This window comes from Hypomesus transpacificus, chromosome 10, assembly GCF_021917145.1.
Source record: "Hypomesus transpacificus isolate Combined female chromosome 10, fHypTra1, whole genome shotgun sequence".
Taxonomy (NCBI): domain Eukaryota; kingdom Metazoa; phylum Chordata; class Actinopteri; order Osmeriformes; family Osmeridae; genus Hypomesus; species Hypomesus transpacificus.
In genome coordinates, this window is record NC_061069.1 from 5178807 (window position 1) to 5308936 (window position 130130).

The 130130-nt window shown below is 44.5% G+C and overlaps 23 protein-coding genes and 2 long non-coding RNA genes across 35 annotated transcripts in view; 15 read left to right on the forward strand and 10 right to left on the reverse strand.

The window, feature by feature from the left end:
- The first annotated feature begins 864 nt into the window (after window positions 1-864).
- On the forward strand, window positions 865-8849 carry tpm4b (tropomyosin 4b). 4 transcript variants are annotated; one of them, XM_047027141.1, is made up of 9 exons: window positions 865-1222; window positions 2708-2833; window positions 6199-6332; window positions 6489-6606; window positions 6752-6822; window positions 6936-7011; window positions 7204-7266; window positions 7520-7589; window positions 7832-8020. In XM_047027141.1, exons 1-9 carry the CDS (start codon window positions 1109-1111, stop codon window positions 7912-7914), a joined length of 855 nt encoding a protein of 284 aa, XP_046883097.1. In that variant the 5' UTR covers window positions 865-1108; the 3' UTR covers window positions 7915-8020. The 4 variants fall into 4 exon arrangements, with proteins under 4 accessions (XP_046883097.1, XP_046883096.1, XP_046883099.1 ...); XM_047027140.1 differs by lacking the exon at window positions 7832-8020 and adding an exon at window positions 8458-8849 and having other exon boundaries at window positions 866-1222; XM_047027143.1 differs by lacking the exons at window positions 865-1222; window positions 2708-2833 and adding an exon at window positions 5152-5462.
- On the forward strand, window positions 1229-2452 carry LOC124472355. Its single transcript, XR_006956626.1, has 2 exons — window positions 1229-2204; window positions 2357-2452. It is a non-coding gene; the product is annotated as an uncharacterized LOC124472355 (long non-coding RNA).
- Window positions 8850-9118: 269 nt separating the features above from the next.
- rab8a (RAB8A, member RAS oncogene family) lies at window positions 9119-14783 on the forward strand. Its single transcript, XM_047027144.1, has 8 exons — window positions 9119-9302; window positions 10004-10064; window positions 10239-10299; window positions 10655-10732; window positions 10840-10929; window positions 11788-11853; window positions 11940-11990; window positions 12188-14783. Exons 1-8 carry the CDS (start codon window positions 9179-9181, stop codon window positions 12275-12277), a joined length of 621 nt encoding a protein of 206 aa, XP_046883100.1. The 5' UTR covers window positions 9119-9178; the 3' UTR covers window positions 12278-14783.
- Window positions 14784-15092: 309 nt separating this feature from the next.
- Window positions 15093-19978, reverse strand: cib3 (calcium and integrin binding family member 3). The gene is made up of 6 exons (XM_047028113.1): window positions 19787-19978; window positions 18382-18416; window positions 17330-17441; window positions 16827-16974; window positions 15874-16069; window positions 15093-15666 (listed from the first exon to the last, which is right to left on the reverse strand). Exons 1-6 carry the CDS (start codon window positions 19835-19837, stop codon window positions 15645-15647), a joined length of 564 nt encoding a protein of 187 aa, XP_046884069.1. The 5' UTR covers window positions 19838-19978; the 3' UTR covers window positions 15093-15644.
- Window positions 19979-20887: 909 nt separating this feature from the next.
- On the forward strand, window positions 20888-24628 carry LOC124473113 (excitatory amino acid transporter 1-like). Of its 2 annotated transcripts, XM_047028380.1 has the most exons (10): window positions 20888-21014; window positions 21219-21392; window positions 21557-21691; window positions 22037-22244; window positions 22455-22497; window positions 22620-22891; window positions 22989-23222; window positions 23363-23557; window positions 23733-23867; window positions 24039-24628. In XM_047028380.1, exons 2-10 carry the CDS (start codon window positions 21221-21223, stop codon window positions 24259-24261), a joined length of 1617 nt encoding a protein of 538 aa, XP_046884336.1. In that variant the 5' UTR covers window positions 20888-21014; window positions 21219-21220; the 3' UTR covers window positions 24262-24628. The 2 variants fall into 2 exon arrangements, with proteins under 2 accessions (XP_046884336.1, XP_046884337.1); XM_047028381.1 differs by lacking the exon at window positions 20888-21014 and having other exon boundaries at window positions 21230-21331.
- Window positions 24629-25030: 402 nt separating this feature from the next.
- LOC124472308 (anti-dorsalizing morphogenic protein) lies at window positions 25031-26678 on the reverse strand. The gene is made up of 5 exons (XM_047027081.1): window positions 26417-26678; window positions 26147-26283; window positions 25909-26031; window positions 25615-25807; window positions 25031-25458 (listed from the first exon to the last, which is right to left on the reverse strand). Exons 1-5 carry the CDS (start codon window positions 26676-26678, stop codon window positions 25031-25033), a joined length of 1143 nt encoding a protein of 380 aa, XP_046883037.1.
- A 1679-nt stretch (window positions 26679-28357) lies between these two features.
- Window positions 28358-31746, reverse strand: pnhd (pinhead; the record flags this gene model as incomplete). Its single annotated transcript, XM_047027082.1, has 6 exons — window positions 28358-28508; window positions 28883-28941; window positions 29927-30108; window positions 30551-30821; window positions 31320-31459; window positions 31638-31746. Coding segments are annotated over 6 exons (912 nt in total), but the record flags the coding sequence as incomplete, so codon positions are not given.
- Window positions 31747-31753: 7 nt separating this feature from the next.
- LOC124472310 (serine/threonine-protein kinase NIM1) lies at window positions 31754-37897 on the forward strand (the record flags this gene model as incomplete). Its single annotated transcript, XM_047027083.1, has 4 exons — window positions 31754-31832; window positions 35515-35832; window positions 36563-36831; window positions 37059-37897. Coding segments are annotated over 4 exons (1425 nt in total), but the record flags the coding sequence as incomplete, so codon positions are not given.
- Window positions 37898-38987: 1090 nt separating this feature from the next.
- Window positions 38988-41466, forward strand: si:ch211-284o19.8 (protein lifeguard 1). Its single transcript, XM_047027786.1, has 6 exons — window positions 38988-39237; window positions 39326-39414; window positions 39542-39742; window positions 39948-40076; window positions 40412-40555; window positions 40713-41466. Exons 1-6 carry the CDS (start codon window positions 39030-39032, stop codon window positions 40845-40847), a joined length of 906 nt encoding a protein of 301 aa, XP_046883742.1. The 5' UTR covers window positions 38988-39029; the 3' UTR covers window positions 40848-41466.
- A 231-nt stretch (window positions 41467-41697) lies between these two features.
- parp2 (poly (ADP-ribose) polymerase 2) lies at window positions 41698-47711 on the reverse strand. Of its 2 annotated transcripts, none has more exons than XM_047027783.1 (17): window positions 47520-47711; window positions 46935-47144; window positions 46617-46790; window positions 46451-46521; window positions 46048-46098; window positions 45867-45963; window positions 45700-45775; window positions 45491-45593; window positions 45127-45280; window positions 44838-44976; window positions 44641-44704; window positions 44342-44476; window positions 43844-43971; window positions 43601-43637; window positions 43151-43249; window positions 42518-42642; window positions 41698-42192 (listed from the first exon to the last, which is right to left on the reverse strand). In XM_047027783.1, the coding sequence occupies exons 1-17, from the start codon at window positions 47587-47589 to the stop codon at window positions 42033-42035; spliced, it is 1893 nt and encodes a 630-aa protein (XP_046883739.1). In that variant the 5' UTR covers window positions 47590-47711; the 3' UTR covers window positions 41698-42032. The 2 variants fall into 2 exon arrangements, with proteins under 2 accessions (XP_046883739.1, XP_046883738.1); XM_047027782.1 differs by having other exon boundaries at window positions 43538-43637.
- A 40-nt stretch (window positions 47712-47751) lies between these two features.
- mettl17 (methyltransferase like 17) lies at window positions 47752-51064 on the forward strand. The gene is made up of 14 exons (XM_047027784.1): window positions 47752-47945; window positions 48167-48311; window positions 48472-48621; window positions 48742-48829; window positions 48927-49008; window positions 49159-49232; window positions 49317-49411; window positions 49501-49571; window positions 49733-49840; window positions 49939-50007; window positions 50131-50181; window positions 50291-50383; window positions 50503-50705; window positions 50882-51064. The coding sequence occupies exons 1-14, from the start codon at window positions 47877-47879 to the stop codon at window positions 51024-51026; spliced, it is 1443 nt and encodes a 480-aa protein (XP_046883740.1). The 5' UTR covers window positions 47752-47876; the 3' UTR covers window positions 51027-51064.
- On the reverse strand, window positions 51065-53707 carry sdr39u1 (short chain dehydrogenase/reductase family 39U, member 1). Its single transcript, XM_047027785.1, has 6 exons — window positions 53551-53707; window positions 52956-53062; window positions 52665-52747; window positions 52387-52508; window positions 52094-52246; window positions 51065-51887 (listed from the first exon to the last, which is right to left on the reverse strand). Exons 1-6 carry the CDS (start codon window positions 53564-53566, stop codon window positions 51460-51462), a joined length of 909 nt encoding a protein of 302 aa, XP_046883741.1. The 5' UTR covers window positions 53567-53707; the 3' UTR covers window positions 51065-51459.
- A 401-nt stretch (window positions 53708-54108) lies between these two features.
- LOC124472966 lies at window positions 54109-56088 on the forward strand. Its single transcript, XR_006956668.1, has 5 exons — window positions 54109-54474; window positions 54735-54760; window positions 55124-55149; window positions 55525-55550; window positions 55942-56088. It is a non-coding gene; the product is annotated as an uncharacterized LOC124472966 (long non-coding RNA).
- Window positions 56072-59089, reverse strand: ltb4r2b (leukotriene B4 receptor 2b). The gene is made up of 5 exons (XM_047028156.1): window positions 58791-59089; window positions 57211-57819; window positions 56875-57075; window positions 56730-56773; window positions 56072-56602 (listed from the first exon to the last, which is right to left on the reverse strand). Exons 2-5 carry the CDS (start codon window positions 57805-57807, stop codon window positions 56293-56295), a joined length of 1152 nt encoding a protein of 383 aa, XP_046884112.1. The 5' UTR covers window positions 57808-57819; window positions 58791-59089; the 3' UTR covers window positions 56072-56292.
- A 2079-nt stretch (window positions 59090-61168) lies between these two features.
- Window positions 61169-67993, forward strand: nfatc4 (nuclear factor of activated T cells 4). Its single transcript, XM_047028558.1, has 13 exons — window positions 61169-61829; window positions 62956-63116; window positions 63430-63933; window positions 64229-64428; window positions 64581-64743; window positions 64980-65080; window positions 65273-65374; window positions 65562-65749; window positions 65928-66068; window positions 66203-66258; window positions 66457-66583; window positions 66800-67531; window positions 67727-67993. The coding sequence occupies exons 1-13, from the start codon at window positions 61646-61648 to the stop codon at window positions 67795-67797; spliced, it is 2730 nt and encodes a 909-aa protein (XP_046884514.1). The 5' UTR covers window positions 61169-61645; the 3' UTR covers window positions 67798-67993.
- Window positions 67994-68578: 585 nt separating this feature from the next.
- Window positions 68579-72255, reverse strand: ftr66 (finTRIM family, member 66). Its single transcript, XM_047028559.1, has 6 exons — window positions 71557-72255; window positions 70697-70792; window positions 70281-70514; window positions 69936-70095; window positions 69770-69829; window positions 68579-69585 (listed from the first exon to the last, which is right to left on the reverse strand). Exons 1-6 carry the CDS (start codon window positions 71926-71928, stop codon window positions 69053-69055), a joined length of 1455 nt encoding a protein of 484 aa, XP_046884515.1. The 5' UTR covers window positions 71929-72255; the 3' UTR covers window positions 68579-69052.
- Window positions 72256-73645: 1390 nt separating this feature from the next.
- Window positions 73646-77527, reverse strand: myadmb (myeloid associated differentiation marker b). The gene is made up of 2 exons (XM_047028564.1): window positions 77424-77527; window positions 73646-74823 (listed from the first exon to the last, which is right to left on the reverse strand). The coding sequence occupies exon 2, from the start codon at window positions 74703-74705 to the stop codon at window positions 73824-73826; it is 882 nt and encodes a 293-aa protein (XP_046884520.1). The 5' UTR covers window positions 74706-74823; window positions 77424-77527; the 3' UTR covers window positions 73646-73823.
- A 119-nt stretch (window positions 77528-77646) lies between these two features.
- Window positions 77647-85593, forward strand: pex19 (peroxisomal biogenesis factor 19). Of its 3 annotated transcripts, none has more exons than XM_047028560.1 (9): window positions 77647-77824; window positions 81117-81210; window positions 81958-82046; window positions 82550-82712; window positions 82837-82922; window positions 83013-83186; window positions 83396-83563; window positions 83667-83711; window positions 83830-85593. In XM_047028560.1, exons 1-9 carry the CDS (start codon window positions 77816-77818, stop codon window positions 83914-83916), a joined length of 915 nt encoding a protein of 304 aa, XP_046884516.1. In that variant the 5' UTR covers window positions 77647-77815; the 3' UTR covers window positions 83917-85593. The 3 variants fall into 3 exon arrangements, with proteins under 3 accessions (XP_046884516.1, XP_046884518.1, XP_046884519.1); XM_047028562.1 differs by lacking the exon at window positions 77647-77824 and adding an exon at window positions 80025-80255; XM_047028563.1 differs by lacking the exons at window positions 77647-77824; window positions 81117-81210 and adding an exon at window positions 81279-81619.
- Window positions 85594-85914: 321 nt separating this feature from the next.
- Window positions 85915-97214, forward strand: copa (COPI coat complex subunit alpha). Its single transcript, XM_047027650.1, has 29 exons — window positions 85915-86133; window positions 86528-86641; window positions 86737-86810; window positions 86940-87020; window positions 87159-87235; window positions 87497-87606; window positions 89305-89414; window positions 89521-89620; window positions 89775-89993; window positions 90175-90325; window positions 90450-90516; window positions 90596-90671; window positions 90773-90855; window positions 91035-91260; window positions 91689-91827; window positions 92084-92246; window positions 92386-92532; window positions 92786-92975; window positions 93079-93174; window positions 93376-93464; window positions 93654-93777; window positions 94120-94209; window positions 94406-94509; window positions 94683-94829; window positions 95033-95356; window positions 95563-95673; window positions 95811-95972; window positions 96058-96252; window positions 96812-97214. The coding sequence occupies exons 1-29, from the start codon at window positions 86094-86096 to the stop codon at window positions 96869-96871; spliced, it is 3669 nt and encodes a 1222-aa protein (XP_046883606.1). The 5' UTR covers window positions 85915-86093; the 3' UTR covers window positions 96872-97214.
- Window positions 97215-97653: 439 nt separating this feature from the next.
- On the forward strand, window positions 97654-104496 carry ncstn (nicastrin). Its single transcript, XM_047028275.1, has 17 exons — window positions 97654-97759; window positions 98418-98519; window positions 98609-98732; window positions 98875-98996; window positions 99131-99276; window positions 99517-99658; window positions 99800-99912; window positions 100203-100355; window positions 100788-100892; window positions 101170-101247; window positions 101368-101537; window positions 101646-101748; window positions 101944-102042; window positions 102339-102426; window positions 102828-102997; window positions 103167-103379; window positions 103582-104496. The coding sequence occupies exons 1-17, from the start codon at window positions 97702-97704 to the stop codon at window positions 103702-103704; spliced, it is 2109 nt and encodes a 702-aa protein (XP_046884231.1). The 5' UTR covers window positions 97654-97701; the 3' UTR covers window positions 103705-104496.
- A 272-nt stretch (window positions 104497-104768) lies between these two features.
- Window positions 104769-113547, forward strand: LOC124472117 (vang-like protein 2). 2 transcript variants are annotated; one of them, XM_047026743.1, is made up of 8 exons: window positions 104769-104846; window positions 108460-108865; window positions 109044-109167; window positions 109397-110004; window positions 110135-110268; window positions 110435-110570; window positions 110975-111221; window positions 111679-113547. In XM_047026743.1, exons 2-8 carry the CDS (start codon window positions 108795-108797, stop codon window positions 111937-111939), a joined length of 1581 nt encoding a protein of 526 aa, XP_046882699.1. In that variant the 5' UTR covers window positions 104769-104846; window positions 108460-108794; the 3' UTR covers window positions 111940-113547. The 2 variants fall into 2 exon arrangements, with proteins under 2 accessions (XP_046882699.1, XP_046882700.1); XM_047026744.1 differs by lacking the exon at window positions 104769-104846 and adding an exon at window positions 104857-105225.
- A 520-nt stretch (window positions 113548-114067) lies between these two features.
- On the forward strand, window positions 114068-115811 carry fcer1gl (Fc receptor, IgE, high affinity I, gamma polypeptide like). The gene is made up of 5 exons (XM_047026747.1): window positions 114068-114254; window positions 114430-114521; window positions 114664-114702; window positions 115269-115301; window positions 115482-115811. The coding sequence occupies exons 1-5, from the start codon at window positions 114203-114205 to the stop codon at window positions 115545-115547; spliced, it is 282 nt and encodes a 93-aa protein (XP_046882703.1). The 5' UTR covers window positions 114068-114202; the 3' UTR covers window positions 115548-115811.
- A 422-nt stretch (window positions 115812-116233) lies between these two features.
- Window positions 116234-124910, forward strand: nectin4b (nectin cell adhesion molecule 4b). 3 transcript variants are annotated; one of them, XM_047026739.1, is made up of 13 exons: window positions 116234-116828; window positions 117601-117798; window positions 118026-118193; window positions 118784-119038; window positions 119367-119534; window positions 119823-120101; window positions 121229-121346; window positions 122583-122734; window positions 122908-123085; window positions 123182-123257; window positions 123397-123459; window positions 123678-123896; window positions 124180-124910. In XM_047026739.1, the coding sequence occupies exons 1-13, from the start codon at window positions 116765-116767 to the stop codon at window positions 124453-124455; spliced, it is 2214 nt and encodes a 737-aa protein (XP_046882695.1). In that variant the 5' UTR covers window positions 116234-116764; the 3' UTR covers window positions 124456-124910. The 3 variants fall into 3 exon arrangements, with proteins under 3 accessions (XP_046882695.1, XP_046882696.1, XP_046882697.1); XM_047026740.1 differs by having other exon boundaries at window positions 122926-123085; XM_047026741.1 differs by lacking the exon at window positions 116234-116828 and adding an exon at window positions 117294-117381.
- Window positions 124911-125286: 376 nt separating this feature from the next.
- LOC124472119 (zinc finger protein 287) lies at window positions 125287-127684 on the reverse strand. The gene is made up of 2 exons (XM_047026746.1): window positions 127168-127684; window positions 125287-126176 (listed from the first exon to the last, which is right to left on the reverse strand). Exons 1-2 carry the CDS (start codon window positions 127430-127432, stop codon window positions 125287-125289), a joined length of 1155 nt encoding a protein of 384 aa, XP_046882702.1. The 5' UTR covers window positions 127433-127684.
- Window positions 127685-128017: 333 nt separating this feature from the next.
- si:ch211-155e24.3 (uncharacterized protein LOC100150696 homolog) overlaps window positions 128018-130130 on the reverse strand; it is a 2398-nt gene continuing 285 nt past the window's right edge. Inside the window, exons 1-4 of the mRNA XM_047026745.1 lie at window positions 130030-130130; window positions 129797-129903; window positions 129468-129576; window positions 128018-129361 (exon numbers count right to left, since the gene is read on the reverse strand). The exon at window positions 130030-130130 is cut by the window's right edge and continues 285 nt beyond it. Of these exons, the coding sequence (XP_046882701.1) occupies window positions 128265-129361; window positions 129468-129576; window positions 129797-129903; window positions 130030-130130 (1414 nt within the window). The 3' untranslated portion in view covers window positions 128018-128264. The remainder of the gene's footprint in view (window positions 129362-129467; window positions 129577-129796; window positions 129904-130029) is intronic.

Here is a 130130-nt window from a genome sequence, read left to right on the forward strand (position 1 = left end):
GCAGACAAACTGGCCCTGGGGCCAGTTTACAGTGATGTCAGGGTGTGCATCCACTGTATCTCCTCACTGTCGTATTACCTCATCGTTTCTATTCATAACTAACAAACCAAGAAAGCAACCACATATTAACTTTTGCATTATGAACTTGTTTTATTGTGGGGGAAAAGGTTAACCGATACATTCAACAGGTTAGGGTCACATCATATCACAGTGGTAACCATGAAAACCGTGATGATGAATTCACACCTAGTTTAACTCTCCTTGGTGAACAGGGTAAAATATAAGTACATTCACACTGATGGAGTCTGCAAACAGAAAGCTATTTTCTCATGTTTTCCTTGGCTGGGTCTTTTTCCATACATCTAATTTTCATACAACTGTAGACGGAAAACTATGTCCCCCTCTAACCAACACTGTTATTAACACACGTTTTGAGCATTCCACTGCACAAAGGATAGCTTAGATAAATCAAAAATCCATTCCAATGGGCAAAGCAGGAATGTTTCCTCGATTAACAGCTACTTCATTCTGAACTCTACACGCTTGACGACTCGCTTTTGTGGAGATGTGACCACTCATTGCTTTGTGACTACGATCATTCTTTTTCTCTTTTCCATGTCCAGTCTAAAAAGGAAAGAAAGGAGAAGGGGATAGACTTGGCCAGAGTCTCCAAGTACACCAAGCGTCTCCTTTGGGAGCCTTTGGTGGTTTAGATTAAGGGGGAGGAGGGGCACAGTCCTTTCTGGGGCTAGCCAGGTTGGAGGGAGTGCTTGGCGGTGAGGGGAGGAGGGGGTGGGGGTTGATGCTGGGAATGAGCTTACACCAAAGGGACTGGAGCTGGCCTCCAAAAACCTCCCAGCGAAGTTTAAAAACCACTCAGAGTTTACTGTGGGGTTTCATTCGCCCCTGCCCAGCTCCTGCTCTCAGTCTTGTTCCCTTCCTTTGCTCTCCCTCTTTTCTGAGCTGCTGCTTCACCTGCTCTGGAAAAGCCCCCGTCAGACCCCAGGAGAAGAAACAAGACTCGCTGTGCTTCTTGCTTTGAGAGCAGACCATTTACCTACCTTTCTCTTCCATTTTTTGTAGTCCCTGAAATACCCCCACAGAAACCATGGAGGCCATCAAGAAGAAGATGCAGATGCTGAAGCTGGACAAGGAGAACGCTATCGACAGGGCCGAACAGGCCGAGTCAGACAAGAAGGCAGCGGAGGACAAGTGTAAGCTGGTGAGTGGAGCTGGCAAAGGCTGGGTTGGAAAATATGTGTTTATCTACTGATATCAGTATCTATAGATGTCTATGTCGAAAGGTTTCTCTATATTAAAGATTTCTATCAATACCTGTATTAAAGATGTATATATCTGCAGATGCAGCAAAGGAAGCTTGTGCATTTGATCATATTATCAAAACATATATTTTGATTGATATCCAAGAACTAGGAAGGGATTTTAAAGTGTGGTATAAAATCATACATGAATGTTACCAACATGTGTGCCAAAATGTAGTTTAGAACGACATACCCACAAATATCTTTAAATCCAGAAAAACAAGGTTAACAAATGTCATTTACCAGGCCCTGTCAAGGATTGTCATTTATACCAGTCGACCATCACAACCAGACAGAGCATGAGATGTTTGGTGAAAGGAGGGTTACATTGATGGAGGGAACCCCACAGGGAGACACAGAAAGAGAGAAAGCCTGCCTTGGTGTTACCCACAAAGCACCCGGAGGATTAGACCTAGCAATGCTGATGGACCAGGAATAAAAACACAACTATTTCAGCTGCTGCTCTGCAGCCTGATTTGGTGTAAGTTACAAGACTCTAGGGGTCCAGCCCTTCTGACAACCACTTATCTGTCTGCTTATACTTCTGGAACATTCCAAAGCAGAAACACCACCAAACTGCTACCATGCCCATATTTAGTCAACTGCATTACGGCTGTAAGCTATCATGTCACATTTAATTATTGAATATATATGTTGATGTCTGTTTATGATGCATCTTCTTGAACAGCAAGGAAGGTCATGTAAACAGACAATTTTATTAATCCAAACTTTTGTTATTTCTGGGAGATGACAGCACAATGAAGGCATGAGTGGTATGTCAGAAAGCAAGGGGAGGGGTGTGTGAAGTGTGGACAAGCAGGAATCAACATTAAAGCAACTGGAAGAAATCCTTCTAAGATTCTAATTCTCCTTGTCAAAAATGTGAATACGCAAGTAATGGTTGTCACTTGCACCACAGCACCCACACAACACCAACAGCCATTTTTTACATTTTGAGATAGTCTGGAGGATTATGTGAACTTCTTGTTTGGATGGCACGAATCAAATAGGCCTTTTTCTTCATCATCCCAAAGAAAGTTGTTGGTGGGCCACTACAATAAACAGCACCATTTCCCTTTCGACCATTCATCAATGAACGTTATGAAGATGCCAGGTAGAGTTGAATCAAAGAATAAAAGAGGAAATAAAATCCACGTATCAAACTTTAAATAGCTTACTGTATTACGGTAAGAGGTTCCAAAGTTCATTGGATACCTGGAGGCATCCGCACAAGTTCACAAAGCATTTAGGTGATTTTAAACCCTTTTGATACTGAAACCATGGAATCACTTTCTGAAATGTAAACACTTCAAGGAGAGAAAAAGAGTTTAGTTTCTCTCTCGAATCCCTTTCCTGACCCTCTACTTTGGTTGTATGTTGTCCAGCTGGAGGACGAGCTCCTGGGCCTGCAGAAGAAGCTCAAGGGCACAGAGGACGAGCTGGACAAGTATTCGGAGGCTCTGAAGGACGCACAAGAGAAGCTGGAACTGTCTGAAAAGAAGGCAACTGACGTAAGTTAATACATACTAGAGCAGTGGTGTAGTCCAGTATGAAGTACTGTACATAATGTCAATTCACCAAGCACCGTCCTCCCCCCACCCATGTATCATCACTCATTTTCTAGTGAGCATGTAAGAAATAGTAATGGGCATACAGCATATAAAGTACATTTTCACTTTCAATGTCACTTGTGTACAACATTCAAGACAACATTCCCGACAAATTCCAAGGGGCGATTGACTAAGATTTGTTCATTTAAATGTCCTTTTCTTTGATGCCCAGAAAATGTTTCTGTTGCAACTAACTACAACCAAAATAAACTATACCCTGACACTCTTCAGTTTTTCATAGATGGGATTAGCACCTATTGAATTGTGGATTAATTAGAAATAGATCTGAACTGTCATCTTTGTAAATAACTAAAAACGTTCCCAAATCTTCCATAGACAACAAGTTATACAATACTACTGTGTATATGCATATATTGATCTCTCTATTGACCTTTGAACTATGGAAAAAGAATACCAGAAACAATACTGTAGAAAGAATAGATTCATTAACAGATCTAGTGGATGCAACTGTATACTTTTTAACATGTATGGATTCAGTTGTGAATCAAGCTCACAGGCTTGTACAATGGGATATTTTTCAGTAGAAAGACAAGAGTTGGCTAGGTGTGTGGCAGTACAGGAATCTGAGGAATCTCAGGAATTTGGCTAAAACAAACAGGGAGACCGCGCACACTCCGGTGTCTAATGAAACCAATGCTTGTGGTGTTTCTGGTGAAAATATCACAGACACTCACACACACAAACCTCTTTGTTCTGTTCTAATTCAGAAAACTTTAAACTGAAGCTATAGAATGACAAGAAACCAAAAGGCTATGATGGACCATGTCGGCTATGATGGATGATCTTGTTAAACCAGACCATGCATACTCGGCAAAGATCAAACTCGCACAGACTCCCTTTTCTACAAAGACCACAGTAGACATCAAACTCTCCTCAAACTCTCTCTTTCTCTTTGGGTTTTAATAGGACCTGACAGATCTGGGTACAGTGCATGTGTAGAGATAGTTAGATCCGGTTTGAGATCTGACTGCATTCCCTTAAAACATTCAGCCTCATGCGGAACTCGAGTTTCGTCTCTGGCTGAGAGTAGATCTAATCACTGATGGACTAGATTCAACCTAAAGCTCCATGATTGAAGGCTTTCCAACTGTAGTCCTCTCAAAGGGCTGTTGAAGATGATTTAAGTATTTGTGTTCTGCTATATCTCAATGTTTAGGCAGACTAGGAAATGGACTGGACAAAAAAGTAACAGTTCATAAAAAACAATCTGTCACTTGATCTCAATTCATTAGGCCGTAATTTATGGATTTCACATCATAGAAATCCTTAGATGTTTGCCTGTATGAATAGATACTGGGATAATACATTTAATCTCATGACATTTTTGTACAGTGTATTACAGTCATGTGTATCTGCCCACAAGGTGACAATAAATAGCATATTATTCATTACATGCAACATCCAAGCAATATTACCTGACGTTGGCTTTATTACGAGGGTGATTTTGTATATTTTCATTCAAATATATATTTACATTTACATTTATGCATTTAGCAGACGCTTTTATCCAAAGCGACTTCCAAGAGAGTTTTACAAAAGTGCATAGGTCACTGATCAAAACAACGAGATAGCCCCAAACATTGCGGGTAGCCAAACATGAAGCATACATTGTGAAACCAAATGAGTCCCGAAGGGAACAACAATAAGAGCATGTAGTTAGACAAGTTACAATTAGTTAGCGTTTAATTAGACAAGCTACAAGTCATATATCATCTGTGATTCATTTCATTAGCATGTTTTGATGCTTAAAAATGGGTTGTGACATATCTTCATGCTAACACATTCAGATATTATAGAGGAAATAGGGAGCTCTCAAGGAATGTGTTACAGTTCATTCTCTGCTGATCATGTCAGCAACTAAATCAATTTACATTCCAGTTGTGTGAGAACCAGGCACTACATGCATCTGGATGACAAAGCAAGTAATAGAAACTGGCCTTTTTTCCTTCATATTTTCTTATCAAATGTACCCTACTTTATGTGCACATAGAAATTACTGTATTACACAACTACACAGACAAACGTGGGCCATACACCTTTCACATTCCATATATGTCCTGAAAAGAAGAACCAGGAAGGAATTTCAGTCTTGCTGAAAAACCTCCCCCTCTGTAATTGTGATGTCATCTGGGACCGACTTCTTCCCAGGATTGGAGGACCTGCCCATAAATTTCCTGAAAACTCCCAGCCCATTTACTTTGCTAAAGTAATCTACTTCCTTGAAGTCTTCACTTATCTTGTTGGCTACCATTGGAAGTTCTTTCACTTCATAAACTCACTGATTTGTTTGACTGAATTAATTTTCGTTGTAGTTAACATTTTGTGGCTTAAACTTTTTTTTATATATCAAAGTAGTAGCCTACTTTTTGGGGGGTAGACTTTAAACTTGAATTCAATGGAAGCGATTAAACGGAAAATCCAAGCTCTTCAACAACAAGCAGATGATGCCGAGGACCAAGCATTAATTTTACAGAGAGAGCTGGAAAGAGAGCGAGAACAGCGCGAAAGTGTGAGAAACCCAAAATGCATGCTTTTGTACTTGTAAACTTAGACAAGGGACCGAGTAACACTTTTGGACGTTTGACGATAAGTACAGTAGGCCTACGTCGTTAATCATGCATATAAAACGCAAACTCTGTAGGTCTGACCGTAGTCCAATGGGTGGGTGCCTCTTGTGGCGCCTAGATATTTTACCATTTTACGTAAAGTCTACGTTGGAAATTAGAGACAGTAAATCATTTGAAACTCATCTAAAGACCTGATCGTGTGGGCTTTCAATTTGTTGTTGTTTTGTATTGACATTTTACATTCTTTGACAGTTGTGGTGCTTTGCTGCCAAAGCACGAGAAAATGTGGTCTAAGGTCGAGAAGTTTGTAACATAGTATTTATTTTGCACCGGAAAAAGGGAGCAGACATACTATCTACAAATTTGGCAGATGACAAGACTCACAGGAAGTCCGATGAATTGCACTATGATAACCTTAATTCAGGCTTTGTTCAAAATCTCCTTGGGGTATACCGTTCACTTATGAAATGTTTCTAAAGTTCCTAAGCCACTTGTATTCTACTAAATCGACACTAACAGTACCTTTGATTAAATGAATACAAATTATTCAATTACTTATTTCATAGTATACTTTTCACAAAAAGTGTACTATGAAAACATTACACAAGCTGTGGATGTGCATCCTTGACATTCACTTAAATCAGCCCTTGAATCCCCAACTTCTCTTCAACCCCACAGGCTGAAGGGGATGTGGCGGCTCTGAACCGTAGGATCCAGCTGGTGGAGGAGGAGTTGGACCGGGCCCAGGAGAGACTGGCCACAGCGCTGCAGAAACTAGAAGAGGCTGAGAAAGCAGTGGACGAAAGCGACAGGTCAGAAAGGGCCAAGGAGTCCCAACTGGGATCAGTGTGCTGGTTTGCTCAAAATCAAAAAGATGCTCCCTAAAACAACTTTGTTATTTGTCATTTCATAGTTCCGTAGACTATCGTGCTTCTTGTTGACCCTGTGTGATTTATATTTTTCATCAGAGGCATGAAGGTTATTGAGAACAGAGCAACAAAGGACGAGGAGAAAATGGAGATCCAGGAGATGCAACTGAAGGAAGCAAAGCACATCGCAGAGGAGGCGGACCGCAAATACGAAGAGGTAGAGCACACCAAAAATGCACAGTACTCATGCGCAGAGAGAAACCACTCAACAGATCAATGAGTAAACATTACAACCATGATTATTTAATAATGATGTGGTTGTCAAAGAGATCCCATTTCAGTTATGAGGTGCTTCTTCATAGGTTGCCCGCAAGCTGGTCATCTTGGAGGGGGAGCTAGAGAGGGCGGAGGAAAGGGCTGAAATTTCTGAACTGTAAGTGAAGTATCGATAATCATGACACTTTGTATCTGTCATTACCGTCCCTGTTCACCCGAACAGGAGATAATCTGTCAGAATTTTTCTGGTTCTGCTCACTTGTCACACAGGAAATGTGGCGATATGGAAGAGGAACTGAAGAATGTTACCAACAATCTGAAGTCTCTGGAGGCTCAGTCTGACAAGGCCAGTATTAAATTGCACTAACATTTACTTTTAAGTATATTTACAATGGTGAACAATGTTATGCATTACTTTTCAAAGAATGTACTGTTTTTCATTATTATATCTTCAGAAAGATGTGTCTAAATGGCATTGGTCCATTTATAGTTCAGCATTTAACCATCCTTTAAATAAGCTATTACTTTGTCTCTGCAGTACTCTGAAAAAGAAGACAAATATGAAGAGGAGATCAAGGTGCTCGGTGATAAACTGAAAGAAGTAAGGACAAATGAGTTTCAGATTGACGTCACGTCCGTCGGCTGGCAGTCTTTTGTTGTTTTGCAGTTACTTAACTAAAATGTGTGGGCTTTGAATACCTAAAGCTATGGGGCAGGCAATGTGACATTGCACACAACCTGCGACCCCCCCCCCACACACGCACACACACAACATGCACACACACACAGTAGACCCATGCAAGACTATATAGTACAATATACAACACTTCATTAGCTCCATGCTCTTCCTGTAGGCGGAGACCCGTGCAGAGTTTGCAGAAAGGACTGTGGCAAAACTGGAAAAGACTATAGATGACTTGGAAGGTAAACTTGTCACACCTTCTGACTTCCTCTTAACTTTTTTACTTCTTGTGTTTCGAAATAGGCAGATAACTATTTTCAGAAAACCCCATTTATCTTCTCATTGATGATCTCTGATAACGCTTTTTTCCCCTCTTGTCTTTCGGTTTCTCTCTTCCTATCCCCTGCTTGGTCTCTGCTGTTTCCTCTGCTTCTGTGGCCCCTCTATCTACAACCTCTCTGACCCGTTGGCCTCTGACCTTCAGATGAACTGTATGCTCAGAAGCTGAAATACAAGGCTATTAGCGAGGAGCTGGACCATGCCCTTAATGATATGAATACCTTGTAGATGACCTTTCAACCTTCATCTGTCACGTTACTCTTTTCCTCTCCCTGCACTTTTCATTTTCTCTTTTCTGTGAAAACAAAAGCTTTAATAAATTCTTCCTGCTCTATTTGGTTCTACTCTTCTGACCTTTTTACTCCTACTCATCTTGCATCTTAAATTGAGAAAATCTATATAAAAGCAATTCATGTTTTGAACACACACTGTTGCAATGACAAACACTACAGATTCAAACAATAAATAGCAGTCATATTGTTTGAGTCAATGTCTGTCAACACAAAACCTTGAAAATTAGTTTAGTTACCAACCAACAAAAGTGCTATTACATATGTTGGATGCTACTGTGCTGTATTTTTACAGACCTCTACATATTGGGTAGACCAGGCATGATATGCTTGTCACTTTGGTGCAACATGCTGACTATTGTACTATGCCACGTCCACCTAGGCCAATGAGGTCTGTAAATATTTGGTTTAGTGAGATAGTGGCGTTATACCACAACTCAGATCCATGTCATGTGAAATCTGTATTCAACTTACATTACAGAACATCTATCCAGTGCAAAAGAGGAAAATTTGGGGATGCAACAAGTCCTGGACCAAACTCTACAAGAGCTAAATAGTTTGTAACAAAGAAGAATTAAAGGAAATTGTGTTTCAAGACCAAAGAAGAATCAAAATTCTATGAAGAAAACATTCCATTAAGTTTTTTCAACCACTAGTTGCAATGGATTCCTCACTACCCTGATTAATATCTTGATTCTAATATTCACACCATCTTTTTGTTATTTATGTTTTTGATGTACTTTTCCCAATGCATAAGAAGGCCCAAGCAGAAGTATAATGTCATACCAATAGTTTAAAACAATGCAGGATTCAGCATTTCAAAATTGTGTTGGAAATTCTGTATAAATTAAACAGCTGAGAGTCTTATTTGTATATATGGTGTGAAAGTATTTGAAAATGTGTTTGACTTTACATTTTATAGGCCTTTTTCATTATACCTTCATTACACTCTGTTTCTAAATATAACAATTGTACTGTTCAGTTGGCTGACAGAAAACATAAGAAGTGTGGTGTGTAACCGTTTTGAACAGTGTTAACATGTATTTACTGCAATACAATGAAGACATTTATTTAGAGTAAGAAACGACACATCCCACTGTGTGCTGCTGATGCCATGACCTCAGGGTGACAGGCAGGCAACGTCACTATTGGTAGCACCGCGGTACAGCGCTTTGCCGGGCGGGATTTCCGCAATATCAAGTATGGCGAAGACATACGATTATTTGTTTAAATTACTCTTAATTGGGGATTCCGGGGTCGGAAAAACCTGTGTTCTGTTCAGATTCTCAGAAGATGCATTCAACTCAACATTCATCTCGACGATAGGTATGACTTTATTGTGATTTTCTAGCCATCCATGTGTTTTCACAACGTTGAAGGTATGTTGAGGCTAAGCTAGTGTTAGCAGCTAACCTCAGCTAGCTTAGGCTAACGTTTTACTTAGCCGGCAATGATTATGCTAAATGAGTTGACAATATGTAACATTATAGCCAACAATAACAGCAATTTGTATATCTATATCCGTAGATGGTAGCTAGCCTGCAGGCTACCATATCAAATGCATGACCAAACGGATTTACAAACTATTACATTCTCAATAAGAACATCTATGCTAGCGCCACATTATTCTAGCTTGTTACTAGCTAGCTAAAATGGCCAGGTAGTTTCTGTCAAACATGAGAAGGCTATTTCCTGTATTACTGAAGATGTGTTAACAAGGTAACTGGCTCCGTAGTTAGCAAGTATCTATTTCGATTGTTCTTAGCTAGACTAACTCCAATTGGCTAGATACAGTCAAATAATAAATGTGTGGTGTAAACTAAGAAGGACTTAACATTAATACTGGCCGTGCTACTGTAACGAGCAAGTTCTCTTCCTGACTTGGCAGCCTAGCGTGCTAGCATTGCTATTTAGCGTGCTTGTTCTTATCTTCAATAAGATGATCCAGGTAAGTACCCAGTGAACTAACCTGACTTGACCATCATTTTGGTAAACTCACATGCAAATTTACTGTCTTTGTACGACAGGCATTGACTTCAAGATTAGGACGATAGAACTAGACGGGAAGAAGATAAAGTTGCAGATATGGTACGTTGATGTTTCCTCTGCCTGTTGTCTACACAGCGCTGTACTGTTTGGCCAACATTCATTCTGTCCTTATATAAGTTGTTTAAAGTGAGCAATCTGAGTGTGCACGTCCTGAACGTCAGCAACTATCCTGTGAAAAGTGAACCTCCTGTTCACCTTTCTTGTGTCTTGCAGGGACACAGCTGGCCAGGAACGTTTCCGAACAATCACAACGGCGTACTACAGAGGAGCAATGGTAGGTGAATGTAAATGTATTCGTCTTGTACACTGGAATCCAATTGGAAATGTTAAACTTTCTTAATAACTACACATTGATGAGGGCTTTGGAGAGGGCAGCCATGCAATGGTAATATACAATTGCTCAGTTGCAATTTTTTGTTTTTACAAATAATGTAAATATAATTGTATTAATTTAGAAGATGCTTTTACCCAAAGTTGTGTACAGTACTGGGGGGGGTCATTTGAAACTGCTAGTTCTTGATCTGCAATCAAATGCTCTAACCACTGAGCTATACTCTCCCTCCCTGGTCACTCAGTGACCCTGTGACTTCTTCAGACTCAATAATGTGTTAATATATTTTTCATTACAGGGTATTATGCTAGTCTATGACATCACAAATGAGAAGTCCTTTGAAAACATCAAGAACTGGATAAGGAACATAGAGGAGGTAAGTTTCCTAGTGTGTGCAGCACAGGCAGAGCAGTGTGTCACGAGACTGTCAACCAACCAAGAGCCTGTAGCTAACATGTAGGCTCTCTACTAATAATCTTTTAGCATGCATCAGCAGATGTGGAGAAGATGGTCCTTGGGAACAAATGTGACATCAATGACAAGCGGCAAGTGTCCAAAGATAGAGGAGAGAAGGTGAGGCCTGCATATATATATATATTAGTGCTGTCAGTTTAACGCGTTATTAACGGCGTTAACGCAAACCCAAATTAACGGCGTAAATTTTTTTATCGCGCGATTAACGCTCTTTTTGGCCTAGCAAACTTTTTTTTTCACATGCTGTTGCAACAACTACCGAAGTTAGAAAAACTACAACACCACACCGGATCTAGCTAGACCGGACACAAAACAACAGGCACGCCACACACTTGTTTGGCTTGCGATCCGGCTAAAGCGTAGTAGCAGAGCCCGTTTACGGATATGAGACATTCTCTGGTAGTAGGTTAACTTTACGTTTTGAGTGGATGGCGAGCGCGAGACGCCGAAATGGATGCCAATAAGATTCTGAATGGAAAGTTTACTTTTAAAAAGTTGCCAAATGGTTCCATTGACAAGACCAAAGTGATCTGTGTGTTTTGTCGTTGTAAAATGAGCTATCATTGCAGCACGTCCAGTCTGAAATACCACTTGATGGCCAAGCACACAGATGATGCAAATATTCCGCCCCTTAGTCAAAGCCAGGCGATTGCAATGTTGTTTTCAATAACAAAAAATATGTGCACGAAGCAATCCGAACCACTTTTCCATGTTGATAAGAGCATTAAAATTTGAAAAAAGAATGGGACAAAAAGAAATCAAGGGACATTTAGAATAGATAGAAATAGAAATGTGCGATTAATTGTGATTAATCGCGAGTTAACTATGACATTAATGCGATTAATCGCGATTAAATATTTTAATCGTTTGACAGCACTAATATATATATATATATATGTCAACTTCACAGCAGAAATGGCTTTGGTGAATTTAAACGCTGTGTATTCTCTTCCTCAGCTGGCACTAGAGTTTGGCATCAAATTCATGGAGACTAGTGCAAAGGCCAATATCAATGTGGAAAATGTGAGTAAGGCAAATGCAACACTGAGCTTCAAGGTACTACCAAATAATGACACATGGTTAACTTCGCTTCCTTTGTTTGTTTGTAGTCTTTCCTGACACTCGCCCGAGACATCAAATCAAAAATGGACACAAAATTGGTAAGCTACGCGTCATCATATTTGAGTGTATTAATTAAACCTTTTGAAGCTGCCTGTCCTAGTGCCAAACAGACAAAATAATCAAAAGTTCTTCAACCAGTGGAGTTTCTTGTGTGAGTGTCTGGACTGTGTGTATGGCCAGACTAGCTCTACTGTTGTTAGTGACTCGTGGCCCTATGTCTGTTTCTGTGTCCCAGGAGGGAAACAGTCCACAGGGCAGCAGTCATGGAGTGAAGATCTCAGAGCCCCAGAAGAAGACCAGCTTCTTCCGCTGTGCCCTACTGTGAGCAGAAGCCCAAGGCCTTAGTTGCAGTTACTTCTAATGTCCCCCAGAAGGCTGTCTGTGAACCATCTTCCCCTCCTCTCATCTCCTCACCAAGGATCACCCTCTAGGGCTGGTCATCTGGACTGTGCTTGCCATGCTTGCACTCTCCTTTTGCCCCCCTTTTTTCCCTGCCTCCCCCGCCTATCCTCCCAAGTCCGTCAAGCAACAAACTCCAGGACAGGGGACCGATCAACATAGATCAGAATGTTTTTTTTTTAAGCACATTTTCCCCCCACTTACAAAAGACTTTCACCATGGTTTGGGTCCAGTACAGTTATTCAGTATCACCCAGAAGGTAGGCTCTTCCTTCCATATCTAGTCTCCATTAAGCAACATGTACTTTAGTTTTTTACTCACTGAATCTGGTTGCACAGCTGCCAAAGGTGGAGCCCAATATTGAAGGTATAATCATGAATAACCTCTGATGATTAATATTGAGAATATAGTGTGATACAAAACAGTTTCTATTCGTCTTGTTCTTGAAAACACGGCAATAAACTAGAGACCGATTAGCTTTTAGTTGGCGCTGAATCAGAGTTGTAAAACGTATGGAGATAGCCTAGAGTACACGTTAACACAACAATCCATCAAAACAATTTGATTATGCAGTAATACTTGTTTTATTTTATTGGTTTATGCATTTGCCATTCTGTTTTGCTTACATCATGTCCATAGACAATCATTGAGATTGAATGCGTAGACATTTCAGTAGGGACATTGTCTATCCTTGGACATTGTGCCTACTCTACTGTATGCTTTCTACAAGTATTGTGTGGTCTGTGGACTAGTTGCCCCTGTCATGGCATTGGAGACTAGTCCTCTGTTAAGGTCAGACCTGAAACCTTCAAGCTGGGGGATATTTTCAGCTCCAGTATGTGGTGTTTTGCTTTGGGTATTCTATAGTTCAACAAGTGACCCAGAGTATTCAGCTGGGAAAGAAAGATGACACGTTGTGTTTGACATGGTTTCAGACTCATCCATGGCATATATATATAATGTTAATCTGCTCTGATTCAAGGCCTGGCTATATGACGTTTCTGGTTGCAGCTATAAGAAGTGTATGCTGTCAGCACCTAAGTTGTAGTGTGAACAAGCTCCCCTTCTACTCATGCAATCCCTTGCACTTTACCAGTTACCTGTGTTTTGTGTGTAGTCTGTGCCAAGTGATAGATTGCAATATGAACATATTACACTTGAGTATGCTACAACATTTACAATTCATTGGATCATCGTAAATCAACATATATTTAACATAACGTGGATAAAGTTATTTTCAACCCCACATCTCTTTTCCAACGAACTTCCTTCTACCTTGCTCCACCCTCATGGAACCAGCAAGTGGAGATGTCTTCCAAGTTACTGTGGTAGACGTGCAAAAGTACTTATTTATGTGTTTGAGGCTTTTGTGTTTCCTCTCCGTGCTACTGCCCTGCCAAATTGTAGTATATTCTCGATGTGACCATTTCTTGGCTTATGATGAAGCCACTCAATACTTTTGTGTGATCATGGTCAGTCATTTTGTGGTCAGTCCCTTGTATGACAGCTAGGTGGCGCACCTGACTGCTAAAGAACTTTGTTCCGACACCAAGCAAATGTTTCTTGTGTACTCAAACCTTACACTGAAAAAGTAGTGCGTGTTTTTCCTTGATTCCCCCAGAGATGCAAGCAAAAGAGAGTGGATATGTATGGTGTAGACATTTGAACTGAACTTGCATTTTGTATGAATACAGCAGCTGGCCCGACATACTATCCTCTATTCTGTAATTTCTACTTTTTTTCCCCCCCATTTGTGTTTGAAAATAAATGTATTTTATTTTACAACATGCACAACAGAGGGGATCATCTTTGCTAGCCTGCACCATTCAATAGCTGTCAGAACCTCATGAGTACTGCGCCATGACCATTTGTCTTAATGACCAATACTCAATCTCTTCCATTTGAGCTATGCATTGTGAAATCTGGACCTCTGTGTTTTGTTGTGTGATTGTATTGTTATTTGGAATTGTTTTGTGTGTGTGTGTGTAGGACAACATGCCATTTGTATCATCGTCTCGTATCATATCAATGGTGTGTTAGTAGGATGAGTGTCCCTATTTGGCTTCTTTGCATTGAGCTAAGAACATGATATCCCATCCGACATTTGTGGAATTTGGTGTTTTCAACGGTTAGCCAAGTCTCCGTGTTACTGCAGACTGCTGTGGAGCTAGGCACAAGAATGACAGCGTTAAGTATAAGGAACAGACATGGATGGGAGTTGTTTGAAACTTTTCAAACTAAAACGTTTGAAACTTAATCATTCCCCATAATTTCTTTGTTTTGTTTTCAAGAATTTCTTTTTTTTATGATTATTATTTTTCTTTTCAGTCAATGCAAATTATTCACTTTTTTAAATTACGACAAATTAATTATGTTGTCTTTTGTGTGAGGTACACAGGGGAAAAAAAATTAAATAAAATCTTCAAGGAAAACAATCTGTTGTAAATATCAGTTTAAAAGAGATGTACTGTACTTTCTAAAAATCATATGGAAAAATGATCTACAGTTTGTAGATGTCTGTACTTTTGATTTAATAAAACAAGATTCTTTTAACAATCTGAATCCTGTGCCTGTCCTACCTTCAGCGTGATTGATAATGAGCTGTCTGATAATGATCTGGGGTCAGATGGCTGAGCGGTTAGGGAGTCGGGCTATTAATCAGAAGGTTGCCGGTTCGAATTTCGGCCGTGCAAAATGAAGTTATCCTTGGGCAAGGCACTTTACCCTACTTGCCTCGGGGAGAATGTCCTTGTACTTACTGTAAGTCGCTCTGGATAAGAGTGTCTGCTAAATGACTAAATGTCTATGGCCAAACTCATCAGTTGACCTGAGCGTGGCTGACTGCTTTCACTACACGTTCTTTTCCTTTCCTTGCCCTTTGAGAACACTGTCAGATTCTTATAAGATCATGTAACTGAGCCCCACAGACCAGAATGTGCACACACTCTTGATAGTTACAGAGAATGATCCTTCTCCTGAAGTGAAGCCAGAACTCTGTCTATGTAATTGATCAGGTGCTAAGTCTGTATCAGCTCAACAAAGAAATGTGACAATGGATCTATCAAAACTATGAAAAGTATCACACGTAAGAATGTCAACATACTACTAACTATGGTAAATAACTCCATTCTAAAGGAGATGTGACATGTCCGAAAACCCAGATCCATAACCTGATCTTTTGGTAGAAACAGGTCCTCTGCTGATGCAGATGGATTGGAAAGTCATTGAAAATTCTTCTCAGCATCATTAATCGCACTGGAAGTGAGCTGTTACAGCATCGCCGCAGCAGCTTTTCATATCCTTATATGGAAGGTACTAAAGATAGGAAAGGGAAGTGTACACTGTTAACATACTGTGTTAGGAACTCAAAATGAACAAGCCTGCTTCATTGCATACTACAACCACACACTTCTACCATGCACATCAAAGCAAGATTCACATTGTTGGATGAATCACACTCTCATCGACTCTGTGAAATCCCTCATGTGCGTCACACGTACACTTTTTCTTTTAAAAGCATACCTGAGAAAGTCTGGAGCTCGAACGATCATGTGCTGGAAATCCTCAAGGGACAGACGCCCATCGTTGTCCAGGTCGGTCTCGTTGATGACCTTGTCGCAGACCATCCTCACCTCGTCCTCCGTCAGCTCGTTACGCGTCAGTTTGTTCAGCGTCTTCTCCAGGTCTGATTTGCAGATGAAGTCGTCATTGTTGAAGTCTCAGGAGAGAAAAATAACAACTGAGTAGGGTATTTTTTATTTTATTTTTACAGTTAGACATTATGTGTTAGTTTTAACTAATGGGCATTTCATGGAGATAGTTGCAATTGCATGCTCAATTAAGAATTCATTTCTATAGAAATACAGTCACTCATTACAGCAGGTTACCCTTCTGCAGGTGACCTTCTGATGATTAGGTGTGTTAGGGCACAATTGGATGTATTTTTTTACTGAAACTGTCCTCTCTTTTGTTTTGAACAGGCTTTTAATAATGGATGAAACTCAAGTTGACCCATGACCATGGCTAAGTGATGGGGAACATCTTCATCTGTCAGCCTCACCTAATTAGGAGTCCTAACCCCCCCCCAGGACCAACCTGGGTTTTCACAGTCTGGCTCCCTCCATAATGGTCTTATCAATTATTCACAACTCTGACTCGTGCTCCCATTGTAGTTAAAGTTCTGTGGTCTCCTCTCATGCTATAGAAGCATAGGCTACTGATGTTGGTGGCAATGGAAACTCCTCAAGTAGTCTCCATCATTCTTTGTCTCTCTCTCTCTACAGTTAAAGATACAGAAAGAGGTGTGACAAGGTGCACAAAAAGCAAATATTTGTCCCTAGTCTAAGTTTGTGCTAGATGGGAGTTAATTTAGGAGATGGGAGCTTGGCATTTGATTCCCTGTTGATGTTAAATCTGTATGCTGTTATGCTTTTCAATCATTCTGGGTTGCAACAAGATGTGTTTTAGGTGCTTACCATAGATTCTGAATGCATAGTAGGCCTTCAGATCTCGTGGAGCCATCTCGCTCAGCACAGAGAACATGTCTAGGAAGTCATCTAGTGTCATGTTTCCCTCTCCATCTTCAGAGAAAACCTCAGCGATTCTCTGACGGAAAGGGTTGTCCTGAGGAACAGGATATCACTATCATAAATCATTTCTTCTTTTTTATGACAGCAAACTCTCCTCAAAAAGTCCTTTTTTCTTCAACCCTTTCATGATGGACCTCAGCAACTGAACTGGATGTTTACATTTTGTTTACGTTGTTTTCATTGTGTGTAAAGAGGCACATAATTGACCTGTTTGGTACCAAGTGTGCCCCTAAGGGACACATGGGCTTTCTCCAAGTTTAAAAGAGTCAGATAACTCGTTGCCGTTCAAAGACTGTCAATTAGTTGAGCATTAATTATGGATAGACGACACAGGGGAAGCGGGTCTGCGGTGAGTGTGTGTGTGTGTGTGTGTGCTAGGGTAGAGCTACCTTCAGTTCTGGCATACTGCCAATCAGCTCATAGGGTAGCTTCACATCTGGGTTATTGGTGTAGTCAAGAGGAACAAGTTGTGGTGCCAAATCCCGATAGCGATAGAATAGCCTGGAGGGGGGTCGGAAAGTTTAAATTGTTTAAATATGATGCTGGATCAGGTTTCTTTGTATGTATAGGTACAGTATATTTCAGAGGGATCTGGAAAAGGAAAGAGTCAAGTTTCTGATCAGGTCAAATAAAACATTTATTTTTATTCAATATGTTTTGCGATGTTTCGTTTCACACAGTCTATTTGGTGTCCTGTTACTACACGTTAATGCATGACTTACGAATGAATGACTTTCACCGTAGTTGCAGATTCAGTGACATAGGATGACAAAATACTGGCACATGAGCTTTGACTAACAAGTGATTGAGTGTCGTATTTACAACTTACCTAAAGAGACACAAATAACACACTCAATTTGGTTGAGTTATAGCTACTTATACCTGGAATCAATGATGGTATGCACTATAAAGACATTGTCAGGTGTTTGTGCATTCCAAAGACTTAAATGGACAGTAGTTTCATTTTTCGAGTTAAAGGTAACTAGATTGAGTTGAATTGAAATACAATTAAAGTATTTAATGTGAGTCAGTATGAAGTTTTATTTTATTTTATTCATTTAACCATTGTTTATTTAGGCAACCAAAATAATTTGGAACAATTATTTTTGAATGGTGTTGAATATTGACTGTCTAGATGTTTTGTCAAATAATACCATAGTCATCACATAGTAGGAAACATGAAAATGTGTCATATTATCAATTTATGTTGATGAATTTGATGAACAAATCTTATTATGCAACCACCTCTTTTGAGAAGGGTTAGTAAGTAGTTCATTTTCAGGGTATTCACATGCACATTGCACTTTTTGGGGCTTGCCCAGAGAGTTCCTTCCAATCTATGTAGGACTTACTTAATATATTTCTCATATTATGCATCGTGGGGTTATGAAAACATTTAAACAAATAATTAAAGTACAGTTTGAGACGAGTAGCTTCTGACCTTAGAATCTCCTTCCTGGTGAAGAATGTGCAGTCCTAAAAGAAACATTCATTCAACCCACTGATTAAAATCATACAAAAGAAAGCTTTTTAAAGATAAAAGTATGTATAACAAATTGTATATGTTGTATATATAATAATATGTTGTTATTTTTTATTCAAAATACTGTATTCAATATTCACATCAATATGCATATTTAGCATTATACAGTTTCTAGATAACTGAATTAAGTAGAGGAGTCTGGATACAAATCATAGGTCAGATTTTCAGACACAAATCAAGCTAAACATGCCTTTATATCATGTAAATAATTTGCTTCAAATTGTCAAACATTTCGGGTAGGATTTTCTTTTTTGGTACAATATGTGTTAGAACCAAATTAAATATTGACGAATAGTCTAAAGCCTAAAAATAGCCTTTAGGTTAGACTTTAGGTTTTCAAAACGTATTGCAAAATTCAGTTATTACTGATACATTTAAACAAGTTGCAGAAGAAGTTGTCCCAATTTAACTTTTGCTACTTGGGGGCTATTATTGTTTATTTCAAACATTTTTTTTTAAGTAATAACATTTTCCCAGTTACGTTAACACTATAAGGAAAGTATTAAAAATACTGCACAAACAGTATATAGTTGTCCACAGTTGGTTGATGCACTATAAATATATTTGAAATGTGTCTGATTGTGTAATGGTTAACTACAGGTTTTAATGCTAAATGTCATGGGTCAAAGACCTAGGGTATTTTTACTTTTCATAAATGTGTATAATTTCCACTATTTGATTAGCAGTATAATGTGATAACTCAAAAATCAGTGTGACTTATAATAAATGTCCCTGCCCGGAGCATAGCCATTGTGGCCAAACAAAAAATGATAGCTGACCCTTACCTTATGATGTGAAATTGTGCAATATTTATAGTTTCTTGTAAAAATAACTTAAAAGTGATTTGACTATTGAAACCAATGTATATGTCCATGTATCTTCATAATAAACTGTTCATGATATGTTTATCAGAAAACTTAAGAAGAGGAGCACTGGCCGAAGGGGATATTTTACAAGCAGAGAGAATAAAACCTAAATGAATGATAACAAATGTTACCAGGCCAGCTTTGTGATGCTTGGTTTGAATACTGACACTAAATTGTAATATTTGACAACACACTTTTTCTCTGCTATGTCTACTGTCTATTTCCTCCTCAAACAAAGGTACAAAAGAAGTGTGACAAGTGTGTCAAGACCTCTGTCACGTATGCACCTAACCCCCCCCCCCTCGCCCATTTTACTGCCCACATGAAAGTGAGCAAAGTAATTTGACTCAATCAGCAAGTCGGCACATTTTACTTCTTTGAAGACAACAAGCTACCACAAAAGTGAGCGTGAAAAGAAGAGACAAACACACACCAACCTGATAGGCGTCAAGCTGCTGTGCTGTAAAGATGGTCTGCTTGTTCCCCATTGCTGAGCGCGCGCACACACACACACACACACACACTTGCACAAACCCCGGGACGAAGGTCCATTGCAATTCAAGTATGAAATGAACTCTGAGGGCCTGCTGCTGGGGATATGTCAGATATGAAATACTGGAACAAAAGAGGGGCAAGGCAATAGAGGGGATCAGGTGTCGGCTACCACAGGGCCCTTTGGTTCCCCATTATAATAGCAGCATTTCATCGTTTTCCCTGATCTGAATAGAAGCCCCTTTGACAATGACTAAGGGCTGTCGGACAGCATCGTGCCCAGTTCTATCAACCCCTGAGAGCTACTCTATGGGCAACGCCTCACTCACAGCTCAGGTTACCACCGCTGTAGAGATGGGGTTTTCGGGAGACAAAAACACAGTACTCCACTGTATATGGAAAGAAGGTTTATCAAAAACTTGATTTCTATTTGCCTTTCAGTGTTGATACTAGCTTTTAATTAATAAAAATACAAATTTTCATTAGAATGTTCGTTAATTCCATAACCTAATGTGCATGAAATGCATTTATATCAATTTACTTTCCACAGTTTAAAGCACCAAGATTGGTGCTTTAACATGGGTGAACTCCTTACGTCTAATGTGAGACTGGGCATTCATCCATTTCTCACTGTACCTCAGAACTTTGAGATCAGGTTGTGTTCTAAACACAGGTTCATGACCTGTTCTTGGCACTCTTATATAGACACCATCTGTTAAAGAGGTCACAGGTTCGTACTCAATTCTTCTCTCTCATGGCCAATATTAATCCCCTAATTCCTTTATTACCTTACAGTTGTTGCTGTGCTGTTTTGTTTTGTTTACATTGGCATCACCACAAAAACACTGAGAGCTGTAAAACAGAGAATTTTTTAGAGCGGCATATATTATCTAGCTATACAGTATGACACATGTAGGAAAGTGATAAGGCCATTCTACTAACTGCCACACACTATTTAAAATATGCTATTGATAATTGACACACAAGTAGTCACTTTGTAATTTAGATAAAGTCTGACAACTGTACTGCATTTGATAAGGACTACGCCCAAACAGCACAAACTGGAGTGCCCAAAACATCACAGAGGTTGTCGACAGCATAGGAGTCATACATTCAGATAGTAAAGTGAGTAACGACAGAAAAACAAAAGGAACTTTTCCCAAGTACCAAGAGGTATGCAAATCTACTCCTTATTCTCTCCTTTGATATTGTCATTGTAAAACACTCATAGATGTTCTTCTTTGTGTGTGTTTTCAGTGTGTTTTTTGACAAAAACTTGGTATCCTGAAGCTGTTGCTGAACATATCTAACATATCTAAATATGCATTACTAATACATCACTCATACACTCTTTGTCGTCTGGATATACCATGACAGACATGCCTCCCAGTTCTAATGGCAGTTCTGTGAAGAGGGGGTTCCAGGAGCCCCAGATCACTGGGCAGACACAAGGATCCCCTGGACCTCAGGGAAGAAGCCTCCCCGTTCATGTAAAGACCTTCCTCAAGAACAATGCTTTCGTAGGGATCACTGTGACTGCAGTGGTTGTAGGCAAGTGCAAGCCAATGTGTTTAGCCAGGTTTTTTAGGGTTAGCTCCAAGTTTTTCCCAGATATCTGTCTATTTTTATGGGGATATACTGAGGGATAAACAGGGGCACTTATTTGACTGGTATGTGCAATTATCTAGTACGAGTTGAATGTGTTTGTTTTCCAGGAGTTGTGCTGGGTTTTGCTCTGCGCTCCAGTTTGACTTCCACACAAATTCGATATTTCTCTTTTCCCGGGGAGATGCTCATGCGAATGCTGCAGATGCTTGTAATGCCCCTCCTCGTGTCCAGTCTGGTCACAGGTATGAATGTGCTTCTTAAATGGTCAGAAGGGTTGGCCTTTCTCCCCATTGTCTTGCCTTGTGAACTGTATTGCTAAATTTGAATAACTGAGTGACAAAATACAAAAAAAATGTTGATTTAAAAAAAATCAATTTAAATAATAAAACTGCAATTCACAAACACTTGCAATTAATTCTTGTTAAACAGTATAAACCCATAAGGTTACTGTATTTGCAGTTTGCCTGGCTTGTTCTACATTAAATATGCATTCATATAACGTTTGCAGTATCAACTGGTTATCGGGGATCCTAACCAGTGTGTTTGAGGATACTTCACTTGTAACGTCTTTTGTACTTTTCTTTCAGGCATTTCTTCACTAGACAGTAAGGCTACTGGCAGAATGGGAGTGCAGGCTTTGCTTTACTACATGGTGACCACAATCATAGCTGTGTTCACTGGTATTGTTGTTGTTGTCCTCATACAGCCTGGAAAAGGCACCAAGGACACATTACCCCCTTCTAGTGGCCGCATTGAGGTGGTGCAGACTCTAGATGCATTCCTGGACCTGGTCAGGTGAGCAGAATGGAAAATATTTTCCCAGACGTGTGTTAAGTGACAATTTTGAAAGACTTTAACCATCACTTAAACCCTTGTGATTGGCCAACACGGTCAATTGTTACATATAAATGTTATTTAAAAACCTTACAACAAGCTCACCATTACTCACAAGTTAAGACGTCCATGTCTAAACAGTCAACTAAGAATAACCTTTTGGTCCTATAGGAATGTGTTCCCTTCAAACTTGGTGGAAGCCTGTTTCAAACAAGTAGGGTCCTACTCTCAAAATTACCTTATCCTACCTCAGTCAGTACATGGTTTAAGACCACCTTTGTCAACCAACAATAATATCTGATGATATGTAACACCAGTTTCCTTTTCTGCATTTAGTATAAAACGGTCTATATCAAGAAGACGACAGCAAGTGTTGCAAACGTTCTTCAGGCAGATGGAACACTGAGTTCTGGCACGAGTGGCGACCTTATGGATGGCATGATGCCCAAGGATGGCTCTTCAAATGGGGTCAATGCTTTGGGTCTAGTGGTCTTCTCCATCAGCTTCGGTCTGGTCCTAGGCAGTATGAAAACACAAGGTCAGCCCTTGAGAGATTTCTTCAACTGCCTAAATGAAGTTATCCTCCGTCTGGTTGGCATCATCATCTGGTAAGCTAACATGAAGCGCTTACAAATTATATCCTTCACAAGTCCTCCAAAAGGATCCTCCTGACTCCTTATCAATGATTTCTTTCATCTTTCTTAGGTACGCTCCAGTGGGAATCCTCTTCTTGATCGCCGGGAAGATCGTGGAAATGGGGGACATTGGGCAGATAGGTGGGCAGCTGGCCATGTACACTCTGTGTGTCATCTCAGGTCTTCTGGTCCACAGCCTGTTGGTGCTGCCTTTGCTCTACTTCCTCGCCACACACAGGAACCCCTACGTGTTTATTGGGGGTCTTCTCCAGGCTCTCCTCACTGCCCTGGGGACCTCATCCAGGTACATGCAAGTCCATGCAGCAGCCCACTGTGCATTTGACTGGATGTGGTATTCGTGTGGAACCATCTTTTTCCATTCATGCCAGTTGCCTCTTCCCCACAACCGCCTTTTTCATCATGGTCATGGTCTCTCTCTCTCAGCTCTGCCACCCTCCCCATCACCTTCCGCTGCTTGGAGGAGAACAATGGCATGGACAAGAGGGTGACACGCTTCATGCTGCCCGTGGGTGCCACTATCAACATGGATGGCACAGCCCTCTATGAGGCTGTGGCGGCCATATTCATAGCCCAGGTCAACCACATAGACCTGAACTTGGGCCAGATCATCACCATTAGGTTAGTAACGATAAGGGAGCGTCAGTCACTCAAAAATATTTGCTTTAAGATAGTTCCAGACTTTCCGTGTGTTCGTCTTAGACACACACAAGTGGCAAAATACGCAGACACCTATACAGGAGTGTCCACCAAAGACGACTTCTACAAACACAATGAATACAATTCCTCACAACAGTATCACGGCAACTGCTGCCAGCATCGGGGCAGCAGGCATCCCCCAGGCTGGCCTGGTAACCATGGTGATCGTGTTGACATCTGCTGGACTGCCGACTGAAGACATCACACTCATCGTAGCTGTGGATTGGTTTCTGTAAGTTTACTTTTAAACTTAGTATAGAGGAGGGGGGGGTTTGAGAGTGTGTGAATCAATGAGTGAGTGAACAGAATTAGAAGAGGATGGGGGTGGCTTGGGTGGTGGGTGGTTCATCTGTGTGCCTTTGTCCTGCTCAAGAACCTGAACCCATCATCTTTGTTTACTCAGGGATCGTTTGCGGACCACAACCAACGTGCTGGGGGACTCTCTGGGAGTGGGCATTGTAGCGCACCTCTCCAGACACGAGCTGCAGAACACTACGTCCACAGAGGGGGACCCAGCCGTAGAGGGGGGATCAGACACTGGAAACCCCCTCCACCCCAAACAGACTCACAGTGACACATACATTTACGTAAACACTCACACTGGGAAGGGGGAGAGCTCTGTGTGACATGTGCATGTCTGTATGACATCTATTTTCACACATTTGATCTTTCTTTTTCTCTGTGGCTCTCTGTCTCTCTCATCTTATGCCTAGAGCCATCTACTGCTCAAAAACCATACAACAGATATGTACAGTCAGTGGTGAGTAGGCAGTAGTGGGGATCTTTTCAATTTACCAACAGCTCCATCCGTCCTGTGCAGACCCTACCTCATTTTATAGCAGGCAAACAGAAAATCTATCTAGGTCTAGGGTATATGGTATACCTGTGTATCACAGACTACATCACTTGGTACAATGTTGTTTTCCTAACTGCTGATCCAATGTGATCTAAATGGGAAAGTATAATTATAAATGAATAAATGTGTGCATAAACAACTTCAGTCAGTGATAATTCTTTGACAATTTATTTAACTTTATAGTTTACAACCTGAAAACATATATTCACATTTACATCTGTCACAGGGTATCAAGTCATGCCCTGCCATATATTATAATTTATACCTATATACATATATTACAATGCCAAAGGAGTTGACTGTCTAAGATCAACTGTAGCCTTGCTGGACTACAGTTTGAATACCCAACACTCACCACATCAATCTTCAGAAGTTCTAAATGATTACTTTCTACATAAGACTTTGCATTGAACACTCCAGATGTTTCCTTGTGCAGTCCAGCTCCTTTGGCAGGGATCTGTAGACCCCCCACCCTCCACCGCCCACCCCCCAAACACCCGCAGAGAGGCTGCCTCAGTCACAGCCGCAGAGACACTGCCTCAGTGACAGCCGCAGCTCCCTGCCACCATGTCGTCGTACTGCTTCAGCACCACGTTCTCCTCGTCGTCGAAGTAGAGCAAGTTGATGGAGAAGAGCTTGTCGGGGACGCAGCACGGCGTCTCGATGCCCTTGGTCAGCTTGAGGGCATTGATGATGGACTGGACGGTGGCGTGGTTGGTAGGCCTCATGTTCTGGCCCAGCGGGAAGGGGCAGGAGCCTTTGCAGTGGTAGGCGTTGTAACCCCGCGGAGACACGATCCAACCGGACCAGCCGATCTCCTCAAAGTCCACGTAGAGCGGCTGGCGCTGGCAGTACGTTTTCTCGCCTTCGTCCTCGCCCCCGTAGTCCGAGGCGCGGGCGCTACGGCGGGCAGCTGCTGGCATGGGCAGATGTGGCAGGATGGGGGGCGCAGGGCTATCATTGAGATCTGGTGGACGAACAAAAGATTTTAGGAAACAGCTCGTAAAAAACACCAACAAAAATGATCATTTCTAAATTGGATTTCTAACATATTGGATCTTTAATCTGTGGTTCAATAGCAATACAACACAAATAGCAGAAGGAATCAGTCTTGGTGTCATACTTTTTATGTGCTCGACTGAGGCTGAACGGCGGCCGTCGTCAGTGAAGAGGACCAGCATAGGCTGCTTGCTCTGGTGATGATTGCGACCTAAAGCAAAGCGAACAACCTTTGTGTCCATCTGGCTTCCTCCCAGAGTTTTCACTGTCACCATCAGCCCCAAATTGCTACCTTCATCCGTAGTCCAAGAGCGTACCTTTATAGATGGGGTTTATGTTGGTTAAGAATGTATTCAGGGCTAAAATGCAGGGACATTTGAGATTACAGGATAAAACATTGAATGTAATAATGACTTACTGCTTGTGTAATAGTGAAGACCTCCCAGCCAGTAGAGTGTACAGGGATTAGTCGAGAGGACAGCAGCTTTTTTCCCTGAGTCATGTTCCTTTTGGTAGTATCAAGGACCTGATAAACACTGACCTGTTGGATTGGAATTAATTAAACATCGGGTCTGCTTTCTTTTCTCGAGTTACTGATTTAAAGATAGACACTGAGTTCACTCAGAAAACAGCTTGCCACACACACGTCACATTACCTGGCAGAAATGATATCTGTTAAAATGCGATGAAGCTTGTGGTCGCAACTTGAATAGATGGAGTTCAGCAGTAAGAACTTTCTCACTTCTGGCAACCGTGGACAAATTAAACAGGAATTCGACTTGTTCGCTGTGCACTGAAAATAACATTATAAATATTAATGCAAAAGAAAGGGAGACAAGCAGATGCATAACTGTTATCAAATATCAAAATAAAACAGGTGTCAGTGGCTTGATGAAATGCCGCAAATAAGATTTAATTAGCCTTACATTTGTCGGAAAAACTGCGAACTGTATTTCCCTCAAGAAGGTAGGGATCTTTAGTGACGCCGTCCACATCTGCAACGGTGTTATACAAGTCAAGCATGTACTGAGGGGGTTGTTTGTGACCTCGAGGAAGAGGTGGATCCTCCATGCCGAACACCTCAAGGAGCCGTTTAATGGCCGCAGACCGGACCTCTTTGGATTCGTTCTCAACAGCAAAAGGATTGTCAAAATATTCCAGTGAAGGCCTTGCAACAGCAAAGCCCATGATAGTGGAAACAAATGCCGCAAAAGCAGCCATCATCTCAGAATTAAGAATCATGGTTTCTGGTCCTTGTGCACGAGTGTCCACACTCATTCAAACGGAAGGTCTCAGTTGGAGTGACTGCAGAGTTTGGAAGCTCTAGGTTTTATATCAAATGCTCCTGTATTGTCCACAGGTCCGCAAACCCTCGGTCAACAGCAATAAAGATGCTATTTAGTCGCAAATGTAAATCAACCATCAGCGAATGTAAAGGAAGGCTAATGGTTGTGTTAACAAGGTGTGAACCAGATTGTGTATTTTCTTCAGGCCGTATACCCCCAACGTCTGACGAATAGGCTAAGAATCAAATAAAGGAATTATAGGGCCTATCTTCTAAAACTATTCTATAAATACACAGATAACGATGGGATTTAAATTAGTTTTTGAATTGAATTTACAATGGCAGAAAACAAAATATTCCCAGAAAAATCGGAATTAAATCTAAATGGCCCACTTTGAGGAAGTTTCCTCACCATAGGAGGTTAACGTCCTCAGAATGGATCCATTAATTTAGAATAATGGGGTTAATGCCTTACAGGAATACCAATTATATTGATAAACACATGGAGGAGGTATTCTATTTTGGAGTCTTGGCTCCACGCCGTTTCCATGCAAATCTGTCCCTGGTTAGGTCCTACAACCGGTTAATTCATAGATTTCGTTTTTTACAGTTATGAAGCGTTTGCCTTTCTATACTTTTGACCACGGTTTTTGTAAATCTACATTTGAACTTAAGTCTAACCAAGAATATAAAACAATTTATGGGGAAACTATAGGTTATAGTGCATATAGTCTGTCATGGTTCAGTATTCAATTTCATGTCTCATTACGCGATGAGTATTATTACGCGCAGCTTTTAGGCAGGCCTACTGACACAGTTGGAAGGAATTAAAACTATCCAAAGAAATAATTCATGTGGTCATCGCCACATGGATGGTAGGCGGCATTCTTGAAAGTGTTTGTTAAACATGCCAACATCCAACATCAAAAACGTTTCATTTTATAACGGAACACTTTACTCCTAAGTTATAAATTATCATCAAAGATGCTGTATCACACGTATAGCCCACACTAAAAGCCAAATTGTTGTTTCACAAGTAGACATGAAGACGAGGGACAATTAACGAACAGTGCACGTGTGAGCCATCTAAAACAGCAGGCAGGCCTAAATATCCCCTTGGCCACATCCACCATCGTTATTTTAATATAAATGTACTTGGTTAAAGGTAAAGTCATGACTCTATTTTTCCCATGTTTTCTTTTATCCCTTACCAAGAAATACATCGTCTTTAATCTTAAACAGCTTCAGTAGACTACAATGTATCAAAGGGTGTGCAGAACAATTGTAACATATCTTGCCCCTTCTTGGTAGCATACACATTTGTGATAAGACTTGATGTGTAAGTGCACAATACAGTACAACAGTTATTCAAATAAATTTTATTTACAAATTACTTTATACATATATTACATATATAACAATAATATCTTGAGTAAATTGTGGCAATGAACTTTGGGGTTGTTCCAGCAAAGCTGCTGTTGTTAGCAGACAGCTACCACTAATGAACAAAGAAGATTTCCAAAGTGTCTAAGACTTGAAGTGGAGGCATGGTCTCTCTGCAGTCCAGTGGAGGGTGCAATGCTCAGGGCTGGCAAAAACAAGAGGTAATGGAGAGAACAGTGCGGATTTCTCCATGTTGGTCACGGAAAATGTGACTTTCGTTGCCTTGAGGAACACAGGAGTTGGCTGGTCTCTCAGCCCATAGCTGGCACTGGTCTGGATCTGAGGGACTCCTTTGGTGAAGACAGACAGACGTTTAGAATGTGACCATAGTACCTCAGAAGTGGACTGACAAGGGTCACTGTGAATGCTATATCTGCACTGATCTGTATACAGTTACCGTTTTGACACATTTCAACACAATGGCAAAGGCATGTCTTAAAAACAAAGAAACACAATCTAAAATACTACTACGTTCAATTAAATATAAATGTAAAAGGCGGAATATGCCTATAGGACTGTCAACTGGGCATAGAACAAGCAATGTTTAAACGCAAACACTTCAACTTTTGTGGGTTTATGTTCCTAGGTGTTAGAACTAACAAGCAGTTGGGGTGAGAGTGAGGAGGAGGGAGGGTGCTGTGCCAACAGCTGTGCTCATGCTTACCTGAGAAGGCAACGGTTTCCTGTGGTGCAGCTTCCCAAACATCTGCCCACATCTATTTCCTGTGGAAAATTAGCAACACAGAGACAAGGCAATCAGCTCACCACATGCCGCAAATATTGGTCTGGTTGTGTGTGTGTGTGTGTGGGGGGGGGCTAAATGGGGTGGGATCTTCTACTTAGCATGGTAAGTGCTTTGATTTGACACCTGCAGTGACCATTTGTGTTTGCTCACCTCGCACCTTTTGTGAGAGGGGTGACAGACAGTCTCAATTCAAACTGAATTCCTTCTTATTCTGAGTAGCAAAGTAAGTACAATATATCTTCTAAACAGTCTAAACATTGATTTGAGTTTAATGTCATTATCCACGTGAATGTTTTTCAACTGTGAGTGGAACCTGTTTAAGAAACTAATAGTTTACAAGCATTCTGCCACGTTGCCACTGTTTGTCTCATATATAGTATTTCATGTCCTGTGCCATTTTACTATGCTTGCTTCCAGGAAGTGTACCATGGGGATATATAACGTTTTTTTATTGAATGGTATTTAAGTCAAGTTATACTTTATTTTGCAAGTGTATTACCTTTTGTTACATTGACACACATAACAAAGCTAACTTAGTATCAAAAATTCAAATAAAAACTAGATTTTCCTTTTGAAACAAGGGTTTTAGACTTGAGAGACATCCTAACATATTGACCTGTGTATTGGCATGAGTGTTTCAAATTAACAGAAGACTATGGGGCACATCCTATAGCTTTTCACAGATGGCTACATCATACAGCATGAGCCGTGCCAACCAACTAAATTGGATTAGAACGTCTGGGAGGGGAAATGAATTCACAATTAGAGTTGCCTCGTTACATTGTCTGACACCCATGTTAGAATCATGAACTCCCTTGTTCCTTGATCACAGGGATAGACGGTGTGAAATCTAATTAAATCAAAGAAGTCAAGCTATCAATCCGAACTACTGAGACTGCCTTTTGAAAGTGATACAATCATTCATGGTAAGAATATACAAGTGAAACAGAATCTTTAGCCCACCTTCAGCCTCTCCTGTTTGACTCCATCTGCACTGGCGATGATCTCATAGTAGTATTCCAAATATGGAACCCTGTAGCAGTTTTCCTTGAGCTCACATGCCTCCACAGTCTGGATGAGGTCCACTTTGTTGGGGGTCTCCACAAGGGCAGAGTCAAACTTTGTGGGAATACAGGAGAATCCCTCTGAAAATGATTAATATGTGGTTTGAAGATATGAGAAATGTATTTGGGCCACAGAACATTATTATTTCAGAATCAGGAACTTATTTAATCTATTTACTTTTGCCAGACTTGGGTTAAGACTTGGTCAACTGTTGAAAATGGGCATTGATGCTTAATAATCACACCAGCTGAAATATTAAGAAATTGACTAATCGATTTAAGCACATACACTGCAAAAATTAGTCTTTTGGCTGTTTTTGTCTAATCCTCTAAGTCAGTGCTTGTAGCTTACAGTTAGTTTGATGAAAAAACAAACTGGCATAGAAGTGAGTCTGTCATATGCTACAGTAAGTAATTTGAGTATATCACCAGAGATAGGTAAGTTACAGTAGGTCAAAATTGTATTTCTGTCGTTAGTTTCTGTGTGTTGAGCCTGTAGACCCAGGTGGATTGTATAGCCTACCTGAAAACCCCTTGGATCTGGAGCATCCTCCTACGTCAATAACGGTCTCGTACGGGGTTTCGTAAAAGTACGTCTTGAGGACAGGTACTCGGACACATTGGGACAGTTTGCTTTCACATTGGCATTCTTCGATGACATCCACCTCCCGCAGACCTTCAAACAACAGCACACGTTCCACTCTCATTCCGGTCGGCTCACAAATGTGGTTTCTTCCACACGACGGGACGTGGCCCAAACTTTCCGGACTTTCTCGAGTCGCAGGTTCGCGCACCTTAACCTTTTGTAGAAAAATAGCAATGCTCAGATGACATCCCCGTAGATATTTCTAAGCTGAAATGTGTTTATGCGTCCTTATGTTAAAATAATATGTTCCCATAACAAGCATATTGGCCTAGAGAAATATAAATGTGTAATATATTCTGTGACTTCACAAGAAGCTCTTTGCAATTATGCTTGAATAAAATGGACCATAAGGTTTAACACAAACTTGTTGAGTCCATGCACGTTGTCATGAAATAAAAAATAGGGGCACACCAAATACCAAGATATTCTGAATATCTAGGCCTATTTCAGATTCTTAAACGGATATGAAAATTTGTAACGAAATTGTATAACTGCTTTAAACATATATTGATAGAAGGGAGAAACACGTTTGGACACGTGTTCAAACTGTCTATATACAGTAACACTTTTAGAGATAGCATTTCATTCAATGACACTGGATCGCCCCCTTGTGGATTTCTGCGAAATTGTGTATCCCATCGCCTACCTTTTTACTTCTGAGGTACTCCAGCATTGAGGTGTGTTTGGAATATCCCTGATGTCCAGACTCATGCGAGGTTCTTGGTGTACCCCCACAATGTGACCTGCACATTCCCACATCAACATTAACAGGTCTTCCAGATATATCTGAGGAGGAGAAAACATAGATATTAAATTAAATATTTGAATGGATACAACCTCCATGAATAATGGGTATTCCATTCTTGCAAACTAGATGGTAAAGGGTTTGCTGGTAGAATGCTTATAATAAAAAAGTCTAAATTCTACTTCAGATAATAGTTCTCAAAAGTAAATGATTGTTTACCTTGTCCAATGTAAACAAAGTGACTTTGTCTTTTGCAGCATGCCCTCTGTGTGAACAGGTTTTGCTGCTCTGCAGGCTTGCTCAGCACTGCAGACACTGGAGACACAGATAGACACACATCAGTGGATGTTCAGCTTGACAGTAACACAGACAGATCTTCAAGACTTCCTCTCCAGTTGTTCAATATAATCACAGGTACATAAAACATTAGATATTCAAAATGAAACGTAGGAATATTGCACACGATTTGATATAATGTTCTACATGTAAAACGTTCAGTGAAATATGATTGAATAAAACCCTATAGTTGACAAATATGGAATTGGAGTGCAAATACCCAAGATGCTTACAAAAACATTGCCAACATAGGCAATTTATCTGATGTCTAATATGGAACCTCGGAAGCAAACTTATTGGTATTAGTCACACAGCACATTTTGCAGCACTTTTCTAAGCACCCTCTTTCACTCAAACTAACGTCGTCAACTCTGACAATAAAGTAATGAGCACCATCTCTAGACTCGAGAAAAGTTAGCCTGTCCATAGACATCCCTGACCTTACACATCATTGAGGTGAAATGGGAGAAAAACCAACAGTACTTACACCCTTGATGAAGAGCAAACAGAAGCATGAGCAGGCAAGGCTGCAGTGTATCCATGGCTGTAGTCCTTACAGTAGGAGAACAGCTGCCAGAGTGTGCCTTCTGGCTCCAACACCCTCTCTGATATTTATACAAGCTCTTGCTTCGGTCCCAAATGTCACCCAGGGAACAAGGCTCCCAAGTGGAGCTAATCAAATTTCCACTCCAGGCTGAAACCTTGTGTCTTCAGGCGGAGATCTACTTCAAAGGCTGTCTCCAAAGTATTGGGGCTTCGCATCGACTGGCCTGCTTCTGCCCTGGGTTAGGAGTGTGTGTGTTGACCGGGCCCAAGCTCTCCTTAATGAAGTGCTTAAGTAGGCTTGAGCCATTCAGCGGCTCTCATTCAAAGGCATTCATCATCTTTTATCTTAAGGAAAGGTGTTTAGCACCAGGACATGAAACAGAACCTGTCCTAAGCACATAAACAGGATCAGCATGTGGGAGGAGCCCTCTCAGTGGGGCACCAGCACCTTTGTGTTTATTCAACGTGCCACCAAATGGTCCGTTTTTTCTCAAAGCAGTGTAAGTCTCTAGAATCCCAGGTCTGTCCCTTTCTCTCTCTCTCTTTTTCTTTCTCAGTTTCTCTCTTACTCCCTCACAATTCAATCACTCTTAGTTTTATTCTCTCTCTCAAGACTATTCTCTTTAAATGTTTATAGGGGTAGACCAAGATCTAATCCACTAGGCCTTTCCAAGATCTTTCCATGTCTACCCAAATATCTCCACAAAGTTGGATTTCAGTACAAAAAGTATTTGTGTGGATCATCTCGTCATAGTGGTGTTAAACCCATTAATCTACGTAATAGTCTGTCTTTGATGTATTTTCTTGATCCTGGATCAACTCAGATGAGGGGGATTATGTAATCACCTCCACATTCACACCTTGATTAGGCTGATACCCAAGTTTCAGTTTTTGCTCTCCCTTCATCAAACTAGAGCTGGTTGTTTAACCAAACATTTACAATCCAACCCAGTTACTAATCCTACTTCACTCATATTCAACGTTGACAAAGAGTTGGCAACATTAATAGTAGAAATCCCCAAATAGGTTGAACTCACACAATTGTGGTAATTCCCAGGAAGAAAGTTTCTTGTTTTGTTTTTTACATTTAATTGGATAAAATAAATACAGTAAGTAACAAATCCTGATCCTCATTGTAAAGGTAATTGTAAATGGGTAAATGTAAAGGTTACATCTTTGTCATTCAAAAATAGACTTTGAAAATGTCAGTTTCCTAGGTGAATTTTATTGGAAGACTTCTATCCTTCCATGGTTGAGTCCTTGTTTCATTTTAAGTGAAAGAAAACATCTAAATAACTAAAATGGTAACAAATAGTAACATTACGATCAACTAGACTAAAAATTAAGAAGCACTACTATTCTTTTCTGCAGAAAAAAGCAGGAGTGTAAATTGTGTTTATCTCTGTCAAAATGAAACAGCATCAAGCTTCAAGTAATCCATAGTGTCCTTTGACACTCAGATAAATGCTAGAAGAAAGACTTCCTCTTCACTATGCAGTCAGGATTTATTGGTCGTATTTACATAAGTAACATAACATGAAGTAAGATACTACAAGTAACAGACTGAATATTATCTGTATTTCGCATGTAAACTGAATACAGTCTTCATGTATTTTTTCATACGGAAGAGTCTCGTACCTGTTTATATGATTAAACTAAACACATATTCACACAGGGACATCTTAATCAAATTTTACCACTCTGCTCTTTTTACCTGAACTCCTTGACAGCTTGACACCAGTCTGCTGTGCTGAAATCTGGGTCAGTCGTAAGAAGCCATAAGTTGGTCTGATATGAATGTGTGTGTGGCTACACGTGTGTCCTGCACATGCAGTGATGACTCAGTCCCTGTTCAGAACGGGCAGGATTATCACTGAGCTGCTCGTCAGTTACACTGCATGGCAGTCTGCCTACTAGCTCAGCATTTGACCACTCAGGAGTCCCGTCTGGTTCAGCCAGAGGTCATAGCCAGAGCCTCCTAGTACAGAACCACTGGGTGTGTCCGCCTGTCCGGCCTCCTTGTCTGGGTCTGGGTCACTGGGTGTGGGTCTGGGTCACTGGGTGTGGGTCTGGGTCACTGGGTCTGGGTCACTGGGTCTAGGTCTGGGTCTGAGTCCCTGTGTGTGGGTCTGGGTCACTGGGTCTAGGTCTGGGTCTGGGTCACTGTGTGTGGGTCTGGGTCTGGCCCTTTCAAGGGGAAACAAAAGTAAGTTAAGTTGAATCTAACTACTCTCCAATTAAGACTACAGTCTAGTATAGTACACTAGAATAGCACACAGTTCAGTATAGTATATGATGCTGTGACCCTGTCCCGGTGATGATCCCTTAATGTGACACGTGTGGGTAATCCTCCCAGTGTCTTTCTGTCTGTCTGTCTGCAACATGTGTCAAGTGTTAGACAGGTACCCATCTAGGGCTGAACCAGTCTGTCTGTGTGGGAGGAGTCCCCAAGAAGGATTACAGAAGCTTGAAACAGCATCCGTCCTGCTGGATAACTCACACTCGATCAAGACAGGAGGGGGATACGGAGAGAGGGAGTCGGAGGAGATAAGGAGGGACGGCGTTTGGGAGCCAGAGTGTTTGTACTAGAAACTCTTCGGGAGAGGTTGGGGATTGTCCCTTCGCTCCTCAGAACTTAGTAGTAAAACAGGAAAAGATAACATCAGCCCAGACGGGTAGAGTCTGAGACCTGTGACGGACAAAGTGACCAGACAGCCTCCACTCTAAACAGATGTTATGGTCATCTGCTTGACCATATTCTACAGGTTAAGTGCCTTCTTGATACTTCTACCAGAATGGCTCTTTTCCACACCAATCAGTAGTGATTAACGAGGGTCTTCTCAAAGGGCTTGGAGGGCCGCACAGGACAGCAGGGAATTTCAGGTGTCCACAGCTTCAGATACAGCCCGCCAACAATGATGTCTGCGAATAACCAAAAGCGTGTCAAAACTGTGAAAAATAACAATGCCATAAAAGGAAGCGTGCTATGTGAGTACAGACATTAAGGACTGATGTCTCATCGTGACATTGCTTAAATACTTGAAGGTTTTATTGATTGTTATGCTCTCTCTCTCTCTCTCTCTCTCTCTCTCTCTCTCTCTCTCTCTCTCTCTCTCTCTCTCTCTCTCTCTCTCTCTCTCTCTCTCTCTCTCTCTCTCTCTCTCTCTCTCTCTCTCTCTCTCTCTCTCTCTCTCTCTCTCTCTCTCTCTCTCAGGCAAACAGGCTCAGAATAACATAGCGCCACACCACGCCGAGGTGTTCCCTGATGATAATGAAAGACAGAATGAAAGGAAGAAGAACAACGCAAATGTCAAGAACAAGGAGAATACACTGAAGTCTGCTCCAGCCGCGGTTGCGCAGCAGGTGAAATCACACACGGCGCTGGAGAGGGCATTGTACGACCTGTCACACACAGAGTGGGTGATGAACGACGTCATTCTGGGACGGAGGGTGGCGTTCTATGCGTTGAGAGGAGAGATCGGATGCGGAAATTTCTCCAAGGTCAAACTGGGGATTCATGATCTGACAAAAGGTGAGACAGACTTAAGCAAAATTGGTTCAAATTGAACTGACGGACTCATTCTTAGAATGAAAAGGAATTGATGGTAAGAAAAGTAATCATGAATTGAGTTTAGCCCATCAACTTCCTTTATGGAACTTTACCCTGCTGCCTGTTGTCAATCAGAAAGTCAATCATCAAGTTTAAGCTACACAAAAAATAACAACGTTAGCTATGAACATGTTTTTGTAACTCAAAATCATACTTGATGACACTTTTTCTAAAGTAAAGTGTAACCTTTTGATGGTTTCTGATAAGGTGGCTTTCAGCATGAGTGGGGGGAAGAACATGTTTAAGCAGCTTCACTTGGCTACTTCACTAGCAGGTACATCACCTCCACATTCAAAGTGAATGTGAAAGGTCAGTCGGTTGCTCACATGGCCACAGGGGGCAGCAGAAAACGAGCCTGTTATGTTTTCCAAAGGCTGGTCTGAGAGGATCCAAACTAGGTTAATCCAGAATACAGTTGACAATTGCTAATCTCACCAACCACTCACTATTCAACTAGTTTGTTTTTTATTTGTTCCCATGTCACTGATGTTGCAGCAGACCCAGAGTAGGTTTAAACTATTAAGCATAAACTGAGAAATTGGATGAAGAAACTAAATGTAAGCAGATCTCAACTGCACTCTTATACTATGTGTCTCACAGTCTCTCTCCGTCCCTGTCTGTCTCTCCCTCTCTCATGTGTTGGGGCTCTCAGAGAGAGTGGCAGTCAAAATCCTGGATAAGGTTCGGCAAGACAAGCAGTTGCCCTCGCTGTTTGCCTCTGAGATCTCCTGTATGGAGAAGCTGTCCCACCCTAACATAGTGTGTCTCTACGAGGTGGTAGAGACTTTCAAGCGCGTGTACCTAGTCATGGAGTACGCCAGCGGAGGAGAGCTGTTCACCCATATCGCCACCAGAGGGCCCCTGTCTGACCTGGAGAGCAAGCTTGTCTTCGCCCAGGTCGTGTCAGCTGTCAAACACATGGTGAGCATGCACCAGTGGGCTACGGCCAATGGCTCCTGTTCTTAGCATTGTTAAGGAAGATACGCAGTTATCAGTGCATAAACTGTACCACTGGTATGGATAAAAAAATGCAGATGGACAATGTTTTGTGAATCCGCCATTTTTACTCAGCTTGAGTTTTTGTCCCTGACCTTCTTAGTCATTATATGGTTTAAGACGTATTTCATTTTTGTTTTCTTTCCTCCCAGCATGATAACAATATTGTGCACAGGGACCTGAAGGCAGAGAATGTGTTCTACACAACCAGCCACTGCATTAAGGTGGGTGACTTTGGGTTCAGTAGTGTTTGTCACGCCGACGATGCCCTCCGCACCTTCTGCGGCTCTCCACCATATGCCGCTCCCGAGCTCTTCAAAAATAAAAGCTACGTTGGTCAGAACGCCGACATCTGGGCGCTGGGCATCCTGCTCTACTACATGGTGACGGCCACCTTCCCCTTCACCGCTGTCAACCTGAGCAGGCTCAAGGCCTGCATCCTCCAAGGGTCCTACACTATCCCAGCCTTGGTTCCCGAACCGTGCCAGCAAGTCATCAAAGGCATCTTGAGGTCCATACCCGCAGATCGCCTCCACATTGCACAGATCATGACCAGCGGCTGGCTGACGGGTGTAGACTACCCTCAGGCGTACCCCAACGCTTGCCTCACGCCTGCCCCCCTGGCCGAGCCCGGGCGGACCCTGAGCCTGAGCGAGCTGGACGTGAAGGCAGCCCTCCAGGATCTGGGCATCACGGAGGCCCACCTGCTGACCCACAGCTGCCTGGACCTACGGAGTCCCATCACAGGGGCCTACCGCATCCTGCTGCATCGCATGCACAAGAGGAAGACGGTGGAGGCCATTGGCTTCAGCTCCATGTATCCCAAAAAGCTCCCTGATAGGAGGAGATGGAGCGAGACCACGGTAGCCATGGTGAAGAAGACTCCCTCGGCCGTGTGTGTCATCGTGTAAAAAGAAATACTGAAAATATGAAGTAATACAATTTTGTCCTTAGATAGAATACAAGACAGTTTGTTGAATTGTGTTACATTTTTACATAATTGTCCCAACTGTAAATCCAATATGAAGAATAATTTATAATTGTTGTTATGATCAGTGACCTATGCACTTTTGTAAAGCTCTCGCTTGGAAGTCACTTTGGATAAAAGCGTCAGCTAAATGAATAAATGTAATGTAAATGTAATTAAGTGAAGAAAATTTGTTTTACTTTTGACATACAATGTGACTAATGTGTAATGTTTTTTTTAAATATAACTGTGTGGTTATATTTGGTTCCCTGAGAGAGAAGTGCTGTAGGTTTGTAAAATGCCTTGAACAAGGATATTGCAACCTCAGGGGATTGCCTTTACAAGTTATTTATTTTGTATTGAGTGTTGTACTTTTTTTTTTTTTACAGACATCACTATGATTGTCACTATCACAATTACATTGTGTAAGCATTTTGAAGAGGATGAAACTGATTGATTGTATTAATTGGTTTGTCATACTTTTTTCCATCATCCGTGTCACTGTAAATAATTCGTCTCATAAAAGAATATGTTAAATGTATGGTGTTTTAAGTTTCTTTGTCATGTTTTAAAGTTTCCCACACATTTAACCAAATTGACAACGTTTTACATCACTTCTGGAAAATATTACGTATAAATGGAGTACTTTCCCCGAACTGGAACTAGAACTGACCTTACTGTCAGTTCTTTCACTGTTCTCATTTCTCATATCCTCTTGCTTAATACATTTCAAATGTATGTTTTGATTAATTGGGAGAATGTTAAACATGTTTGCCCGTCATGAATATATTAAGTTATTTCTGATACAACAAAAACTGGTGGCTTTGTATGAAGTGTTGCACCGACACTACAGTGACCTATAAGACCTATAAATCCAAATCTAAATTTAGGCCTTTCAGATTTGAAATGTTCTTAGTTTTAACAAAATAATGTAATATTAAAAGTACTGTGTATTAAACGTATAAATATAAAAGCAATTAGATTAGTTGCAAATTTGGAAAGGTACTTCTTACAACATGCCCACAAAAAACATACAAACTTACCATCATCACTCTTGCAACATTTCCACCCTTTGTTTCGCATACTTTCGATATTGTTGCCATAAAACCTGCCAAACCTTCCACATTTGTCTCAAACCTTCATTGCTCTTTCTAGAATGGCAGAAACAGAGAACTACTCTGCTCCTGAGGAAACTCAAGATTTCTTGAGCTCAGACGGCTTAGAACCACCTCCTTACACTTTTGAAGATACGCAAACAGATCCCACTCCAGCATGCGAGCCTCCAGCATACTACCCACCTGATTCAGGACCTTCCATTGATCCCACAGAGGAATATCAACCTGAACCACATGATGGAGACCCAGGTAAAGCATCCTCAAGTCATCAAGACTTCTCAAAATAAGGTGTGAATGCTGTCAAAAAAGTGACATGAGTTTTGTTGCCTCCGTCAAGGTTGTGATAAAGACACAACAGAATCCACTCCTGAGCTGGCATCATCACCATTTGATGATAAAACAGTCAGGAGAGCTTTTATCAGGAAGGTACTGATGACCTTGATGACTTTCTGTATATTTGAGCCTTTGTCTCAGAAAAACATAAGACAACTCATCGATTACTTTTGTCAAGGCTAGTCACTGTCGTTTGCTGTCTTTTCCTTTTCTCCCCCAGGTGTTTGGCCTCGTCACCCTGCAGCTGGTGGTGACCTTCAGCATCGTGTCTGTGTTCACATTCTCCAGTGTAGTGAAGAAAGCGGTGCAGTCTAACATCTGGATCTACGTCAGCTCCGTTATAATCTTCCTGGTGGTCAGTTTGAGTTTGATCTGGAGCAGGTCCTTCAGTCGGAAGCATCCCTGGAATCTGGTGGGACTGGTGAGTCGCACTACAGTTTCTAGTACACACGGTACTGTAAAACACGGTACACCGTCGACATAAACATAATGAAAACTTTGAATGAGTTGTAGGTGCGGAATGTAGGTACTGTACAAGGTTTCAATGAAATGAACGGAAATAAGAAATGTGTTCATGGTTCAGAAGTAGTGGTAATGCTGTTTGTGTGTGTATCCTCTGACTACAGGCAGTGGTCACACTCAGCCTTTCCTTTATGACGGGCACCGTCGCCTCTTTCCACGACTCCACAGCTGTGGTCATCGCTATGGGAGCCACTCTGGCTATCTCCTTTTCTATCATCCTCTTCTCCATCCAGGTCAGACAAATTCATTGGACGACAGAGCCAAGTGATTCGAATTCAGTGATGTACTACTCAGTGTTTAAGAAGCATACTTTAGAACCAGCCCTGCCCAACCCTGTGTCAGATTCAATTAGGAATATTTAATTTGAGAAAGTTCTATGTTGGGCATGACACACTTCTACACACTTACTTCAGTTACATTCCTTTGTCAATCCCTGTGGACTGCATGTGTACATTTAATGCCGACAGACATTTCTTAACCACTGAACGTTAACAATGAACCAATCTGGTCCATGGATGAACGGAAGTATAGTTATGCTCTCTTTGTTCTCTCTCTGGGGTAATTGCAGAATTGCGTGAGCTTCACAGTTTGTTACGGAGCCCTACTGGTGATTTTGGTGGACCTAGTCATGTTTTTGATCTTCTGCACATTCTACTACAACAACGTCCTGCAGATCGTCTATGGATGTCTGGGAGCTCTGCTCTTTGCACTGGTAACACAACGTATTCTTAAATGCAGAATACCACTATTGGATGATAGCAATGTATACAATAGACAATGTTTTATGCGGTATTCGTAAAGATAGATGAATGGGATTGTTATCTTCAGTGATTAAAGAGGACATCTGCCTGCTCACTTGTGTCTTCCAGTTTCTCAGCGTGGACTGCATGATGGTGGTCAGCCTGGGTCGCTACGGCCTGGACCCTGAGGAGTATGTGTTTGCCGCCCTCATCATCTACCTGGACGTCGTCATGATCTTCCTTTACATACTGGGGAAGAGATGAACACCTGGGAGAACCTCAACCTGATGCACCCGAACACACACATTCAGGGGTCAAATGAGAGAGGACTGGGTGGCACCCAAGACTTCTGTCATTCGAACCCTCCACACACCGCCAAACCTAGGTCAATTACTCAAATCAATAAGGTGTTTCTAAGGCAGGGGTTTTCAACCGGGGATCCGCAGCCGCCTGGTGGTCAGCGTGGGCATTGCAGGGGTTCGGCGACAAGCCTATGTTGATCAGTCCACCATTGATTTTTATTTATTTATTTATATTTTATTAGTGTCAGAATCTCACATATTAAAATGTTTCAGATTCTATGTATATTGTGTTAGGTTTTTAAGTAGATATATCTAGATTTGTTTGAGGTTTTTAAATGAAAGCAACATGGAAAACCAAATGTTCCTTATCCACATGCACGCACACACACACACATGGGCACGCGCGCGCAGGCACATCAGTGGGCCGCGGATTACTTTCTAATACTAATGGTGGTCCCTGGGACAAAACCAGTTGAAAACCCCTGTTCTAAGGGATTGAGGTACATATAATTCATGTTACAGTTGAATCCTTTTAGACTCATCCAGTGGACTAAAGTGCACTGAAGTATTTGACAGTTGCAAATGGTGATTGATTTTAAATCTGCCACAAACACTTCTACCAGCTGGGGCTAACATGATTACTTGGGAGATAATCTTATAAAGATGCACTCTTTAAACACCCCCACTCACACTCCTTTGTACAGATAAAAAAAGATAGTAACACTGAACTGGATGAAGCCTAGCCCCCTACAATAATGTAGACAATGTAGAATGACTTAAGCCCAACCTTAACGTGACTTTATTTTTGTTTTGTTCAATGTGCGTTTTTTTATTTTATGGTTGATGTTGTAAATAAAGTTTAAAAAATAAAATTTAAAAAAGATTCCCAATGATGTGACTTTACAATTAGATTACCTTATGATAAATGTTGGTTACAGGCAGCTTATACATTACATGGTGACACATTTTTAAGTCTTTATTTTCTTTACATGAAAACCCTTTATGACATACAATGAGCCAAAACACATGCATGTAGCATTTGTCAAAAAAAGAAGTATACCAATAAATGTTTTTTGGACAAGATAAGAACCTTCTTTCCTTCGTTGTCGGGAGCGATTCCCTTCCCCGGGGCTGCAGTAACCACGTCTCACCACAGGGAGGAGTAGTTGAAGCGTACTCTGAGGAGGTACCTCATGCGTGTCTGGGCGGGGTTGTAGACGATGAACTCGTTGTAGAGGAGGGAGTAGCCACCCTTCTCCCCCACCCCCGTCTTCTTGCTCGGGCCCATAGGAACAGTCATGCCATCTCTGAGAGACAAAGAGAAGAAGGATGGAGGGTGGAGGGGGAGAGGTGGGGGTGGAGGGTGAGAGGTTGAGGGTGATTGTAGGATCAAGGTTTCAGTTTGAAAACAAAAGCAATCAGATTAAGATACAGAGACAGAACTTTTAAATAATAATATTGTGTTTCATAAGGTGGAGTTATTTGAAGCATCACCACGGCAGCAGTGGAACAGGGACACCGAGGAGCACACACCCGCAACAAAACCACAATGAAGCAGGAGTGAAAGGTTTAGACATGGAAGAGACCGTTCCACAACACAAACGGGTGCCCTTCTAAGAGAGAGGGACTCACAGAGTGAGGCTGTTGTCGGGGCTGGGCCCCGTCTGGCCCAGGCCCTTGGTGCTGTGCTTCCCTGCAGGGAGCTGCTCGGCCTCGTAGTCGGCATCCAACAGCTCGTTACTGTCTCCCAGGGCAACCTGGAACCAACAACAACAACAACAACAACAACAAAAACACTCACTGCATTACCGTGGCAACTCGAAGCATGTCACTCATGGATAGCGGGTTTGTGAGAGTGGTAAACCAGAAACGTTGACAGTATTTCCCCCAGTCTTGGTGCACATCGGTAGGTGATCCTCTAGTTCACAAAGGAGTGACCCATTTGATCAACCCACTCTCATACTGGAATCAGAATGATGAGTCTCTTATCAATCGATCTAGAAGTTGTTAGAGATAAGTGGGATTCATACGGCACTGTATTGTAAGGTATTTGCTACAGTCCTTGGCCGGGTTTCCCAGATTCGTTAAGAAGCTCTTAACGCTAAGATCTTCTTAAGAACGTTCTAACAGCGCTCTAGAACGCTCTTAGAATGTTCCTAGCTTCTTAACGAATCTGGGAAATCCGACCCTTATCTTCTAGAATCTAGATGAACATGGTAAATGTTCTGTGTGTTGGTGAGTGAACAGGCAGTCAGTCGTACACACCTCACACAGGAGAAGCAGGCCTGTGCTGTTCTGCTGGCTGGCAAAGCAGTAGTTGGCGCTCTTCGACGACATGTCAGCAAAGTAGATGCCTTTGCCAAACTGGGAAGAGACAGAAACAGTGTCCACCCATCCGGCCATAAATCCTTCTTTCCTTTGAGAATGTAATAATCTTGATATAAAGATTATCTATATACATCCTGAAAAGAAAGTACAGTATATTCCAAGAATATCATCTTTAAAGACTCGATTGGCACCAGTTGTGTAGAAGCTCATTCTTTCACCTATTGAATCATCAGAAATCACCACAGCAAAGTAACGACACACTGCAAATGCTTCAACAGGTCTGCAGTACATTTGTTATGTGTTTCTCCCCCGGGCCAGTCCTACCATGTACCCCGTGACAGGGGCCTCGGGGGGAGCCACTCGGAGCCCCTGGCTGAGGATGCCTACCCAGTTAGACAGACGAGAGCCGTGCCACAGCAGTGTCCTGACGGGAGACACAGCACACACACAGGTGAAGAACAGCCAGAAGCCACGACAAGAGGTTCCCAACTAGTAGATAACCTACACTGTGGTCCACTGTCACAGTAACACACAGCTTCGCCATGTACACGACACAGCCGAGCGTGAACACCCAGCCTCATCGCTGCCGGTGCGGCCCTGTGTGACCCGAGGCTGGTTGGTTAACGGTACCTGTTGTGTATCTGTGAGAGGAAGCTGTCCTTCTCTCCCTCCCTGTCCACTGAGAACATGTCCAGGACGCTCATGGTGTAGTCACTATGGGTGGGGGCATGGGTGGTCTGGAGATATCGCTCGATCACCTAGAGACATTCAGGGTGGTGGAGGGGGAGGGGGGGATGGGGGGTGATCCACATAAGGGACAATCTAAATCTCTGTACGAATCACAATACATGTCCAGACAGCTGATTGACATCACTTGTTATGCCATGAATGTACCACACATGGCACCTGTGTACAACAGGACATTTATATAAAAAAATGTTTTCCATCTACCTCTATACCTGTTACAGTACTGTTGCTATGTCGGTTTAGCATACTTCAAACACCATCATGAGTTTGGTATGGTTAGGCTTGTGATGGCCATATGAAATTGACATTCTTTTGGGTGCTTCCCAAACCACACCTCTGCACATACAACAGAGGTTTTGTTTCGGGTCCAATATGGCTGACCTGGTACTCGTGGCTGGTGGGGGCCAGAAGCTGGAGCTGACAGTTTAGGGAGTGGTACTGCCTGTCTAGGGGATGCTCATCACTGTTGGAGCTGGACTGGACCATCTTCACTGCTATCTGGATGTCGCCTAGTGCCTGGACACGCAAGGACACACTTTCAAATGGGAAGACGTGTCGTACACTCCCCTAGAACAATTCCCAACCCTCCCCCCCAAAAATGATTAGGCAATATGGGGAAAATGTAGTGACATATCGTGGGAATAAATAAGTTCAAAGTAAACAGGAAGCACACTACAGACCTCTAACAAGGCAATTTTCTGCTTCAGCTCGTCCTCCGTGCGAATGATTGGAGGTGTTTTCAGCCTGTGTGCGTGTGTGAGGGCAGGACAAAATCATAACGGATTCATTCATCAGTCTCAAATGACAGTCGACTTAGACGCCGGCCGACGGCATCGTCACAACGGCCTGGCCCAGAGGGCCTACGAGTTCTACTGACCCAAAGTCGTGGGGGATGCGTGTGTAGAACTGGTTACACGCCTCCAGCAGCTCACGGCTGCTCCCCTTCCTCTTCACGCACTCCTCAATCTTCTTCAGGGCTGCGTAGCCGGCTCGGATCTGCTCCACTGTCAGCTTGCCTTCAAGGGGCCAGACACAACGGTTCCGTCAGCCATCCTGGTGCCAGTCTTCTGGGTTTTTTGCACAATATACTGGCCAGTCGCTACATAGCTTGTTTAATACATTATTATTATTATTTATTTAGCTGAGAGGTGCAGTTGTCCACACACCGAGTGGAGCTTTCCGTGTGTCGAACTTCATCTCCAGCACACACTCCTCCATGGCCTTGATGTCGCAGATCAGCTCCAGAAGAGACTGGATCTTCACGTCCAGCTGAGAGGTCTTCTTCTGGGCCGAAGCTTCGGGCTTGACGAGAGTCTCTTCCTGGAAGAGTATGGATAAAGAAAAAAAAAAGAATGATGAATGGTTAAATAAAAGAATGAATGAAAAAAACGGTCAATGATGAAATGAAAGAGGGGGAGAAGGAAGGAAGACTGATAGATGAATGAATGTTGAAGTGAGGACATGAATGGTGAGAGAATGGGTCTGTTGTGGCACAGAGACTGTGCTACCCCAGGAGTCATCACTCCTTGCCTTGTCATTGATGCTGTAGTCCATGAAAACCATGTCATATTTTCCAGCAACCTTCTCAAAGTTGGCTCTGTGCCCCCATTCATTCTTGGTTTTGTCAAAGAATCTAAAAAAAGGTAAAAGACATGACCCCACAGAATCAACAAATAACACCCCACTTTATATAAGACATAACAGTAACAGTCAGTTTTACGTAATGCCAATCCACTGACTTTTTGTTGAAGACGTCTTTGGCTTGCAAAAGATCTCCTCCACATGAAATCAAATTGCTCTGTCCAGCTTTGCCCACTAAAAAGAGAGGGAGAGAGAGAGAATATCAGTCAGGGAAGTAGCAGGGAGAAACATGGTAAAACAGAGATACACAGGAAGGTGAAAGCACCTCTGCCCCATCTCAGCCACACGCTGTACGCCTTAGCATGGTCATCCTGCAGGAGCTGCATCAGGTAGTATTTGTTGTTGTTGAACTGGAGATTAGTCTGTCAAAAGAGCAGCGTAAAACATTACCCTTAGAATCCAACAGTGCATCAGAGTAGAAATGACATTTGTTTTTTGGGGGATACCTGGTTCAGCATGACGTCATATACATCATTCCCCGCACTGTAAACATGTGCCTAAGGGTGGAAAGACAAACAAGAAGAAGAAAAATGAAAATGAGTGAGTGATATCAGTGGGGTATATTTTGTTGCCTTTGGTTACAGAGAGACAGGAAATGAATGGGAGACATGGTGAGGGGAAGACACACAGAAACAGCCTGGGCCAGAATCAGACCCAGGCCGCTACGTTAGGGCTTCAGCCCGTATGGTGTGCGCTCTACCCGGTAAGCCACAGGTGCTGCCGGTGAGTGATGTTTAGGAAGTAAACCAAAAACGAGAAGTGGGACCAGAAAACAGATGTCAAAGAAACCATACGGAGGAAAGTGAATAGCGAAAGAACACTGGCAGTGTTTGGAGTCTATAAGCCTACCTTGCCAACTTTGGCTTTGCACTCCGGATCCACCGGAGCCTTGCCTTTCATGACAACTGTCTTAACAACTTCTGTATACACACCAAGCACATTGAACACACAGCATCAATCCATGATAGAAACTGACAATAATGAAGTAACTTTGCCATGTCTCTGTGCAGCCTACCTTTACTTTCCATGTCATCCACAGGCGTGGCTTTGCTTTTCTTCTGGCTCCTCCCCTCACTGCGCTTCTTCTTGGCACTGGGCGGTTCATCTTTCTCTTCCTCATTCTTCACTTCAACAGTGCTTGCATCTGCACTGGTTACATCGATTGCATCGCCACTACCATTTGCAGCCTCTTTAAAGTTTAGAAAGTGAGTTTTGTTAGAACATCTTTCCCAATCAGAGATGATTTGAAAATTGCTGCTACCATATTGCACAGACCATCATACAGTCTCTCTCTCTTAAGCACACACACATATGTATATATATACACACACACCAGGTTTGACTGTGTACGTGCGTATTTTCCTCCTGTACTTTGTGACTGGGTTGACCTGGACCATCTTCTTCAGGTCGACCTCATAAGCAGACGCAGAGCCGAGAGCCAGGCTGACAGAGACTCCTCCAGAGGAGACCGCAGAGTCCAGCAGCGCACAGGCGGAGGCTGGGTAAGGTTGCCACTGGCCATCATCCCCCTCCCACTGCCACACTGTCCAGAGCAAGATAACAGACAACAGTGTCAACGGGGAGAGAGAGGGGGAGAGAGAGAGAGAGACAGAGAGAACGAGAGAGAGACAGAGAGGGAGAGAGAGAGAGGGAGGGAGAGAGGGGGAGAGAGCATGGGTCTCATTGTACTAATGCACATGCTCTCATTGTATTTTTTACTGCACTGTTGCTACTCTAGTCATTGCGAAAACTGAAATCATGTTCAACCTTATCTAAAACATTTGTACACTATTAGAGAACGTAGGATAATTACTTTAAGCTTTGATGATCAAGATTTGGTACTTGGTTGGTGTTTACTAGTGACGTAACTAGCTTCCTAGTAGTTGGCTAGCACTGCTAAATGAACGCAAGTACATACCGTTTGACTGGACCTCTTCACGTTCTGCCTTCACTTGAGATGTGTTCTTAGAGCTTCTGGTGCGCCTCATATTTCTATACAATGTTAATTTTACTTCAATTTTTGTAAATAGTGCTTTGCGCGGGAATTCTACCCAGGTTTCTTGCGACTCTTAAGTTGTCTGCTCAGTCTGTATGCAACAACTTTGACTGTAAAGGTTCCGCTCTAGTGTTCTAAGTCGGAAATATTTTTTAGACGCACACATGTGACCATCGTGCTAGCCAGTGCAGTAAGCCAGCTATCTAGCTAGCAAGAAACGATAAGAAGTCATAGCCCCGCATCGTTTTGCTTTTAAAGAAAGTTACAATTTGACCAAATATGGCTTCTCGAACCTATGCTAAATGTGTTAACTGTCAAAGGGCAATCACCTTGAGGATAATGTACAGGGTGAGTGTTTTAAACGAGCTGTCAGACTCACTTATCTAGCTAGTTGAAAGCAGGTATAGAGGTTGAGGTCAAGCCCTCCAATTACCGAGATTAGTTATGTTTACAAAGCCTGTAAATCACATATCTGTATTAGTTACTAGATGTTTCAATACAACTTAGCTTGTATGTTTGTCTGACGACACAGGACAACAAACTAACAGTGTCCTTGCACACAATTGCAGGGATTGTGCAGTGCACTGGCGCAGCCCCAATCGCAGGCAGACTTCCTAAATGGTGCACCCCACAGGAAACACCCAGGTTTGAATAACCTGAAGACCCTGAGCTTGCCCGAGGAACTTCAGAGGGCTGCACAGGCTGTCATTAATGGTAGACATCCCTTGAAGCACTTGACAGGGGTACTGTCTTGTCCACCAGCCTTGTCACGAACGTGTTTATCTATGACTTGACGACATTTTGCATTTACCATTCAGTCATCCACCATTGGTTTGTTGCTGTTTTATAGCGCCTTTGCCGTCCCATCCTTTAGATTCCAAAGTGACCGGACTAGTAGACAGAGCACGTAGTCTTACCAACTTCCTGTGGAGCAGGAAGAGAGCACCCGAGGATGTTTTCCTGAGGGAAAGAGCCTTGAGCCTGGAGAAAGCTTTGTGGAAGAAGGCGCAGGAGAAAGGAACAGGTGACTGAATATTAGAATGGATGGAAATAAGAGGAACTGGAGACATTCTGAAATTGTAAAAAGGAAATGTGGAAGGTGGTCAAAACATAGACGTTTTCAATGTGTGTGTTTACTCTGAAGTCATGGATAGCGATGTGCTGGAGACCCAAATTAGGAAGAAAGTGCTGTCAGAACTGAGGAAGACAACATATCGCTGGAGACAGATGAGGTCTGCATTGCGTTGTCGTCAGTAGGAAAGAGTTTTCAATTGGTCAGTACAGTGATGCCTTACTATACCCATTTCCTGTACTCTCCCTTTCTTATAGTTATGATGAGGAGCTGACTGTGATATACATGACTGCTAGGCTGGCAGGTGGCTATGCTGCCCTAAGAAGAGCTCTCAATGAAGTAAGTCTCATCTGAGCCTCACCTGCTTCCTCGTCCTGCTTCAGCAACAATTTTATGAATGGTTCAACTGCACCAGCTATACCCTTTCTTGGTGTACATATGTGTGTGTTATTTTATGTATGCATCTCTTTCTGTATTGTCTCTTAACAGATTAGGAAAAGAGATCCCCCCTTCTCACCCTTTTCTCTGCTGGACTTTGGTTCTGGCTTAGGAACAGCTGTCTGGTAAAAATCAACGTGAACAACAAACTAACATCATTTTTGGTCTTTGGTTCGAATACGGTGCTGATGATCTTGGGTTCCTCCCAGGGCCTCACATTCATACTGGGGAGACACTCTGAAGGAGATGGTATGTGTGGACAGCTCTGGACCAATGAACACCCTAGCAGAACGGCTTCTCCGAGGTAAACATGTCCTCAGTTATAGTAATACACAATCACAGATATACTGATAATAATAGATACATTATAATGTTGTTGTTTTTGGCGTGCAGGAGGCAGTGAACGAGCTGAACCTCACATCAAACAAGTCTACTTTCGTCAGTTCCTACCCGTTTCTCCTAAGGTTAGTCATGTCCCTTCTTTTGTGTGTTTGCAGTTGATTCGTCATGTCCCTTTGTGTGTTTGTAGTTGATTTGTCATGTCCCTTTGTGTGTTTGCAGTTGATTTGTCATGTCCCTTTGTGTGTTTGCAGTTGTGATTCCGATGCATGCCTTGCATTTGCAGGTGCAGTTTGACCTGGTGGTGAGTGCCTTCTCCTTGTCAGAGTTACCCTGCCAGATCGAGCGGGAAGAGACCCTGTTTACACTGTGGAGGAAGACCAGCTCTTATCTGGTGGGTGGAAATAAGACCACAGAATGCAGGCTTGTTTTCTTTCGTTTTCTTCCAGCCTACAGTGTAACAAAAAATGTCTGAACTCTTGATTTTGTAAGGTGCTGGTAGAGAACGGGACTAAAGAGGGCCACCAGATGCTGATGGACGCTAGAAATATGCTTCTCAAGGTCCTACTTTTACACAATAAAACACCCACACTTACGTATTCGTCTAGCTTAGAGTACATGACTAAAACTAATAATTTCTATTCCAAAATGTAGACATTATTCTAAATCCTGTCTGATTTGTAGAAACAAGAAAAGTCATCCCAGGACCCCAGAAGACCATTTGTGTTTGCCCCTGTACGTAATTGACAAATATTTAAGGAGAAAAAATCATTCATCCACACAGTGTTATCACATTCACAGTCACCAACCGTATGTGCATCCTTTTCTTTGTGTTGTTTTTCAGTGTCCACATGAATTGCCCTGTCCCAAGCTGGCCCAGCGCCTGCCTACGCCCTGCAACTTCACCCAGCTCTACCACCCTCTCCAACTACCAGGAGTGAGAGCGAGCCTGCTAAGACACATTGTCATGTTTCAGATCAGTCAACCAACACTGTACTTCTTTACGCAATCAAGGCACAAATCTGCTTGCTTATCCATACACTCTTGGGTTACCAGGTCCCAGATCAACAGACTGAGAAGTTCAGCTACCTGATTCTGTCAAGGACAGATCCGGCTGACATGCAGGGCAGAGCAGAGGGGGTGCGCTGGGCCAGGCTGACGGCACCAGTCCTCCGCAGACCCAGACACGTCCACTGTCAGATGTGCTCCCCTAGTGGAGAGCTCCAACGACTGGTCGTGACTTCTCACAGACATGGCAGGTGTGTGTGTGTGTCATCGCCAACTCCTTCAGGGTGCTCTAAATGCATGAAGTCTTATAATGAATGTATAAATTCATCTTTAGAGGCAGGTAGCTGTCTTTACTCAATAGTATCATATACAGGACATGACTGTCAAAATGTGAGTGGAGGGCTGATTGTTTGTGTGTTTCCAACAGGGATGTGTATCGCTGTGCACGGAATAGTGATTGGGGAGATCAATTGCCAATCATTCAGTCAGAGGTGGACACAAACGAGGTGGACACAAACGAAGATGTAGACAGATTAGCAAATGGGAGTGTCAATACCATCCACACTGAATAACAAAGACACAAAATAAAAGTCACAGTGCAATGAATAGGTATAATGTTCCTTGTTTGTTTTTATTCAATAGATGACTCACAGATTTGTCACTCCTTCTTGAACAGAGCATCAGCTGGCCATGATACAGTTGCAAACAAGTTAACAGCTGTACTTTGTTTTTTGTTTCCCTTCCATATTCTGAGCCAGTGTCAACTGATGGGTCTCTTGGTTGAGAGTAATTATGTTCACAGAGCAGAATATCAGCTGCTTATAAATATAGGTTACATTTCCTTTACCCAAACACTCTTAGTAATTTGTAAAAGTTTATTTAGTTAAATGTAGCAGTTGATTTAAAGGACAACATGGTGACATTCTTAAACATACATTTGGGGAGGGAGGAATGATGATACAGCTGAGATTGAATGTAACATTTTTTCACAAGTCTTGTCTCCTGTTAGCTCCCAACAATCTGCTTCAGGGCTGAACTCAGGTCAGGATACTGATACTGGAAACCAGACTCTAAAGTCCGCTCGGGGGCCACTTTCTGGCCCTGAGTGAGAACAATAGCTCTCTCGTGGCCCATGAGGGCATTCATGACGAAGCCGGGAACAGGAAAGATGGTGGGTCGATTGAGAACACGACCGAGTTCTTTAGTGAACTCGTAGTTGGTGTTGTCCGCAGGGGCGACACCATTGAACACTTGCGGAACAGGTGATGGAGTGTCCAAGGAGGGCTCCAGGGCGTGGGTGATGATACCGGCTAGATCAGAGACATGGATCCAGGGGAAGGGTTGACGGCCAGAGCCTAAGGTGCCTCCGAGACCCAACCAGAAAGGAGTCAACATCTGCTTCATGGCGCCACCGTCACGACCCAGTACGGCTCCTGTTGGTTGTGGGGGAGGGGAGGGGTCAAACAGCAGGGAATGAGGGGTGGAGAAAGGGAAAAAAATCAATAGGTGTGTTCGACTTCATGCAGCGGCGCCGATAGCTGCAGACGGCTGTCGGCTGAGGTCGAACATACTTAATGACTGACATCACTTTTTCAATGCAATGAACACGGATCGTACAAAGCCATTCCAAACTGTGTACCTGGCCTGATGACCACCTGTTTGGTCTTCTGGGCTACGTCTTCAGGTAGCCGCCCTGCCGCTTCCCATTCCTTCACCAGTCGAGACAGGAGGTCAAACGGCGTCCAGTCACTGTCCTCTGTGTACTGGGCTGTCTGACTGGGTTTATAACAAGCTGTGGGTTGTACACACACACACACAAACACAAACACACACACACACACACCCCTTTGAACACTAGATAATCAGGAGTTTGAGAACATAGGAACGTCTTATCCCAAACAATATTCGGCATTTAGTTTTTATTGGACCTACCTACACCTGTGACGAGGACCCATGAGTGGGGAGGAGTGGGAGACGCAGCGATGGCTTGAGCCAGAGCCTTGGTGGTGTCAATACGACTGGCAAACAAATCCTTTTTATAACTTTCATTCCACCTTTAGACAGGGATATAGACAGCAGTCAGAAATGGGGGGGAAGAGAGTGTCAGCAAGGAACACTCACTCCCCCAAAACGACATCCTTCCTTAAAATAAAGGCGGAGTACATTTGGTGTTGATAGTATCAGTATGAAAATGTTAAAAGACTGCCAACCATCGCAGAGGGTTCATGAGGTTTTCCCCAGCCAGGTTTACAGCACCCTCACATGGTGGGAGGCCATCAGCTTCCAGATCATTCTGCAAGAATAAAGAAGGGAAGGTAAGCATTTTGAGAATACACAATTACCTTGTTGGCTAAGCCCTCTGGTTGTGAAAATAAAAGGTGTTTCTATAAACTTATGTTGAATGAAAGTAAGTAGGAGGATACTTAAGGCTTCCGCTACATAAAAAAGGTGTGTTACTTAAGCTTTAAGAGCACTGCTAGGGCTAAGGTATATGATCATACCCATGTAATCGTGCCTGGACCAGCTTGTCGCGATATCACAGTGACTTCATGGCCTTTGTCGCGGAGCAAACGAGACAGCTCTCTGCCTACAAAACCAGACCCTCCTCCTGAAGACATGACAGATGTCAACATCAGAAATTGCATACTACTTAGAAGAAAAATATGCTTGTATTCGCTATATCTGTATTTGTATTAATAATAGTACGACTATAATACTAATAGCTACTGACGCTATATTAGTTTAATAGGTCTGAAAATGTTCAGTTGGGAACAGTTTTATAGTAAAGTAAGAAATACTGAAGCTGCGCATGCGTACATAACACTTATAAAACAATCGATTGATCGGTTGATCTGTAACAAACTAAAAGCATGTCCCACGTATGTGTTCTGATCCATGCACGATGCATGATAGTCTTGCATAGAAATGTAGCGTTAACGTTAAAGGGGTGTACCGTTAAAGTTCTGGTTCAAGGTAGGCTACATAACGTTAGACAGCAAGCTCGCCGTGTCACATTGACCTTACGAGCTCACTCAAATACAGGCAATATGCATTACCCAATGATATATATATATATCTTTGAAATTAATTACCTACCTATCAATATTCTCATGACACCTGTAATTATAACAGAAAACGAGTAAGAAACTGTTCAGTTACTCTCTTTCACACTGCTACTAACAGAGGTTGCCTGATTTGGCTACCTGTCTGATTGGTCTGGAAGCTCTTACGTAGGAGTAGCCTATCCTTGCTAATTGGGCACAGTTGTCTTCCATTTTTGTAAGGGAATTCTGATATTGAATCACTGTTGCTCTGTTTGTTCATTAACTACTAGATGAGGTGATAAACATTGCATTGGCGCCACTTTGGAAATTATTTAATTAGCATGATACTATGAGTTACACTATTATTGGACACGTTTATTTTGTGCCAGAGAATTGCTAAACCTTTTTAAATACATCAAATACTGACGATTACATGTCTGCTGAAGCAGACTATACCAATACAAAATCTAATTTGATTATCCTTACAAAAATGTATCCTTTATGTTGAGAACTGACAGAACAAACATTCTGCAAAGGGTACACAAATTCTTCATTAGTTTCAGCCCGGAAGGAACAGACGTGGTTTCTAAAATGAGGGACAACAAACACGTGGTTTGATAAAGAGATAAATTTGGCCACACGCGTCCTGATCAGTCTTTTTACACATAGCAGGGAAGAGTAACATCTAAAATTAGTCCATCGCAAATGGTCACATTTACTTTGGTTTATAACTATAATTGCAGGGCTATAGATAGGCTAATTGGTTTCGTGGAAATAATTAATTGTGGTGGCAATGGCTAAAATTATAAGTTTAACCACTGTTTGTCAGCTAGCATTAGCTGCTAACATACCATGAGGTACAGGGATTTATACCGGATAACGTTATCTGCTTTTTTTTTCTTTTGGTGACAATTTGGTATTTGGATCGATTATGTAGGCTGTGCATGTATCAGTTGATTCTTGCGGTCCTATCACGGTAAGATTCAGAATTAAATTCCCCATTTTGAATAGAAATGGTCAAATGATCACGAAATTTGATTGCAGGTGCTTAATAGCCATACATTGCATGTGCGCGCGTTAACTCCTGGAATGATGATTTGCAGTCCGTGTTTCACCTGATCCTCGTGATTAAAACGTTTACTGCACTGACAGGCTCTACTATCCATTAATGAATGTTAAACATGATAAAACGTGACCTGATTTACTATTCCAATCTCCCTCCCCCCCCTCCTATAGATCACAAGTTGTAACTGGAAACAATGGTAAGTCATGTATTCAATGAGGGCGTCTTTTGAAAGCTTAGTAGTAGGGCATCAATGTTGCGTTGATGTGATGCTTGTAGACGGTTACCCCTGAATTCCAGTAATAATTGACAATTCAGAAATCTATTCAACAACATTTTTACTAGATATGGCCATTTTGTGATTGCGGGTGCATAATGGCCATAAATTGCATCTTGTGCGCACTAGACTAGTTAAATCCTGGAATGATGATTTGCAGTCCGTGTTTCTGATCCTTGTGATTAAGACTTTAACTGCACTGACAGGCTCTAATATCCAATGCTGAATGTTAAACATGATCAAACGTGAGCTGATTTAATATTCCAATCTTTCCCCCTCTTATAGATCACAAGTTGTAACTTGAAACAATGGTAAGTTATTAATTCAATGAGTGTTTTGGAAGCTTAATGGTATTGTAGGGTATCAACGTTTCCTTGCTGTGATGCTAGTAGATTGCGTTTCCCCAGAATTCCAGTCATTATTGATCATTCAGAATCGAATTCAACATATTTAGTTGAAATGGCCAAACAATCACGAAATTTGTGATTGCAGGTGCCTAACGGGCATGCATTGCATGTGTGCACTAGTTAACTCCTGGAATGATGATTTGCAGTCCGTGTTTCACCTGATCCTCGTGATTAAAACGTTTACTGCGCTGACAGGCTGTAATATCCATTGCCGAATGTTAAACATGATAAAACGTGAGCTGATTTAATATTCCAATCTCCCTTCCCCCCCTCCTATAGATCACAAGTTGTAACTGGAAACAATGGTAAGTCATGTATTCAATGAGTGCGTCTTTTGAAAGCTTAATAGGAGGGCATCAATGTTGCCTTGCTGTGATGCATGTAGACTGTTTCCCCTGAATTCCAGTCATTATTGACTATTCAGAAATCAATTCATCAAAAGTTTTACTAGAAATTGCCAAAAGATCACAAAACTTGTGATTGCAGGTGCATAATGGCCATAAATTGCATGTTGTGCTACTAGACTAGTTAACTCCTGGGATGATGATTTGCAGTCCGTGTTTCTGATCCTTGTGATTAAGACTTTAACTGCACTGACAGGCTCTGACAGGCTCTTCTATCAATATGCACTAAAGGGTTTGTATAGCAACAAGGACATGTAAGGCCTCATTCTGATCCATTTTTCTTCCCCTCTAGGTATGGGGTAATATACGTGTGGGACGGTCATGACTCATGCACTGTACCATTTGGCATTGCCTGTCTAAACCTTGAATGATCAGTACTCAGATGTATTGTGTGCTGTAATGTTTGTACAAAGTAAAATAAATGGAAATCGAAACTGTATTCAAGTGTCTGGACTCAATTAATTGTGGAAATATGTTGGTAATCATAAATAAATGCATGATTAACGTTTTTGCATAATTGGACACATGACCAGCCATAATAAACTAAAACCCAACTCTTGTCAACCTTGTGATTTGGCTGCTAAATGTGCCTGTATTTGCAAATGTCCAGAACAGCCTTGCAAAAGTCTTTAATTGGCATCGTTCATGGAGCCTCTGTCATCCGGTGTTCTCTTCTTTGACTTGCAGGGCTCTCATTTGCAGTGTTGCCATCATCACTGATACTGGACTCCATAGTTTGAACCCTTATTTGGTCCTTCCTAGTACTCTTTATCCGCCCTTTCTTCACTGCAGTCTCCAGGGATGTTCCCTCAAAGAGACGAGCCATGAAAGCCAGGCCATCTTTTTTGATGTAGGCCTTTCCAGCAAAAGTGTAGAGAACCGGATTGGCACAGCTACTGATGAAGGCCAGAGATGAGGTCACAGGACGACTATCGGATGAGATTTGGTCGAGCCTGAGGAGGAAAAGCCATGTTGCATGAAACCAATAGAGCTAGGGTTCAAAATAGAGCTAGGGTTCAAATGTTCATAGTTAGAGACAAGCTGGTATGAGTGACTAGTTTAGTGTGTGCACCTACGTACGTCTTATGGATGTCTGAACCTTCCTTGAAGTACTGTGCCGCCACCTAGAAGAGAACCACATTTCACAAAATGATATAAAAGCAGACTATTTAACCTTAACACCATTTATGAACCTGTCGGAAATGTGACGTGTACGACCACACACCTGCATCATGTTGATAACGTGGTAGGGCAGCCAGAAGATGCCGAACATCACAACTATGGCCAGGATGAGTTTCTCGCTGCGGACCTGCCGACGGAACTTGGTCTGTCTGAGCCGTCTCAGGATGCAGATGTAGCTGGTCACTATGATTCCGTAGGGAAGCAGAAATCCCAATACGGTCTCAAAGGTGTACTGGAACCTTACCTGGACAGGCAGTAAGAACATATATGCTAAAATAAGGGTACTGGTAGTTGAGGAACATAGTTCCCTAAGGAACTACAGGGAACAAGCTCAGACTTATATAATCATGTACTTCTTTGACATTTCGATTGGACTTACATGCCGACGCAGAGTGTGATGGGGTGCGCACACCAGCCTGGTTTCGTTCATATCGTCTGTAACCTCCCTCACTTCTCGGAACACCAGAGCAGGAATGGACGTAAAGATCACCAAGAACCAGACCCCTGCCAGTACCCTCAGGACTATCTTCCTGCTGGCCAGTTTGTGCACCTTTCTCGGCCACACCACCGCCACCAGCCTATGTAGGCTCATGAGGGTGATGAGAAATATGGAGGCGAACATGTTCAGATTGCACAAGTAAAACACACCCTTACACATGGGGTTGCCAAAGTCCCAGTTTTGCCTCGCCAGGTAGACGACAAAAAAGACGGTGAGCAACATGAGGCAGCCATCAGCGCAGGCCAGGTTGAGGATGATGAGGGTGGTGACGGAGCGCTTGTGGGCGCGCGCCAGGATGCTCCAGATGATGAAGGCGTTGCCCGGGACGCCCAGGAGGAAGACGAGGCTGAGGATGAGCGCGCCCACCACCGTGGTGGTGTCGTTACTCACACCGCTCTCATCCTCGATATCTTCTCCTGTGTCGTTCCCGTTACCAGACAAGGCGTGGCGAAATGCAAGCACAGAGTCGTTGTCCATCAGAGATTGCTTCTGAATATGGAACGTGAATTAGTCAAAGTTTTCCAAAGTGAGCTTCCTGTGTAACGATCTCAGGCAAATATCATCAATGATTTTCCAATGAGGGAAATGTCTTGATATATTTAAGCCTAGATATGAGCTTGATGCCTTGATTTCCTGTTACCCATAAGTAATCATTGGTCCTGTTCCAGAGATTGGTCTCCAACTACATACTCAGACTGTATTTTTATGTAGTCTCTTATCAGATACATCTGCACAGAGCATCACTACTTAGCTCAGTTAGGTTGCTTGCCCTATGACTTTCCAGACCAATCTGAGAGTGCTATGAATTTCGAAAAGGAGTTTGACCAGGAACTGTGGATGTATGGTACTGAATGTGCTTGGATTAAAGAGAAACTGACGCAAGCAAGCAAATTCATATCTGGCACTAGCCAAATGTGTATTGCCACCACAGCCCCGAAAAGACATGCTTAAACATGTTATATTAGCAATGGGGATGTTAACAACATCTTACCAGCCTCTCCTCACTATCCTCATAGATCTACCATTCCCTATATCTCAGAGAAAACTAAGACTGACAAAAACAAGATTCAGGGAAGGAACAAATACATATATATAGGAACAGAATTATTTGTTTGTTCTAATTATTTATTTAATGCTTTGTTTCACCCGGACATCAATATAGCTTTGGTTTATTTCCAGAGATGTCCTCAGAACGGTGTAGATGAGTAAATTTATGACTTGTGACAGAGTTGAGGCAACAGCAAGGAACACTCAGAATGATCCAGAATCGCAAACCACATGACGTTGTTGAGATCTCATAAGGCATGGAGGAATGTATATTTGACAAAGGACCAGAAGTATGAAAGGAGACGTGTTGAAAAACAGAGTATATAACTATGACACATAGAGGAACGGAGAAGTAGAGCGACAGAGAGGGAATAAGAAAAACAGCCTGTAAGAAGCAAGGTAAATTCACACACCTTGATATCTTGTCTATCCAAGTCTTCGATGAAGAATGATGATCGTTGTTTCCAAGAAGCTTTTACAGTTTATAGGTTTGGATCTGTATTTTGTTGACCAAAAACTCAGTATTTTCCCCCCAAAATGTTACCCCCTGTGTATTAGTTTATGACAGCATATAAAAGTCTTCTTAATGTGCCTAACTGTGTTCCCTTCACTTAAAAAGTAATTTAATACAGTTTGTTTCCCCTCTCCCTGTCTGCCCCTTACTAAGTGCCTTACAAATGAATAACGAGTCAGTCCACAGGCCAGAACAGGCCGGCCCAGGAGGCAGAGGTGTGTCCTGCCTTTAGCACCACCTCCCCCCACACACAAACCTTCAGTCTATCTACCTGTGTTTCTCTCTCACACACACCATATATTTCTATCCATGTCTCTTCACCTATTTCTCTCATACACACATACATACACACAATCTCCTTATATATAAGTAATCTCTCTCTTTGTCTCACGGACAGAAATGTATACTATCTCGCCCTAACCCAATCTCTCTCACATACACATAACATGTCCAATACATCCTTTAATATTGGTTTACATTCTGCATTCTTCTTTTTGTGTACATCATCTGGTTACAATTTTATAAACAAACAAGTACATCCGCTGTAAATTAACTGTATGTCCTTGCATATGTATCCTGAGGCGCTGTTGAAGGCCTTGGAACAAAAAGAAATTACACATGAGAGACAATGTTGAGGAATCAACATGATGACACAAGCTGATGTTGCTCAAACTCCCTGTCATATTCTCCAAAACACCAGTGCAAACATGTAGCCAACCATCACATACGCACATGTACCAGGGCACACACAAAAAACGTAAAAAACACACGTGCACACACTCGTTCAACTGTTCTCCTGGAATGCTGCTCCTTCAGGGGCGGTGACAAGGTATAGACAAGGATATCAGATACAGTGAAAGTAAATTGAAGTTTATACAAAAAACTTTAGAAGTATATAACGTGGAAGCTTAAGACACCTCAATCACAGTCTCTTGGTATATGTTATTTGTTCACACTCAAATTAGATCAGTTCTATCATTTCCTGGTATAAGCGCACGCTCTCTTTATCAGGTTGTTTCAACAGTATCAAAAATATGCCAAAATAAGTCTGGTTAAAGTGTCTGAAAACAATTGAAATACTGTCTAACCAACTTTCACAACATGGAATTGCTTTGTTCCCTAGTAAGTAGTTAATGTATACAGATGTTGCATCATTGTCAATGTCATTCTCTCAAACAAGTATTTTCGAAAGTAGTTCACCTTTTAACCACACAGTAGCAGCACATCACCAGTAATCCTTCTTTCCAACCAAAGACCTAGGCATTCAACTGATCAGCTAATTGATGGGAAACATTCCTCACAACTTGTAATAAAAAATATAATGAAAAAACATATATCATATCATACACTTACATTTTGCCACAGTTTGGTCAAACACATACACATGCAAACACACACACACACACAGAGTCAAAATAAGACACCCTTTGCATCGTACCTCATTGTGATTCGGCCAAACCAAACGACAACATCTTAAACCAGGACTTAAAGGGCCTTGCTGGGGCTTGACCACACTTGGCCCCAAGAGGTTGAGAGACAAAGGGAAAGAAAGACACAAGCCACCAGTTCCACTCAAATATGACATGGTTGTGAGAACTGCAGGGAGAAGGAAGAGAGAGGGAGAAGGGGGATTAGGCTTAAACAGGGACAGAGAGAGAGAGAGAGAACGAGAGAGAGAGAGAACGAGAGAGAGAGAGAGAGAGAGAGAGAGTGTTTATTTAAGTTTCTCGTCTCCCGTCTCAGACAGAGTGCAGACTACAGAGGATAATGAGAAACAGATCTTTTGAGACGAGAGGGAGGTAGAGAACGAGAGAGGGAGGAATGGAGGGAGGAAGGGAATGAGGCGATGAGGAGGGAGGGACATGGTGGGGAAGGGAGAGGGGGTGAAGGGTAAAGGGAGGAGTAAGAAGAATGACAGAAGAAAAAAGGGGCTGTCATGTACGCCACAGGAAACAAGCCCCAAATGCTTTCTGAGTGACAGCCTAACATGGTCAAACGTCATTGAACACAAAGTCCCCACCACAACCATAAATCTGCCAAATATTGCCAACAGCCACAAGCATGGTTCTGAAATGTTGGTTATCGAGGGAAAAGCTACACTTTGCATTTAATATATTTTATTCAAATTAGGAGAGACACAAGTGGCATAGCAGAATGTGCTACAGCATAAGTAATGATACTGTAAATGTCAAAAAGTAACTTAAAGTCTGAGGTAGCCCTTTTTTGCGATGGGTACATGGAGTTAAAGAGGTTGGGGAGATAGGGATTGGGGAGGGGGTTCCTTGAGTGGCAAGCTGAATATCCTATGGGGATCAAGTAATGGAACGACGGGGGCTGGGAAACCCACCCAAAGGCAATTAAGGGTAAAGGACGACAAAAATATTTGATGAACTTTTTTTCTGGAAGTGTAGCCTGGGAAGAAAGGATGGCGATAACGTTAGAATGAAATACCATTAATCCAAGATTACAGATACAAGACCGTTTGAAGATTCCTGAACAGACACGGCATGGCTTACATCTCTCTGTTTTAAACTTGGAATTAACTTTAACGGTAATATACTAGCACAAACTGCCGCCACTTTGAGAACAAATTCTAAAGCGTCTTGTCCGGTTGATAATAGGAATAATTTGCGTTATGAGTCATAGCATACCCGACAGTTGATTTATTTGAGAGAGAAACGTCAAAGAACGGACATTACTTTTACTCCGTTAGATAGCTCAAGATAGCGGTCTTCCCTATTTGTCTTCTCTGGGATGGGTGCCGCGCCGGGTTCGGGCTGGGAAGAGGGCGAATTCGAGTTCAAGTTGGTTTTTGAGGAGGACCCGCCGCGCCAACTCCGGGGGCCATCTCCAATGCGCAACGTGGACCAGGAGCACATCATCACGGGGGAGAGAACGGAGAACACCCTGTTGCACCTTGAGTCGAGCAGTAACGTTGGTTAGCCCCTTTCTTTGAATAGTGCGTGTCAGAAGTAGATTTGGGGAAATCTGTGATGTGCCGGTCAATGGTTCCTGGTGCCTATGTCTGTGAGCTGATGATCAAATGTGATTGACTAGCCTACTACTGATTTGTTGGACAATTATAGGACTTGGGTTGTTTGCTTGTATCATTTTAACTGTTTCCATGAGAGAGAAAATGTTTGTCTCTTTGTGGGTGATTTGTTATTTGCTCGTGTGTGTATTACATAGGCCATCGTGCCTGTGCTTGCCTGCATGTTGTGTGTGAGTGTAGGTGTGCGTGTGTGTGTTTGTAAGGGCAGCAGAACTCAATGTGGTTTTAATCAGCTGTGCGTGTGAGTAGAGTTAACAGCTGCCATCTGGATGGAACCTCAATCTCTGTTTACTGAGCATGCACCCCCCAAAACTCCTTCCCCTTTTTTGTCTGCTGTACAGCCCCCCCCCCCCTCTCCTTTTTTCTGTCTTTCCCCTTCCTTCAGGTCTGCATGCACACCCCTCACCCCCACACACCCACATTTATTTCCCGCCCACACTGGCACACAACAGTCCTCACCACACCCTAGCCTTGAACTCACTACATAGCGCACAAGTTACCACAACGTTATACTGCACCCAATAACTGCCTCTTAAACATGAGCTACGATCCTCAGCAGACTCGCTGTTCCAGTGACCCAAACTACTGTTTTACACAGTAGTGGAGGAAGCTAGCGTCCCATCTACACCACAACGGGAAATGTTGCATTTTAATGAGTGGCCTAAAAGTTTTTGCATCCATTTGTACATGGTCTGTGAGGATCAAATATTCACATTTTCCACAATCACCATATTTTTCATTGGTCTCTGGCGTGAAGACCAGAGGCAGGACTAAACTACTTCAAACTTTTATTTTATGTATTATTTTGACATTTTGTTTTCCTCCACTATTCCAATGCCTATGCAAAGCTAAAGTATTTTATTTGACTACGAGGGTCCGACTGACTGGACTTAAGCATCTTTTTTCACTGAATTTTGATTCAATTCATTTTTTTATGCAATCAAACTTACCACTGCCACTGTAATAACTATTTAACTTCTCACACAGTCCTCTACGTTCTGCTTATTCATAGACAACCACCTGGTTACCACAAATGCAGGCCAGCCAATCGGCATCCCTGCCTTACCTTCATCAGCCAGTCAGAGGGCCGGGATGCATTCCCCACCTCCCAGACGAGCCTTGGCGAGGGAGTTCAGCGGGACCTATGAGAGCCTTCCAGCCCGGTCTGTACAGGTGAGAGCTTGTCTGGCTACAAACTCCACAACCTCAAGGTCCAGACAAGAAGTTTAGGTGAATAGAGTACCAAAGTCCAGCCCCTTCAAAGTTCTGTGTCACCAAAATAATAATAACATAGTGTTGCTCTGTGGTAGCTAGGTTTAGCCTTGAATATGACATTGAAGGCTTTGAAATGACTTTCTTTTAGACATATTTATTCCGTGAGATATACTTACTCCTTACATAAACCATTGCTCATGTAGGCACCCTGACAGGTACTGCTTTGCCCTCACCCTCCACTCCCCCACCCTCCTACCCCGTCCCCCTCTAGGTGTCAGAGTCCCGTGTTTTGGAGTGCCCCAGCATCCAAATAACAACCATCTCCCCTGAGGATGACTGTGCTCCAGCAGGAGGAAACTACTGGGACACTGGAGGAGGCTGGGATCGTGAGCGCCTCTACCTCCCCCTCCTGGACCCCTTCTGCTACCGCGAGGCAGGATGTGCAGGCTCACTCAGCCCCAGCCCCGCCTCCAGCCCCTCCTCCCGAGGCTGGCTCAGCCCGGCGTCCAGCTGCGATTCGTTGCTGGTGGAGGAGGAGGAGCTGAATGAAGCCACTGCACACTTTGGGCTTTCCCCTTCCTCTAGGCCCACCTCCCCAGGGGGGAAAAAAAGGCGTAATTCCCCCCTGGCCTCCCCTTGCACCTCACGCAGGAGCAGCTACTCTGAAGACCACAGCGTCCTGGAGGGGGGAGACTCCGCCCCTCAGTCCAAAGCTCCGCCCAGCAGTTTTGAGCTGAGTATCCCGCAGAAGACCAGGAAGACATCTTTGGAGCAGGTGAGTTTGGGGGTCTGGGGGTGGGTAGTTGTGGTCATTTTAATCCTGTTTACGTTCTAGTAGTTTCTTTACCCAGGATTCATCATTATCAGGTGTTACAGAGTGCATTGAGTTTCACCATGGAGCCCACCACCTGAGGGTAGACAGGTAGCTTTAACACAACAATTCTCTATGAAGCAAGCATACCAAGGCAAGGAAACATACGCTCTATGTGGTTGGGCAAGTCTGTGTTGTTGTTCTAAAAATGCATCCCTGTGTGGTGTCCTCAGTGTAACTGTCTCCATGTTTCCTGCAGATGTCTCCCAGGGAGGTGGATCAGGACTCCTCATCCCCAGCCCCAGTCCCAGGCCTCCCTCCCTGCCTGCCACCAGAGCACCTCCAGCAGCAGCAGCAGGCCAGGAGAGAGCCCCCATCCCTGAGCATGGACTACCTGTCCGTGCCCCCATCGCTTGGCTGGGGCAGGACCCGGGCCAGCGCGCACAGCCCCCTCTTCAGGTCATAGACAGCACAAGCATGTAGTATCTTTTTTATATTGTGAGATGAGCTGGAGGAGCAGTTTTGACTTGTTTTTACGTGTCACTCATATGGGAATACGCTTTTTCTATCTGTTAGACATACTAAACCTTTCCGATTGGTCTTTGAAACAGGTCCAATGCTCTGCCACCACTTGATTGGCCGCTGCCGTCTCAGTTCGACCAGTATGAGCTGCGTATCGAGGTGCAGCCACGCCCCCACCACCGAGCCCACTATGAGACGGAGGGCAGCCGAGGGGCTGTCAAGGCCTCGCCCGGTGGACATCCTGTTGTCAAGGTAACACACATTGGATTAAAGGGAGGATGCACAAGATCAATGTCAGAATCTTAATCTGTAGTAGGGTTAAAATACAGACTGTCATCTGTATTTTGTATGTCCCCTACAAGATGTTATGACTTGCATTATAGATATTTGACTGTATGTATTGTTGGATTTGTTCTAACCCCTCCACTCACACATTCACAACCCCCCTCCCCATCCCCCACCCTCACACACAAACACACACATCCCAGCTCACAGGCTACACAGAGAGACAGCCCCTCTCCTTGCAGGTGTTTGTCGGAACAGCAGATGATAGGTCCATCCGGCCACATCCCTTCTACCAGATACACAGGTAGCCAATCAAGATAAGAAGCCTTCATACCGTTGTCTTACCTTGACTAAAAATGACAAAAAAATGACTAAATGCAATGTGATATACTGTCTGTATTATTCATTTGCACAATGGACTGTCTGGAAGGCTAAATGTTTTAGTGTGTTTTCCTGGTTCAAGATGGCAGTTGACTCTGATGTTTCCTGCCGGTAGGGTGACAGGGAAGATGGTGGGCACGGCCAGTCAGGAGAGCATTCAGGCGGGCACCAAGATACTGGATATCCCCCTCAACCAAGAGACCAACATGACTGCCCTGTGAGTGAGAGGTCAACGGATGTGGAAAGGGAGAAAGAGAGTGAAAGAGAGAATTTACACAGTGACAATACACTGGTAACAGTTAAACTTTAAGTGTTTTGCGCACAACGTGTTTTGCTCCTGTTGTCGATGTGAGTGTGTGTTTATGTACTGTACTAGTGTGTGTTTGCTTGTGTGTGTGTTTCAGCATTGACTGTGCAGGTATCCTGAAACTGAGGAACTCGGACATTGAGCTACGGAAAGGAGAGACAGACGTAGGGAGGAAAAACACGCGTGTGCGCCTTGTGTTCCGTACCCACCTCCCCCTGGCCCCACCCCTGGCCCCACCTGGGCGGGTACTGGCCCTGCAGGTGGCCTCTCTGCCCATCGAGTGCTGTGAGTGGCCGCTCAGTCATCACCATTTGCTCCTGATAGGTGGAGCTGAGTATATGTTTTGTGAATGTAGTGAAACAATCTGGAGTACGTCTGAACACAGATTTTCCTATTGGTCTTTTCCCACACATCCCTCTCTTTCTCTGTTTTCTCTCTATATTGCCTACTGTTGTCTACTCAGCTCAGCGTTCAGCTCAGGAGCTGCCGGTGGTGGAGTCTGTCAGCATCACTTCCTGTTCTGTGGAGGGAGGGGAGGAGCTTCTGCTGAGCGGCACCAACTTCCTGCCAATGTCCAGAGTGCTCTTCATGGAAAGAGGGACAGGTATGGGAGCATGCGTGTGCGTGTGTGTGTGTGTGTGTAGTTATGTGAGTCTGCTTGTCGCTATGCGTAGTTGTTTGTTACGTTATTTGATTTCAAGCATGAAAGAAGTCATGATAGACATCCTTATCTATCAGATGGCAAGTTGCAGTGGGAGGAGGAGGCCCATGTTGACCGGGACAACAGTAATGAGGTAAATCCTGTTTCCGTGTGAGTTGATCTAGTTTGGGTGTCAAGAATCAATTTAGTCTATATGCAATTTGGGTTTGTTTGTTTGCTTGTTTGTACAAGTGTGTGTGTGTAAGTGCCACGTGTCGTTTGTGCTGATCACCCCTATATTCTAAGGCTGCTATTCCATGTGTCTGCCTTGCGTGTGTGTGTCCACCCCAAGGGTTTGCTGTGTGTGCAAGTTCCAGCGTACAGTGACCTGTCAGTGAGTCGACCAGTCCCTGTGTGTCTGTACGTTTCCAATGGCAAGAGAAAGAGAAGCAGCACTCATTGTTTCAAATACCTGCCCAGTGAGTTGCCCCCGACCCTCATCCACCCCTTGTCCATGTCTTCTTCCACATGCGTAGCTAATAGCTATACACACAAAAATACACACACGTCTCTCTCTCTCCCGTCTCTCACTCTCTCTCTCTCTCTCTCTCTCTCTCTCTCTCTCTCTCTCTCTCTCTCTCTCTCTCTCTCTCTCTCTCTCTCTCTCTCTCTCTCTCTCTGTCTCTCCCCATCAGTCATGTTCAAAGAGGAGGACCCTCTCCTGTCCCACCCTTCCATCCTCCCCCTGGAGGGGGTGACGCTGTGCCCCATGGGGGGCCCCGGCAGGACAGACAGGGGGCTAAATCTCAGGGGTGACCCGCCTCCAGAGGACCAAGGCCAGGGCTTCCACCTACCGCCGTACCCTTCCACCTACTCTCCTCCGTACCCGGGCCACGGGTACAATGAGGAGTACAACTGCCCCAAGCCAGAGGCAGCGGACGATGCTGGGGGTTCCAGGGGGGCTCTGTCTGAGAGGCACCCTAGCTTTGAGAGCTTGGAGCTGGGCTTCACAGAGCTCCTGCCTCCCCTGTACCCCAGGGCCCCGCAGCCACCCTCCCCGTCCCCCTCCCCATGGCTGGACTCCCCATACCTGTCCTCGTCCCCCTCCCCCTCCCACTCCTCCTCCCTCAGCCCCTTCCCTGCCGGCAGCCCAATCTCCTCCTCCCCCCTGCCCCCCATTGTCTCCTCATCCTCCTCCTACCCCCAGTACCCCTACACCCAGGAGCAGTGCCCCTCGCCCCCCTCCCACCACAGCCCCTACCAGGACTTCTACCCCCCGCCATACAGCCACTATGAGGCCTGGGAGTCCCAGGGAGGGGGTCAGGGAGCTGGGGGGGAGAGGGAGCCTCCATCTGGGCCCAAGATGCATGAGAGCCCCCTGGAGTTTGCCAGCTCGTCCACCATGCAACACATCACGTTAGAGGAAGGTGAGTAATCAAAGGCACAACATAACAATGCTAGAATGGACTGTGCTGATATGTATTAGTGTTTATTTCTGTATGTAATAAGGGTTGATGATAAGACAGAAACGCTGAATAAAGCAGTGAAAAAGATGGATGGATGGACAGATGAACAGAAGAATATAACCAGTGTTTTTTTCTTTAATTTTTTTCTCCACATAGTGAATGAGTTCATCGGGGAGGACATCCGATCGTTCCATTCCAGCTCACAGATGGACAGCCAGCCTAGCTGAGCGGCACAGCGCCTTGTAATCCTTCAGTCCATATCCTATCACACTTTATGCACTTGGTTTATGAAGCTATTAAGCCAATTTGTAACGGGAATTTAATGCAGGGGCACTGTTGTAATTATGATAGATTACTGTTACAGTTTATATAAAGGGAGACTAATGTTCTTAACTTGTTTTCAATATAACTTATACAAGAAAATGTGTGGTAGAAGTGTTATTATGCCATGCTATTCCACAATTGCTTATCAAACAGTTAAAGACTTGAAGCACCTAATAACCAATAGATTTGTTGTAGGAAGGACCCAATCTACACCAGAAGTGTGTGTTGTCTGACCTAATCCCTCATTTATGTCTATTGTCTAAACAGCCTAAAGTCCCTCAAATCTGCCTAAATCCTGGTCCATATGCAGTGGCAAAATCATATCAAAGATCCAATATAGATAGAGAGACGTTAAGATGCTATAAGAAAGCTCCAAGCCTTCTGAACTCAAGTGTATGTATCCTAGTCATGGCATGCCTAGCCTAGGCATGCTGGCTCTTGAAGATAAGCAATCCATTATGATCCTAGATCAGTTATCTATCTTGAAACTCCCCTCTAACTCCGTTTCAACATTCAGAGAATGCTGTCATAGATGGTGAGGGATAATAGACTTGTTTCCTTGTAGACACACCCTTTGTACACTTGCACTTGAAACTGAAGCATATCACTTCATTCTTGTACTCCAAACCAACTCCAATATCAATTCCAAGTTTCTTGGACTTTGTTGTCATTTTAGACATTCCAATACAAGAGGGTTATTCAAAACCGTATAAGAAACCACATGTAATTGGCCTGCTGAACCTCTTTCTGTCCACTTGTCCACCAGGGGTCACTGTCACATCAGACATGCCGTAGCTTGAACCAACCAGCCAGTGACACTGGCTTGCTCTTTGACCACAAGCCCTGTGTGACCCAGCAGTTACAGGAATGTAAACAGTTCTCTAGCCCACCAAACTAAGTGGGACAGCTGTCATGTCATTCCATTCACCATAAAGTCTAAGTTGACGAAAGGCGAACTCTGCCTGGTGGTTTAAAACAATATTCCTTAGAGGGCTCTAACTTTAGCATTTAAGAGGCCTTGTTTTAGTCCCCCACTTAGGGGCTGGAGGGTCAGATATGGTCAGGTCATGGTACTGTGTGTGGTGAAAGGATGTTTTAGTGAATGATGTCAATGAACACACGATTTTGCCCTCCACTGTGGCGATTGTGATGATCTAATCATTCAACCTGGCACACTCGAAGAGTAACCCCAAAGCACACAAACTCAAACCCAAGAAAGAGAGGCTGAGAAAATACAGTCTGGACTCTATGTAGCAAAGTCATTGTTGTATCAGCTATGCTGTAGAAGGCCAGAGTCCCTACCCTGTGATCCAGGTACACTCCAATCCTCGAGGACAGTGGTGCGACTATACGAATCGCCGCATTATCATGCCAGAACGTATAACCCTTCCTCGAGCAGAACAAACTCCAGGACTTGTCGTTGTGCCCAAAATGAGAGTCGTTTCTCTCGCCTTTCCTAGCTATGCTCTGATATGCGACAGCCATTTTGGCTCCACTGCCGCTCCAATCTGCCTCCCAGTAGCAGCGTCCGGATAAAGCTTCACTGCTCAACACCTGGCACCAGTATTCAAAGCGCTCTGGGTGGTCGGGACAGAAACGGTCTCTGGTCCTGACAGTCACTGCCCTACGCTCATTACAGATTTTCAGGTCTTTGTGGGCTGTTTTGGGGTCCAGTGGGAGCTTGCAAGAATCTAAGAAGAAGAGAAGGGATGGCGTAAGTCAAGCTCAAACAGCATGACAGAAAAAGGGACCAAAAGTCCCATGAAGTGAAGGGGCATGATGGTGCGTATTTAGTATTTAGAGTAAAGATTTTTTTTTGTAGATTCACTGCTTGCCCATATACTTTTTTTTGAATTTTTATAATGTGAGACTTACAGTACAAGAACTCCTCTCTGGTCTTTGGTTCCGGACATTGCAATAACTTCACTGCACTCGCTGTGGAGAACAAGAATATTTTCATGTAGGCCCTCGAGAGGTCATCTAAACTAATCAGCAGTTCAAATTTAGCTAAACAAAATGCCAAGATAGCTGTGACACCAACCTGCCCTGGATATCTTGCAGCACTCTCCTTTGACAAGGTCCTCCAGTCTCCTCTTGAGGGCAGACATGGAGGACCGCAACTCCACAAAATCCAATGGGGGAACCACTGTGACACCGGGAGACTTGGTGAGTTCAGTTTCCGTAAAATTGGATTGATAATTCTGGAAAACAGTAGAATGAAGATACAGATTCGGGCAAAAGAAAATGTTATACGAGAAGTTGTACGATCAAAGTAGCATTTTATTTTCCCACTTTAAGGTCACAAAGGGCAGACTCTTAAAAAACATATTTCTCATAACCGCAAAAATAGATACATTCAGAGTAAAAGAGACACCAAATATATTACCTGAAGGAAGTAGATGTGGTCCCCCGTGTGCACAAGCTTGTCTAGTTCAGCGTCTCTCCTCCTCAGGTCAGCTACCTCCAGATCCAGTCTCCCCAGGAGGTCACTGGCTTGTCTGGCTGCTGTCTCCTCCTGGACTCTGATCAACTCTCTCACCTCATGGTGTCTGCTCTCTATGGAATGCAGCAGCTCAGAGAAGATCCTCTCACTCTCCTCCATTGCTGCCTGGGCAGAGAACTGTTGACACACACACAAGCAGATAGAAATTTGAGGGAGAACGCTACACACTACAAAGCCCAAACCATTCACTTCAATGTTGCAAAATACAACTGTAGCCTCATACTTGGCACCTCAATGGCAGACATTGCTGTGCTAACTCTAGTCAGGGCATTGTAACCAAATCAACATTTCTTTGTAACCTTGAGAGATTCCAGGACCCGTCTGAGCTCCAGTAGCTCTTTCTCTTTGGCCTGGATCTTCAGTTTGAATTTTCTTCTAGTTCTTGCCAGCTGTCTCTGTGGTTAAACAGTAACAGACATACACACAAGCACTTACAAACATTTTAATTGTTTTCTTTGGCCAGTCCTTTATCAAACATAAAAATGTTGCACTGACAAGGACATATTATGCTTGTGTGAAAAACACTGAACTGCGGATATAGATAACATGGCAGCAAATGCCACGTTTAAACCATCTCATATTGTGTAACATATATTGTTCCATAAGTTCACTCTTATGCTTTGCATGTGGACCACATTCAAACTGACTTCACAATCTGGAACAACTTCTGTCATCATCCATATCTTCATATCTTGTTGTACATGAAATCGGATACCCAGAACTGAGTACATATTTGAATGATGTTCTTAATTTCATTACAGTCGTTCATGTTCCCTTTTTTATGGCCCTGACATTGATGACCATCAAGGAAATGCCCTCAAGAGGAAATATATTGTCAGTTTCAGTGCAAGAGCACGTCAACCAGACATCTTCCTCCAAACTATTACACATTAATTAGATCCTGGCTTGATTATGAAATCTTTGAGATTTGTTGAAGTTGAAACCAAATACATTATTTTGTTATTATTAGGTTATTAGATATACTGACCAATTGTCTTGCTCAAGGCCGTTACTTTTCACACAGCTGATTACGCAAACATACTCTCTCTTGAGTCGGATTGAATTTGCCACTCTCCTGCCTTGCATCTTTTGCATCCTCTCTTTCTATGGACCGGACATTCATAAATGGCTGCATTTATTGCACTGACTCAAGTCCTACCTGTCTGTCCGTCCTCTCGACGCCAGCGGGCACCGTGTCATGTCCCCTGTGGTCCTCCATCACACAGAGCAGACACACACATCTGCCATCTGTCCGACAGTACACCTCCAGCAGCTTATCATGATGGGAGCAGATCTTCTCCTTCAGGTCCACTGTGGCTTCCACCAACGCATGTTTCCTCAGGGCAGGTGATTCATAATGGGAACGGACGTGGCTCACACAGTAAGACGCCAGACACCCCAGACAGGATTTGACCGCTTTGAACTTTGCCTCAGTGCAGAAATCACACGCCACATCTCCGGGTCCAGCCAATAGGTGGCCGTTACCGAAGGCAATTTCTTGAAATCCTGGCTCCTTCTGTTGGTCCACCATCTCGGGCCAAAATAAAAGTGTTTCTGTTAAAAAATGTATTACACTTGAGGTCCTCCTCTATTATTACAACAGCGGAAGGTTCTATAGAAGTTCTTTGCCACTGCAGCCTGTGATAGCGTCCTTGCAATAGTTGTGTCACCACTGGCAGGACTGCTCTTGATGAGCTTGTGTGTCTACTGTTGTTACCATAGAGACATAACAGAAGGAAACGATAAATGAGTTTATCTGGTGACATCTACCTATCCAAAGCAGCAACCCACTGGCACAGACTGTCCATTGTGGTTAATGTGAGTGTGTGTGTGTGTGTGTGTTCGCCTGCGCAAGCCTGTGCAGTGGAACCCAAAGGGATGCATTATTTTGGTGTTTACGGTTTGGTCATATCAAAGACACAAGCATATCTCCCATACATGCCAGCAGTTTCTGTCACATGGGTTTTATTGAAACATTGACTTTTAACACTGGGTATATATTTTTTATAACACCTTTTTTGGTATGCACAGACACAGCTGAATTACAAAAACGTGATGACAAGCAGTGATAACAAGCCGGGAGGTAAAGAGAACCAGATCATTCTCTTTCTCTCTTTTAGACCTGATATAATGAAGGACGACCTCCACCATGAGACCAGTAAACAGCTACAGCAGTACAAACCACTGTTTCGCATTAAAAACATTTTTTTATCTTTTCAATAGAAATGTCTGCCTTCAAATTCAGTTATTGGAGACAGCACCACACAGAGAATTGATAGTCAATCATGTACATAGTTCAAATAATAAGTGTACATTATACAGTGGATGTTTTACAAGTTACCTTGTTTTACAGTAAATGCTTGTTTTTATGTTTTTTTTTAAAACATACTTTCTATAGAGACAGTATCTAGTTGAGGGTACAGCCTTTGACTGTAGATCTAGAGGTCACAGGTTCAAATCTCCTCTGTGTGTTGCTTTTATAAAAGCGTCTCCAAAATGAATACATTACATTCGATTACATATCTATATCTTTAATACTGTAGTCTGTGGGAACATGTCAAATAGTATATGCAAAAACTAGGCTTACGTTCATCTTTACATGTATTCAAATATATCAAATACAACTTCAAGTCTTGAAAACATTGGAGCTGCACACAAATAATTGTATCTGTCTACATTGTGTTTTTCATTCATATTTCAACCACTTACAACTGACATGCCAATGAATTATTATATAAACTGTTTAACACCTTCACCTGCTCCTCGAGGCTTCCATGAACTAAAGACATATCCGTAAAACCCCTATGTCAATCTTTCAGATATATGTGTGTTAGTTGTCAGATCTTAAAATGTTTTGGTCTCAATTATGTGATAGCATAGTAATTGTCAGCTTGTTTGGCCTATAGGATGTCGTTATTTACGTTAGATAATACAACTTTGGAAACTATCAAATAAAGTGGAAGTACTGAGCTCCAGTAGCTCTTTTTCATTGGCCTGGATCTTCAGTTTGAATTTTCTTTCAGTTCTTGCCAGCTGTCTCTGTGGGGAAACAGTAACAGATATGCACACAAGCACGTACAAACATTGTAATTGTTTTCTTGGGCCAGTCCTTTATCAAACACAAACATTTAGCACTGACAGCTTGTTTGGCCTATAGGATGTCCTTATGTACGTTAGATAATACAACTTTGGAAACTCCCAAATAATGTGGAAGTACTGCTCAACAAATATTAGAATGGCTATTGGTGGGACATTGACAGCTACATGAAGCAAAGCACAGTAAGCCATTTATTTCTCCTTCTTGAACTAATACTTTCTCATGCTGCGCTTCAACCCCTTGTCCCCTTTTTCTCCTACCCTCGCACATCAATCCCCAGCTCTCTCTCTCTTTTCATCCCGTCTCTCCATCCCTCTTCCTCCCCTCCCTTAGACGCTGACAAAGACAAGCCTAGCCGAGTAGATCAGGTCTGCCACATAGAGGATCAGGTTAACTGCGGTCAGCACGGACACAGCCATCACCTTGTCCCAGGTGCAAAGTCCCACATAGGAGCTGCAGCCTGGGGGTCTTGATGTGCCCCCGTGCCTCCTGTCAAACTTGAAGATGGGCCAAATGATAGTGGCTGAGAAGTACAGGAGGACAGCCACAAGGGCGTATGCCGACAAGAAGCGGGCGAAGGGGAAGGGCAGGCAACCGGTGCACTCGCAGATGCACAGCACGATAATGGCCGCCGACAGGATGAAGCAGATGCAGTAGACGGCCAGGCAGTACTTGAGAGCCTCGTGCTGGTCGTAGCCCACGGGGTCACTGATGAAGACGAAGATGATACAGGCCACGAAGGTCTCGCACACCTTGAGCAGGCCCGGCGCGGTGGCCATGTAGCCGGCGACCTCGCCCGGCCGCGCCTTACTGACGCTGACCTCGCTCATGTAGGCCACGGTGGCCAGACAGGAGAAGACGGTGGCCACGATGCGGTAGTCGCGGATCTCGCTGCTCCGCGTTTCCCCCTTCAGGAAGTAGAGGGGGAAGATGATGGAGGCGGAGAGGCAGAGGAGGGCGGCGTAGCAGGCAAAGGTGATGGGGAAGTTCTTCCAGGAGACGGGGGCGCGCGTCTGCAGGCCAAACAGCTCCACCAGGAGGATGACCAGGGAGCCGGCGAAGCTGAAGGCCCAGCAGAAGATGCACCAGTCCCCCGTGCCGTGGCTAAGGTAGGCGCCGTGGACGGCCACCGAGAACGCCACGCAGGAGAAGGCCATCGCCGCCATACGCAGCCAAAACAGGGGGTTGGAGTGGACTATTACCAACGGCATGATGGGATGTAGAGGGCACCGGACTTCGGGGAAACGTTTAATTGCGGTGAAGTCACTTGATTTTTCTCTGGATCTGCTCTGGTCCAATGCTGCAGGCTCTTATCTGAGGCAGAAGGATCTAGAGTGACAAAAACAAAATTGGGGTATGGTCAGTAAAAATTGCCAGTGTGCATACGCCCTGATCCACATGAACACAATGACATACAGTACTAATTTTGTCCACATGAGGCCAACAGTTTTCACTTCAGCGTGTATATCCTGAAGAAATGACAGAAAATGCACAGGGCCACAATAGCATGCATGAAAAAGTGCTGTCTTTCATAAAAAAACAACAAACAAAGCATGGCCTTTAATGTTGCGTAAGATCATATTTTTAGCACACAGTTTGTGTTTAAATACTTTATTTAAGAGAGCGTTCTCAACAGAGGCATTTTTGGTCTTGTCTGGTCTGAAGATAATGGCACACCCATGCAGACATTCTTGAATAAGCACAACCTCTTTTTAGACAGGCACAGTTCCAAGACCTGCACTCAACCCCACAGTGTGTCTGTCGTCAGCCTTGCAGAAGTCTCATCCACACACAATCACACCAGCTGGGGGCTGAGCAAATTCCGTCGCCACTCCGTCCCACACACACACACACAAAGGCATGTATTCACAAACACACATATGTATTCTCACATGAACAAGCACACATTCACACACAAAACACACTCACAAAAACACACTCTCTTTAACACACTCCCAATGCTCCCCCACACTCCCCACAATTGGTAGTGTCCATGTAACCAGTTTACTTTGACTGATATAAACATTCTGAGTGCATGCCTATTTACATTAGCCAAATTAATCATCAGGACTGCCATAGGGGGCGGAGAAGGGGAGTTGGAGATGTGTGAAGGGAAGGGGAAAGTAAAAGGAGAGAAAGATGACTAGAGACGAGAGAGGGAGGGAAACTTGGAATGAGAGACAGAGGAGAAAGACTAAGAGAGTGACCGTCAGGGAGGGAAAAGGGAAGGAAAAAGAAAAAAAGAGGGCAGAGAGAGAAATATGGGGGAAGCCCTTTCCCTCTGACCTCAGAAGGACACATAGTTTAAACACAATGATGGAGGAGAATAGCAGAGCAGTGAGTCACTGTCCACTGCCCCTCCTTCGTTTGATCTACTTTTCACTCTCTTGCGTTTCTCCTTTTCTCCCTTTTTCTTTCTCTCTCTTGTAACACTTTCCAACTGACTGATCTGTTCCAGATGTCTGGCAGACCACAGCTGCCTTGCTGCGAATGTAGTGAAATTGTCCAAGTCTATTCCTCTGTTTCCTAAGTTTCTTTTACTGCCTCTCCACCTCTCTCTCACTCCATTTTCAAGTAAACAATCTCTTTCTCCACAGCTTCTGTTTTTCTCCCTCTGAAACTCTCCCTCACTCTCTTTAAGCTTGAAATTAACTCTAAAGGTAAAAATAAAAAAAAATAAAAAAATAAACTAATGATGTCCCAAGTAAATCACTTTAAAAACACTAATATACAATTATACGTAATGGAAAAATATGTCCCCTTCTGGTCATTACTTACACTGTGCTTATGGAATCACGTCAGGAAAATGGGCTGAGAAATCAATTGGACCATAAACCTTGTATGGAAAAGTCAGCATTCAGAGTGCATCATGGAAAACACTACGTTCTCCCAGAAACAGGGGGGACTTCCCTTTGAAATGGGCTTAAAATAGGTTCACACGTTGCCTGAACAGGGGAGAAAACAGGATACTACATCAACGTACTGCTAGGCAGTTCCCTTTTTGCACCTATGGCGTAGACATACACGTCCATACACACTGAGAACACAGATACGCTTAAAGATTAGGACAGGACTCAGGCACGAGGTCATGCACATTGGTTGTCATGACACAACATGAGTAACTCAATTTCACCCATAATCCACTTAGACGGCCATGGGCACAGACACAAGACAGGCTCTGTCCGCAAACAATCCTTGTAGGCAATCCCACGATAAAATAGAGAGGTGGGTGGAGCAGAGTGGTGTAAAATTAACAACATTTTAACAGTTTTGCAATACTGTTCCTAATAACACTGGATTGGTATTTACACCCAAAGCCATTGTGTATAGGCTACGTGCAGTATAAATCAATGTTCTTTCAGTTTATTTTTATTTCTAAAACGTCTTTTTAGAAATATGAATTTAAGGAACAATAGCATTCCTGTAAATTTTCTGAAATATTACTAGGCTCAATGACTCATATTGTATGTTGAATATTCAAACTTATTCTTATTAAGTCAATAATTAGCTAAAAGAAAGTTCCCCCTTAAGTCAAATGAACCGTTATTCTGATTCTTCATTCATCCAGGTGGGTGTGCCCCGGAGATGCACCGCGCCCTGCACGCACTTACACTGCCTTTTGAAAACATAACTGATAGCAAACAAAAACATATTATAATAAGTTTTTCCTAAATGTCCTCAATTTTCTACTGTCAACAGCTGTAAGTACAACACATGTTGTCCATTTAGCCTATAACTCATGAGTGTTACAGTCCCAGTTTTTTAAATACGTTTTTTGGTTCTTTTAAACACTGCTTGCTGCCATGCAGATGGCAACTTGCAACAAGTTACAACAAGTATTGTAAGGAAAAATAAGTTAAATCATGGGGTGATCTCACGTGCAGGGTGCCTCTATTTGATTCGTATAGCCTGGATGCGAATTATCTTACCTTTATTTTATTTAACTGGTATCCTTTGTTCTCTTCGGCTCTCCAATGGTTCCTGACAGGCGTAGACTGGGTCCTGGTCCGGACTACTACAGGCATGGTAGCCTAGGCAAAGCCCTCCACCGATGATCCCCGCCCATATACCAAATTAGGTAGCGAATGTCTACATCGTTATTGCCACATCTTTTGAGTGCGAGTCATCCGTTTCCTCCTCTTAGTGGTGATCGACGAGAAATAAGTTGTTAAATCGTTGGTGAGAAGGCAATGGGATGTGTTGTTTACAATTTATTTTTGTGGGTAGCCTATGCAACTGCAGTTGCACTGTTGCAGGCAGTTCTTTAAATGCATCTTGTTTTGGATTGCCTACTACGCCACATCATTAGGTTCCTATCGGAATGCAACAGGTAGGTCATCCCAACATTTTTGTCTGCAGGCTTACCCTATAGGCCTAACGGACATAGCCTACTGAATAGCATGGGAGTATGATAATTTTTGCAGTTTTAACATCAATCAATAAGCCACTAAAATAGGCCCCAAAACTAAATGGACAAATGAAATAGCACTGCATTTTCCCTGTGATTTTTCACCCAATTGAAACTCAGAGCACTTCTGTTTTTTGGTTTCCTTGAGATGAGAAATAACATAGCCAGTCCCTGTGATAGGCTAGGGAACTTTTTTTTAAACAGTGGGAGATTTAGATTGTTTAAATAATGTTATTTCTGCCCGAGGACACCCCATGGTAAATCTCAGCCCTGACGACATGAGATGGAGCTGGAACTTCTTCCCAGCAGTTGCTCCCGCCACTGACCAGCCTTCATTCCCCTAGATTGCTCCTCTACCTGAACCACCTCTGGTACCCTTTCACAAAATGTCTAGCCGACCTAACTCCCCAGATCTTACTTAAAACGTAGGGTCACATTAGTGTCACACAACAAGGACAAGCGAATTGTAAAAAAGCAGATAGCCTAGGATAATGGCCCATTTGATTGGCTTTGCAAGAAAAAGACCCAGAAGCTGGGCTCCGTAAGTGTTCCTCCATTTTTTCTATCTACTGAAAGCCAAGTGATGGTTAGAACGGTATAAATTGCATCAAAGCATTAGGTTTTCTGAGAGTTGTTTACCAACCTAGCAGTAGGCTACAGTAGGCTAGGCCTACTGTTAATGTCCTATTTTGAATCAGTCTCTACTCTCCAGCCAATTTTGTTTCAATCATGTTCCAGCCAATCCACTTGGGCAGGGCAGGCCTCTTCCTTCATTTATAATGTGAAACCACTACAGTAGCTATCAATCTAACCCATGCTGGAGAAAAGTTCAGACTTATCCAGAGCGACTTACAGTAAGTACAGGGACATTCTCCCCGAGACAAGTAGGGTGAAGTGCCCTACCCAAGGACACAACGTCATTTAGCACGGCCGGGAATCGAACCAACAACCTGATAAATAGCCCAACTCCCTAACAGCTCAGCCATCTGACCCCCATAGCTATATTAGGGATAAATGGGTTTATAGCCTAATAGTCTTGTGCAGCAAAGATGTTGAGGGTTCGCCTTTTGGATGGATTTAAATCCATGACTTCTTTAGATGTAGCCTAATTTTGCAAAAGATTCTTAGCAACCTAAACTTACTATAAGACTTACAATACAGGACAAATCACCAACGGAAACGAAAGTGCCTATAGAGACGAAGTTGACAGACTGACAGGATGGTGTAAAGAAAACAACCTGACCCTGAATGTCAAGAAGACAAAAGAGATAATAGTCGACTTCAGACGGCAAAAGGCGAACCCTCAACCCCTCATCATCAATGGTGAGGAAGTGTAGAGGACCTCCTAGTTTAAGTTCCTGGGGGTTATGCTCTCAGAAGACCTGAAATGGAAGATGAACACAACCGCCACAGTCAAGAAAGCACAGCAGCGGCTCTACTTCCTGTGAACACTGAAGAGAAACAACTTATCTCCCGAGCTGCTTAAGTCATTTTACCACTGTTGCATTGAAAGTGTCATCACATACTGTATCACTGCATGGTACGTCAACTGCACAGACAAGGACAGGAAATCCCTTAGTCGGGTCATAAGGTCTGCTGAGAGAATAATCAGACTTCCACTGCCTCCCCTGGACGACATCTTTAGGACACGCTGCCTCCGCCGAGCAGGTGTCATTTTGAAGGATATAGGCTCACCCCGCAAACCATCTCTTCTCCCTGCTGTCCTATCGCAGACGCTACCGGGCCACCACAGCCCGAACCTCCAGACTGCAGAACAGTTTCATCCACAGGGCGATCACAGAACTAAATACCCACACAACTCTCCTACCCCCCACCCAGCACAACTATTTGTTTTTAATATATTCATGCTTGAGTGCGTGCAAGCATCGTGGTTGAAGGGTGTTTGTGGTTGAAAGCATTGTTGTGGTTGCACAAGCAAATATTTCGTTGAGTATCTAATGCAAAATGACAAATAAAGCCAATTCTATTCCATTCTATTCTATTATTTTTATTGATGTTGCTAAGATACAACCGCAGTTTCCTAGAAACGTCTTGTTTACTGGCTGTGTGGTTGAAGTCCATGGCAACATCATGACATCATATGACTCGCGTTTCCGCTCAAGCGCCCCAAAAGCGAAGTTTTGTTAAGGACTCAAATGGATTAGGAGAAAGAAAACATTTAGATTTACAATTTCTTTTTTTTTTTTTACAAAACAGTTTGATAGCAGGATTTCCTTGTGTGAAGTTAACTACAGTACAGTACCTTACATGTAGCCTACAAGATCGAATGCAAAATGCAGTGTTTTATGAATGACGCAGGAAACCTTAATAATTAGCTTGTGCGCTGCTGCGGGTATGGGAAATAAAATAGCGATCGTGTTAAAAACCCAGACAATGTTTTGTTAAAAACAGTACAGTCTCTCCTCTTGGTTCTCTAATTGAATAATGCATTTTGAGACTGAGCAGCAGCTTGAATCTACTGTAGCCTAGATATACTGTAAATGTTTTTAGTTTAAATGCAGTTGGTTGGAAAATCTGACAGACTTTTGCGTGGGGGCTAACTTTTATTAGATGACTGGGATTTGATACATGTCTACAGCCTAATCCTGACAAACGCCTGTATTGTTAATTTGTTTGCACTTGAGGTCAGAGAGCTAATTTATAAAAGATAAAGACTCCTTTATGGCGAGTTGGTTTGATTACAATGCTGGATGTTAATTGATGTGACAAATACACTTGCTTTATTGCTTTTGTGAACAAAGGTGGATGAGATGTCTGTGTTGGGAATAGGCCTATGTAAATTCTTGAAGTTGCAGCCGCACACACCTGACCTTCAGTATGTACAGGATCAGGTGGTGATATTGGGTGGTTTGATGTTCACACTGTGGTTTCAAGGGCAGATTGCATACAACCTACACAGGAGAGGAGCTAGACAGATGGCTGAAACATTGTGGATCATACAGTAACCTATGTCTGTCCTGGCAAATGTGGACATTCTGCAGCTCTATTGATCCCATTTGGGCTATAAACTATCACTTAATCAAATCAATTTTATTACAACCGTATGCCTACATGGGTTCAACACCCAAAATCCCATAATTTTGATCCCACTGTCTCTGGAAGTGACCCATCACGAGTTTCATCCATAGAGTTAATAGGGTTTCATCGAGAAATCTTTTACAATTGTTAAACCGACTGCAACGTCATTTTACAGCGACCGCAAACCTTCTTTACAAAAAACAAGATGGCGTCAGGATCAGCAGACCCGTCCGCTGGACAAGATTCCGAATTGGACGAGTTATTGGACAGTAAGGTTTGATATTAGTAATTTACGTGTCAACCTCTGTCTAGTATAGAGCATAAAGCCAATATTGCTGGTATAAATTGGACTAAGCATTTTTCGCTGGTGGATTTTGAGTTAAACAATCTGGGCATAGTCGTCTTTTCAGTGCTTGTCTATGTACAGCAAGCTAACCATCAACGAGCTCTGTCAAACAATTTTTTTTCTTTGAATGCAGTAGTTTTTTTCTGACGATTAAATATATGATGCATTTTCAATGCATACACATGGCTAGGATTTTATAGTTCTATTTAAGATGCTATACCAACGCTAGCTAAATTGAATCCGATATGTGGGTGAAGGCTCACGCTGCCCTTGAAATTAATTAAATAGAAAAATGGCTGAAGCACCATGGATTAAACATCTGAACAATATAGGTAATCTCAGTCTGTTTGTCACGCCAGACAATGATTTCGGGTAGCCTAGTCAGCAAACCAGGTTACATCGTTATGTTAAGCCTGCATGCTGTAAATCTATGCATAAGTATTGCACCGCCAATGTCATGCTGCATTAGTAAACAGTGCCTGGCGATAGCAGCTTCTCTTTAATTTTGTGGTATTGCTAGCTAGATCATTGGAATTACTAGATTAACACTTTTCCTATTTGCTTACTCTTTCCCTGCTTCCCTGCTATTTAAAGAATTATATTCATCAAGTAGCCTACAGCAGTGTATCTGTTCTGAAGCTAATGTCCTCTTCTCATCTCATTACCAAAGGTGCACTCGATGACTTTGAGAAGACGAACACAGCACCGCCAGCCCTAGAGGTTGAGGCACCCCCATCTTCTAAGAGTGCTGCAAATAAAGTAAGTTATTGTTTGGCATAGGCATAATACAACCTATATGTTAGAGCAGTGTAAGGAGGTTGCTTGTCTCCTCCTTGGACCCCTGTTTAGTTTGCATGTCCATGCTATTATTGAAGCTGAAGTAGAAGCAGTCAAAGTTCTTGACTGAAGCTCTGATTTAAGAAAAAAAATGATGTCAATAAACCAACCTAAAACCCCCAAAGATTACTACCTTTTAGTTTGGAAAACGTGGAAGACAAAGAAATGCTATAAATGCTTGTTAGCAAAGGTGCCTAACTTTTTTTGCTTGTAAACTGGACCACAACAAACGTAGTTGTCGGCTCAATATTGGGAACCTGTTGTTTACTCCTTTAAATCACTTCATTCTGAATGTGCTTTTGGTGGTACACAACTACACATGGCTGCACTACTTTGTCTAGTCCCTCTTATTTCCCAGTCCCAAAAATTGACATGCCTGTACAATACAGTATGCCTTGTTTACCTGTTGATGTACATTTCTGTAGCCCCCCCTACTGGAGGACAGTCAGTTTTTCGAGTCCCTGTTTGAGGGAGAGATGGCCTCTCAGGCGAAGGAGGAGTGGGAGAAAGCCATGGCCGAACTAGCACAAGAAGAACCAGATCTGCTCCAACATTTTCATAAACTGTCTGAGGCGGCAGGGAAAGTGGGTAAGAACCATCCTATTTTTACGTGTGCTTCACTCATGTGCAGTGTTTACCACTTGACTGCTGTCAGTTCATATTTTTCAACATTTCTACTCCATTGGTGTCAATTTGTTTGCATTTTGAGCAGGCACTGATGTGGCCTCCCAACAAGAATTTACTTCCTGTCTAAAAGACACCCTCAGCGGATTAGCCAAAAATGCAGACAACCTTCAGGTGGTTAAAATCAAACATTGAAACAGATTGAAAGTACAACATATCTCTGTACTATCATATTTATCTGTAATCTCTTGAATTGACTCTTAGAGTGCAGGATTGGCTGGAGACGACCTTGTTAAGACTCTAGAAGGACTGGGATTGGAGGAAGGCGGCGAGGGGGCAGGGGAAGATGGCAACATATTGCCCATCATGCAGTCCATCATGCAGAATCTTCTGTCTAAGGAAGTGCTCTACCCATCTCTCAAAGAGATCACCGAGAAGGTGTGTGGAATTTGCTTAAGTTATCCCTAATTAAGAATGTTTTGTTTACCATAGGAAAATATTTTTTCCTTGTCATATCTTAAAATAATGTTCTTCTTCTACAACCCAAATGTCAGCTAGATCCAACACTTATTTCTAATACCCAACCTACCTATCATTCACGTCTCTGTTTCTTATTGATCAAGTGATTGTCACTCATTCCCGTACAGTACCCTGAGTGGCTGGACAGCAACAGGCAGTCCCTCCCCCTAGACCAGTACCAGCGCTACGAGCAGCAGGCCAAGGTCATGGGAGAGATTTGTAGCCAGTTTGAGAAGGAGGGTGGCGGAGGGGAGGGAGAAAACACCTTTGAGAGCATTCTGGAACTCATGCAGCAGGTGAGGACAAAAGAGCTTCATATTCATGCATTTTCGACACCAATTGTTGTTTGTAGTTGGTGCACATAGATCGATCTGAGATGAATGCATCTTATTTTCTCAGTTACAAGACTTGGGACAACCTCCCAAAGAGCTGGCAGGTGACGCGGTAAGCTTGTGCACGCTTGTGATCTCATTCATTCTCTCTCACTCTCTCTTTATATCAGTGGGACCGTGGCAACCGTGGAGGTCATTCCCCCTTTATTCACTGTGGTTTCTTTCCTCAGCCACCTGGCCTGAACCTTGATCTGGAGTCACTTAACCTCCCAGGGGTCCCTGGGGCCGGGGCAGGGGAGCAGTGCTCGATCATGTGATCTCAGAGCAGCCACTTCTTTGGATGCACAGAACATAGGGAAAGTGTACGAACGGAGGATCGATGCGGGAGGAAGACTGCCATCCCCACGGCAGAGGGGAAAAGGAGGACAACAAGACTGTACATGTGTCCCCACCACACGCTCACACACTCCCCACCCCCTGAGAAGTCTCGAGATTGTCTGATGTATCTAAATGAAAGGCATTGTGAAGGGAGACATATCGAAACAATGCGATCCTCTCTTGGAAAGTCTGTAACTCACCGATCAGCACAGCTGACCTTAATTTACTTGCTTTGGTTTGTCAGAAGTTCCTTCAGGTCATCCCTGGGTCAGCATGTTTACTTGCATTCCCCCTGTTGGGTGTTACCCCAGATTCTTAGCTCATCTTAGCTATTGTTTAGCCTCATGATGGGGCTTTTCCAACCCCCCATTGGTTGAAACAGTGCCTTGGTAATTTTTATGAAGAATTAGAGGGAATTCACTATTGTTCATTATAAATCTTGCAGCAAGGCAGAAATTGTTAATTACCAAAGCTGTGTGTATTGACTAGCTATGTTGCTGTCGTGGACAAGGCATAAACTAAACAATGACTCCATTGCTTGTCAGACAACTTAAGAATGCACAACACTGCAGCCAATGTGTTAGTTATGCTTCCACCCAGACAAACCTTCTTTTGGGTTTGATCTTGGGGCCTCTGACTTGTAAATAAGTGAGCACCTCCAAAAACGATCTCTTAGCAAGCTACATCACTGCAGTGGCATAGGTGGTTGGTATTTCAACTGTGAAGTGAGTATAACTCGATTATACTGATTGTTTTCTTTTCAAAGAACCAGTGTGGGAGGCAGGTTCAATCTGTGTTATCACCCAACCATAAACAAACAGGTTTTCCATTGAGGAGATATGAAAACAACATATTTTAGATTTACACAATTTGCCAATTCGATTAATTGTGTTATGATTCAATTGCATATAGATTAATATTTATGGTTTATAAACCAGTGTACATTTGTGAATTATTGAAAGAAGACAAACTTGAGGAGTACCTCAATATAATAATAAAAACAAGTTGTGCTTTGAAGTGATGTGAAAAGAACATAATTCCCGGTGGCCTTTGCTGTGGCCACGGTGATGACTAGGATTAGAATGACTGTGAGTAGTACTCCCTGTTTTGGACAATGTTTTGCTGAACTGACTGAATTTGTAGAATGGCATTCTGGATGTGGGACTCTATACAAAGCTGGCACAACATGCTGACTGTTTGCAGGGGAGATGCCCTTTAGTTTGAGTGTTTAGATAGTGATTTGAATTGGGTGCTATTTCCTGACTTTTCTATCATGCGTTTCATTGAAATATATTGTACTGGTGAAAAGTTACTTTTCCAGGCATTGGTTTAAAAGATTTCATGAAGTGCAATAGAACCTAGAGCTGATAAACCAGCTACTCATAAAGAGTGTCTTTGTAGAGTTTGAATGTTGAGATCTACTGGAAATTCTAGATACAGGTATTGATGTTAATCAGCTAATTCAGCCCATTCAAGAGGGAACTATACCGTTTCATCAACATACCTGTCCACAACTAAAATTTTTAAAGCAACATCCTTCCAATCACATGGCTTGTTTGATCAGACTTTGTAAATAACTGGAATATATTCGGAAATAAATTAACCATACACAAAAATGTATCATTTTCTTAATCGTTTCTGTTTTGAGGTGGCATGTTTTGATGTTAGGGCAATTTAATAGGTTATCGAAAACATTGCATGATACTGTATTAGATCTGAGTAATTCAGCAAAAAGGCTGCATTCCTGCACCAAACAGTGCCAGAGAAAGCAAAGTTACTGCACCTGAAGTTATATATTTGTTTACGGCATATGTTCGTTTCAGCAATTTTTGGAAAGAAGATAGTAACTGCTGAACCAGAATTCAGTCTTCATCAAAAGCGCCTCGGTGGAGCTTTCTGCGTCAGACTGTTTGTATCAACTTTATTGACCAAACCGGAAGCTAGACAGGTCGACGTGTCAGGAAAAAGCTGTCGGGAGAAGTGGCTTGCTAGGTGGATGGGCAGAGGGTTATAACGCTAACCTGCTCCCAAGAGTTCATACTGTTGTTTTTACATGTTAAGTTGCGCAAATAGTACAATTATTGTTCAGTGATACAGTGGGCATTACCTAATCAAGATGTTAACCAAATTTGAAACAAAGTCGGCCCGTGTTAAAGGTAAGCAAGCGCTCCTACCTTAGCTATACAGTACAGTAGTAGCTTGTTAGCTAGCTTTCTCTGACGTCCCGGCTAGCCAAAACAACGAACATCATTGTTAAAGTGATTACACACTACGGTTAAAATTCCAGGATGTTTCCGTGGTCAAAGTCTGCGATAAGACTGCAATCAGTTTAACATTTTTGTCTAAACAAGAAATGCACCACAACTAGCACTAGCTAAACTGGGTTAGCTAATCCAGCTACACTACAGTACGTTGATCAAAAATCGCTTGCCAGCAAAGTTAGCTGTCTTGAATTCAGTGCAGATTGAATTAGTTTGAACGTAATTTATTCATACTGGATTAGCTTTAATGGGACACATGTAAGGTAAACTGTCTTCATCCGTAACATAGGACTGAGTTTCCACCCAAAGAGGCCCTGGATCCTCGCAAGTTTGCACAATGGAGTCATCCAGTTATGGGACTATCGTATGTGCACCCTTATTGACAAGTTTGATGAGCACGATGGTAAGTAATAGACAAGTACTTACAGTTGAAACGAATATGCATTGATGTTTATATTTATTGTTAATGTGTGTAACTTTTATGCTTGCATTATAAAGGCCCTGTCAGAGGAATTGACTTCCACAAGCAGCAGCCTCTGTTTGTGTCTGGAGGCGATGACTACAAAATTAAGGTGAGACGCTTGCATCTTACGTTCTTTAATAAATACCATGAAACTGGAAGATAATGAGGTTCAGCGGATGACTAGTGTGATGCACACATTTACGAGACGATCCATGTAAAACAACACAAATCTTCCAAGGTATGGAACTACAAGTTACGGCGTTGTCTGTTCACTCTCCTTGGACACCTGGATTACATCCGCACCACTTTCTTCCATCATGTGAGTTTTTACACTTTAAAAGATGAGTACTTCAATACCAGGGTCTCTCCTGGAGCTGAAATGTCATGTGCAAGTTGACCCTCACTGTACTTTGTATAGAATGTGGATGGAACCTCTAATAGTTCTCTCTCTCTCCAGGAGTATCCCTGGATTCTGAGTGCCTCGGATGACCAGACCATCCGCATCTGGAACTGGCAGTCTAGGACCTGCGTCTGGTAGGACCAATAGGCTTCTTACAAAGATGCATATTTCCTTTTAATTTACGTTTTGATCATGTTTAAATTGTCCTGGGGGCGGTGCTGTCGACCTCCCCTCTTTCTCTCTCTCTCTCTCTGGAGTCTTGTGCCCCTCCCTCTTTCAATTATTCAATTAGTATTATGAATTCAAACACTGTACATACCTTTCTACTTGACTGTTTTTATATCACACTGAATGGATTTTCTCACGCAGTTGGTTTCTCTCTCTCCCCTATCCAGCGTCCTGACTGGCCACAACCACTATGTGATGTGTGCCCAGTTCCACCCCTCGGAGGACCTGGTGGTGTCTGCTAGTCTTGACCAGACTGTGCGCGTGTGGGATATCTCCGGTGAGGGATGAGAGGGGATAGCCGGGGAGGCGAGGGGAAGGGGAGGGAAGGTTTGGTGTGTGTTTTTGGGTGCTGGGAGGGAGGGGCAAGGTGGTATGGAGAGGGAGGGGCAGGAACAGTACCTATGGCCAAGGGTCCTGGCCCTGAAGCCCCTCCCCTCTGCCATGTAGAGGATGACTCTGTGGGCCTTTAGCAAAAATGCCTCTCCTCCTCAGTTCAGATATACAGGTGACCTGAGAGTTGGTAGGATGAGATCACCAAGGCACCTAGCCTTGCTAGCCTGGGTCAGCTGTAGTGGTATTGGGTTCAATAGACAATATTAGGTTCAAAGAAGGAGAGGCATTTTTGTGCTTTTGCATGTTAACATCAACTCTGTCTTGTCAATCTAAGGTGTTTCTTTGTTTTCTTTCTTCCTTAACCAATTAACAGACTTTCACATCCTGTCTCCACATCCTTCCACACATGCACACATGCTCAATCCATGGCATCTGCTAGGCTCTCTTCTCCACCGAACTCTCACCATTAGCATGTGGGTCCAGAGACCGTTGCATTGCGTTCATATGTGCATGGCTCATTGCTTGGGAGGTGTGAAATCCCCCTCATAGTTTACACCTTTTGGTGTGCATGAGGAGTGTACTGCAATAAGACCATAGACTGCATGAAGGCTTCAGACAGCACAAGAGACTACTACACTGATCCACTCTTATATCAGTTATCAACCACTCCCAACTGACCAATACTAACTCAACATTGAACAATATGCTCATCACAAACTCACCAATCGCCAAGCCTCTCGCTCATTGGTGTTCCCCGACATTGCCCCCATGACCAGCATGTTAATTGTTGCTAATGGTAAAGAAAAAATGTACAATTCCTTAGTATCCTGTTATTGGAATAGGTCAGTCTAACTCGTTGGCATGGCTCAGCTATGTAAACAGGTGCAGCAGTATCTCTAACCCAAGCATGGACTGACTCTCCAACAACGTACTCACCCTCCAGACCATCCAACTCCCCTATCAGAGCACATCTTTACAACCCCAGCCACCACCCCTGCCCCCACCGCGCCAACCAGTGCACCACCTAAATCCTCCACCCCACCCATGTCCGCCTGTCCACCCCCATGCCCCCCCCCCCTCCCGGAAACATCCACACCTGCATACGGGTTCCTAGTTGCATTCTGCCTCATCCTCATTCTGTTGGACTGTCTGTCCACCGCCTGATTTGCGAGGGCAAGGGGGCTCTGACGCAGCCTGTGTTCTCGTCTGTTGTTGTGTGCCTGTGTTCCGACTCAAGGCCTAGTCTCGGGCTACGTGATTTACAACTGCAATCCAGTTCGAAGTTGTTGTAAGAGTCTCCGGTACACGTGTTTGGGGGATTTCCTAATCAATGCTGTGGGCTGTCCATGTCATCATGGCCTCTAGCCTCGAGTCTGAACCGCGCCACGGAGAACACAGGTTACTTTGGAGTTTCTCTCTCTGGTGTGTGTTCAGCAGACCAACAGATAGTGTCTCTCTGTAGTTTCAAAGAACAAAGGCCACATTTTTCCTTCCTTCCTCCCTCCTCCTTCATCTATTTCAGGTGACACGTGTTAACGTATCTGTTCTGTCCTCTCTCCTCCTCCCCTGCACGCGGTCATGTCCCTGTGTAACATGTATCTGGATCTCCCCTTGTGTGCGGTGCTCTGAATGTTGGTTCCAGGTCTGAGGAAGAAGAACTTGTCCCCCGGCGCCGTGGAGACGGAGGTGCGCGGCATCTCGGGCGTCGACCTGTTTGGGGCGTCCGACGCCGTCGTCAAGCACGTCCTCGAGGTAAGACGCGGCGTTCTGCGTTAGGATGACCGAAAGGGGGGCTTGAAGATGTGGCAACTCTGAGACTTGTAAACTTTTGTGTCTTTCTTTCTCCCTCCCTCCCCAGGGTCACGACCGCGGGGTCAACTGGGCGGCCTTCCATCCCACCATGCCCCTCATCGTCTCTGGTGCCGACGACCGACAGGTCAAAATCTGGAGGATGAACGGTCAGTGACACCTTTTGAAATGAAGTAGCACCCCCGCCGTTGAGACGTAGTTTTCATATATTTTTTTTTAATGAACCATGAGATACTAGGCCAAGTTGTTGTCTGAAGAACCACAGCCCACCTCATCTCCCTCCTCCCTCCACCCCGGCTGCAGAGTCCAAGGCGTGGGAGCTGGACACCTGCCGCGGCCACTACAACAACGTGTCGTGCGCCGTCTTCCATCCGCGCCAGGAGCTCATCCTGTCCAACTCGGAGGACAAGAGCATCCGCGTGTGGGACATGTCCAAGAGGACGGGAGTGCAGACCTTCCGCAGGGACCACGACCGCTTCTGGGTGCTGGGGGCCCACCCCAACCTCAACCTGTTCGCCGCCGGTAACCCCACACACTCGAGCACACGTGTACACACAGATTCCCATTACTTGCGCGATAATCTTTGCAGCGGTAGCTCATCATGTCAGTGTACATCGATCGTTCCTTAGCAGCAGTTAGCCGTTAGCAGCAGTTAGCATTAGCAGCAGATGGGAGTTAGCGGTGGGCTCCTCGTCCTCCCCAGGTCACGACAGCGGCATGCTGGTGTTCAAGCTGGAGCGCGAGCGCCCGGCCTACGCCGTCTACGGCAACATGCTCTACTACGTCAAGGACCGCTTCCTGCGCCAGCTGGACTTCAACAGCAGCAAGGACACCGCCGTCATGCAGCTGCGCAGGTGTGTGTGTGTGTGTGTGTGTGTGTGTCCGGTCCATAACCATAACAGTCCCCTTTGTTCGTTCAGTGAGTTTGTTTCACATATTACATGGTAACTTACTGTGTCATGCTGTCATTTCTCCCAGTGGGTCCAAGTTCCCAGTGTTCAGCATGTCTTACAACCCTGCTGAGAACGCAGTCCTGCTCTGCACGGTGAGTGGCACTCCCTCTATGAAACACACACACACACACCGCTTCTCATTGCTAACATGGACTTTTTGCTGTCTCCCAGAGAGCCACCAACCTGGAGAACAGCACCTACGACCTGTACTCCATCCCCAAAGAGAGCGACTCCCAGAACCCCGACGGTAACAGCCCCCCCCGGCTCCATCACAGCCTGACTGAGCCCGATGAGGTGCTTACGCTTAGTCATGCTTCCTCCCATGCTGAACTCCGTATCTCCCCACAGCTCCGGAGGGGAAGAGGTCGTCTGGTCTGACGGCCGTCTGGGTGGCCAGGAACCGCTTCGCCGTCCTGGACCGCATGCACTCGGTGAGGGCTCCTGGTTTTTGAAATTCCGCGCGTCTCCCGAGATCCCCAAGATCTGCAGCGCTAGGCTTGCCGGAGCCTGCCGACCCCAAGAAAAAGGTTGTGAAGATTCCCCACAAACCGGCGAAAGTATTTTCATCCATTTCGTATCTCTCTCTCCCCATGTCCCTCTCCCTGTTCAGCTGCTCATCAAGAACCTGAAGAACGAGATTGTGAAGAAGGTGCAGGTGCCCAGCTGTGAGGAGATCTTCTACGCCGGCACGGGCTCCCTGCTGCTGAGGGACGCCGACGGTGTCACGCTCTTCGACGTGCAGCAGAAGCGCTCGCTCGCCACCGTCAAGATCGCCAAGGTCAAGTACGTGGTGTGGAGCGCCGACACCAGCCACGTGGCCCTGCTGGCCAAACACGGTAGGCACCTTACACACACACACACACACACACCAGAAACACACTGATTTATATCAGCATATTATCCCTCTGGCTGTGCTTACGTTTTCTCCCCGTGTTTTGCTTTCGAAGGCTGGGCTTCTCTAAAGCTCTGTGGCTCGTAGGAGTCAGACCCATTTAAGGCTGGGGCTTACGACATGCCCTTGCTTTGCAGCTTTCCATATTTGTTCACACACTCGTAGTGTAACCGACCCTATTCATCGAGTAGACAGGGTGTCTGCAGGGTCTAAAAATAGTCTGTCTTAAATGTATTGATTTCAATTAAAGGCGTATTGGGTTTCCATCTCCCCTGAATTGAGTTCCACACGGCATCTCAAAGGCCGAACGTGACAAAACATGGGGTTGCTCTGCTTCGGTCAAACGTGTTTTCTCCTCTGTCCCCTGCGCAGCCATCATGATCTGCAACCGCAAGCTGGAGAGCCTGTGCAACATCCACGAGAACATCCGGGTGAAGAGCGGGGCCTGGGACGAGAGTGGGGTGTTCATCTACACCACCTCCAACCACATCAAATACGCCCTCACCTCCGGGTACAGAGCTGCCTCGCACCTCCCACATACCCTCTGCTCTTTACACTGAATGCAGAACCAATCGAATTAAGTTGATGTGCTCGTCGGTTTGTACACTCCATAAAATGTCTATAAAATTCACACTGGTTGGAAGAATAGGGTCTTATTATCGTATAATTTACACCACAACCCCTGTGGTTTTAACTCTCTTTGTCTCTCGTTCACTCGCTCTCGCTCGCTGATTCCCTCACTTCGTCCCTCCCCTCTCCCCCCATAGTGACCATGGGATCATCAGGACTCTAGACCTGCCCATCTACGTGACCAGGGTGCGGGGGAACAGCGTGTACTGTCTGGACCGGGAGTGCCGGCCACGCGTCCTCACCATCGACCCCACGGAGTACCGCTTCAAACTGGCCCTGGTCAACCGCAAATACGAGGAGGTGTGTGTGTATGAGAGAGAGATAGAGAGAGAGAGAGAGAGAGAAGGGGGGGGGGGAGAGAGAGGGAAGGTGCTTTGTGGATGTGTGTGGTGTTCTGCAGAGTGCCTCTTGACCTGAGCCCTGTCACGGCCCTCCTCAGGTGCTCCACATGGTACGTAATGCCAAGCTGGTGGGCCAGTCCATCATTGCCTACCTGCAGAAGAAGGGCTACCCCGAGGTGGCGCTGCACTTTGTCAAGGACGAGAAGACCCGCTTCAGCCTGGCTCTGGAGTGCGGCAACATTGAGGTGAGCCACACCTTCCAAAACTGTTAGGGAACCCTATTCCTTAAGGCACCACTATTTGGACATCCTCTTACCATAAACAGTAAGGACAGCAGGCCTATTAACAAGTTTGATTGAAGGCCTACTATAGAATATACTATCACTATATCTGTTCTTAGTTGATCCTACCCAGTCTGAAAATCAAGTCTTTTAAATGTAGTAGGAATAGAAAATACCCAGTGAACACACGTGAACGAGACATCCTCCGTGTCTGCAGGTGGCGCTGGAGGCAGCGAAGGCCCTGGACGAGCGCGGCTGCTGGGAGCGCCTGGGCGAGGCGGCCCTCCTCCAGGGGCACCACCAGGTGGTGGAGATGTGCTATCAGAGGACCAAGAACTTCGACAAGCTCACCTTCCTCTACCTCATCACCGGCAACCTGGCCAAGCTGCGCAAGATGATGAAGATTGGTGAGACTGGGAGACGTGTGTGTGGTGTGTGTTTGGGGCTGGTCGTGTACGTACGCGAGTGTGTCAGTGTGCTAACCTCCTCTCGTGTTTCCGTCCGGCGTAGCGGAGATCAGGAAGGACATGAGCGGTCACTACCAGGGGGCCCTGTACCTCGGGGACGTCAGCGAGCGGGTCCGCATCCTCAAGAACTGTGGACAGAGTGAGTTCCTCCTTCCCCGCGTCTCCTCCCACCTCTTTATAACTCTGTCATATCCATCCCTACCTCCCCTTTTACAGCCTCCCTACCAGCTCACCCTCTGCCTGGCTCTCCCTCTCGCCTTAGTTAACGTGGAAGATTTCCCACGGTTGCCTGTAACAGTGGCTGTATTGTGTGTCTGTGTGTGTGTGTGTGTGTGTGTAGAATCCCTGGCCTACCTGACGGCTGCTACTCACGGCATGGACGAGGAGGCCGAGGCCCTGAAGGAGACCTTTGACCCTGAGAAGGAGACAGTAAGTCATGATTAAGGCACATACTCATCTGACAAATAGGTTCACAATCACACATGGAAATCTGAGAATTGGGTTAGGGGTTATTAGGTTGAGAAATACTGTCATACACACACACACACACACATGCAACTGGGAAATGTACATTGAGTATATTCAATAGAATCAAGCCCCTCCCATTTGAACCCCCAGCTTCCAGAGGTTGACCCCAAGGCCCAGCTGCTGCAGCCCCCCCCTCCCATCAACCCCCTGGACACCAACTGGCCTCTGCTCACTGTGTCCAAGGGCTTCTTCGAGGGAGCCATCGCAGCCAAGGGTGAGTCCTTCTACACTCTGCCCCCTCTCTGTTCCACAGCACAGGTACTGGGATTGGCCTTTTGTTTCTTGGAAGGTGTCAAATTGACTTTGACTGTCATTTCTCTGCAGACACTGCATTAGAAAAACTTGATTTAATGATGGCCAGGACGATGCAGCCTTCTGTGTGTGTATTTGATATAGGGATGATATAGTGTGTGTGTGTGTGTGTGTGTGTGTGTGTGTGTGTGTGTGTGTGTGTGTGTGTGTGTGTGTGTGTGTGTGTGTGTGTGTGTGTGTGTGTGTGTGTGTGTGTGTGTGTGTGTGTGTGTGTGTGTGTGTGTGTGTGTGTGTGTGTGTGTAGGCAAGGCAGGTCAGATGGCTGCAGACATGGACATGGAGGCCCCTGGGGAGGAGGGCTGGGGGGAGGATGCAGAGCTGCAGCTGGATGAAGGTGAGGGAGGCTTCCCATCTCTAGCAACAACAACCAAACTCATCGACGGAACATTGTTCTTTTGATATTTTTTTACCACACTTTTACTTATGATGTGTGTATCCCTAACATTTCTTATGTCCCTCTCCTTTTATTTTCTATGTCACTCTGTCTTTTTCGCTCTCTCTCTCTCTCGCCCCTCCTTTCTGTACCTCAGATGGCTTCATGGATGCCCCAGAGGGACTAGGTGATGACGGTGTGGCGAAGGATGAGGGAGGTGGCTGGGAGGTGGAGGAGGATCTGGACCTGCCCCCAGAGCTGGTGAGAAACTCAACATCAGCTGTTATCAGGCTCAGGGCTGCCTAACCCTGGTCTTGTCAGTAGTGAGTGTGTGTGTGTGTGTGTGTGTGTGTGTATGGGATGTCCATCTTTCTGCTCATTGATGTACACAGTATCTGTCAGTCAGTCACATGACCTCGCCTCTCCCCCACTAGGAGTTGCCGGCCGGAGCAGGAAGCGGGGCTGAGGACGGTTTCTTTGTCCCGCCCACTAAGGGGATGAGCCCCACCCAGATATGGTGCAACAACTCCCAGCTGCCCGTAGACCATGTACTGGCCGGCTCCTTCGAAACTGCAATGAGGGTGAGGACAAACACACACATACACACACAAATATGTAATCATTTGTCATTTGAACTTCCATAAATGTAAACAATGACATTTTTAATATGCTTACATGTGAACACATACACTTCTACTGTATGTGTTTAGACTCCTAAACACATACAGTAATAGACACACAAACTGACCCACACAAACTGAACTCTCTTTACCTCCCTCCACAGCTGTTGCATGACCAGGTGGGCGTGGTCCAGTTTGCGCCCTACAAGTCTCTGTTCATGCAGACCCTGTCCCGCGGACGCACCTGCTACCTGGGCCTGCCCTCGCTGCCCTGCCTCCGCGGCAACCCCCAGAGGAACTGGAAGGACTGCGGCGCCAAGCAGGGCCTACCCGCCGTGGGCCTGCGCCTGGCCGACCTCATCGCCCGCCTGCAGCAGTGCTACCAGCTCACCACGGCCGGCCGCTTCGAGGACGCCGTGGAGCGCTTCCGTGCCATCCTGCTCTCTGTGCCCCTGCTGGTGGTGGACAACAAGCAGGAGATCGCAGAGGTGAGGCAGCCTCGTTTGTTCTGTTTTTTCGTCGATCCCCCCCCCCCCATGTTCCCACTGGAAGAGGGGAAAGGAAAGACGGAGAGAGATCCATCATTACTTTTTTTTCTTTTCTTGTTTTTGTACTTTCGAACCCCTGTAATGGAAAGTTAGATGGTGCGTTGACAGTGTTGATGGTTGGACTAAAAGCTCACCGTGTTTCCCAGGCTCAGCAGCTGATCACCATCTGCAGAGAGTACATCGTCGGCCTCACCATGGAAACCGACAGGAAGAAGTTGCCCAAAGACACATTGGACCAGCAGAAGAGGCTGTGCGAGGTGCCTCAAAACAGTCAATTCCTCACCTGTGCCATTGCCCTCCCTCCCTATATCCTTGCTTATGCCCTTATACTCCTCACATTCTGTTATCCTCTGCCTAGTCATCTCCATTTAAAATGACCTTTCTTTTTCTACAGATGGCGGCTTACTTCACCCACTGCAGTCTCCAGCCAGTCCACATGGTCCTAGTCCTTCGTACAGCCCTCAACCTGTTCTTCAAACTGCGGAACTTCAAGACAGCAGCCGGCTTTGCCCGCCGCTTGCTGGAGCTCGGGCCCAAACCAGAAGTGGCACAGCAGGTATGTGTGCTTGCGTGCCACATTTTTTAAAGGTCTCATTAGATTTCTTCTATATCTAACTTCTCACCCCGATCTCCTCCTTTAGACCCGCAAGATTTTGTCTGCCTGCGAGAAGACCCTCACAGATGCCCATCAGCTGAACTACGACCCCCATAATCCCTTTGACCTGTGCGCCGCCTCCTACACACCCCTGTACCGCGGGCGACCAGTGGAGAAGTGCCCCCTGTCCGGAGCCTGCTACTGCCCCACATACAAGGGACAGGTCTGCAGGGTCACACAGGTCGGTGGAGACGCACGAACGCATCACGTTGCTTTGTGACAAGCGTTATTATCGATGGGAATACAAGAGTAGTCATACTGCAAATGTGGACTTTTCGACAGGTCTGCAAACGCCTTTGTAAGCAGAGATTTGTTAAAACGGTCTCGGTCGACAAACGTTTTAACAAATCGAAGCAACAAAGCGTTTGCAGACCTGTCCAAAGTCCATATTTGGTTTCTTATATAATACAACAATACGTGGGAAAATCCCAAATCAAACACAACGAATCTGAAGCAAACACCATGTTGTCAAGGTCAATCGCTACATCTCCAAGGCAACCGCTTGTTGCATTACATTCCAACGAATGTTTGCGGACTTCTTAGAACTTTTCTGGACCAATAAGAACAGCGTATTGGTCTAATTATAAAAATAGTATATAAGAAACTGTAATAACAGGCGAGACCGACTTCACGCTGTGCTATTGCTCTGCCTCAAACATTCTTACTTACAAATAATTCATAACATGAATTACCATCATTGGGACTTTTGGCAAATTACATTTGTCGTTTTCTTTTTCTAGGTGACGGAGATCGGCAAAGATGTGATCGGTCTGCGTGTCAGCCCCCTGCAGTTTCGTTAGAGACAAAGGGGGAAGAACATAGAATCCATTGTGTGAAACACCCCCACACCCCATTCTATTACTATACATACTATATGATTCATATCTATGGGACATTTTTATTTCTTAATGTTTCATGTTTTCATACTTCCAACTGTTTGGCCTTGTGCTTATTCTTGCCCTCTTTCAGAAATGTTTCCTTGTTAAGTGACGTTACTGTGCTCATGCAAGTTGCAGTCGTGGTGTCAGTAGAACCCTTGACCTATCTTTCTGTCCTGTATACACCATCAAATGAATAATGATAAATGAGCAGGGCTGCTCTGTAACCTGTTAAAGATTAAAATAAATACAAATGAACTGTTAATGTCATTGTTTTCATTTTATATCAGGAGTATTATAGGTTTTGTACTGTAGTTAGTAACTTAATTCCTGTAATCTTTTATTAGTTATACAGTGATCGTCTGGCTCATAATATTCATCACATTAAATCTTCACACACTAGTGTTTATTGGGTTGAGAAATACTGTCATACACGTACACACACACACACAAAAGGGAAATGCACGTTGAGTATGAGTCGAGCCCCTCCCATTTGGTTCCAGCGGTGGACCCCAACGCCTAGCTTCTCCCATCAACCCCCTGGATACCAACTGGCCGCTGCAACATATTTAGGCTACGTGACATGGCAAAGTCCTCATAAAAATAAATTGTGTCATAACCCAAGGCCCTTTTGAAAAGGCCATCATAATATGCTGTAGCGGAACCTTAAGTTGGACTGGGCTGAAAGCGGAACACGGAACTATTTTCACTTAAACACTTCCTGTGTATTTCCCGTTTCTCAAACCAGGAAGATGGATTTGGGATCGCCGAAATGGGTTACAATGTTAATAGTTTGTTGGCTTTACAAAAGTAGGTTTTGACTTTTTCTATTATTACATTGGTCTGACTTGCTGTAGGCCAACCCAATTCAGTATTTTTTTCAATATGTTTGTGTCCCACACAATCCATTGTTCTGTTCCATTGTAACTCAGCTAAGCTAACGCAGCTAGCTAGCTAATAGCTACAGGCGTTATGTTGTCTTAAGCGTTAGTTCAAGAAATGTCATTTACATGGCCAGTCAATCACGATAGTCACTGTTTTATAATGTGAATTGTAGCATAGAGACTGATCTCATTGTTGTCCAAAGAAAGACTAGAGTTACCGTTAGCCATATATCTAGCTGAACTAGTTTGCTTCTCTGTACCAGTGATATCAGCTTCCTTCAAGTCAAGCGCAAGACAGTCAACTTCAGCGTGACCGCGCGTGATTGGCCGACGCCTGGGGGATTGTGTTGGGGGATTCATATCAGATTTAGTCCTCTGACCAGTACAGGCTGCTTCAGTTTGTTAGACGAATGCGCATGTCAAATATCAAATATGCAACAAACAATCAAGCGTTCTTGCACTTTTTGGGTCAGCCTGAAAGTAAAAACAAAGCGTCCGACCCGAACAAAAAGACAGGATGCATCGACATCAGTATCCGTTTTGTTTATCCGACATTTGACTGTTATCTCACTGTTATGTTTCAGGTGTAAACTGTAATTCAGTTGAGCAGAAGATCTATGTGGAGCTTAACAACACTGTCCCGTGCGTGCGACTGCTCAACGCAACACATCAGATAGGCTGCCAGTGTGAGTGACATACACACGCGGTACTTTTTGGGCCGATACTGGGATAATACAAGAAGTAGAATAACAGACATTCTGTGTTCGTATCTCAGCCTCTTTATCAGGTGATGTAGGGGTGCTTCATGTATTGGAATCTGAGGCAGACCTGAACTGGCCCTTGAGCTCAGGACCGAATCCTCCCTATATGGTAATATTGGAGTCACCACTCTTCACCAGGTAAACACACACAAGATTGTGGCTCCAAAACATAAACATGACCACTGTTCATCTTGGGGATGGGCGTACCTGTTCACATGGTCGGCCATGCATGACCTGCGTTCCCTCACAAACTGAAGAATGACCTTCTTTCCCACTGCAGGTCTATCATGATGAAGATGAAGAACGCATCACGCAGGATCGCAGGCGTGGCCGTGGTGACCCCTAATGCGAGCCCACCCCAGGGCTTCTCCCCACACACAACCTGCCCCAATGAGAACACAGGTGTGTGGAGCCCTCAGTCCCAACCACCTGCCAGTCAGAAGGAGGACACAGCCACGTGTGACCCGACAGGATGTTGCCTTACTTGGCTGTGTGACCTTTTAGTTCCTCACGGCCGCACATTTGTCCCGACACAGGTGTGTACTCGGAGAAGTATGGTGCCGACCTGGCGAACTGTAACACGACGGTGTGGAACCCATTGGGGAACGGCCTCTCCTACGAGGAGTTTGACTTCCCCATCTTCTCCCTGAAAGAAGACAACCAGACAGAGGTCATAAAGCAGGTGAGAGTCAAGAGGTCACAAAGTCTCGTTAGACAAGTTGTATTCTGTTTGAGGAACTTACTGCAGGAAATTGAAAAAAACAGCGTCCACACAAGTATCCATCCTGCCATACATACATGCCAACTGTCCCAGTACAAGTTTAGTTTGTAATTTGGTAGTGCTTTCTTTTTGGGGGGGGGGTGTTTTAAATCCACAAGCTTCCTCATCTCTCTCTCTCTTTCTCTCTCTGTCTCTCCGCAGTGCTACTTCCAGCACAACAGGCCGGAGAACAACAGCGCTCCGGTGTACCCGCTGTGCGCCATGCAGCTCTACTCCCACATGCATGCCGTCACCGACACCGCCACCTGCATGAGGCGGAATGACATCTTCAGTATCAACCCAGGTACGGATGTCAACCTGCGCCTGCCGTCGAAGAGACATACGTCCGTGTTTCACACTCTATTGCTGTCTCTCTTTTATTTACGTTGATTTACACTCAGTCCCTCTCTCTCTCTCTCTCTCTCTCTGCATCCATCTCCATCAGAGATGATGTGCGACCCCCTGGGTGACTATAATGTGTGGAGCACCCTCCGGCCATACAACAACTCCATCAACGGCCACAAGGAGAATGAGACTGTGGTGCTGGCAGCGGCCAGGGTAAGTGACCCTCTTGTCCTCTGTCACATTTCCCTCTGTGATGTGGACACACCCTGGGTTTCCTCCTGCCCTGGCATATTGGTCTCTCCAGTCAACTAGGTTTTGCTCTGCAGTATGTCCATTCTAAGTAGATTCGCGAGCTCACAGTCAAGACGAGCTACATCTTTGTATATGCTTACAAAGAATCTCTGCCTTGAGTGCAGTGTTTATGTTTTCCTGTTAGTTGCTCTCAATTGACAACGGTGCCATTCAACTCAGCCACACTCTCCTCCCACCTGTCCCTGTGCTAGCTGGACAGCAGGTCATTCTTCTGGGACGTTGCCACGGGAGCCGAGGGCAGCATCTCTGGGTTTGTCACTCTGCTGGCGGCTGCCCAAGCCCTGCGTGAGGTCACTGTGGTGGCCCCGCCCACGCGGAACATTCTCTTTGCCTTCTTCCAAGGGGTTAGTCCTGTTGGCCTCGATTCCCTGTGTGTGCGTCAGTGTATGTAGGTGGTGTGTGTGTGTTGCGTTTGTGTGTCAGTGTATGTAGGTTGTGTGTGTTGTTTGTGTTTCAGTGTATGTAGGTGATGTGTGTGTGTTGTGTTTGTGTGTCAGTGTATGTAGGTTGTGTGTGTTGTTTGTGTTTCAGTGTATGTAGGTGATGTGTGTGTGTTGTGTTTGTGTGTCAGTGTATGTAGGTTGTGTGTGTGTGTCAGTGTATGTAGGTAATGTGTGGGTGCGTGTGCTGCACATCACAAATAGCATATGAGTATACATGTCATGCCTGTTCGTTTCTGACCTATTTCCGATGTTATGATAGTTGAATATGTTGAGTGACTTTGAGTGTTTAGCGCATTCATAGGGGCATGTTGGTAAATACTTGTTCTCTCTCAGGAAGCCTTTGACTACATCGGCAGCTCTCGAATGGTATACGACATGGAGAACAACAAGTTTGTCATTGACCTGGACAACATTCACTCCATACTGGAAGTCGGGCAGGTAAGCCAGTACCCACTATTAAGTTTTCTATTAGGCTGTCAAACAGACATACGGTGTGCAGGTGCTTCCTTAGTGATGATGAGTAGTTCTAGTGTTCAATATCCTTAGTACTTCCTCCTTTAGTGAGAGAACCCCTCCAGTATAGAATACCATGCTAGAATAATACCCTGGAAACTAGATCAGTGCTATTGTAGTTCAGGAAACAAAGAAAGCGTTTAGTCGTGAAATATCTAACTAAATAGTTTATATGCTTCTCAATGTGTGTGTGTGTGTGTAGGTGGGGGTTCGCAGTGGCTCCAACCTTTGGCTCCACTCTGACCCAGTGTCCAGGAGCAACGCCAGCGTCAACACAGAGGCCAGTCCGCCCCACCACCACACTACGTGTCCCTTTCACCACAAACCCCCTTTTTCCTCTGGCTCCGCTCTCTCTGCGTTTCTCCTTCTTAACCGTGTCTTGTCCTACTCCTCCACTCAGGTGATGGATATGGTGACCAAACTGGGCACAGCCGCCGCTGGGCTCAACTTCTCATTGACAGAGCCCACTGTCTCTCAGCCTCTCCCTCCCTCCTCCCTCCAGCGCTTCCTGCGAGCTCGGCCTATCCCAGGCGTGGTGCTGGCAGACCACCAATCGGCTTACAACAACAAGTGAGGAACTTGACCTGTCCACAGTCATGCTAGCTGCCCGTTGAATGTTAATTATGTTCATTGCTATGCGCTTCTCGACAATTGAATGATGCATTTTGCTTTAAACAGGTATTACGAGAGTGTCTATGACAATGATGCCTACCTCAACCTGACCTACCCTGCAGGCCTGACCCCAGAGGAAAAGCTAGAGTATGAGACCGAGACTGCCAAGGTACATTTTTAGAAAAGCACATACTACTAACGTAATCGTGCACACTCGAGTGAAGCATACGGTACTTGTTCACAGACCTACATGAGTCACAGTTTCCTGTGTCGTGTTTAAACCAAAAGACCGTCACACGATGAGAATCGTTTTTTTTCGCACAAACCTTCGCACAACGGTTTGTCCCCTGCTGCGGTGTTGCAGGCCCTGGCGGAGGTGGCGACCATGGTAGCTCGTGCTCTCTACCTGCAGGCTGACGGAGACGCAGCGCAGCTCAACAACATCGTCGCCGACCCCAAGATGGTAAGCTCCTCCTCAGTGCTCGTGGCGCAGTGCGCCCAGTGTGTCGCATGCTCCAGTGATTGCCTGTCAAGCCGAGAAGTCGCACGTTCTTATCAGTGGCTCTGCACAGGACTTGGTGTAATGATTCACAGCTGGAGGATGTGGTCGGGTTGCTGTTTACCTGTGGAAGAGGTCGGACCTGTTAGTCTATCTATCTTCTAGACTGTTGCACACACTCATTTTGCTTGCTTTCTCTCTCTCTTTCTATTTTTCTGTCTTTCTTTGTGTCTTTCTGGCAACATTTCTTTCCATCTCAGGTCACCCAGATGCTGTACGGTTTCCTGGTCAAGTCTGACAACAGCTGGTTCCAGGCTCTGTTGGCTCCTGAGCTGAAGTCTCTCCTGCGTGAGTACTCCTGTCATTCCCTCTCTGTCACTACTGTCATCCCCTCTCTGTCACTACTGTCATCCCCTCTCTGTCACTACCCAAGACACAGCCCGTCAGCATCCTAACATCCCTTGGGCACTTCATATACTACTGTAGATGCAACACACTTCCCAGGGTCCCTTTGAATAGTTAGCCTGGTAAGGGATTTCTGGGTCCCAGCCTGACCTATATGAATCCATACAATCCTGTTTTGATCATTTAGGACACATTTTACCACTAGAAAAATGCCCAATAGCACATGAAAACACAGCCCACTTGTTTCCGGTTTACTCCCCCCCCCCCCCCCCCCCCCCCCAATCTACAACCAGTGTGTCAGTAAGGAAGTATCCCTGATTTGTGTACTGCCACCTGTCTCTCAGAACCCAGCCCACCGGAGTACTACGTCGGAGTCACCATGTCGGCAAGCTCCATAGTCAACACCCCCACCCGTCTGGTCCAGTACATCCTGGCCAACCTGACAGGGAACGCCACCAGCCTGAACCAGACTTCCTGCCAGAAACCAGACGACCTGGAGAACGAGAGCAAACACGTAAGGACCTGAGACCTGACGGAGACCCCGACACCACAGGGACGGCCAGCTCTCGTTTGACTGTCTGTGTAGGTAGATGAAGGGAGGGATAAGATCACAGTTCGAGAGGCTGACCTTCTCCCCTCCTCTCCTACCCCCCTCTCTCTCCTGTCCCCCCTCCCTCCCTCAGCTGTACTCCTACCTCTGGGTGCAGGGCACGGTGCCCCCCAACGGCACGGAGAGGGAGGGCTTCTGCGTGCGTTCCTCGGTGCGCCTCGCCCGAGCCCTGTCTCCGGCCTTTGAGCTGGGGGAGTACTCCTCCTCAGCGTACTCCACGTGGACCGAGTCCCGCTGGAAGTTCATCAAAGCCCGCATATTCCTGGTGGCGAGCCACGACCTGGAGGTAAGGAAGAACCACGTTTTCCTATACTTCAGTTTGACTTCGAAAATGAAGTTTTTGTTGTTGTTGATTTCATCCAAAGACGAGGGGGGGAGAAAAAGGCAGAACTAACGAGGGGATTGTTAAAGTATACCGGTTCCCCCCTCTCTACCTTTCTCCTTCCTTCTCTCTCTTCTCTTTAACCTCGCTCGGCCGACCCTCCCAGATGCTGACGCTGGGCGTGGGAGTGGCGGTGTTGCTTGCCTCTCTCCTGGTGACGTACTTCGTCAGCTCCAAGGCAGACGTGCTGTTCAGCTCGGCGCGGGAGCCCGGCAACGCAACCTACTGATGCACGCCCCTAGCTCCTCCCAAACCCCTCCAGGCACCTGCAAACCCGGTGGCCAGCAACCTACTCTCTCTCTACCGCTACCTAACAACTGAAGAAAACCGATTTTTTAAACATACTATTGGGTACACAAGTGCAAAACTGATTATTTGGAAACTCTTGCCGATGGACTCGCACAGTTAAGGTTTAATATGGGACTAGACTTGGCCCGGAATGGATCTGGAGTCATCAGGGTCAGGTTGCACTGGTGTCAGCCTGCCGGCCACCAGTGTGAAAGATGTTCATATATTACTTTTTGTTTGTCAAAGAATGTTTTGTTTACTGTACAATGGGAGTAGGCACAAAGTTCTGTTTGACCCGGTGAAAATGTATTTGTGTGTGTGTGTATACGTGTGTTTGAAGTTGTGTGTCTTGATAGGTGAGCAAATGAGTGTGTGTGAGCTGGAGTGTATGTGAGATTGCAGTAGGATGTGCAATAGCTCTTCTGTCTGTAGCATAATGATCATGTCCTTTGTTATGAGATTGACACATTTTCTTTGTAGATTTGGGGTTGAGCCAAATGACCACTACACATTCAAAATTGCATATGGATATACAGATGCACTGTATTGTCCACTTTTGATCCTTAGAGTATTTTCTTTTTATAATTATATTATTACCTTAAAGAATTGGAGTACATCATGGCAGAAGTGTTTATGTGTTGATGACATTTTGTTTTATGATCATTTCTGACCAACTGGGAAATATGTGTGATTATTGCCTTGATAACAAAATAAACATGGCTTCTTTTCCAAACTTTCATTGTTTAAATACATTTAATAATACTTCTTTTGGGCTTTTTTCCCAATTTGAGGAAATTTAACTATTTATGGGTGGACATGGAAATGTCTATAAGCATCTGTAAAAATCTGTAATATTTTATTTGTACAAAATGGCTATTTACCGAATTAAATGCTTACGAATCGGCAGTTTTATTTTTTATGTGAGGGAAAAAATACTGAAGAAGGCTACTCTTGCAGCATTACCATCGACTTTCCCACAAGGGGTGGAGGAGGGGCGTATAATTGGGGGCGGGGCTCATAGCGTTACGGTTGAGGGAAAGAAGTGGAAAGTGAGAAAATACCTGAATGGATATCCTGAACTAAGTGAGTAGTATTTTGGGATTGGAATAGGGTAACAAAATATGATGGGCACATTTAAATATGCGTTTAACATATTTTTTCAAAGAAGAACCAGAAACGGCCAATTGAGCACGAGGGTCATGTGTTTCCCGAAACAATAAGTCGGGAAGACGACGATATGGTCGCACTCGGTTTTCACCCGGCCGCAGTTACAGGGGAAGTTGGGCTAGGACCCCTGATAGGGCCCATTGTTATTTTCACCGAGGCCACGTAGCTATCTAGCAAGATTGCGAACTTGGTTTAGGGTTATCATTTACAGCAGTATGGAATATATAAATTGACTTGACATTGGAATTCGACTCAGAATTTTTGTTTGGGCATTAGTCCATTTAGAAAATTAAGGGTATGTATTCATTCACAGCGCATCCGCACTCCCTTTTTTCGAAAAGGAAAGCGAGATAGCTTAACAAAGGGTAAACGTAATGGTCACTCATTTAATTGAGCTCCGAAGTCGTGGCTGTGCGCTGTTTTATTGTTGTACAAGCCTACACTGATACAGTATTGCTCGCATTTTAATGTTAACCTGTTCTCCTGGTGTAGGCTATGCATGTTTTGTGCTTGCTCACTGGTACATAAACTAATTTCCTTGTTTTCATTCAGGCATGTGATGTTAGGGCAGTTGTTCAATTATTGATGGATCTTAGTGTAGGTTCACATCCCAACTGGACTATGTATGCCATGAGGGATAGAGGTTTCACAATTTGAAGTAGCCAATACAAGTATCTATATCTCGCAAATGTATCAGTTCAGCTGCAAGAACTGCAACAAACAGCGGGTTTGTTGCATATTAACATGTTTCAGATGAAATGTAATATGTTACAAATGTTTCAAATAACATGAGTCATTGACTTATGTTATGCAGGAAAACGATCACAGTGTAAGCCATTCAAGAAGCTCAACATGCTATCTTGAGCGCACAGAAAGGCTTGACTCTCAGGAGACTGCAAGACTGGTTGCAGTACCATTTCATATAAGAAACCCTCGTTTTGTATAAAATAACCATATCTCATCCAATGTTTAACTTTCCAATGTTTAACTTTCTCTGGGTGTGTTAGTTTTAGATACTTCGCCCTGGGTAAATGTAACCCAGTCATCTTTCAAAATGAAAACGTAAATCAGTTAGTTAATATAATTCCTAAAAGGTGGACAAACCATGTAGCCCCTTGTTATGATTGTGCCACACCCTGTTGTACACACACCTGCTACTCTGGGCAGCACATGGACACAGAAGTTGACAAACAGTTGTCTGTGTTGCTATTGCTCCTCTTCTAATTCCAGGCTTGTGAGGCACAGGCCTGGGCCACAGGATGCACATGTTTGTTTGTGCAGTTGCCTTTTTCACCTCAAATGTCTGGTGGAAAAAAAGCCAACTATTTCCACTGTAGGCCTGGTTCAGAAGTACACGGGCAGCTGAAACAATGAGCTTTGAAACAGCTATCTAATGGCTTGGGCCAGCCTGGTTTCCATGAGTGTTATGAACAATGTTCTGTAGAGGCCAGGTTTCCTCGAAACAAAACCTCATTAAAAGATCAAGTGTTTGACATGAAGACAAGAGACGGTTTGTGTCATTTCCTGCCAGTGCCTTCCCAGAGGGCATCTGGGATACAGTAAGGTAATGAGCCATGCATGATGGTTTAGTTTACTCTCTCGGTCAGTTGAGCCCCGCCTCTGGGGGGCTGTCTCTCTGGTTCCAGCCTGCATTTACACACTGCATCTGGCCCGCTTCTCTTAACCCCCCCCCTCCACGCCCCCCCAGACTACAACAGCAGCTTCTTTGACATTTACATCTCATTCTAAACAGAGGAGGATATTGGAAGGCAGCCTTTTTCCTTTCCAAGTCGTGGAAGGAGGCTGTGCAAGCCTAGTGATTCATCTCAACACTAGTCACGTTTGCAGACTACACCATCCCAACAAGGAGTGCATCAATGGACTTTTCCAGAGCAAGCCTGTCAGAGATTCTAGGGGGGTCCTTCATCTTCCGATGTCTTGTATGTGTTTTGTTTTGGGTTTGTGATTAATACGTTTTGGGATTTGAGGCTCCCCTCGTCGTCTTCCAAATGGAACCCTATCCACTAACAGGCCGTGCTATCCAGCCATCTTGGTTAGACTTCATGCACCGGGGATAGATTTAGCAGAAGAGCTCTACCCCCACCCCACTTCATAAGGTCTGTAGCTTGGCTATAATGACACATGCATTCTGTACTTACAACAGGTTAAAGTGAGGCTACTTCCAGCCCTTATTGTGAACTGGGACATGTGGATGAATAGGAAACCCTATCTATCTCATGCTCAGACCACACCTTCATAGATCAGGTGTTCATCATATCCTTCTCAGTCTAAAGCCCCAACTCTCACCTCAGAGGAATAATGAGGTCACACATCTGAAGAGAAGCTAACCAACAGCTACCCGCCTCCCCTTACCAGTGTTCTTTTTATGGAAAGGCACGCATTACATGTTTTTATTTCATTATGTAGCCTTTGCTCAGTGAAATGGGTGTTTGTGTGTGCCTTATCTGCATGTTATTGAGGCTAGCGGCGTACAGCACGTTGCTCAAGACTCTTGGGGAGTTTATTGGTGGGTACAAAAGGTCAGAAGTTTACACGGGGGCACTTAGACTACTTCCCTAGACATAGCTCATGTCAACGTACACACGCACACACACCGACACTTGTGTGAAGAGCTGGGAAAGGACGAGAGAATAGAATGGTGTTTTAATGGAGTAAGTTAGTTGCTTGGTGTTGGCAAATCCCCTGTAATTTATGGAAACGTGTGTTCCACCACCCCACCAATTTCCCTCTTACACGACCAATCAAGCCTTCCAATTAGTGTAGGTGGCCCGCCTTTTGTCAATTGAACCTGTGACAAACATGCATCCGTCATCCCAGCACTCGTGTTTTTTTGGAGAGTTGGTTTCTTAGCAGAATAGGGTGGCGTAAGGTTAGGGCACCATGGCAACTGTCAACCTCCAATCCCCTTCAGCTGAACACCCTCTTTCATCGCTATGGCAGCGGAGAGGCCCTCGTTACCCTGGGGACCAAGGGAGACCAAGTGGGAATGTGAGATGTGGAGAGGGAGGAAGAGGGCAAACAAGTTTGTGAAAACACAGTAATCCAATATGGCTGCTTTGTGTCAGACCTGTCGAGTTTCAGCGGACCTTGTATTGCTACGCCTGCACGATGAGTCACCTTGGCTTATGCTTGGCAACTTGCGTTAGGTCCCAGGGCATGGTCAGGGCTTTGGCTCAGTGGGATAATGGGCCCTGCTGTCCCTCATTTGGCTCAGGTGTGTTAGCTGGGGATGTTTGGGGTGGGACTTCTCTGCTAGCAGAAGGTGATCTAATCTGCATGTTGTTATGGATAGGAGTCAGATGTGAAATGTCATGTAATCTCTTCAAATATCATGTCTAGGCTTTATCTTAGTGGGCTAAAGTAGTCTCTCAAGCTTATGATCCAGTGCAGTTATGTGGTTTCTAACTGTCTTGATCTATAGCCTTTCCAAGAAAACAGGATGACTTTTGACTTTTTCATGTCTTTTTCATCTTTTGACTTTTTCATCTCTTCTCTTCTTCTTCTCCAGCACCCAGCCAGTCCAACATCCCCTCCCTCGGTCTCCCCATAATTCTATCTTCCACTCCCTCATCCCCCCCTCCCCTTTCTCTCTAGCCTAGTGTCCCGATCTATCTTTCCTTCCATCCACCTCTTCCCTTTCCTCCCTGCTCTCCCCCCGGCCCTCCTCCAGCCTTCAAGATAGATTCCCTCAGGAGCAAGGTTGACCTGCTGAAACTGCCCTTGGCCCTCTCCACCAAGTCCATCTCCGAGCGCAAAAGCCAGCTGGGCGGAGCCGGGGGCGACCGAGGCTCGGGGGGAGGAGGAGGAAGGGCCCGTAAACCCTGCCCAGCACCGGCCCGCGACATGGACAACGAGTCACAGTACTCGGGCTACTCCTACAAGTCCTCCCACTCCCGCAGCTCCCGCAAGCACAGGTAGGGGAGCATTCTCACACACACACACACACACACACGACTCAACTGATGGAAAAGAACACCATACATATGGAACATGCCAGATTTGAAATCCCACAGACGCCTTCATTCTAACTATAGAGTATGATGTGAAAGGCTTCTGGACATGCTAACTCAGCCCCTCCCCCTCTTCCCCCAGGGACCGGAGGGACAGGCACCGCTCCAAGAGCCGAGATGGCAGCAGCCGCGGGGACAAGTCGGTCACCATCCAGGCCCCCGGGGAGCCGCTCCTGGACGCAGAGTCCACCCGCGGAGACGACAGGGTGAGACTTCCCAGGCCTGGCTCTCTGCAGTCCGTCCCTTTGTCCCCGTTCCGTCCTCTCGTTTCCCCCGCTGGGCGTAAACTCGTCTCGCCAGCTCTGGAAACAAACCCCCTGAGTTCCTCTACTCGCCAACGATATGCCTTTCCGTCTGTCTAACTGTCTTCCCTCCACCTCCTCTCCTCTGTCTGTCTATTGCCCCCCCCCCCCCCCCCCCCCCCTCCGGCTCCAGGACGACAACTGGGGGGAGACCACCACCGTGGTCACTGGCACCTCCGAGCACAGCGTCTCCAACGAGGACCTGACGCGCCTCTCCAAGGAGCTGGACGAGTCGTCGCTGCTGGAGTGCAAGCGCTTCGTGGGCCCCGTCCTGGGGGGCTGCCTGGGCCTGTTTGCCCTCCTCACGCCCCTGGCCTTCCTGGTGCTCCCCCAGGTGCTGTGGCGGGACGCCCTGGACCCGTGTGGCACGCCCTGCGAGGGCCTCTACGTCTCGCTGGCCTTCAAGCTGCTGGTCCTCCTCATCTCCTCGTGGGCGCTGTTCCTGCGGCCGCCGCGCGCCACCCTGCCGCGCTTCTTCGTCTTTCGCTGCCTCCTCATGGTGCTGGTGTTCCTGTTCGTGGCGTCCTACTGGCTGTTCTACGGCGTGCGCGTGCTGGAGCCCCGGGAGCGGGACTACCGGGGGATCGTGGAGTACGCGGCGTCGCTGGTGGACGCGCTGCTCTTCATCCAGTACCTGGCGCTGGTGCTGCTGGAGGTGCGCCACCTGCAGCCCGCCTTCTGCCTCAAGGTGGTGCGCTCCACCGACGGGGCCAGCCGCTTCTACAACGTGGGCCACCTCAGGTGTGTGTGTGTGACAGACACTGTGTGGCTGCCCCCAAAAAACAGACCAAGCATTCCCTGTTCAAACGTGTATCATGTTCTGAGCCGTGTTGGTGACGAGCCATGCTGACGGTGACCGTGTGTTCTCCAGCATCCAGAGGGCGGCCGTGTGGGTCCTGGACCAGTACTACAGCGACTTCCCGGTATACAACCCGGCTCTGCTCAACCTGCCCAAGTCCATCCTCTCCAAGAAGATGTCTGGGTTCAAGGTCTACTCCTTAGACGGTACGCGCGTTCTTCACCTTCCATCCATCTATCCATTCTTCCTTCCCAACACCTTTCATCCTTTCCCTCCTTCCTTCCCACCCACCCACCCTAGCCCTCCACTTACCCATCCATCCTCTCCCCCCCCTACACACGACTAACTGCTCGTTGTGGTTGTTTGATCCAGAGAACAGCACCAACAACTCCACCGGCCAGTCCCGGGCCATGATAGCGGCAGCTGCCCGGAGGAGAGACAACTCCCACAATGAGTACTACTACGAGGAGGCTGAGATGGAGCGCAGGGTCCGCAAGCGCAAGGCCAGGTGAGGCCCGCCCGCAGCCAGCAGCGCCCCGCCGCTCAATCCACCTGTGTTTGTAGATAAGCTGTGTTTGGATATAACCTGTGTTTGTAGATAAGGATTGTTTGGATATAACCTGTTCACTTACATAGACTTTCTGCAGTGCTTTTACAAACGGGGTGCTTTCACATGTAGTGGGCTTTCAAAAAAAAAAGTAAAGACAATGTCTAACCAACCACATTATAGATGTCCTATCGCCCGGATTGTACCACACTATAGAAATACACGTATAGACGACCACGATTCATCCAGACCGCTTCTAGACAACCCCAAGAGAGCAATTTACAAACACTCGTAGACACACCCGATCCCTGAGCCGACCACCTTAACAGAAGGCCCCCGTCTTGCCCATGTCTTTCCCCTCCCAGGCTGGTGGTGGCGGTGGAGGAGGCCTTCACCCACATCAAGCGCCTCCAGGAGGACGAGCCGGGCGCCTCGTCTCCCAAGCACCCCCGGGAGGTGATGGACCCCCGGGAAGCAGCCCAGGCCATCTTCGCCCCCATGGCCCGGGCCATGCAGAAGTACTTGCGCACCACCCGCCAGCAGCCCTACCACAGCATGGAGAGCATCCTCACTCACCTGCAGTTCTGCATCACGCACAACATGACCCCCAAGGTACGTCTCTCACACACACACACACACACACACACACACACGCCTCATACCATGTGTTCTCTAAGCCTGACTGGTCACATGGAGGCTGAAATAAATATGCCCTGACATTTATTTGTTGTCATCGCCATGGAGCTAAAGAGGTTAACCGTAACCTAAGATATATTTATGCATCCAGTCATTCAATGAAGCAGCTTAATATACTGAATTGTATAATAATGTAATTTGTTGTTGTCAAATGACTACTTCTACTTTGGGCTGCTGAGAACCCAATGGCCTTTGTTTATAGTGTCCAAATAAAACATTTACATTTAGCAGACGCTTTTATCCAAAGCGACTTCAAAGCGAGATAGCTTTACAAAACATGTATTGGTCAATGATCCTAAAAGCGGACTCAGTCAAACCGTATTCACAGGCAAGGTTGAGGTTGATTGTCTAACGCTCCTGTTGTGCTCACCAGGCCTTCCTGGAGCGCTACCTCAGCCCAGGCCCCACCATGCAGTACCAGCGGGAGAACGGCAGAGGGCGCCAGTGGACCCTGGTGAGCGAGGAACCGGTGACCTCCGCCCTGCGCCAGGGCCTCGTCTTCTCCCTGCGACGCCTCGATTTTTCCCTGGTCGTCACGGTGACGCCTCTCCCCTTCCTGCGTATGGGGGAGGAGTTCATCGACCCCAAGAGCCACAAGTTTGTCATGAGGCTGCAGTCCGAGACCTCCGTTTAGAGGCCAGGGCAGGGGATGTGTCCCAATTGTTTGGTTTGGATGTTCTTTGTTGGGATCCTGGCCTACGTGATGGTGGATGTGTCACGTGTCAGGAGGATGGTCAGGCACCATGTCAGACTTGCTTCTGTCAGTCAAATGTAGAGAAAGAAAGGAACTAAATCGATAAAGGCTGTTTGGGATCATTGAGATATCAAGGAGACCACCGTCATATATGTTTTGAATATAAAACTGCGATAAGCTACGACTTTACAAATCCGGAAATGGAGTCCTTGATTTATGTGTTATGTCCAAATGACATGCTGTTTAAAAAAAGAAAAGAAAAAAAAAAGGCCGGTGTCATTTTACATGAATTCCAACATTGTTTTAAATCTTTTAACTGTAACCACTGGAACCCATGTTGTATGGAATGCATGACTCATGTTGTCAGCTGGGGCCTGATGGCTTCACTTCTTAGTTCCACTTCCTGATGTCTCATGGATGGATCAATCACAGCACAACATTTAGTCGGCTAACTGCAGATTTTAACATTTTTCCATATAGACTATTTCCAGTCTATGGTTGTATTTAGTGCTGGAAAAGGAGATGATAAACTGTTTTTTTCCAAATCTAGAGGTGTGACTATTGTTTGTTTTGTTTTGTTTTTTTCACAATGTACATGTATTGAATTACCATGGTATCTCTTGTTGCCCTCTATTTGCAAAAGGAAGCACATTCCGGAACAGAGACCAAGTGGCTTTGAATCATCGTAGGTTGTCTACATTGTGTGACTCTTGGTTTAGTCCACTCTGACAGTGCATATCAACTTTGATGGGAGGATAAGTCATAGGACTGCATTGTATTCTGGTAGTATCCCTGTGCTATCCCTATGGTATTTCCCCCTCTCAATCCCTCATCCCTCTGTTTCTTTGAGAAGACCGCTCTGACCAAGGACATGTGATTGTATTCCTCCACTGCAGGTCCAGCTGCAGGTCGTAGTCGCACGACAAAAACATGCACAGTGTCATCGCTGCCTCCATCAGATAGCCTTACTCATATGTAAATAACACCCTAGAGCTAAACACGGTCACCGTTCAAAGCTCTGTTTATGAACTCTGGAAACAAACCACTACTCTGACCACTAAACCTCTCCATGGATCAGACCAAGGTGTTCTGTAACTTGAATGTTGGTGTTGAGACTTAAACCGACCAGAATTGTGTCGGCTTGTTATTTCCTGATCCACCACATGTCCGTCAGCCAGTTTCTTGTATTCACCAATTTGCAGTCGAGCTGAAATCCAGTAGCGTACGTGCCTGTGAGAGTACCACCAGTGAAACTAAAAGTCCAGAACTGGCATTGACATGAACATGTCACAATGAAATGATGCAAATGATTGTCTTTCCAATTTTTATATGCATGCAAAAATGTGGGGTTTAAAAGTACCTTTTTATACAAGCTTGTTTTTTTGTATCATTTTTACAGTGCCTAAGTTATGATGCAATTTCCAGAAAGTTTTTGTTTCTTGGAACGGAGGTGGGGCTTGTACAAAGATTTGTAGATTCAACATTATCTGGTAACTGTAGCTCGTATAGTATGCTATACATTTTGAATGATTAAACCATCTTCCTGTGCATTTGTTCTTTCTGTGTATCTGAAAAGGTGCTGAATGAAGAAAGAATGGCCTATTTAAAGTTGTAAAACAGGAAGCAGACAAGCTGCTCTTTTTGATCCATTCAGGGCAAAGTGTAGTGATGCAATTTAAATGTTGACATCTTTCCCTAGAAACTTTCAATGTTCCTTTGACTCAGTAATGTCAGTGATGTCCATACATGGGTCATTTATTTTCCTGCTTTTTCACCACCATATTCTGTTTAAATATAACTATGCAATAATAAAAACCTGAAGTACCCAAATATATATATATATATATATATATATATATATATATATATATATATATATATAAAATAAAACATGCACAAAGTTGGGTTGAATAAAAACGGAAAATGTCAAACTATAAATGCCATATATATACCAGCACTTCATCATATCCATCTAATTATGGAATCATTTAAATATAACTCAATTACATGATCGGTTCTTTACTGCTTTCATCTATGCACTTAGTGTGAGAAAACCTTTGTGGGAGTTGGTGTTTGTGGTTTTTAAGCTCTAAGACGGTCACTGTGAGCCCATCACTTCCTGCTGACAGATCAAGCTTTCAGTTCCGAGGTGTTAGAAACCCAAAGATAACGCCTTTTATTTACTCACACACTACCCCCGAAGATGAAGGGCTCTCTGATCGTAGCCATTCTCCTCTTAAATTTCAGCTTTGCTGGTGAGAAATTTTATTTAAATTGTTGTTATTGTTCAACTTTATTAATATATCAAATGTAACTTGTAGGTTTAGAAAAGGTACCCTCAAGCTGACAGACTGGTTTTCAGTAGTTCAAAAATCCCAAGAGTGATGATATTGAATATGATTGTCGATTTGTGTGCGTGTGTTTGAGCAGAAGCATTCCAGGAGGCGAAGCTGTGTTATATCTTGGATGGGATTCTAGTGATCTACGGCATCATTTTAACCTTCCTGTACTGCAGGCTCAGGGTAGGACCACCATCATTGTTACACTGCACAAAGCTAACGACACGTACCCACTACTTTCAGGTCCATCAAATGTGTGTATTGAATTTCAGCCTGCCACAACACTGTGTATTTGAATAAATGTAATGGCTTTATTGTCTTTCAGATGGATCCTACGTTTGCAACCAGCAACAATTACCCTCAGGTAAAGTAAAATGTTGTGGTGTGTGTGTGTGACTGTGCACACCAAACAAAAGTGTTCAAGTTCATCATGATTTGCTATGCGCAATAGTAATTTGTTAAAGAAAAATAATATTCTAATTGCTTTTGGGCCTCTCCATTTTTAGTTACCCAAACCTTACACTTCTGCTTGTGCTAATTTCAGAGAATGGCAACTTTTCCTGTTAGCAAGAACAGACTGACCACCAGAAATGTTATTTATAAATAGTTTCCATTACTCCTTCCCACTCATCACAACATATCATAGATGACTGTAAATGGGCCTCGGTGCTAAGTGATGTAATTCAAATGTAATTATAATAATAGTAATACTAGTATAATATAATGATAACAAAGCATTTGAAGAGAAAACCAAATCGTGTTTGTAATTTTTGAAAGGCAAAAGAGGAACTTTTGAACTCACAGGAAGATGACCATCTGTTTCTTTCTGCAATTCATTGTGAAATCACATTGCTGTTGTTGATGTTATTCTATTCAGTGCTAATGCTCTTAGTTTCATCATAAATATTTGTATAATTTTTATCTCAACAGAAGCCGCCAGCTTATGGAGAACGCCTTTATGAAGTACGATAACTCTTGATTCTCCTCACCAGACAACTCAAAAGAATGACAATGTTGTCTTTTCCCTCATGGAATCATTAAACAATGAAAGTATCATGTCATTTATATCTTTAAAAGATTTATAGGAAAATGATTTGGGCGTTAACAGTTTTTGTTCTTAATCTTTATCTCTCCCTCCATTAGGGGTTGACCCCCCATAGCCCGGACACCTACGAGACCATCAAAGTGGAGAAGAAACCAATAGTCTGAGAGGAGTTGGAAAGAAACATTTGTAACTTTGTAACATTTATGATTAATCCACTCCTGCTTGTTTTATGTGTGTCTGCACAACAGCCAGTATTATTTAGATGAGTCATGTTTGGAGCTTTATTATGGAATCATAGTGTTTCCTCACTATAAACCAGCACTTCCCGTTGTAACATTTATCCTGTCTGTTCACCATGTCTACTAGAAAGATTCAAATGAAATGTATCAAACTATTACCATAAATAAGGTGCCCTATTTGTTTTCATATACCATGTGCTGTGTTGTGGTTTATTGTAGCATATTCATACGGTCTCTAAACAGTTCAATATATTCCTACACATCACTTTACTTGCCCTACACACCAGGCCAGTCCCAGAATTGTGTTTGAGGCTTTTGATTATAAACTTGTTTCTAGTATAAATAAATTGCATAATCTGTGTAAATGCCAAGTAAGGTAAAGTGGCTTATGTTCTGGTGAGCCTAACATTGTCTCATTTTGTACGTATGCGACATACTTGCCAACAATGTGATTATTTAACATTTACAAATCATTATAAAAATTGTGGACGAGTTAGTTGTCTGGACTGAGGAATTTGTGATTTGAACCATGGTGAAGGAAGTAGCGTTGCTGCCTGTCAAATATAATTATGTTGATTAGGGGCGTGGCCTAAACTAAAAGACAGGTGTAACTTGGAGTAAAGTTACCATATACCTTTGGGCAAGGTAGCGCGCTGCTGGATTTGAATAATGTTTTATTCTTCATCTAGAATGAGGAGACTTTGTGCGGAGTTTGGATAAAGACATTGTGCCATAAAACGTATAGAATTTTTTACCTTGTGATGCTGTAGCCAAGACATCTGTGAGAACACAGAAAAGTCAACAAGAAAATACCGAAGAAGACATCTGTGAGAACACAGAAAAGTCAACAAGAATATATCGAAGAAAATTATATTAATTACATAAAGTTAAGCTACTGGAAGAATAAGAATAAGATAATTGATTTTAGATTTCCGACTCCACGACGTGCATAAAACTCCCACAAACTGCACTTGCATTCTACTGCTGTCGAAATATTTTTTGACTATTTATTTCTTGGTCGCACAGCATTTTATTGTGGTCTTTTTTTAATCGGATTTCATTTGAGTTTTGGAAACTACGAGTAGTGACAATAGGCCTAACACCAATTAAAGCGTTTTTGCTGAATAATTCAAGTTGCAGTTATGAAGTCTCATGCATGGGCCGCCAGGCAGCGGACAGAATGGATGGCACTTATTTGGGCATTTGGTAAGACTTTAAAATGTATTTGTAACAAACACACTTTTCATTTCCTTATCATAACATGTGGCACAGGTGATGGGATTTAGCATTTTGAAATGTGGAAGAGTCACATTCTTTCTCTGTAAAAAACAGAAAGCAGGAGGGCTGCGCTTCATACTATTTCTCAACTCTATGACCATTTATTTAGGTATGTTTGCCGTACAAGACACTCAAAGTTCATAAGGACAAACGAGTGACTCAGTCAATGAATGTATTCTTTGTGCATTGCTTTAGTTAGTATTGGCAAAGAGTTGAATGAAGGTTAATGTCATGAACAAGAAAAGCAAGTAAGGCAGCTTTGTGATACACGCAACCTGTCACTTTACCTCTCCTCTCTGATTGTAAATAGGACGCTAAAGTTTGCTATTTTCTGTTGACTAGAACCTGTCTGGCAGTGCGAGAGGAAAAGGTGTTTGCATTCCTCTGTGTGTCAGTGAACCTGACGGTCTGGCCTTGTTCTCCTGGGTTTAGAGAATGGATATATACCGTATGTGTGCCATGTCGTGTCCCTTAACAGAAGGTTTAATTATTAATGTTTTAAACAATCATTAACTAGACACTTTCTAGTCTTCGAGGGCAAATTATAGTTATTTTTTGGTTGTTGTGGGAATGCGTTAGACTATTACCCTCACTCAACTTTGTGTCTCTTTTTTCACCTCAACTTGCCCACCTTCTTTAACACAATTTCTCAATTTATAACGTCTCTTTCATACACATTCACACTCTTCTCCCCCTCCAGTGGTCTCTGTCCAGGGTGGCTTTGTGGAACCTCCTCCCTCCTTCTCCCTGCGCTCCCTGGCAGAGTCGGAGACGCGACTGCCCTGCCACTACCAGGTGGGTGACGGGGAGCAGGTGATCCAGGTCACATGGACCAGGGAGCTGTCAGACGGCACCAAGGAAAAGATCCTCACTGCCCACCACAACGAGGTCCACACAGGTATGCCATATAACGCAGTATTATATGCATGTATATCTCAGTACATGGCACGTGGTATGTGGCCTTCCCTGGAGGAAAATGGTGACCTGTTATGGAGGAATTTGGTTGTGTGATGGGGTTGAATTTGCCTCCCGGGCAACTGTACCACTGTATGACAGTAGGAAAAAAAACTCCGATTGTTTCTAGAGATTAGTGAGTTTCTCCCTCCCTTGTGCTTCTTTGGTCAGAGGTTGGGCCTTTCTCGGGGAGGGTGAAGTTCGACAGCGTCAGCCCGGCCAATGACTCTGCCCTGCTGCTGCTCAGCACCCAGGAGTCTGACGAGGGCAGCTACACCTGCCACATCAGCACCTTCCCCTCAGGGAACTTCGAGAGGAAAGTCTCCCTCACCGTTGAGAGTAAGACCCCTCTTCCTCCTTTTCCTCTCCTCCTCCTTCGTTCTTCCTCGCCATACCGCGAAATACAATGGGGTTTCATGACAAGGATCTCTTGGTATGAAGCCCCTAACAAACTGATTGGTTGGTCAACCTATCAATCAAAGTAGACACAGCCAAACTGCCAGCCACAACGAGCACATGCGGTGACCGGGTCATGTTAGATCAGTGTTTGTTCCACATTATAAACCACTGTGTCTGTCCTTGTCTAAACTGTTATCTCACCTCCCTCTAACTGTCAAATGGATCACTGAATGGTTTGGTTCTGTATTAGTGAGTGGCTGTGTGTGGGAAAATGTTTGTTTGCTCTCCTGTGTGTGTCAGTACACTCGAAGGTCTGTTCTCCGGGCAATTTAGTGAATGAAAATGTCCCTGGTTGAGCCATGATTTTGTCCTTATCTGCAGGTTGAATCATTGACTAGAGTCTATCTGATCCAACACTCAAAGGGCACAATGTGTGTTAGTCCTTGATTGTTGTGCTAATGCATTAGCATTAGCCTCTTACTCTGCAATGTCTTTGTCTCTCTCCTACACAAACACACCTGCACACACAGCCACACACACAGCCCCCCAATTAGCTGAACACACGCCACCCCCCCTCCCCCCTCCAGTGGTCTCTGTCCAGGGTGGCTTTGTGGAACCTCCTCCCTCCTTCTCCCTGCGCTCCCTGGCAGAGTCAGAGACGCGACTGCCCTGCCACTACCAGGTGGGTGACGGGGAGCAGGTGATCCAGGTCACATGGACCAGGGAGCTGTCAGACGGCACCAAGGAACAGGTCATCACTGCCCACCCTACCGAGGGCCACACAGGTATGCTACGCCATGGCAACTCAGAGCTGAATGTGTTAAATAGTGCACGCCTGTGTCATGGGGCTTGTGTGTAAGGCATGCAAATGGACAAACCCAGCTATCAGGTTTTGGATCCAGATTTTATCTAGATCTTTAAACTTCTGTTCATGGGTGACGCATTCCTCTGCTCATATCAGTGTACACCACATTTCCTAGAATTTTTGGAAAGCAATGGACTTGCGTTATTTCCGGGTTATTGTTTTCCTGTATGAGTCTCTTTCTATAAAGCAAGAGAGTGAACCATAATCTCCTCGCTGGCTCCCTCCCTCCCTTGTGCTTCTTTGGTCAGAGTTTGGCCGTTTCTCGGGGAGGGTGAAGTTCGAGAGCGTCAGCCCCACCGATAACTCTGCCCTGCTGCTGCTCAGCACCCAGGAGTCTGACGAGGGGAGCTACACCTGCCACATCAGCACCTTCCCCTCAGGGAACTTCGAGAGGAAAGTTTCCCTCACTGTCTGGAGTAAGATCCTTTTTTGATCCACAAAATGAGCTCATGGGATTTACAGTACACGCTAAAGTGAATGGCGTCCAATGATGAGGCAAGGGGCCAGAGTGGATGCAGGGATTTGAAACCACAAAATGAGATCTCATGGATTTCCATTCAACATCCATCCATGACCTTGGTTGTGCAGCACTTCCTCCTATTGTTAGATTAGTGATTACATTATCTGAAGTAGGGTGTGGGGAGACATATTAAAGCATTAAAAACAGGGTTCCTTCCCCCTCCGTCTCTTCCACCCTCCTCCAGCGTTACCCATCTCCTCCCTGGAGCCCGTGGTCCTGACGGAGGGCCAGTCCTTCCGCGTTGCCGCCACCTGTCGTGCCGTGGCCCACCCCCCGCCACGCCTCTCCTGGGACACGGCCCTCCCCGGGCAGGCCCAGAACCGCAGCTCGGGGGGCGGCGCCATCTCCGCGTTCTTCTCGCTGCATCCGCTCCGCAGCATGAACGGCAAGCGGCTGGACTGCCTGGTGTGGCACCCGGGCCTGAGGCAGCCCCGCAGGATCAGCAACACCCTGCAGGTGCACTGTGAGTAGTCCTGGACATGCCGCAAGGATGAGATTAACCCTGGTGCTGCCTTCGGGTCATGTGACGAACCATCGTTGTGTTGCGACAACTTTACCGCATACAAAAACAATGTGAAGCATTTTCTTTTAACCTTTTAAAAGAAAATGCCCGACGGTTAAAAGAAAATGTTTCACTTTGTTTTTGTATGCGGTAAAGTTGGGTCGACGGTGGGTCACAATGACTGATGAAGATAACACAAGGGTTAGGGTGCAAACTGTTGGAACGGACCATTTTCATCCATATTAACTGAACCATTTGATCCTTTTTGATGTTTTGGTGTCTATACACATACGGTGTCTACTGTATACACATAGCCAAAACATATTGACACACAATATGTGACATTAGCCGTTTTAAGAGTAAAAGACAAGGAGCGTAAAAGTACTTTGTTCAACATATTGTATTCTTCCGTGGTAATCTCGAAAACTAAACTAACCTCTATTGGAAAAAGTACCTAAAAGCCTTCAGTCCTCAAACAGTGTCACCTATAGAACACTGGAGCAGAGCCATCTGGAGAAGAATGGTAGAAAGTTTAGGAACGTGTAAGAAAAAGAAACCAGTTATTCAAAGCCACACTCCCCATTCTTCAGTAATGGGAGAGAGGACCTTACGGTACACACTCTGCCATGTATATGATGGAACTGGCTGCCTGGTGTCTCGGACTGCTATTCCAACAGCTTCCATTGTTTTGTTTTAGTACTGTACTGCTATAATGAGAAAGTTAAGCCTCTCAGACAGTCAAAGCATACAAAGGAGGAATGCCTGACTAAACTAGACTTGATGTGTAACACTAATGGCACCTTAACATGGGGAGGGGGGGTGCCACTGTAATTTCTAAATGGCTCAAATAAAGGCAGACAGTCTGCACTATAATCCCACAGTTATTGAATCCAATCCAATGCGCCACTTGATTATATGTAATTAAATAAGATTTCTATACAATACAGTTACTGTTCTCAATCATAGTCAGACATTGACCTCTAAACAATAGGCATATTTTATAACCAGTTGACTGAAGTTTCAACACAGTGAGGGTATATTCTTTTATGTCACTAATTTAGCTTTGTGTGTGTGTGTGATTGTCCCAGTTCCTCCCGATGTTAGCATCACTGGGCATGATGGGAACTGGTTCATAGGACGAGAAGGAGCTGAGCTCCGATGTGAAAGTGGAGGATATCCCAAACCCCAGAACTTCACGTGGACCAGGTACGGCTGACTGGCAGGCAGTGTGGAGAATGTCACTTCCTTGTGTAATACTATCCACATGTCTGAGGTACTGTTTAAATAGGGCTGTAGAGAGTAGTGCTCTTCGAGATGCGCACACACACACACACACACACCCATGTAGCACACATGAACACAGACAACAAGGCAGAGTGTGTCTGCTGAAGGACGGTGCCTTCTCAAGCAGTTCAATATAGAATAAAAGCCACGGTATCGTATAACTGAATTAGAAAATGGATTGGTTGGAAGAGAGAGGGAGGTTTAACACAGAGGGAGCCAGGGAGAGCGGGAGGGAGGAGGAGAGGGTGGAAAGATGGAGACGCGTCCTAAGCACTTAATCACAGCGTCTCTCTTTAACTATCACCATAACACACCGTAAAACACAGGGTACGTGTTTAATTAAAGATTGTTCTCAGAGCATTACAATAATAACAGATCACACAAGTAATCATTTGTTGCCTCAATGTGCACACTTCCTGATCCAATGCAAACCAGTAGGACAATGACCGGGTTTTCCCAAAGTTGTCCCACATCACACACACTAGCAAATGTTTGTATTCATACATTTCATGTATGTTGGTGTATTATAACAGGATTGTTCTCAATGCATCTAGCCAGTATCAATATCAGTATTCCATTCCCCTATCAGGTGCAATCTCTGGAGCTGATTCTATCATAAAGAGTTGGTTTAAAAGGTGGGGCTGAGAGGAGAAATCCGAGAAACCCTTTGAATGGAGAAGGGGGGGAGCGGTTGCAGAGGTTAACAGCAGTAAAATGTCTGCCCAGCACATTGAAACTAGGGCAACCTGACCCCCCCCAGTGGAGTAGAAACTGGCCTTCTCCTTTGTATACCGTGTTTCAGTGTGGCTCCAGTCTCCGACACGCTCAAATCCCAACCCTGCTTATTCAATGGGTGATAAAGCAGCAGTGAGCAAGCAGAGTACATGCACATAGCTGGTTCCCCTTTCTGACAAACCTGATCAGTGGAGAATCAAAGAACACCTTGCTATAAATGTACCGGCCACAAATCTATGGCAGTAAATGTGATTATTATTATTTTTAAGTCTGTTTGAAATTAATTGATCTGTGGAATTTTAAAACTAATTCCGGGATGTATACATTTGAAAGATGTTTGGTTTGCAAGATTCAATGGAAATCAGAATGAGTTTGATGTAGTCTGTAGCCATGTACCGAACGTACCGTGTGCTCTATCCACAGGAGGGGTGGATCTCTGACAGGAGGAGTGTCTGTACTTGGAAACAGGCTGCTCTTTGGGCAGGCCCTTAGCTTGAATGACACCGGCGTCTACGAATGTGTGGCTCAGAACAGTGCTGGAGCAGGAAAAGCTGAGTTCACCCTCACAGTGACGGGTAAGAACAATATGCTTTGTGTGGAATGTAAACCATAGGAACAGGGCCAAATGGCCTGTTGGGGAGGGGGGGGGGAATAATAGGTTTGATTATCTTTGCTGCCCCCTGGTGACAACACTGAGAAATAGATGGTGCACGTGTGCAGCTGGGTGTAATGAAGGTCTTTCCCTAAGCTCTGCCCCCTGATTCAGAGAGGAGAGTGCAGGAACCCACCGTCGACAGCCTCCTCCTTATAGTCGTCGGTGCGTCCGCCGGTGCTCTGGTCCTCATCATGATCATCATTATCTTCCTGGTGCACCGATACCATCGACGCCGCACGAAGAACCTAGAGATGGAGCTCGGAGAAAGGACGTGCGTGGGGAAATGGGTTTCAACTATTCACTCACCTGTCCTTGCTGAAGTGGTGGCATTGAGCCATTTTCTTTGTTTACTCTTTTTCTCCTACAGGGAAGAGATGAACACCCTTTCCAGACAGGCCTCGTTCAGGAGAATCAACTCTGTGGGCTCAGATCCCAGAGCACTGGTACAAACAACACCACACACACCCTCATTTCACATGAACGCAAAATACTCATGCGAAATATTTCTTCATCAATTCATGTATTTGTGATCTCAGTCGCGCTCTCTAACCCCTTGATCTTGTCTCCTCCATCCAACCCCAGGACGAGGACAGTGTCTCACTCAGAGTCGACAACAGAATGAAGCACAGCCAGCTGTCGTTAGAGGTGAGTTTACACCCTCAAAAGGGTTACGATACAAAATGGACATCCCTGTTGACACTATTGTGAAAACACCGTCCATGAAGGAGGCTTTATTGGTGGGATCATGACAATGAAGTTATTGACGATGCTTTCTTAATATGGTTCCATGCATAGGTCTACTGCGATTACAGTAAATGACATGATTTGCGTTTTTCTTTTTTTGTGACCGTTTCCCCTCTCAGGACCGGCCCCTCTACCGGGGCAGCCAGTCCACGCTAGGCGGGAGGCGGGCAGCACTGGGAGAGTTGGAGGTGGACCACTTGGGCCGGCCCCTGCTATACCAGTCGAGCTGGCGCGAGTGCCGCGGGAGGGCCAGGGCCTCGGCTGACATGGACGGAGGCTGGGACGAGCAGCGCAGGCGGAGGGTGGAGTCCTACCTGAGGAACAGCCACATGTCGTTGGTGCGTGTCGCTCGGGGGGGGGGGGGGGACTCAGGGGGGGTCTGGACGAGTTGTTTCGTGACACGAACGTGATCCGTATTTCCTCCTTGTACCAGAAATGGGTTCCCCCAATCCTAGACTAAATCTCCCACTCAATCACCATCAGTACACTGTCTTTGAAAAACAATCTACTGTACTGCTGGGAGCTTTACTATCAGAACAATAGGTAAGGAAGCCCCTCCCCCTCACACACCCACGTCTCAAGTACCTTTGTAACCCCTCCCGCATCCCTCTTCTATCCCAGGACTCTGGCCTTCCCTCCTCCCATCCCCAGCAGGATAGTGGTGAGAGCCACACCACCCAGGACCCGTCCCCACCGGCCCCAGACTGGTGTGGCACCCAGGGGCCAGAGGACTGGGCTTCCAGTCTGCCCCTGCCGGAGGGCGATGAGGTGGACTGTGACACTTCCTACCAAATCTCAGAGGCGTTCTCCAACCACTTTGACTACAGCAACGGCTTCCTGCGGCCCAAACCTCACTCCAACGCCATCCTTCTGCACCCCCGGGGGCAGGTTATATAGGTGTACACGTACGATTGGCAAAATGTGATGATCATCTTCAAAATGTGGTGATCTTCACTACCTCAGAGGCATTACTGAACTTTCTAGGTGACAGGTCACCCTAAGTCGGCAAATGGCTACCACATGCTTTTTATAATTGCTTTGGAAATATTGTCAATGTCAGCACATTTGTCTAATATCTGGCCATCCCTGGAACATCCACGTTTATTACCCAGGATGCAGGCATTCAAACTCCTCACCTTTTGGTGAAATTCACCTTTTTGAAAACAAAATGGGTTACCTACGTGATTCATGCAGATCCAATGAAAAATTTCGGGGGAGTTTGTGGCACTCCTAACGCCTAAACCTCACAGCCAATCAGAAGCAGAGGTACTGAGCAGTCTGTAATTGTTTTTATATGATGTATGCTATAAAAAAAGTCTATGGTAAAAAACATTACATTGTTTGCAAGAGCACAGATTCTACATTGATCTGGCCTCTTAATTTTGCTCTCAAAGTGCACCAGATTGATGTGTTTAACTTTCATGCATTTCCTTCCGGGGTAGCATCCTCCCTTTTTTACCCCTGACTTGTTTGCATGCCTGAGGATGAAGACTACATTGTTCACTGGGTTTGCTGAATTTCTGGGCATTTTAACTTACTGTAACTACCACGGAAAAGTTCTAGCAGGGCATCTTGTTCATGTACACACTTGTTACTTCCTATGGCTTAATGCTATAGATCCATTAACAAAATTCTCTGGTGGTTTCTCATTACGGGCCCAGTGTCTGCTTCTGTAACAGACACTGTTGTGACTGTTGTCCACTGAGTTCCTCATCTCCAAGGCCATGTTTAGGCTAGGGCCCCGAGGTGTGCGTGGCTGCGCTGGTGTGTTCGGAGGTTGCTTCTCTGGTTGAAACACTTCCCACAGGTGCTGCACGAGTAAGGTTTCTCCCCTGTGTGAATCCGCTGATGGATCTTCAGATGGCTGAAGCGGTCAAAGCTTTTCCCGCAGTATCCACAGTCAAACCATTTTTCCTTCCCGTGAGGCCTACTTGATTTAATAATAGCAGTCAATTCTTGTCCAGTGGAGGCCAACGACAATCTAGTGCTGCCAGCCCAAACGCAGGGATGTCCTGGAATCTCGTTGGTGGTTGGTTTATGGACCGGTGGCCGGACAGTGCCATGAGTCACTATCTTTCTGTTGGAGATAATAGTCAGCCCTGGTCCCTGTGCCCTCGGAACAGACTTCTCCCCTCCAAACACATCACTGTATCTCATCTCTGCCATGGGCCCTCTATCATGACTTGCCAATGCATTTTGAATGAGCTCTATTTCGTTTTCTAAATGACCTGGGTTTTGCGCTATACTGTAATAGCCATCTGAATCGACAGTTATATCGCTGTCCCGCTCTGACACAGGTGACGAGCGGGAAGGTTCTCTCTCATCCAGGACAGGACTAGCAGCCCGAGGGTCCCACCCTTGTGTCACACCAGGGTCACTCCCTGGCAGACGCATCTGGACACTGTCTATCTCCTCATCTTCCTCCGGCTCGGCCTTGATTAGGTGCAAGTTAAGGCCTTCAATCTCATGCTTTAATGAAACCTTTTTCAGGTCTCTTTGTGAACCTGCGGTTGGTTGTGCTGGATTTTTGCAAAGTTTCACATTTGTAGGCGTGTTGAACTCCTTGCTTGTGTTAGGTGAAGCCCCTCTGCCCGAAACATCTATTGAACCACTAGTTCCTAAAAAGGAGATTGAGAGTGAAGCTGTTACAAAACATAGCTTTTTAAAACAACTTCAACGTTTTATGACAACGGTTCTGATTCAGATAAATACCTAATTAGGGTTCCCCTCAATTAGCCTTTTTTGGGGGTTCATGGGTTGTAACTTGTAACAATAGTTCTACTTCTGCACATCAGTGTTTTTGACCAAACCGTGATGTGCAATAACTAATTCCTAGTACATTAGCCAAATCAGCAATTTAGGTAATAAAACATATATTTGAACAGAACTTCACGAGTTGAAACACTTAAGCAGTGGTTCTTAAGCCTTTCCTCAGGGAACCTCTGTCCTGCATGTTTTAGATTTAGTTTCCCTGCTCCAACACATCTGTTTCTAATAAATGGGTCGTTATCTCGCTCTGTAGAAGCCTGGTAACGAACATGCATTTGAATCAGGTGTGTTGGAGCAAGGAAACATTTAAAACATGCAGGACAGGGGTTCCCTGAGGACAGGGCTAAGAACATCTGACTTAAGAGTTTGAGAAAGATGATAAATGGGGAAAATTATCTAAAAAGGTTACACATTTAATATGGGAATTTAGTAGAATAACCTTGATAAGCTGATGTCTTCTGAGACTTGACACAGGCTAAAACAACAGGTTGTGGGTTGATTTGGAATGCTATGCTAAATGTCATGCCTGTGTTAGGTCATGAGACATGAAGTACAGTAGGCCTGCACAACCACACAACTTTAGCCATTTCAGGTTTTCCTGGAACTTTCCATGGAAAGGTTCCATGGGTTCCAATTATGGAAATGTTAAACTCGACTCATGTTTCTCTTTAATAACCAATGCACCCTTTGCGTACTATTTGAAAGAAACCTGTGGTAGAAGACTACAAAGAATTGTCAGCAATATGACACACGTGAAGGATGTATGGCCATTTCCAACCCAGTTCAGTGATGTTGTCATAGCCTACTGTACAGGTAACGGATAAGACCGTTGTGACTCACCTTGTTCAATTGTGAATGGCGAGGACGAAAGCAGACGTGCCGCTGGCGCATTGGAAATGTTTGCCTTTCCCCGTTCGTTTTCAGTATATTTTCTTTTTAAGGCTTCTATTTCATTGTCTCTCCGACATATTTCCAATCGTAACACCACAAACTCATCCTCGAACAATTTACTTATTTCCGCGATGGCAGTTTTGGTTAGTACATCCACCACTGACGTTAATTTGCTTTGAAAAGTCCCATTTACCGTGGTGTCTTGGAATAACATTTTTCCTTGTTAGTGAGCGTTCTGTACCAGTTTTCGAAATGCAATTTGCAAGGTTAAAACAAATAGGATAAAGCGAAAAATGGTCAATTGTATGTACTTTCCCAGCCTAAAGGTAGAGAAACTGAAGGGGAGGAGCGCGTGACCACATGACAAAAAAGGATGTACAGTGTCCATATTAGGACAGTTTACCAAGCGTAAAAAACCGAAGGAAATATTACCCCGAAATGTCCCCATAATCTAAAGATGTATCATTTCTTGGAATCATCATAACATGTACAAGATAGATGGTTCGATGTAGTATGTGTCGAATATGTTTGTTCGAAATTAATAAAATACAAATAAAAAACGGGGGCAGACAGTAGCCTACATTGTAAACAATGAATTTTGCCAAATAGGCTTCAACTTTTTTTTGTTTGAACTTTTACCCTGAACTAACCACTTCAAACTATTCGAGCGTATTAAGTCAAATATAATGTAGTCTTTCTTAAAGTTGGAACACATCCCTAGAAGTTGGAACACATCCCTAGATTTCCTGGACTACTGCAACTCTATGAGTACTATGAAAAGTAGTACGTACCACTCTTATTTGCTTGAATTCATTTTAATGCCAATTAAAATACAGAAATATTTGCAGAAATGTAATGAAGAATTAATCTAATCTCCACAAACACAGAATCCATGTGTCAAACAACGTGCCGTTTCACAAAAAAGTCAGGGCCGTACCACAGATCTAACAAAATATTCCCTGTTCATGAATAACATTACAATGTTTAAGTAATAGACAATAATTACAGTTGAAGTGCTACAAATACAAGTTTCTTTCTTCGAAACTCTATTTGAAACACCTGGTCTGAGTCATCATTAAACTGGTGTGTGGGTCCTCTGCATACCCAGGAACCATGGGCCTGTGGACAGACACATCGCTCTGCCCTATGTGAGTTCTCTGGTGGGACTTGAGACTGGAGCGCTGGGTGAAGCACTTTCCACACTGCGCACACTCAAATGGCTTCTCTCCACTGTGGACCACTGCGTGTCTTATAAGGTTACACTGCTTGGTGAAACTCCGCCCACACTGCACGCAACTGAACGGCTTCTCGCCGGTGTGACTCCGCAGATGCTCCTTCAGCTGACTGAAGCGCATGAAGCTCTTCCCGCAGAAGGTGCAGCTGAAACGCCTCTCCCCCACGCCACCTGAGCGCCACGGCGTCCTTATCCTCCTCGCCATGTTGAAATTGCTGCGACTGTATCCGGAAAAGGCAGAAGAAGCCAGGCTGGACCCCCCCACACCTGCGCCCCCCCTGTCTGTGGCCTCCAAGGCCCTATATTGCTGCTGTACAATCATACCGTTCTCATCAATTAAGTTCACCCCTTCGCTGCTCTCGCCTTCCTCGGGTATGTGTACAGTCTGTTGTCTGGGCCCTTCACCTAAAGGTCTGTTGTGTCTCTTCATGTGGGCCACACGGCTCGGTTTGGAATGCCTTTTTCCTTTCGAGGGGAGCTGAGGCCCACTGTCCTCACTCATGGAGGGAACTGAGAGCATCCCACTATGAGAGGGGAACATGGAGAGACTTTGGTGGTACTGATCGGTGGGATCAAATGAGAAATCGGAATCGGCCGGCTCCGTGTCCGGATTGGAGGACCAGAGGTGTCTGTCGCTGGGGTCCATGCCGTACGGGTCTGAGGGGATGATGTCTGCGGCTTCATCTGGCTCCTCCCGCTCTCCCTCATCCTTCACTACACGCTGATGTCCACCATTGGGCACACTGGACCCGTGTGGCTCCGGGTACTCGAAGTGCTCCGTAGGAGGCAGCACCGGTTCTGGGTCCTCTGGCCCCTCGGTGGAGGGGTAGAGTTCCACAGAATTGTCGGTCAGCTTGTCATTGCGGCGTTGCTGGGAGGATGCTGCTTGCCCAGCCTTGGCATGAGATTCTGATTAAGACACAAGCATACTTGGTTAGCACACACTGTTCGAATGTCTGAGTCTGACGCTGTGGTCTGTATGGGTGAGAAGTGCATCAGACATGTCTAAACACACCCACTCTACTGATCCTCAGTTTCTCAAGTGGATCTGGGTCAGTCTTCCATGTGTCTTCCTCCTCAATCAGTATAGGCTCCGACTCAGCATTCTGCTCCACATCTCCCGCCTAGAAAGAAAAAAAAACATTTTTGCATCCATGCAGCACAGAGCAGGACCAGAAAACAATTTGATGTATGCAAAAATCCAGATTAAAAAAGCGAATTAATAAAAAAAACAGACACTGCTGTCTGTTGTTCAGCAGTGAACCCCTGGATTACGCTTGTTATCCCCCCCCCCCCCCCCCCCCCCCCCCCCCCCCCAGGTACTGGCCCTGTTGTACCACTAACTTGGGCAGACTGGAGTTGAATATCCTCCTCAACTGCATCCATACATCTCCACTGTGAAGTGTTCCTCCCTTTGTTCAAAACCACCTTGACTGGATAGGTACCTCGATCTGTAACCATGGGGTTAAAATAAATACTATTATTTAGTAATGGCAAACATGGGACAGAAGTATAATAGCGCATGCAGGAGGGTATCGTACCTACACCCTTTTCTAAAAGGCTTCAATTCCACTAACCTTTTCTCCTGACTAATCCTCGAGTCCTCCTCAGTTCTCCCTCCATCAGTGTGTATTTCTTTTTCAGAACATCAATATCTCGCTGGCTTTGGGTCAACTCC

What these genes read in the sequence shown, in the direction of transcription:
- tpm4b (XM_047027141.1), top strand. Translation starts at nt 1,109, where the DNA reads ATGGAGGCCATCAAGAAGAAGATGCAGATGCTGAAGCTGGACAAGGAG. An exon ending in CTGAAAAGAAGGCAACTGAC is followed by an intron (nt 2,834 to 6,198) that starts GTAAGTTAATAC and finishes TCAACCCCACAG; the next exon opens with GCTGAAGGGGATGTGGCGGC. An exon ending in AGGGCTGAAATTTCTGAACT is followed by an intron (nt 6,823 to 6,935) that starts GTAAGTGAAGTA and finishes CTTGTCACACAG; the next exon opens with GAAATGTGGCGATATGGAAG.
- LOC124472308 (XM_047027081.1), bottom strand. Translation starts at nt 26,678, where the DNA reads ATGGGCTTTGCTGTTGCAAGGCCTTCACTGGAATATTTTGACAATCCT. An exon ending in TCGCAGTTTTTCCGACAAAT is followed by an intron (nt 26,284 to 26,416) that starts GTAAGGCTAATT and finishes TGTTATTTTCAG; the next exon opens with TGCACAGCGAACAAGTCGAA. An exon ending in ACAGATATCATTTCTGCCAG is followed by an intron (nt 26,032 to 26,146) that starts GTAATGTGACGT and finishes CCAATCCAACAG; the next exon opens with GTCAGTGTTTATCAGGTCCT.
- ltb4r2b (XM_047028156.1), bottom strand. Translation starts at nt 57,807, where the DNA reads ATGGACAACGACTCTGTGCTTGCATTTCGCCACGCCTTGTCTGGTAAC. An exon ending in ATCACACTCTGCGTCGGCAT is followed by an intron (nt 57,076 to 57,210) that starts GTAAGTCCAATC and finishes CTGCCTGTCCAG; the next exon opens with GTAAGGTTCCAGTACACCTT. An exon ending in ACGTTATCAACATGATGCAG is followed by an intron (nt 56,774 to 56,874) that starts GTGTGTGGTCGT and finishes GTTCTCTTCTAG; the next exon opens with GTGGCGGCACAGTACTTCAA.
- cib3 (XM_047028113.1), bottom strand. Translation starts at nt 19,837, where the DNA reads ATGGGGAACAAGCAGACCATCTTTACAGCACAGCAGCTTGACGCCTAT. An exon ending in AGCAGCTTGACGCCTATCAG is followed by an intron (nt 18,417 to 19,786) that starts GTTGGTGTGTGT and finishes TGTTTCTTTTAG; the next exon opens with GACTGCACATTCTTCACCAG. An exon ending in GCAGTATGCCAGAACTGAAG is followed by an intron (nt 16,975 to 17,329) that starts GTAGCTCTACCC and finishes CCTGTTCCTCAG; the next exon opens with GACAACCCTTTCCGTCAGAG.
- mettl17 (XM_047027784.1), top strand. Translation starts at nt 47,877, where the DNA reads ATGGCTTCTCGAACCTATGCTAAATGTGTTAACTGTCAAAGGGCAATC. An exon ending in GGCGCAGGAGAAAGGAACAG is followed by an intron (nt 48,622 to 48,741) that starts GTGACTGAATAT and finishes TTTACTCTGAAG; the next exon opens with TCATGGATAGCGATGTGCTG. An exon ending in GACCATTTGTGTTTGCCCCT is followed by an intron (nt 50,182 to 50,290) that starts GTACGTAATTGA and finishes GTTGTTTTTCAG; the next exon opens with TGTCCACATGAATTGCCCTG.
- LOC124472119 (XM_047026746.1), bottom strand. Translation starts at nt 127,432, where the DNA reads ATGTTATTCCAAGACACCACGGTAAATGGGACTTTTCAAAGCAAATTA. An exon ending in GCCATTCACAATTGAACAAG is followed by an intron (nt 126,177 to 127,167) that starts GTGAGTCACAAC and finishes TCTCCTTTTTAG; the next exon opens with GAACTAGTGGTTCAATAGAT.
- nfatc4 (XM_047028558.1), top strand. Translation starts at nt 61,646, where the DNA reads ATGGGTGCCGCGCCGGGTTCGGGCTGGGAAGAGGGCGAATTCGAGTTC. An exon ending in GTGGACATCCTGTTGTCAAG is followed by an intron (nt 64,744 to 64,979) that starts GTAACACACATT and finishes CACACATCCCAG; the next exon opens with CTCACAGGCTACACAGAGAG. An exon ending in CCCTTCTACCAGATACACAG is followed by an intron (nt 65,081 to 65,272) that starts GTAGCCAATCAA and finishes TCCTGCCGGTAG; the next exon opens with GGTGACAGGGAAGATGGTGG.
- rab8a (XM_047027144.1), top strand. Translation starts at nt 9,179, where the DNA reads ATGGCGAAGACATACGATTATTTGTTTAAATTACTCTTAATTGGGGAT. An exon ending in CGTACTACAGAGGAGCAATG is followed by an intron (nt 10,300 to 10,654) that starts GTAGGTGAATGT and finishes TTTTCATTACAG; the next exon opens with GGTATTATGCTAGTCTATGA. An exon ending in CCAATATCAATGTGGAAAAT is followed by an intron (nt 11,854 to 11,939) that starts GTGAGTAAGGCA and finishes GTTTGTTTGTAG; the next exon opens with TCTTTCCTGACACTCGCCCG.
- fcer1gl (XM_047026747.1), top strand. Translation starts at nt 114,203, where the DNA reads ATGAAGGGCTCTCTGATCGTAGCCATTCTCCTCTTAAATTTCAGCTTT. An exon ending in CTTAAATTTCAGCTTTGCTG is followed by an intron (nt 114,255 to 114,429) that starts GTGAGAAATTTT and finishes GTGTTTGAGCAG; the next exon opens with AAGCATTCCAGGAGGCGAAG. An exon ending in ATGGAGAACGCCTTTATGAA is followed by an intron (nt 115,302 to 115,481) that starts GTACGATAACTC and finishes TCCCTCCATTAG; the next exon opens with GGGTTGACCCCCCATAGCCC.
- ncstn (XM_047028275.1), top strand. Translation starts at nt 97,702, where the DNA reads ATGGATTTGGGATCGCCGAAATGGGTTACAATGTTAATAGTTTGTTGG. An exon ending in AGTTTGTTGGCTTTACAAAA is followed by an intron (nt 97,760 to 98,417) that starts GTAGGTTTTGAC and finishes GTTATGTTTCAG; the next exon opens with GTGTAAACTGTAATTCAGTT. An exon ending in TCGTCGCCGACCCCAAGATG is followed by an intron (nt 102,043 to 102,338) that starts GTAAGCTCCTCC and finishes TTTCCATCTCAG; the next exon opens with GTCACCCAGATGCTGTACGG.
- myadmb (XM_047028564.1), bottom strand. Translation starts at nt 74,705, where the DNA reads ATGCCGTTGGTAATAGTCCACTCCAACCCCCTGTTTTGGCTGCGTATG.
- pex19 (XM_047028560.1), top strand. An exon ending in TCAAAGAGATCACCGAGAAG is followed by an intron (nt 83,187 to 83,395) that starts GTGTGTGGAATT and finishes ATTCCCGTACAG; the next exon opens with TACCCTGAGTGGCTGGACAG. An exon ending in TTCTGGAACTCATGCAGCAG is followed by an intron (nt 83,564 to 83,666) that starts GTGAGGACAAAA and finishes TTATTTTCTCAG; the next exon opens with TTACAAGACTTGGGACAACC.
- LOC124472117 (XM_047026743.1), top strand. Translation starts at nt 108,795, where the DNA reads ATGGACAACGAGTCACAGTACTCGGGCTACTCCTACAAGTCCTCCCAC. An exon ending in TACAACGTGGGCCACCTCAG is followed by an intron (nt 110,005 to 110,134) that starts GTGTGTGTGTGT and finishes TGTGTTCTCCAG; the next exon opens with CATCCAGAGGGCGGCCGTGT. An exon ending in CAAGGTCTACTCCTTAGACG is followed by an intron (nt 110,269 to 110,434) that starts GTACGCGCGTTC and finishes TGTTTGATCCAG; the next exon opens with AGAACAGCACCAACAACTCC.
- ftr66 (XM_047028559.1), bottom strand. Translation starts at nt 71,928, where the DNA reads ATGGTGGACCAACAGAAGGAGCCAGGATTTCAAGAAATTGCCTTCGGT. An exon ending in TCGAGAGGACGGACAGACAG is followed by an intron (nt 70,793 to 71,556) that starts GTAGGACTTGAG and finishes GTTTAACCACAG; the next exon opens with AGACAGCTGGCAAGAACTAG. An exon ending in ACCACATCTACTTCCTTCAG is followed by an intron (nt 70,096 to 70,280) that starts GTAATATATTTG and finishes ACTGTTTTCCAG; the next exon opens with AATTATCAATCCAATTTTAC.
- nectin4b (XM_047026739.1), top strand. Translation starts at nt 116,765, where the DNA reads ATGAAGTCTCATGCATGGGCCGCCAGGCAGCGGACAGAATGGATGGCA. An exon ending in GGCACTTATTTGGGCATTTG is followed by an intron (nt 116,829 to 117,600) that starts GTAAGACTTTAA and finishes CTCCCCCTCCAG; the next exon opens with TGGTCTCTGTCCAGGGTGGC. An exon ending in ATGGAGCTCGGAGAAAGGAC is followed by an intron (nt 123,086 to 123,181) that starts GTGCGTGGGGAA and finishes TTTCTCCTACAG; the next exon opens with GGAAGAGATGAACACCCTTT.
- si:ch211-284o19.8 (XM_047027786.1), top strand. Translation starts at nt 39,030, where the DNA reads ATGGCAGAAACAGAGAACTACTCTGCTCCTGAGGAAACTCAAGATTTC. An exon ending in GGAGAGCTTTTATCAGGAAG is followed by an intron (nt 39,415 to 39,541) that starts GTACTGATGACC and finishes TTTCTCCCCCAG; the next exon opens with GTGTTTGGCCTCGTCACCCT. An exon ending in GAGCTCTGCTCTTTGCACTG is followed by an intron (nt 40,556 to 40,712) that starts GTAACACAACGT and finishes TGTGTCTTCCAG; the next exon opens with TTTCTCAGCGTGGACTGCAT.
- copa (XM_047027650.1), top strand. Translation starts at nt 86,094, where the DNA reads ATGTTAACCAAATTTGAAACAAAGTCGGCCCGTGTTAAAG. An exon ending in GCCGTCATGCAGCTGCGCAG is followed by an intron (nt 90,326 to 90,449) that starts GTGTGTGTGTGT and finishes CATTTCTCCCAG; the next exon opens with TGGGTCCAAGTTCCCAGTGT. An exon ending in TCAACCGCAAATACGAGGAG is followed by an intron (nt 92,247 to 92,385) that starts GTGTGTGTGTAT and finishes GGCCCTCCTCAG; the next exon opens with GTGCTCCACATGGTACGTAA.
- parp2 (XM_047027782.1), bottom strand. Translation starts at nt 47,589, where the DNA reads ATGAGGCGCACCAGAAGCTCTAAGAACACATCTCAAGTGAAGGCAGAA. An exon ending in AAAGACGTCTTCAACAAAAA is followed by an intron (nt 45,594 to 45,699) that starts GTCAGTGGATTG and finishes ACCTTTTTTTAG; the next exon opens with ATTCTTTGACAAAACCAAGA. An exon ending in CCCGACAACAGCCTCACTCT is followed by an intron (nt 42,193 to 42,517) that starts GTGAGTCCCTCT and finishes TTTGTCTCTCAG; the next exon opens with AGATGGCATGACTGTTCCTA.
- sdr39u1 (XM_047027785.1), bottom strand. An exon ending in CTCATGAACCCTCTGCGATG is followed by an intron (nt 52,509 to 52,664) that starts GTTGGCAGTCTT and finishes CCCTGTCTAAAG; the next exon opens with GTGGAATGAAAGTTATAAAA. An exon ending in ACAGGTGGTCATCAGGCCAG is followed by an intron (nt 51,888 to 52,093) that starts GTACACAGTTTG and finishes CACAACCAACAG; the next exon opens with GAGCCGTACTGGGTCGTGAC.
- LOC124473113 (XM_047028380.1), top strand. Translation starts at nt 21,221, where the DNA reads ATGCCTCCCAGTTCTAATGGCAGTTCTGTGAAGAGGGGGTTCCAGGAG. An exon ending in TGTGACTGCAGTGGTTGTAG is followed by an intron (nt 21,393 to 21,556) that starts GCAAGTGCAAGC and finishes TTTGTTTTCCAG; the next exon opens with GAGTTGTGCTGGGTTTTGCT. An exon ending in GCCCTGGGGACCTCATCCAG is followed by an intron (nt 23,223 to 23,362) that starts GTACATGCAAGT and finishes TCTCTCTCTCAG; the next exon opens with CTCTGCCACCCTCCCCATCA.